Below are 142,706 nucleotides of genomic sequence, written 5' to 3'. Positions count from 1 at the left end.
TCCCTGTTTCATCAGGATTGTCCCAGTCTGGTTCAGATCTGGAACCCCTCTGTGGTACAGGACTCCTGATCTTGGCTAAAAGCTGCCAGAGAACCCCCAGGGAAGTTACCTTCACTTCAAAGAATGCTGATCCAAATGTAGGCCACTTGAAGATAATCTTTAGAAAGGCAAGCTTGGCTTCTTCTCTTGTTTTGCCCGCGTGCTTGTTGTAGTATGCCACGATGGACTGCAACAGAGAACACAACAGAGATGGAGGGTTTGCAGTACCTGGCACCAGGGATGTTTGCAGGCAAGGAGCATCAGTTCCACAACAATAGACTCATAGAAGAGTCTGGGTTGGAAGGGACCTTTGAAAAGTCATCTAGTCCAACTCTCCTGCAATGGACAGGGCTGCCTGCCACTTCAGCAGGTTGCTCTCGTCCTGTTCAACCTGACCTTGATGTTTGGTTCTAGCATCTGTTCCAATAACACTTCAAAAAAGTACTGGCTGGTCACTGGAGCAGGCCTGGAACCAAGTCAGGTCCTTTTTAGATAAGCTGAGCTGATGACTCCATTAAAGAGATTATAAATTTCCATTATCCAATTGATGCAGCAGAGGAGACTGAGAGACCTTCAAACCAGAGATGCAGATATCAGATAGGAAACAGAAAGGACTTATAAGACTATTTCTTGACAGTGTGACGCCTCTAATATTTTAAGGCTAGACCTGTTTGCACCTATGCCACAGCTCTCCCTGTGTAAAGCAGGAAGAATTATCCCTTTACTCAGTAGTCTGCATTAAATGACAGACCACCTCTTAGCATGCTTCCTTCTGGCTTTGCAGGCACCATTACAGCCACAGTCTCAGGAGAAAGAGAACCCACGGCAAGGCATGTGTACGTGAATATGCATGTACAATTTCTCCTCTTAGTGGTGCCAGGGAAGCTGAAGCTCTGGTAAGGCTCAGGAAGGATCAGGTCTCACTGATTCTGGCAGTCCGGGTTCAACACTGAATGTCACACAAGTGTTGGGCTTCTCCCACCCAGGCCTGGCATACGAATCAAGCTGCTGGTTTACCCTTTTCCAGTCATCTGGAGAGAGCTGCCGGATGAGGTCCTGAGGCACCAGCTCCTTCAGGAGTTTGGGGATGCTGGGGAAATAGGACTTGTCATCCTCAAACTTGACCCGGTAGATGAGCGCCGCCAGCTGCAGGACCTCTTCCCGTGAGCACTTGTGGTAGCCACGCAGGTACTTTGGTAACTCCTGCATGGAGGAAAGAACAACAGAAAGATAGGGAGGATGTCCATGGACCTTCACCCTCTGATGTTAAATGGAGTTATCCAGCCCCTGGCTAAGAGGTTTGGAACATTTGCAGATGGACAAGTCTTCACAACCTACTCCTAATCCTCCCAAGCCACCACTGCTATTGCAGAGTCCGAGCGCACCTGGTAATAGTGGAAGATTGAGTCTGCCATCGAGTCTTTTCCAGGCATTGTGCTGGTCCATAGTTTTTTCATGAAGAACACTTGGTAGGTGAGGGAAGGCACTATACCTGTGCAAGTGAAGCAAATATAAAAGTGATGGTGTGAGTATCAGCTGGCAATCGGTGTCTGCATCCAGCAGTGCCCATGTGCCATCACAACCTGCAGGCACAGGGACATTCACAAGGCCAGCTGGGCTCTGACTTTGCAGAACAAACTGCCATGCAAAGCTTTAATAAAGTGGAAAATGTGTCTGGGTTCACTTATACAACTGTACTTCATTGACCCATGCCTAACACAGGACAAAGGAGTTGTACCCTGGAGGCACCTGTGTCTTGCAATCACTGGTAAATTCAGCAGAGCTGCAGCCAGTTCCATTTTGGATGTGGTCAGTGAGGTAAGATGAATCCCACCACTGAAACCTTCCTGCAGGCACTTCCTGGAGAGATGCCCTCCAGCAGGTGCTTCTCACAGGGGCCACGACTAGCCTTGGAACAGATGTTTTGCTGCTCCTGGATGGACCACCTCCCAGGTGATGTCCCCAGGGATGGTGCAGAGTGCAACACTCCCATCAGTGTGGCCCAACAGATCACGGAATCAGAGGTTGGAAAAGACCCCTAAGATTGAGTCCAGCCATTAACCTAACATTGCCAGAAGCATCACTAAACCATTGTCCCTAAGCACCACATCTACATTTTTTCAAACATTAGAGGACAGTGATTCCACCACTTCTGTGAACAGCCTGTTCCAGTGCTTGTGGCAGACTATGTGGTCAATCTTGTTTGAAAAGGGTTGTAGGATGGCTGTGTGTGACCCATATTGGGAAAAAAGTCATCATTACCATCTTTTGCTGGTCTTGCTTTCTTTATCCAGTCCGTCAAGTGTCTCACAAAGTCAAAGAAAAAATCTCCCTCTGGCACACTGATGACCTGGGGGGGGGGGCGACACAGCACAGAGTCATGAAGCCAGAGCGAGTGAATCATACAACAGGATCACAGAATATCCTGAATTGGAAGGGACCCAGAAAGATCATCAAAGTCAATCTTCTGGCCCTGCATAGGATATCACACCATGTGCCTGACAGCATTGTACAAATAATCCTTGAACTCTTGTCAGGTTTGGTGCCATGACCACCTCCCTGGGGAGCCTGGTCCAGTGCCAAACCACCCCTTACATGAAGAATCTTTTCCTAGTATCCAACCTACACGTCCCCTGACACAGTTTCATGCCATTCCCTTTGAGTCCCATCACTGATCATTCCAGAGAAGAGATCAGTGTCTTCCCCTCCTCTTCTCCTCATGAGGAAGTTGCAGACTGCAGTGAGGTCTCCTCTCAGTATCCTCTTCTTTGGGCTGAAGAAGCCAAGTTACCTCAGCTGTTCCTCACCTGGCTTCCCCTGAAGGACCTTAACGATTATCACAGCCCTCTCTAACAGCTCTGTTTCCTTCTTACATTGTGGTGTCCCAAACAAGTGGCAAGACTCCACAGGCAGGGTTGGCCACTGCTCAGCCCATCTCCTGAAGCTGTTGCTGACTGCTTTGTACTTCTTACACTGATGTGTTATAAACTGCTGATGTGAGAAAGCCAGTGCCAGCACCCTGCTTCAGGCTGTCTCTAATTTCACCCATTACTCCTTATTGCAACTTGTTTCATCACAACACATCCCTTCCCCTCCTGATGACTATCTCCATAGATTTCTCTCAGTTATCAGAGGCAGCTCTAAGCTGCACATTTTTCTTACTTAGTCCTTTCTTATAAACCCAACTCAGCAACAAGCTAGGAGAGCTTTTTCTGTCTGTGTTTTAAGTCCTTTGGGGTGACTGCTGTAAGTCAGGGCTGTGGGACTGTAAACCTCACCTGTATCAGGTCAGATATGACTTACAAATTCTTCTTTTAGAAAAATGCTTTCACACGGGATCTGGCTCCACTAATGTGTACCCACTGGCAAGCAGTTTGTTCCCGGTACCTTAGGGGTACCTCAGCTTCTGGGTGGGTCACTCACCTTGTCAGAGATTTTGACAAAGAGGCTGAAGCCCTCAGAGGACTTCAGGAGCAGCCTGTTGGAGATGTTCTGGCAGAAGTCCTTGGCTTTTGTGCTGGATTCCACCTCAAATGCCTACAAAGAGATGAAGATCATCACTGCTATCTAAGGGTTAATTTCCACTTTTTTCTCTCTTTGATGAGCCCCAGGTGCATATACACAGAGGAGTTTAGATGCCCACCACCAGTGAAATCAGTGACATTGTGGACTGGGGCTCTGGGCATTGGAATGGATGTCTGCAGAAGCTCTGTCATGCTACTGCTCTACCCATTGTGCTTTGTGATGTTGAATCTATATCCTGTGCTGGCTTATCCAGAGCCCTCCAAGCAATGCAAGAGATTTTTCTGATCTAACGGTGAAATGTCAGAACTATCTGCTTGAGGGAAGAGGGATGGGAAAGGCAGAGTGTGAGACCTCCAGGCTGATTTGTCCCAGCTGTCTCTCCAGTGATGATGAAGAAGTCAGATGCCTGGCTTAGACAGGTCTAAGCCAGATCTCTAGTGTCTAGCTGGCTGAATAGAGGGAAAATAATTCCTGTTTTATGGATATCTAAAGGATGGAATGTTTAAAAGTCTGTCCCATTTGTATGCACACCCCAATTCTGGTTTTGCCTTTTGAGCTGTGCTCAGCATTTACATTGCCTCAGTTTTGCTCTGCCCATTTAATGAGATTCAGCTCATAGCAGTTTAAGGAACTTAAACTTCTGACCACCACATGAACAACTGAACCACCAAACTACCAGGACCCAAGTTCCACATCCCATGAGAGTCTGATCTGGGGTTCAGTGCTGCTAATGCTCAGCAGCACTTCAGAGCAGATGCATGTTGTACTGGAATAATGCTACTCTGCCAGTCCACCTGGTGACTCCCATGGCCAAACAGGTCACAGCAAACCCATCCAAGTGTGAAAGTCCCTACTGCCTCCTTCTACTGGCTCTCACACAGATGCATGTGTATGAAGCAGTGCCATGCTCATTGCTGGTCATGTAGAAAAAAATACTCAAAGTGGTAAGAAACCCCAAGAGTTCTTTCAACTCTCCATTACAGATAAAAAAGGGCACTCACAGCTGCTGCAGAGGAATCATACTTTTCCTTCCATGGGTGTGGACTGTTTTACAAATAAACCCATTTGGAAATACAGAAATTTAGTTGTACCCAAGGGTATGAGGGAAGAGAGAGATGAGAGCCTCATAGGAAGACTAATCAGTAGGTGAGACAGCAGTATCTGCAAGGACATGCCTATCTGCTCTGGCATCAATATGACTAGCTGCCTTTTCAGCATGTAAGAAGATGCTTAGTGAGAGCTTCCTGTGTGCAGGTACGATTTCTGTGCCATCTCAGGTCAGAAGGGGTAATTTCAGTCACCTACTTGCCAGTGCTGCAGAAGTCTGCCCAGTTCCCATCATGGTACCCTTCCTGGGTATCATTGGGTGGACAATATCTCTTGGTTTAGGCTCCAAATAACTGAGAGCCAATGCCTGTGAGCTACTGTGAGTGAATGGATGAACCCATCCAGTTTCCCTCTTTCTGCAGTCATGCTCTAAAGCCTCCAATGAACAACAGTGAAACATTCACTTGAAAAACACAACTTGCAACAAATCTGAGTAGACAAGGATAGATTTTCCTTGTAACGCTTTGGCCCAGAGGTTTCTAGAAAGGTTGAGCTTTTCTGAATCAGAACCAGTATTAGTCTCTTTTGAGATTTTAATAAGAAAATTGACAGCCATCCTGACAGAAAAGAATCTCCTTCTCCCCCCTTTACCTCATCAGTGTCATCAGGGAAGTAAACCTTGTGGAAAATTTGGGTTGTTTTGTGTTGAATGGCTTCCACTTCTACGAGATGGGGCGGGTATTTTCTGGATCCATTCCTGCAAAACAGGAGCTGGTAAGTGTCACATCGTCATCATCATAGCAAGAATCCTTTGTCTAAATCTTCCCTTTTTAATGCATATTCTTTTTGAGTAACTCCAGCTACTTTCTTAATATTAATATTTTTCCTCCTAAAAAGAAGAAAGTGACTTAAATGAAACTGGATGAAGTTGAATCATTTCTATTCTTCTGCACTGCTTATCAGCAATCCAAAGTCCCTTTCAATCAGTTTGGTAGAATAGAGAGAGTCTGTGGTTTCACTGTACTCCCAGTTACCAAAATATCTCCCAATTTTTGCCCACATATTTGGATGTTGTGGTACACTCAGGACTAGGAGGTCTCTCAGTGCCATACCTCAAGGCTTTTTGGAGTCTCTGGATGCAGTCTGCTGCCAAGGGGTGATGTTTCCGGGACTGCAGGAACCTCTGGACGTGGGGCAGGAGGATGTTACTCGGAGGGAAAAGGCCTGTACACAACCACAACAGCTCCCAGCCTTTCTCTTCACTGTATCTGCACAAGAAGAGACCCAGGAGGGAAAAGTCACTCATGGCACGGACACTTCAGATCTGCTTTGCCCAACACAGTCTAATGCATTTGGGCCAAGGGAAACAAACAACTCTTACTTGATGTGATTGTCTGTGAGCTGCTTGAGGGTCTGGCAGTAGATTTCATCCTTTAGGGGTTCGGCTTTCAAGGCACCTTCAAATATTTGGTCTGTCAGCTCATTGACTGAGCGGGTCCTTTTGGATGGGTAGTCACCCATATATTTCAGCACAGGTGGGAGGCAGGAGTCAAGGATGAGCTAACTGGGATATTTGGTGAAGCCCCCCTGTCGATAATGTTCTTAAAGATGTCCTACACATGACTACAGAAGTGGCTGTAAAGGGATATTCAGGCATCAAACTCTGTCTCCTAGGCCATGTGGACTGGCCTGCATTCACACTCATTAGGGCTGTGGCCATCCACAGCAGGGGCACTTGGCAGAGAGTCAGCTGAACTCAAACAGAACAGCATGAATGAATGTGGACCAGCAGGACTCAATAACTGGTCCCTGCATCCTCACTGATTAGGAAGTAGACACATCTCAGATTTTAAGGATGCTTAAGTACAGATTTGTGGCTCAGACCAATCTCCAAGCCTGTGACATGGTTCCACAGCCCTTAAGAGGGACCACAAACCTTTCTTTGGGCTTTGCTTGGGGCCCTAAAGAGCCTGTTCAGCCCTTTGCCTGTCAGATCCGCTGCCCAAGGGCATTGCCAAGCAGAGGAAGGATATCAATAAAGGCCATACAGGCTTCTTGGGACAGCTCCTCACTGCCCAGGATCTTCTTCAGCAGTGGCTGTTTGATGGGCTCACGGGTGTAACACCACAGCTTGTCCTTTCCACGGCTCTTGGTGATCATGACCCGGCTGAGGGTGTGCTTTGGAGGTGGTCTGGTGGCAAATGCAAAGCCAGAGGAGGAGAGATTACAGGGATAATAGGAACAGCTCATGGTCAATGTTTCACCTAGGACGGTTGCTCACAGCACCTGGCTAATGAACTCGTACACCAAATGGGAATTTAGCAAGTATCCAGGTCCAGTTCTGCTCAAAGATAACCACTTGTACTTTCCTATGGCTCAGAAGAGTCTCTTATATAACTTACCCTAGTAACAACACTACAATCACCAACCCTATTCCAAAAAGCTTCTAACCACAGGAAGGATGATGGCAATGAATGGTCAGGGCAGCCACACTGAAAGAATATCACACAGCAGTGTAAGCCTAACAAGGGGAAGACATCCCAGAGGATCTGATCTACCTGTCTGGATTGCCAGCCCATCCAAACAGAACCAGGAGCTTTGGTCAGCTGCATTCAGCAGTGGTGCACATTTAAATTTTTGGAGCTGAGATGAAAATGTCTATATAGCCTAACCACATCCTCCCACATATTATTAAATTTCAAATTGCTACACCTGTGCTGAGGAGAAATTCTTCATAAAACCTTGTCTGTGGAAAACCTGCAGCTCAAATGCCATGACCTAAACCAGAGGCTGGAGTTGTACGAAGTCACACAATGGGGTATTCAGGGTCTTTTGCAGTAGCAAAATTTTCCTGATTCCCAAGCTACCTGCAGATGGATTCCTATAATTTTTGAGAATGGTTTAAAAAAATCACCTAAAATAATCATAGGAAAATTCCTCCAAGGTGTATGGCTTTACTCTTTCTTCACTGTCAGAAACTGCCATCTGGGAGGTTCTGATAACATCTTGTCGTTGATCAGGGGTCATTGTGACCAGGGCCTGTGGGACGAAAAGCTCTCTGTTACCTGGTATATTTGAAATAAAATATATCTGATGTATTCAAAGAGAGGAAGAAGATACAAAACAAGAACAGTGAAAATGAGAGTAATCCATCAATTCCTGTTAACAGTCAGTTAGAACTGTGCAGTTGTCATTTCTCTGTGCCATTCTCAGTGACTAACGCAAGGAATAACAAATATTTCCATAGCGAGGGTCATTTCCTATGGAAGATAATGTGCTCTGGAACTTACAGCTCCATATGCGAATTTAGCAGTTCCCTCCAACCACAAATACACCTTTAAGCAATCAGGCCAGCTGGAAGGATTTAGCACAATACATGGATATTCCAAGTCACAAGTTTGTGGTGTCCTGAGTGACAGGATCGGAGGAAAGGCTGAGATCACTTTTGCCTTGGACACCTCGTCACCCCTCTCATCCACTACAGCTTCTGCCTTATGTTCAGGAGACTCTGGCCAGATCTAAGCACTTCACGAAGGCTTTGACCTCGCTGGACATCGTACCAAGTTGTGTAATTCCGTAGGACTGCTTACCACAATCTCCAAAGGAGGCATGGTGACAGTGGGCAAGACATAGACGCAATCAGTTGGGAAATCCCCTCTCTGCTTGGTCCGTTCATTGAACCCATTAGCCCACCCCGAGTTCATCACTTGTTCTCCTGTGTCCTGGTCCAGAACTATCAGGTCTCCTTTAAGGAAACTGAGGAACCCTGATTCTTCTCCCACTGCAAAAAAAAACAACAAAAAAAAAAACCACAACAAAAAAACAATCATTGGTTTGAATTGTTTTTTTTCCAAATTCCTCAGGAATTGGAAATATTAAATCTACCTATATGCTTACCACTGAGCTGAGCTATTTACTTGCCTGGATTTGGGTTGTCTTGGAGAGTGACCACATACTTGGATCGTTTCCTTAGTCCTTCAAGGAAGGTCACCACCAGGTCCCGGATATCCTCTGCATTGTTGGAGGTGAAAGTATATTCATCACCTTTAATGGTGGCCAGGGTGAAACTCTGGCCTTGCAGCTTTCCTCCTCTGGGATATATTTTTGTAGGAGACATAAACATGAAACATAATGACATTCAGAAGCAAAGCCTGGAAAAAAGACTGATCTATGGTGAGATTGCCAGCCAAGTTTATTCCTCCTTACCTGCTGCTTGACACAGCTGTGATCTCTGGGAAAGAGAGCTCCAAAAGAACCTGCTCCTGTTCATCCACAAAATACACCCCTGTCCAGTTGACAGCTACAATCACATCATTTTTAGGCAGGCTTGGCCCTGGGTTGAAGACAAGACATTTGATCAGCTCATAAAGAGTCTTAGGATACAGAAAATGTTTCAAAGGAGGATGCAATGATCAAAAACTCTGTGCTTTTTTTTATGGGAGAGAAATAATTGCAGACTCATAGTCTGTGCCATTGCTAAGCAGGATGCAACAAAAAATAATGCGTCCAGAAAAGACCAGCTAGATGGTCCCCTTCTTGTCTGTGGAACCCCCACTTCTCCTTCCTTTTGCTTTAGAGTATCTTGTGCTCTGGGCATGTGTTGTACTGACTCACCTGAGAATTTGAAGGCTTCATAAAATCGAGAAAACAGCAAAGGCCACTTGAAACGTGCAAAATCCACCACTTCTTCCTTGACCTTTTTTGGGTCTGCCCTCTTCTGAGTATAAATTCCCTACAGAAAAAGCAAACCACAACCAACATGAAGCAAAACACAGTCATATCCAAGAAGAGAGCAAGGAAAATCAATCCATGTAATCTGGAGATCTTGGAACAAATATTAATGGACATTTCAGTGTGCCTAAGGGCCAAACTACTACAGGAAGAAGTGACAGTTTGGGCAAAGTCCTGGCCTTCAATTCCCACTTTATGGAATAATTTGACTTGGAGAAGGCTGGACAAGAATATGGAGTGAGGCTGGTCTCAGCTGACTGTGAGTTTCCCTAAAGTAAAGTGTTTACTTTTCAGCCTGACATTACTTCAGCTGGAAGCGGACACCAAGCAGCCCTTAAGCCCCTTATTTAGGGGATCCTTAGACACCTGACACTTCTGTACAAGGCTGACATGCTGACAAGGGATGTGCAAGATCCAAGCAAACCCCTGTGTCTCCACTGACAGTTAAGCTGAGGTGAGACTCCTAATGCACACGGAGATGTTTACATAGCAGGGATCCTAATCTGAAGCTGGCTCCTGATGTTAAATGAACGCCAATCCTCATGCCAGGAACATCACCCCTCATGAGTGGTCATGAGTACTGGGTAATGAGTTATGGAAAGTGCTGCTGTGTGGAAGTGTCACAAATGGTCTAATTGAAGTCGGGGAGGTTTTATACAATGCTTGGCACAATAAAGTCCTGACATTATCCAGAGACATGAACCACCTCTGTAATACAACTGGTAACACCACAATCTCGTGTAACAGGAATGCCACCCCAGAGGTGGTGTTTTGCATCTCACAGCAAATCTTTGCAGGATGTCTTCTGTCAGATCTTGCATAACAAACAGAGGTAAAGCTGAATATGGTTAGTACAAGCCCTGTACTTTCTCACTGTTTTAGCTTCAGGCCAGGCTAAGGGCTGAGCTATGATGTCTGACATATGTTTAAAGGCCACATGAAACTATTGAAGCATGAAGTGATCCTTGACAGGTGATCTATTGTCCCCACCTTTTTATGTGCAGCTATAATGAGCTGAGCCCATTTTTCCACTGTTTTTGAAGCTGTGATCTCTCTGTCTGGAATGTAAGATGGAATTAGGTTCAGCAGCCTTTCCAGTACCATCTCTGACCCATAGTCCACATAGTACTGCTGGGAAGCCAGTTCTGCCAGATCTTCCTCCTGCGGGAGCCAGAAAAACGAAGTTAATGAGCTCACCAAGTCATCACAACATCCATCCTCCACCACTCAAGGAGCCTGTTGTGGAGCCTGGGTGTACTACAGAATTGTGTGGGGATGCTTCCTTTTGGCAGAACATCACCTTTGGCAGCTTTTTGCACATCTAAACTTCAGGACATTGACCAGTAAAGGTTATGATTAAACCTTAGCATGTTCATTGTTAAGAGTGCTCATGCAGCACATGGAAACATCCAAGCCCAGTCAAGAGGATCTGATTGCTGTAGCTCCTGTTTTCCACATGAATACCACAATGTCCAAGCTTATGGGTATCCAGGGAGGAATATTTATCATCCCCTTCGTTGTAACCTATTTCACCATCTCAAAGATCCTTGTCTGACCGGACTGGGAGCGGCCGAGGTCACACACCTTGTCACACCGGTACTCCCCAAACTTCACCCCTCGCACGATCTGTTGGTAGATGAGATTGGTGGCCACGTTGTCCTCACTGGGGTTGTGCCAGGGAGTGAAGATCTCCTTCCTGAAGAAGAGCCGCCATGGCGCATTGCGCTCCTGCGCTCCCTGCTCCTTGGCGTACTGCTCACACTGGGACACAGCGTCCATCACATGGTCGTTGCCACTCCCCAGCGAGGACACCTGGGCAGGGCAGAAAGAAACGTGGCATTCACCTGACCAAATGCAGGCCTTTTTAGGTAGAGAGATCTATGTTTGAGGCACTGAGACTACCTTTATAACCCAAATAATCCAAATAATCCACATAATCTAAATAACCAATGGTTCTATATCATCTAGCCAGCCAAGTTCTCACAACAGCTGGGTGAGACATTCCAGTTTGACCTCCGTTTCCCATCCAGAGTAAAAGGAGAGCATCAATATGAATCAGCAATGCCAACGGGAGAGCATCAGCATGAGTCGGCAAAGCCAATGGTCCCATTTTAAACTATTGTTGATTATTGTTTCAGAAGCATAATTTCAACTGCTAGCTTTCCAATTAAATTTAATTGGCTCCCTTGCATAAAAATCCATGTAGGATGTTTTACTGGAAATTCATCTCTAATAAGCTTAACTGAGAGTAGGAAAATAGCATCACATAAGTATGTAGGAGGAAAGGAATATCTGAAGGTTTCTGGTCCACCACACTGGTCAGAACAGCTGCATCTTTGAATGGGTTTCTCTGTGTATTTTCCTGTTAAATTCTAAGTATCTCCAAGGAAAGAGATTTTACTACAACCCAGCTGCAGAGTTTGACTACTCTTTTTGTGATAATCATGCTGACACTTGTATTGTAGAAATAATCATTCTTCCTTCTGGAAGTTATGTGACAGCAAGGAGAACCTCCCCCTTCTTTCCCAGAACTATTCAGGAACAGAAGTTAAGATATACCTTGTCAAAAAGTGCAATGTAGAGCGAAAAGCCAAATCGGTCCTTCAGGCTGATTTTGTCAGCCAAAGAATTACAGAGCTCTTTAGCAGTTGTTGCAGAGTCTGTCAACAGTGTCTTTGTTGTCCCATCCATAAATGTGACAGGCAGCATGATTGGTTTCTTGGACTTGGTCGCCTAAAGGATTAAAATCAAACTTTATGATGTTACATGTATTTCAATACTATTTACATGCATACTCCTCACTCCACTCTGGCAACCATTTACTAATTCCTGATCTTACTGACTGGCTGCTTTTCAGTGCTACAACACCATATTTATCAACAGGATAATGTATAGTCAGCCACTAGAAGCACTTGGAAGTCACAGATATTTTGTTTAATACATTCAGTTATTAAGGTGCCTAATCCAGTAAATAAAAGCATGCTTGGGCACGCTCATGGACACTGGAGCACAGCAGTAAATGCTTGCAAACCAGTTTAGAAAATGAGAAATTTCTGCATTTTTGCACAAACTGCCTGTTCCAGCTATAATTATCCCCAAACGAGTCCCAGGGACCACTCCTAGGAGGTAGCTTGCCTGCAGCCACCTTCATCTGGAAGACAGTTTCTTTGAACACATGGAGGCTTGCTCTGTGCCAGCTGACCTCAATGTCAACAGCGCACATTTAATTTACAAGTACTGATGCAGCCAAAAGGATTGATCTTCGACATACTCTGAAGGAAATCCAGGATGCATGGGGAATATAATGTTTTGGAATTGCGGGAAAATTCTTGCCAGAAACAGGCATTTTGTTGTCCCACATTCTGTCCTGACAGAGATGTGGTTCTTGTGACAGTGAAAGGCTTAAACCCTGAGCCCCAGATCCCTGGGGAGGACATGGAGGGGCTCATACCTGCAGCTCCAGCCAGCTGGGTGGCTGTGTCCTTGTCCCATTGGCAAACGTCCGCCTCAGCCTCTCTTCACAATAGGGAGCATAACCTGGGGGGCCTCCATTGATAAAGTTCCTTAAATACTGTTGGCAGCAGGGAACACATTGTTTAGAACTTTGGCTTAAGAGGACAAGCATTTGCAAAAAGTAATGTTTTACGCTACATCACATCACTGGAAGCTGTGAGAGAATAGGACAGTATTCTTGCCTTGTTCCTCTACTGTGCATTTCTGGCCTCAGGGGAGATAAGATACCAGACCAGATAGACCTTTGATTGATGCCACAGCCACCGCTGTTCTGTTTCTGCTATTGCTGCCACTAACTTCTACCTTTGAATTTTAAAGATGTGTTATAAAATGTTATTGAGTGTTGGCCAGAAAGATGGGAGTGACTGAAAAAGATGTGTAAGTAATGATTAAGGGGAATTTTAAGTGAATGCCACTCAGAACATTTAACTGACAGCACAAAAGATCTTTCACAGTGACATTAGCAGGTATCTCCTTAGTCAGATTTTAAATTGCATTTTGGGCTAAACCAGAATTTGAAACACTTCAGTGTACATTAAAAATACAACCACATTACTGTAGAGAAAATTAAATCCAGTGATTTCCACAATATGAAAGATAACACACTTAAAAATATTACACAAACGTCTTGGCCAAAATGTTAGCGAAGATGAATAATCTGTAAAACAAATTTTTCTCAGAAACTTTTATATAAAGAGTTCTCTGAACAATAACACACAGCTATTCCTTCAAAACCACAGACTGCTTTATAACACTGGCAGCCATAAATAACATAACTGGAGAGACAGATATCTCTGTCAATCATAACTTACAGAGACACTATGAAGTACCTAAGTAATACAGCCAGGTTATAGGGATCAGATCCTGCTGCAAATGATTGTAAGCAGTCGATGCAATGTAAAAGCGTAGTTTTAATTATGCTATTGTTAATAACTATGAAATGATATATTTTTTCACATTTCTACTTCCTTGTGATTGAACCTTCCCATCTAGGCCCACTGTCGGTTGAAGGAAAAGTGCAAAGAACAGGAGTGCTAATGTGTCTTGGCTCATGTTTAACACATGATGCAATAAAGGTGTCTAATGGGTCCAAAGCATAACCTGAATATTTGGGACCTGGAATATATATTGAAGACTGGCCTTATTATCAGTGAAATCATTCTCATAATGTTCAGTTCTAACTGATACTTTTTAACGATAGAATCACAGAAGGAAATGGATGCCATCCAGAGGGACTTGGAGATGCTTAAGAGCTGGGCCAGTGTGAACCACATGAAGCGTAACAAGGGCAAGAGCCATTTCCTGTACCTGGGTTGGGGCAATCCTGAACACAAACATAAGCTGGAAAGAGAATTGGTTGAGACTTGAGTGTGCTTATGGGCAAGACGCTCAACAGCACCCATCAGTGTGCATTCACAGCTCAGAAAGCCAAATGTGTCCTGGGCTCCATCACCAGCAGTGTGGGCAGCAGGGTGAGGGAGGAGATTCTGCCCCCCTGCTCTGCCCTAACCAGATCTCACCTGGAATGCTGCATCCAGCTCTGAGGCCCCCAAGAAAAGAAAGGTGTTGAGCTGTTGGAGCAAGTCCAGAGGAGGCCACAGAAATGCTCAGAGGGTTGGAGCATCTCTGCTACAGAGACAGGTTGAGAAAATTGGGGTTGGTCAACCTGGAGAAGGCTCCAGGGAGACTTTACAGCACCTTCCAGAACTTAGAGGGCTACAAGAGAGCTGGAGAGGGACTTTTTGATAAGGGCATGGAATGACATGACAAGGGGATGTTGCTTAAACCAAAAGAGAGCAGGGTTAGATTGGACATAAGGAAGAAATTCTTTCCTAAGAGGGTGGGGTAAGGCACTGGAGCAGGTTGCCCAGAAAAATTGTGTTTGCCTCATCCCTGGAAATATTCAAGGCCAGGCTGAATGGGACTCTAGGCAATCTGGTCTAGTGAAAGGAATGCCCCCTTGGCAGCAGGGTTGAACTAGATGACTTATGAAGATCCCTTCCAACCCAAACCATTCTATGCCTCTGTGATTCTATGATCCTGTGATTGTACAATTCTATGTCTGAGTCTCCAGAACTACTTATAAATTATTTCTGAAAAATGCTTCACCATCCTAAAGTAATCTTCTGTTATTAAAGATTTAAACCAACACAGCTTCCTGTGCCATACTTCTCAGATCTAATTTCCACACATAATTTAATTTTCTGTGACTTTGCCAGTGATTCATCTTCTTTATTAGATTTCACACTGACAAGGCCTGGGGATGAAGGAGGCATTTCTATTCTTGGCTTCAGCTCTTTCAGTGCTGAACATCCAGTACCTAATCTGATATCTATAGAAATTAATGGAATATCTTTATTTACAGTCAGGCACTGGAACAAATTATCCAGGGAAGTGGTGGAAGCACCATCCCTGGAAGTGTTAAAAAACATGCAGATATGGCACCAGTGGATATGCTTTAGTGGTAGGCTTGGCAGTAGTTGGACTGATTTTAGGTGTCTTTTACAAACCAAACAATTCCATGACTCTATAATTCATTTGGAAAGCACTGTTCAAATCTAGGCAACAGAACTTTGCCCAGAAAAGAGAAAAAGAAAATCCTTAAGAACAACTTGATTTTCAAAAGTGTCAGCCACTTGGCATCTCCCACTGACCTCAGTCCTGCTGATCCACAGTGCTGCTGAAGATGGGTTACAGGTCATCTCATATGGCTGTTTGGAATTGGATGTTTTCAATATGACACATGATGGGGAACACAGCATCATTCAGAGAGCACCTTTGCAAATGTACTTCCATGTAAATGAAGTCCTTTCCTTTCTATGTGCATTTTTAAAGCATAAATTTATATTTGTAACTGGCTATGTTCTATTCCTTGCCAGTTTTGGTAGAGTAGATGCCTGAGGTCATACTGTCAAAGCCAGTAGATGCTGAATGCACAGACCTTTGCATATAAGAAACAGGAGAAATCTGGGCTATTCTGGTTGTGTAAATGCCACTTGCAGGCTCCCACAAATAAAGTTCTTACCAGAAGTCACTTAATCGCATCTTCACACATCTACATGCAGGAGACATCATCTAATTTGGTTGTCTACATTACCTTTAGAGTCACAGGAAAGAGATAGTCACTTCTCAGGAGTGACTCATCTGATTGGCATTAGACACTGAACTTGGGATCATGAACAATTTTCCTAGGAACTCTGTCATCTTCATTTCTGGCAAAGACTGGGATTCCCTTTACTGTGAAACCCAAGAGAAAAGCTGGCCCCATGAGTGGAAAAGCAAACGTATTGGTAGATAATTCATTAGACAAATGTCATCTACAATTTACCTTTACAAACTTCTCAGAAGGAGCAAAACATCCCACACAAAGGGACATCAGGATCCAACCCCTAGCATGGCTGCTTTTGGATGGGTTCTGAGTCAGCTGCTTGCAGATTTGACAGTAGATTTCATCCCTACAATAGGAATAAAAAAACAATTAAAAGTTAAACAATAAAAAAAGAGAGTAATTATTTATCATTAATTTCTATTAACAAACACAAATACATAAATTGGCTAAACCAGAGATGTACAAGTGGCCTTCATTTGACACTTTGCAATTTCTGAATGCTTCATTTCGCAACTGAAATGAGTTTTAGCTTTTCATTAGCAGACCATTAAAAATATTCACACAAACAAAAGATATACAATGGTCAAATGGAAAACAGAGTAGTGAGGAACAAGAGTGGGCATTTAAAAAAACAATCTAGTGTCATTAGGATTTTCAGAAATATTTGAATCCCTTTTCATGATCTTTCCACTGGGCCTCATATGGCCAGTAAGGAACATGATCCAGCCCAGCTTGCATTATACAACATAACCACAAAAATTATAAAACAAGAGCCATGTAAAGCTGCAGATAATATCAAACCTGTTTGAACAGCTCAAGAAAAGCACAAGGAAGAAGGAATGAATGGCATGTTCATGCCTTTGTTTTGATTTCTAACCTTAAGGCTGGCCTGAGGATGCCATTACCAATAATGAAATGGAGCTTCTCCAGGTTGGAAGTGGGTCGGTCTTCGAGCATGCTATTACCCTGCAGGGTAGACTCACCATCGTGAAGTCTCTTTGTCACCTGCCAACCAGACATATTGGTCTCTTTCAGGACAGCCAGTTACTGTGCACCCTCCCACCCCCATCCCAAGTGTGTGGTGCTCCCCCAGGAGGACTCCTCCACCAGCCAGGAGGGCTCTCAGAAGTTCTTTGATCTAGGACTCTTACAGCAATGGGAAGGTTTGACTGTGTTGGCTTTAATCATGAATGGGTGAAATTTAAAATGGTCCTGTCTAGTCATACTTCCACCTGCTTGGTCCTTTCCCAGGGTTTCTACAATGGCACCCCCTCTGTATCCCAGCTCTGAGCTGGTCCTTCCACTGGGAGAAGGCCACCAAGGGTCTTTGGAATAAACTATCTAATTGCCAAGGAGGACCTGTCCCTTTAACTTAATCATATGAAAGTAATCATCAGTGTTTTCACTGGCAAAATGGACCCATTCCCCAAGCTAATGATGCAGCTGAAAATGCACAAGCATTGTGCTGTTTGTTAAAACAAGGATGGCATTTGTCTGCCTAGCAGCCTACTGTCTCAGCTAGTGAACCCCATCTCCATTTAGAGAGATGGACATTTCTAGAGCATTTTTAGAGCCAATTAGGATGAGCTGGATTTGACCCTGTTTCTCCCCACTGACCCCTAAGGGAATATCTCACAGAGCAATCTTCATGCTCTCAAGCAGCTATAGCCAGGTAAGATGGTGCCTGCTCTGGGAATGGGCAGCCTATCAATAGTTTCCATCACCCCCATCTGAAAGATTTATCATTCCTCACTCTTTTGAGATGGCATTTCTCAAAAGCTCTCAGCTTGGGGTAACTGCTCCCATGCGGAGTTTTGTCCCTGGCACTGGAGTGGAGCAGAGGATGGGTGAGTGCCATTGCAGACCCCACCTCTGCTCTCTATGGTAGAGGGCAGGAAACTAAAAGCAGGGATAACAATCAGACCATCGCAGAGTGGTGAGAGGTATCGGCAGCTGGATGGAGGGCTGTGAAAGAGGGGAGGGAAGGTGCTGGATGGATGGAGAACAGGAGCCGAGGGGAGGCCGGCGCGAGGTGCAGAATGACTCAAGGAGACACGGGAAGCCAACCTTTCCCCTTAAACACTCCTTAAATCTTTCAGGCAGAGAGACAGGTAGCGCCAAACCCAGAGGAGGGCTGGTTCTATGTTGTCTAGGGAAAAGCAGAAGAGAGTCAGAGAGGGCTGCAGACAATCCAACGGCACTTGTGCTGCCAGGCGGCCAAGCGTCTCCCCTCACCTCCTCCGTCAGTTTGGATTTCTTCTTGAGTGTTAAGGAGACCAGTTTGTGCCGCACACTATTCTTCTTGTGCCCATCAATATGAGTACTCTGCAAAGCAAGAGGGGTGGATGCAAAGTGGTGAGACTCAAGTGCTGAACAAATGCTCTCTCTGCTTTGCCTGAGCTCCTGCAAAAGACCATTAATCCTGAGCAGAGAGTGAGATGTTTCTAGTGGGAACCAGAAGTCTGAACCCATATTCCTGTGCCTTGAGAACCCAGGGCTGGCTCTGAATTTTGTAGATACTCTCTAATTAGTAAGTGTCCCTCAGATGGAAATTATATATTGGGAGCATATCTATGTTGAACACATGGCTGATTTGTGCTTAACCCAGGTCCGCCTAGTTCTGCTGTATGACAGGGGAAACGCGATGAGCAAGACCACTCTCTGAGACAAGCCATTTGCACAGCAGGTTTTTAGCTGGAAGTCATCTAGCCAGGGATTCATGGACAGGTAGTTACCCACTGTGGTTTCATAACTTATAACCAGCCCAGTGCTCTATCAAGGTTCCCAGAACACCTTTGATGTGGGACAGCTCCAGGCACTGACTATGTATCATCAAATTGCTTGCTGGCTTTCTACTTTTATAGCAAACTTTTGGACCCAGTTAATCTCTACCCATTTAAACAGCTTTGAACAGACCACGACTTCACACCCAATTGACACTTTGAGTCCTGTGACTGTGATGGTTTATATCCACTATAAACATGAGTTGGTGATGTAAACCTGCTTTTGGATATCATTTAACTCAGGCATCTTTTTGTACTGTGAAGAGATGACACAACCACAAATAAAAAGGACAGCTTAAATTTCCTTCTCCTCTGTACCACCTGATATATCAGTTGGCCAAATATGCCTTTTGGTAATAAACAAGAAAGAAATTATGGGTAGAAGGAATGAAAGGTGATTCTTTGTGTATATTTATACATAATTATGATCCTGAGGCTACTCTGATCAGGTAATTCACTAGAACTGCTGAATGGTATTGTCATTTCTAAGAACAAGGAGATTGGTTAATTTACCTCTGCAAATACTGCAGAGATTTGTCAAGAAAACTTGAAAATTCAACAGTGGCATCCAGAAGATGCCAATAGCAGATTATATGTTTTCCTACTGAATAAAGCAATTGCCACAGATGAAAATGTATCAGCACTATGGATGTTGATTTATCCAGAATAATGTTTTGTCTGGGAAGGATGTGAAAATGAAGTCCTCCAGTGACATCCAGAAGGCACTCAGGATGCAATAGGGATTTATTATTTTAAATTATTATTTCCACAGTTTAATCTCCTGCTAACTAATTACTTCCTGCTCCAAGATTAAGGGCACATTTTTAATTTAGTCTCTTCTGATTCAGGGCAGATCAAAAGGAAATCCCCAAATAAGAAACGTAGGACATTGCATTCCCCCCCACTACTTTAGCCCTGCAGGATGGAGGAGAGAGAGATCAAAGTCCCATGAGAGATATGAGGGCACTTTCTTCACTGGGGAACATTCAGCTGGCAGACATTCAGTTCTCCCTGTGAGGAAGGGACCGCATCACAGTCAATTCTCCCTTCACAGCGTAAGTGCAAATAAAATCAACAAAGTGACTGCCTGCAGCAAACCCTGCAAGTTGTTGCTTTCCAAGACATTTCAATACCCAACACCTAATAATAACAACATCTCTTTTACAGCTGCAGCAGTTACCTCTCCTTCTCCCTGCAGAGCCTGCAGTTCTTTCTTATAGGTCTTCTTCCCAAGAGTCTCATAGATTTTGGTCATTACAGGTATCTTCTCACCACCATCACTCATGGCTGTGTGGTATTTCGGCTCAGGGAGGTCTCCCATGAAACGCAGGATAGTGATCCATACAGCAAGTGCCGCCTATTTGAAAGGGAAGTCACACCCCGTTAGCTCACACCAGGGCAGTGGAGAGGGTGGTCAAGCCATGCTGAATCCATCAGGATCCCCACTGAGATCTCTCTGTACATCTGCAGGAGATAAAATACTTCCCTGTGCCATAGGTAACAGTTTTGCCTGCAGCACACATCCTCTCTGATGTGTGAAAAGGCCAGGCTGCTGGCTGGGACCACCATTCAGGCTTTGTGTTCGTGCCACCATGAATGTGTTTGTGAACCCTACAAGGGGTTTGCTTCTTGACAGGAAATGCCAACCTTATCAAGGGACTGGCAGCTCCTAACCCAGTGCAGAGGGGAGAAGAACCACAGTGAAGGCAAGTTCATGGATAATGTAATAAGCATTATAGCCACGCAGGTTCAATTCATTTCTGCTCTTGTACTGCTGCCTATGGGACAAGCAGATCTCTTCTACCTCTGCACTGGTGTGGATGACAAGGTAAGAAGAAACTTTTCCAGCTCCCTAGAAGCTTTACAAGTGATACTGAAGCAACAATTTCCATTGCCCCTGCCCTGACTCCAGAGCATCTCATTGTCTTAACACAAATACCAAGGTACAGAGATGGACCCTCCTTTCTAATGCTCCATCCCTCTAATATTCACTGTCTTCCCAACACTCAAAGCATACTGGTGGGACAGTGGCCTGGACACTTGTGCAGCAGATGAGTGTGTCCCAAAATGGAAACTCCTGGTGCCCTTTGGCTGGAGGGTTACCCAGGCTTGCTCCAACCCACCCAGCCCTTATCAAGGTTTTTCATCCCCTTCCTCACCAACTGGTCTCCTTCATCTTCATGGTACAAGAGAGGCTGCTTGAGGGGCCGGCGGATGTATGTGTGTGTTGTTGTACCCTGGAAATACGTGGCAGCAAACTTGGCAAATTTGTACTCTGAGAGGTCTTCTTCCTCCTCCTCAGGGAGAGGCAATGCTGCATCCAGGTCCTCTTCCTCCAGCTCCTTCTGGACTTGCTCAAGATCCTGTTGTGGAAGGACATGTCAGACACCCAGTATGGCTTTGGATATTAAACTACCATTTCCTTTTGAGCCTGACTTTTCTGCCAGTCTGATTTCCATTCCAAAAGAAAAAGTCAGCTTCAGGAAAAATATGGAATATAGCTCCAGAGCTCATGCAAAGCCCAAGCTCCAAAGGACATGCCTGTGCCCAGGCATATGCCCAGAGCAGTAGAAGAAGCAACGATAACGGCCCCACTCATAGCATGGGGAAAGGATGTCTAAGAGCTAATGCCATGAACTGTGATGAACCTTAAAGGAAAGATCTCAAAGGCCACAAGTCCTTGATGATCTTATAGTGATACTGCTCTCCTCCGTTTGGTGGTTCTAGGGAAAGCTGCCAGGCTGCCTGCCCATCCCTAGCCACACCACAGTTTACCTCTGTAAACTGGGTTTACAGAGGTCTAGCATCTGTAAAACCCCAGATAACCCTCTGGGGCCACATACAAGAGCCTGGCCTTGAAGAAAGCCTTCAGAGACACATTATTTTATTACTGTACTCTTTCTTGATCTACTAATGTTTTGCTGATGCCTGTCATGTGACAGCCAGGCTCCTGTAATTCTCCAGTACCTCGAAGCCATTGGGTGCCTGCCCCTCCTGGCCAGGAAGGGAGGAGGTTGTCCCCAGGAATCCAAACATTTTGTCCACCATTTCAGAGTCATTCACTGGCTCATTGCGAGCTCTCTCCATTTTTTCTAAGAGCTCTTTCTTCCGACGTGCTTCCTCTTTCTCCTTTACTTCTCTCTCTGCATCCTCCCGTGCCAGCTGGGCCAGGCGCACCTGCAAAAGGAAAAGTGCAATGACTGAACTGCTCCTTCCAAAGACCTGGCAGTAAATTCCGCAGAGCCTGGCTTTAGGAAGGCAGGCTGCCTGGTGCTTAGGGCACTATATCCAGGTCATAACTTGGGGCAAGTCAGTGACATGTCCACATCTCAGTTTCCCAACTGCAGAAGGACAAAGCAATGCATTTTCCCTATTCCTTAGTGCCTGTTTAGGGGTGTTGGTCCATGCACAGTAACTCTCACTGACCTCATTTTTTTATTTTATACAACAGCCCTGCATGTCCACACACAGAGTGTCTCAGTTCCCCCTTTATACAATAGCAGAAGTGAATAATAACTGTAATCTCTGACATTCCTGTGCAGCAAATCAGAAATTCTGGAGCAGATTCAAACTAATAGAGCACAAAGTACTTTAGAGAATTAAATACAAACCACTCAAGCAGGGTAGAAATCCCTTAGATATTTTTGTCATTGCCTCTCAAAGGAGCAAAACTACTTCCTGGAGAACAGACAGAGCCCCAGAAAGATATCAGCCCCTATGTACTTGGTGTTTCTTTTCTGCTTCTTCTTTGGCTTTCTTGGCACTCATCTCCTTTCGAAGTCGTTCCTCTTCTGCCAGCCGAAGTTTCTCCGCTTCCAGGCGTCGATAGTACTGAGGGAACAAACACAAGAGCCTTTCTGAATAGGTGTCTAATTATTTTTGGACTTTTATTTTTTTCCCCTTTGAAAACAGATCCCAAGAGCAGGCGATGCAGAAGCAGGTGTCTCTGCCCTCCAGGGCACTCACCTCCCCGCGGAGGCGCTTGTAGAGCCTTCGTGCGATCATGCCGCGGGCGTAGGCCTGCACCGTGAGGACGGCCCACAGGCGGTGGCGGAAAGCCCTGCGGACCAGGTAGCCCCGGCAGCGGGCCTGGAACTCGATGATCCGCCGGCGGGCCATGTGGTACTGCTTGTGGAGCTTGCGGGATCGGTACAGGGCCTGCAGCCTCAGGAAGCCAATCCGCATCTGCAAGGGGGAGCACGATGAGACCGCCCCGCCAGCCGGGGCCTCACCCACCCTAAGCAGATTTCCACTGCTAATCTCCCGCTGGCACGGCTGTCAACAAGAGCCACTGGAATCAGGCCCCACGACAGCAAGCCTTCTGGAGGGGGCTTCTCCAAGAGGGTGGAGAAATGAAGCTCTCTGGCTGCTGCATTGATTCAAAGCCCAGGAAGGACAAACACGGTTTCTTCCTCACTGAGCCTCTGAGAGGCCTCAGGATTTCTGTCTGGCCAAGGCAGCCACAAGCCATGAGTTGTTCCTACAGAGGTCTAGCATCTGTAAAGCTCTTGCCTGACAGTCAAGGTGCTGTTTGATGGCAGGAGGCAGCGTCCTACTCAGTCTGGAAGTGGTTATTTGTATTAAGTTGCCGGCTTGAAAGATTATATTGAGATACTTTAGACCTTAACACACTTTCTGTCCAAAAGACCCTGCTGTTGGGTCAAAGCTAGCTGGAACAGGGAGAGAAGAGGACAATGAACTGGGGTGGTGACAAACCCAAAAATGGTCCCACATGGAGATGGAGTCCGTTTTTTAAAGGAAGCTGCTCTTGAGTTTTCAGTCATCTGGAAACTAGGGGAAGACCTATAAAACCCCAAATGACCAGTTGATGCAATGGACATACAAGTCACAGGGGAAAGAACAGCTACGAGGTGGTCTCCTCAATGAGAAGACAAAGCAAAAGAGCAAACTTCCGTTCATCACTCCAACTGATAAAAGCCAACCTCACCACTTCTGACATTCAATGGGACATTTTGAACCAGGAAACCCTTATGTATGTCCCAGGTGAAAGAGGAAGGAAGGCAGAGGTGTGAGGAAGCACCCCTGTACTTACAGCACCGTAGTTCTTCCTGCAGTTATGTCCACGCCAGTACCTCTGAATCATCAGGACTGAATTTCTCACTTTCAGGAAATTGGACCTACAAAAGCATTTCAATCATTTGCCTCTGTGCTTTGGCCACAAGTTATCATCATCTCCTGGGCCTCATTTCTTGAAGATTTGAATCTGAGTGTCCAGGTGGAATAAACACTCCATTTTTGGCTTGAAAATGTCTCCTTCCCTAGCTCTCCTTGCTTTCATAAAAATATTTGTAGACACTCTTTGAGAGGTCTCTGCAGGGAGATGCTGCCACATTATGGGAATGAGAAGAACAGGAGATGCTAGGAATGGTTCCTTCCTTCCTCCAGACCTGCATCCTCTTCTCACACCTAAAATCTCTTCCCTGTGTGTCCTTCCCATTCAGTTTTAGCACCTGAAGATGGATTGAACCCCACCCAAATGATCAAGAGTCAACCTCACCAACACCACGCTGCTATCCCTAACTGCTCCTCCTGTCCTTCTCAGCCTGATCTGATTCTACCTGCAGACAGTATGGAGGCAACTGTGTTGGGAGGCCTTGGGGGGAGGGTGACACTACAATCAGTGTGAAAGATTCACGAGTCATTTAGCATGTGCCCTTTCTGCAAAGCATAGTCTGAGTCACAGCCATGGCTTGGACAATCAAAGAGCATAAAACCCCAAGAACTGTCCCTCCTCCATAGGTGAGGTTTGGCTGTGGCTCCCCTTCTTCATCCACAACAGTGCCATGAGCTACCTGTTCTCCTCCCACGTCTGGAAACTGAGTTGCAAAGGGAAGAGTTCTGAACCCCTTGGGCCTTGGAGAGAGCAACTTTAGTAGCAGTAGGTGAGCCAGTGTTTCCTCTGCAGTCTTGTAGAGATCCCCATAGATTGGAGTCTCAGCATTGCCTTCAGCTGGCTCAGAGTCCACTGCTGCATGCTCACAGCAAACACCACACTCCCTGAAGATAGCACTGAACAGGGACAGAAGGTCCTATTCTGTCCAGGTTTGAGGCAGATAACACAGGTATCCTCTTGTTTCCTCTACTGTTTTCCTCTAGTACTTGCTGCACCTGAGTGCCAACACATCAGGGGTCCCCTCTGGTCATCTGGGTACCAAAGGAGTGACGCAGCCTCCAGGAGCCACTTGCCGGATGAAGCATTCCACATAGCCCATCTCCCATTTGGCCCTGGGGTTCATAGACAGACCTACCTGTCCTTGTACCCACGGACCACCTTCTGGATGAGGATGACTTTGTCTGTGATCGCCTTGTCTCTCTCAATCTCCAGCAGCATGTCGTGGTGGTCCTGTGGGAGGAAGCAACACAGTACCAATGTCTCAAGCTCTCCCTCTGCCTGATATGTGGCCAGAGTGGGTGGTAGAAGACCCTTCTCCAGGACAGTTGTTCAAAATAAACACTCGGGTCATTTTACATCCCACCTCCTCACTGGGGAAGTCCTAACATAAACCCTAGTGATCTACAGTCTTCATTCCCAAATGAACCAGATCGTCCAGAAGCTGCAAATGCAATGCTTCACAGTCTGAAAACAACTAAATTACATTGTCCCTCCCTGCAGAGCGCCTTCCTAGTGCTCTCAGCCATGGGAGCAGCTCTTAGGAGCACTGGAGAGGTTTGTAAACAAACTCCAGGCTGCCTGGGTCCCATCACTTCTTCCAGCCAAGACTGCAATGCCTCTCTAACCTAAGGGGAAAAAAAAAAAAACCTCCTCAAAACACTGAATTTCCTCTACCCTGAGGCTTTCAGATGCACCAATCTAAGCTTTATTCTGATTCCTCCCATGTTGTGTGTGATTCAGCCTTCTTTCCCAGTCATGGCAAGTTGAGCCATGCAGCACTGGGTGCAGCAGAGGCAGTTCCACATGTTTCCTGCTTTGCTTGACCTCCCGCAGCCCCTCAGGACCTCCCAATTTCTCTGCTTCCTGTCCTGACAGCTGTGAAATCTTGATAACAGGCTCTGGAAAGAGTAACTAGAGGGAACAAGTTCTGGGGAAGAGATGGAGGTGTTTGTGCTGGCATTGGGATTTGGGGGTGAATTTAGGTGTAAGCAGCCAGGGTTTATTGTTGTGATTTTTGCTCAAGAGAAGCCTCACCTTCCTGGAACAGCACAGGAATGGGTTTGTAAGGAAAGATGAGTGTGTATGGGGCTGCAGAGGACCCGCAGCGTTGGACTGCTCTGTGTCATCTGGACTGATGCAGAAAAAGAGACTGTAGGCACATCTCGGGTTGCACAAGGATGTGTAGAAAGCAAAACGAGCCTGTTGTGCTCACATGCCTCTCTCAGCAGCGCTCTGCATGGGCATCCCTCCTACTGCTGTGCCTTTTGGGTGAAGGCAGGAGAAGAAGCTGAACCACACAGCCCAGGAGGGAAAAGGCTGTGCACTGGATGTGATCACTTTTGTTCAATATGGATTTGTGAATGCATCAGTGCTGGCACTGTGTAAGGACCTCCTCCTGCCTGCTGCTCCTAAACTGGCCCCCAGTATTCTGCCTTAAGTCAGGTTCTACCCACTGACATGCCAGCCCAGAGACCATGGAAAAGGCTCATGTCTTGTGATGGAAAGGAATGGGTAGGACATGCCCTCAGAGGTGAGGATCCAAGATGGCAGGGGGGATGTGGAGAACCACCCACCTTTAGAAATATCTTTGTCTTGCCAATCTGCCAGTCATCATCCTTCCCCAGCACTGCTTCAGCAATGCGTTGGCATGTCCCACGCAGGTCACCCTGACAGAAAAGGGGTTGGGATTCACCAGGACCAGACTCACCCATCACTCCTCCCAAGCCCAGTGTAAATCTTTTCTGGCCCCAAATCCTGCAGTTTTCTGCTAATGAGGTTCTTATGTCTTTACTGTCACTTTGTTTAAGATGAGTGAGATGGACAGGCTGAATATGGCTACCTGTCCCTGCCAGCCCAGTCACCATTTTTCCTTCCCTTGGAAAGCACAGAGCACCACTGTGACACCTGGGGATCAAATGCTGCGTCACTGGAGAGGAGGCACACCCCATAAATATCTCTGGAGACCGCCCAGCAGAGAGCACTCGTTACCTGTGAGAGAGGGTCCTCACCTGCTTGTAGGCTGGCTTCACCCCTGGCATGAGCACCCGGTACCGGTCCACGAACTCCACGAAGGTGTAGCGGATGGGGTACCCGGCCCGGCGGATGCGGATGGTCTCCATCATCCCGGAGTACCTCAGCTGACGGACGCACAGCTCCCGGTCAAACAGCTGGGGAGGTTACAGGACACAGGGGTTGGATTGCAAATCTTTCTGGGCTAGTTCGTGGAAATTGTGGGCAATTATGTGCTCCTCCACATGGGCCTGATGAGGCACAGACTGCTGGAGACAGTTTTGATTTTCTTTGCATGGTTTTGTTATCTAATTCATCCCACACCTTTCTCTTGGACTAACCAGAACAATACGCAGAAGCAGCAGCATGGGATGATGTACAGACCCAGAGAACTCCAGCCAGCATCCCGATACAAACAATTTTTTCCCCCCTAAAGCATATTTCAGAAGGAAGTAGAAGTTTTAGAATAACATAAAATAACAAACAGTCAGGACTTTCCACTGGCCTTTCACTTCCTCTATCCCATTTCCTATCACTATCAGTACGTTTTCCTTCAAAGGCAGGGACAGAAAATGATATCTCAGACAACGTGCTCTTTTGCAGTCACCCTGCACAGCTCTGTGTGCCTTTATCTGGGATTTCTTTTCCTTTGGACTATTAAACCAAGGCCAAAATTAAACTTAGCAAGAAATGACATTCCATATCACACTGCAGCCTCTGATTCAGTGTTAGCTCACCCACTCATTTCTTTAATGGGGAGATTAATTTCTCTTTGTCTAGTTCTTTCAAACTTGAAACCCTTTTCCTGTCCCACTGAAAGTTTTGTAGACAAATAGGTTGAACAGAGACTTCTGGCCTAGGACTTGCAAGACCTGATGAAATACAGACTTCCTATGCAGAACACAAAATACCAGACTGAATTCCAGACATCCAGGTGTAAAAACAGCGCAGAGTCAGGGCATTTAGAATAATTTGCTAATGTCAGTTCAGGATGTTCACCTATTTCTCAACATTACCTATGTTCAAAAAGAAGGTCTTGTTCTAATCTCTGCTCAGATGATAATAACAGATCAGACATGTTGTTAAATATTTACCCAATATATTCCATTAACAGGCTAATAGGACCCTTTTTACTCTCACCAAAACCAGGATGAGAGAACAGTAAAATAACCTGAGAGACCCACCAAACATTTTGCTCTGCGTCCTATTAGGTTCACTGAACATTAAAAATAAGTTTTAAACAAACACTGCTTGTACGTAACAGCTCTGAAATTCAGTACTTTATGCTTTTTTGCACTCAGCTGAGCTTTGCTAACAGACACTGACTTTAGATAAAGCTCCAGGCCTGGCTAGATTATTTATTAAATAAAGCTTTTCCTTTCCAAGCAGTGTCACTATTAAGTGTGGTGAACAGGAAACAGTGATTGATCCCAGCATCAGTGTCTGATCCTGCAAGGTGTGGGGAGTGGGATCAGGGCATGCACCTTACCACCTGCCTTCACCTGCAAAACTCAGAGTCCCTTCCAGGAGCAGTTTGTGGTCAGGGGGATTGAGAGCCTTCTCCTTCCGTCTCATTTTCTCCTAAAAGTTTGTCCCCATAGTGCTCACTACTTTTGAAGCAAACCACTGTGATTTGGAGCAAGGTAACTCCTGTCATATTTCCCCTGAGCTATTTTGTCTCTTTTTCTCCTCTGCTTTTAGAACCATGTTTTTGTAATTGATGAAGAAAACAAAAAGGCAGTGGAAAGGATCAAACAGGATTTAAAATGAGTGAGATCCATTGGGAGCAAAGATTTTCAGGAAAACACCCACGGGAAGATGATTTTTAGAAAGCACTGAACTCTGCCACAGAACTAAACCCATGGCTCAGCTGAAGTCTCTGGCAGGAAGGAGCCTACCCCCTATGGAAATGGAGAGGCATTTCCTATAGGATAAAGGGCTGCAGGGTGAATTCCTTGAGATCGCCCTTGGGAAGAAAGGCAGGCTCAGGATAACCCTTGCAAAAAGTTTTGGGGTGCTGTTGGACTGCAAAGCAAGTGCCTGATTTTGCCAACCCTTCTGTGACTCTCTTGCTAGCACAGCAGGCTGTGGGTTGGTTTTCTAAGTGTGCAGGGTTAATCCTGATTCCACTGATGCCCAAAGGAGTTTTGCCGGTAGCTCCAGGGCAGAATGACCCTACGGGCAGTCCCGTACAAAAAGCAACCAGGAGAAAAAAGCAGGGCTTACCATGGGCTTCTTGTACTCATTGGGCTTGATGCAGCGGACAAAAAAGGGCTGGCACACGCTGAGAGTCCTCATCAACAGCTCCAGGGAGCGCTTGAACTGGCTGCTGAGCGTCGGCGAGCGCTTCCTCGTCTCTGCTCCCTGCAAAAGCGCAGCGCACTCAGGAAATGAAAGGATAACACTGCCTTTCCCCTCTGGCCGCGGCCCCAGAAACCTCCTGCTACAGCCGGGGTTGCAGCGGGGACTGGGGCCAGAGGTGGCTGAAACTTGTGGCAGGACAGGGGGAAGGGCAGAGCCTGTGAACTTGCAATGGCCGGGCTCCGGCAGCCTTCTCCACATGCCTCTGTTCCCGCAAGAAAAGCGCCATGATTTAATTTGTCCTGCTTGAATCTCCCTGTGTGACTGGAAAACTCATCTTCCCTACACAGAGCCATGAGGAAGATCTGCCCACAAGAGCAAACAGCATCTTCTGGGCTATCAAGATTCTCTGTATTACAGCTTGGGGCAATGCACCTGCCCAGGGATGCTCTCAGGAGCAGTGTGGGCTGCCCTCTCTCCATGCATTGCAGCACGAGCATGCCAAACCCTCTGTCACAGTTCCTCGTGTCAGGCAGGGCTCCTCCTGCTCCCTGGAACAAGAACCAGAGACTCACTTGAGGAAAAAAAATAATCCAGGAGAATGCATTCCTGCAACAGTTTCAGAAACTTCTGCTGAGATTGCTCAGTCCATACTAGCACAGATTTGAGTTGCTTTTGGAAAAGAGTATTAAATAGACTAAAAGAGGTGAGTATTTAGGGGGAATCAAGATGATTTGGCATATTTGTCTTGGTTTAGCTCCCTTGATCAAATTAATAACTCAGTCTCTATTTTGGGGAAAGTGTCTCTAAATGAGAATGTGTATGTTTCCCGTAACAGTCCCTTCTCCCTGCTCTGGGAAAACCTTGTTAAACCACCTCCAAATGAAGTCCCTAGCTCATTTCATGTGCCAGGCACTATTACCTAAGTTCATTACTCATCAGTCACAGTGGTGCTGTGTGTCTAGTGCGGTCTGGTGTTCAGGGAGCCTTTGTGGGACAGCAGGTATTGCTGGAGGGCTGGAGGAAGAGTTGGGCACCAGGAGGCAACCCCGTCTTCATTAAAAACAGGGTGAAGATATAACATGACCTGTGACATGACCTGATGACCAGAGAGATCCCGAAGGGAGAATTCCATCAGCATTTTAATGCATTCTTCCTCCAAATATCCTCTTATTTTCAGGTGGTCAAGTCACATGTGGAGTCACAAAATTCTCATCTGCACTGGCCTTGCTGCCATGTTTTGCAGTGTTTAATTTGCACATTTTTGTTGCCATGTTATTTCTACTTTTGCTATAATCTTTATACATGCTTCATCACATAGCACTAGTAACCTTTAACATTCCCACCCCTCAAAACTGAGGAGTTCCATAGAATCACGGAATAGTTTGGATCAGAAGGGATGACAAATTCCCTCTAGTCCAACCCCTTTGCCACGAACAGGGAGTTTACACAGCTCAGGTTGGACGTGATGTTGAGACAAACCCAATCAAGACAAACACAAAGCCATCATGGAATTCCAACAAGAGAAAACCCAGCTCATGCAAACACCACAAAAACCTGGCCTGCTTGTCAAGAAGAGCATGGGGAGCTACTAGCGATCTCTCCCAGCAAAATCCTCCCTGGAAGGACAAAGTGCTAACAAATCTAGAGTGATTAACAGATACAGCTGCTACCTGCAGAACACTGTAGAGTCTGATGTTCACATTTTGTTGCAGATTTTCTGAGGAAAAGTCTGTTTCATCAAGAATCCTGATTTGAAAGGCTTTGATGAATGTTTTCTTATCACATTGCTAATTATGCACACGAGGTCACCTCTGTGAGATGTGGAAAGATAGCCACAGGGCTTAGAAGCAGCAACAGATGCAGGAGCAGGGGCTGACAGTTAGAAACAATTGCATATTAGCTGAATTTTAGTCAGTTTGGGCTTGGCTGGGAGAGATCATTTTAAAGCCATGGTGTTAGGAATGGAGCAAAACTTACAAGGGTCTACAAGGGAATGCACAAGTGGTTTGCTCCCAGACAGCAAGAAATGCCTCTCCAGCTTGCTGGTGCCTTGCATTTCTTTCCTGCATGCATCCAGATCTGGCAAAAAGCAGTGGTGCCATCTCCATCCTTATATCTGAGAGCTTTTTGCTGGGAGGGGTTGGAAGGAAGGGACCGTGACCAGAGTCCCTGGTCTTCCTGTCCAAATAGTCAGAGTGAGCTGGGTTCCCCCTGTCAAGACCACATCATACCATTCACAACATTTCAGGGTGTGACAATTGTGCACAGACCCCTCTCAATGGTGGGCATTACCCCTGTGAGCACTTTTGGGCTCTCAGATACACAATAAGTACTCTGACAAGTGTTTTGCATCAGCTTCATCTTCAGGGATGGGTGACACCACTCAAGTAATTGTGGCTCCTTCTGCCTCACCTCAACACCAGCTTAGAGAGAATCACACCTTTTACTTCAACAAAACAACCCCAAAAAAGGAGAGGAGCAGCCTCTCAACACAGCCTAGCAAGGCACTGAAAATAACAGGATTTACTGAAGAGGAGAAGCATTTTTTAAGCTAGAACCAGGCCCAGTCCCCATAACCTGATGGAGAAAGGGCTGGTACATTCTGCTTTTCCCTGTTCGGATACTTCCTAGCTTTCAAACTCTGAGACTGTAACATCCTTGGGACTCAGACTATCTCTTCACTTGTCCATACAGTGCCCAGTAGAAGGGAGGATGAGACCTGTGTAACATGGGGAAGGACGAGCAGGATTCACAGGTGCTGTACTCCAGACTGGAGCACTCAGCCTGTACTCAACATCAAAGGAGGAAAAGACTCAAAAACAGAAGAGAAAAACAAGAAAAATAAGAGAATTATATGATTTACAGAGAGGGAGCATGCAGAAGACAGTTTAGAATGATGTGCAGACCAGCATGACATCTGGACATGCTTCAATTCTGCTTCTTTCTGCAATCTCAAGCCAGTCTGAACTTTGGAAGTGCGAACACATACATGGCTGTTTGCAGCATCACCAAGACAAAAGGCAAGGAGAATGGCAGCTACAAGGAGAAATGTCACTGAGCCAGAAATGGTAGAGGTTATTCCTTCTGTCTCTCTGCACCTTTCTCTCCTTGAAGAACAAGGCTGCTGATGCACCAGAAACACCATCAGGAGATGGCAGCCTGCTTCAGTGGAAATGCAGGAGGATTAAATACTTGAGGAGAGATAGGGAAGGAGGGCAAAGCATGTGACACCAGCAATACTTGGGGGAAAGGTTCAGGATAAAGGACCATCCTCCCATCTTGTTAGGATTATAAGGTCACTAAATTGAGCCATGCCAAAGTGACATACAGTTTCTGGGCAAAATCATGCTCTTTCTTTGATATATTTTTATATGAAATGCCACTGGAGTGGCCTTCAGGTGACCATTGAAAGTTGAGGCCACCTCATTCTGCGGTGTCATATAGTGAAGAGAGTCTTTCTCCTAAAGGCTGTGCAGTCTGGAAAGTGCCTTCCAAGGCAGAGTTGACATGGGCTACATAACAGTGCCAAGTATCCCTATTTGAACTACAAGCTTATTGGCATATATATATATATATATATATATATATATATGAGAAATCATTTTTAACTTGGCTGTTCCATCTCTACTCAGTATCTAACAAATATGAACAATTGTTATTCATTAGAAAACCTACAAAACATGAAATTGAATTGTAAGATCAACCATGACAACAACAAAACTCCCATTTCCTTGTATCACCTGTTATCATCTTCAGAGGGAAAAACTGGTCTAAACATTTCTGGCAGATTTTGCATGTTATTCTCCTGGATTAAATCTCACCATAGAATCACAGAATTATTATTGGTTTGGGTTGGAAGGAATCTCAAAGTTCATTTAGTTCCAACCCTGCTGCTATGGGCAGGGACACCTTCCACTAGACCAGGTTACTCAGAGCCACATCCAACCTGGTCTTGAACACTGCCAGGGACGGGGCATCCACAGCTTCTCTGAGCAACCTGTGCCAGTGTCTCCCCACCCTCACAGGAAAGAATTTATTCCTAATACCTCAACAAAACTTTTTTCAGTTTAAAGCCATTCCCCTTGTCCTATCACTCAAGGCCCTTGTCAAAAATCCCTCTCCATCTCTCTTGTATCCTTACTCAGGAAATACTATTATTTTTGGTACAACTCTAGAGCAAGGCCCAGTGACATGTTCAAATTGAAACAGTTTTAACCATGATACAGAGGGGAAGGACTCCAGCTCTGGAATGAATGGCTTTCAGTTGTTTTGGGTCAGATCCTCCTCATTGGAATTCCAAATCCAAACATCCAAGATACTGCAGAAGTAAAAAGGGATGAAATTCAGCCCCATGCAAAGAGCTGAATTTTGAAAAGCAGGCTAATCCTCTGGTTATCAAGGGGTTGTGGAAATGTGAGCAGAGTGACAAAGCTTATATCATAAAATTTTTAGCACACAGTATGCTACCTTATGGCCAAATAACTAGCAAGCAAGGTTTGGGAAGTTATCAGAACCAGTCAGCAGATGAGATGCAGCAGAAAAGACCTAAAAAAGCTGCTAAAACCCTGTTTTGATGATTATGCCAAAATTTCACATTATCTTGTCTCTGAAGATCTGAGGTCCACTCTGAGGCCCACTCTGAACAAGAACTAACCCTCCATCTCCAAAAATGACAGCATTTCCAAACAATCCAGAAATGCAGTCCAGTGGCCTCTCTATGCATGTGAGCTGTCTTGCCTCAAAAAGTGCAGAACAGGGTCAGATTTGCCCTTGTTTCAAGGAATAATTTCCCACTGAAGCCAATGGTGGCACCATGGTAAACAACAGCCAAATCTCAGATGATCCATCTAAAGTTATTTAAAATGCTTCGAATGTCAGAAAAAAAATCCTCAAAACTTTGGCTGGATCTGGTTCTGATTTCATCCAAACAAAATTTCCATCATTACAAAGTTCTTCTGAGTTGAGTCCTAGAATTAAGTGACAAAGTCATACACCTGTACCTATTCAACAAGCTGTAAAAGTGCTCTCCAACACATTGGTCATTTGAAATAGGTCCTCTATAGATAGGGCAGGAAGAGGAATAAACCAACAGGAGTAAAGCACAATCCTTTCCAAGGAGAGGTGAGTATAAAACAGAGGAACTCATGTATTCAGTTTACCTTTGGTGTGGGTGTGGGCGACTGGCCAAATGTGCTGGATGCATAGCCACAGAGAAACTACACGAAGCACAGGTAAAAAAACAAAACAAAACACAAAACAGAGACAGAGAAGAGCAAATAGTGAAAAGAAGGAATAACCGAAATGGGAACCTGACATATTTAGTCTTAGAAGTCCAGCTGTTACATATCTAATGAGCAAAATGCATTAATTCTTAGATTTTTGTCTAACCCTCTCCTGGCCTTTCTCCTTTGTCTTGATGTTTACTTCTCTGAATTTGAGGGACCTGCCAGTGTTCAGCTCTTGCTTCTTGGAAACAAATTTTGTACATTTTTTAGTGTCACTCTTTATCCATCCAATTTCAGCCATTCCCACTCTTCTTCCTCACACATCTCTGCTCTCAATATACAGTGGTTGGGAAAGTGCCAGGAACAAAACACAAAAATTCCAAAAAAATCCCAAATCCCTCCCTTCCTTCCTAATTCTAATCCCCAAAATCAGGTATTTTTTATAGAATTTAAACTTTTGCCAAGGGGAAAGCCCACCCCCCAGTTTCCCATTTGTTTTTCACTTTACAGGGTTCCATCCTCCTCCACTGCTCCTTCTACCTGTTCCTTGAGCAAGCAGTGCTGCCAGACCATACCAGCTGATTCCTCAGAGAAACAGTGTACAACTCCCACTCAATCCATAATTTCACCTGGCACCACTCAAAGCAATGTTCCTGTTCAGCCCACACATGCAGATAAGCCTTCTCTGTGATGACCATGAATAAATGAGACTTTACAGCCCCATGTGCTCCAGAAATACCCAGTTTGTCACATAGCTTTCATTGTGTAGAAACATTAGGTCTTTCAGGGACAAAACAGTTAATACAATATTCAAATATACAATCTCAATCAGTTTTCAAATTTCTCTGATCTGTGGCTTTCTCAAGTTTCTGGAATATAAGGACCCCATCTGAAAGACTGAATGCAAAGCAGATGTGGACGTACTTGTAAGTGACCCACAAAATCTTAGAAACTCATCAATAAGATCCTGGGGACCAAAGTTTGGAAGGCATTGAGCAATATGCGCCATGATTTGATTTAGCCCTTAGCAGAGCAGTCACTTATCTCTTTTTAAGAGAAGATGTTATATTTGATTGACCAAGCCTGAGTGTCTCTGGGAAGCTCCTCCACAGATTGCCTCACTGAAGCTCGGGGAAGGCATGCACAGTTTCAAGACATTCCAAGGACACTTCACCACAGATCTTTGCTACAGGCAATCAGTTTCTGTGACCCGGGCTCACTTGCTCCTTCTTTTGGGGCACATGTCCTAAGAAAGGGGCTGCAAACATTATTGAGTGTTGATGGAAAGCAATGGTAAAAGCATCTCAGCCCCATGTTGGACCCTGCTTGTCTGAGAATTTTTGTGTGATGGTATTCAGGGAATTAGTGTTCTTCAGGTCCACAGTGACACTGTGCATGACTAGGGGAGCTGGTACACAGTGTTGGCTCTTCTTTGAGTTCCATGATGTCAGGCTTATGGCAGAACTGTCACATCAGGCTAAAAATCTCTCATTCCAAAAGGAAAACTAGAAATCATTAAAGTATCAAAGCACTGAGACCACCAGTTGGGACAAATTTTGAAGATATCTAGTGAAACTATAAAAAAAAAAACAACAACAAACAAACAAACAAAAAAACAACCAAAAACAAAAACCCCAAACCATTTACTCTTAAAAAAAAAAAAAAAAAAAAAAAAAAAAAGGGTTCTGATGCTTTCAAAGGGTTCAGTTCTCAGATCCTAGCTAACATCCAGGCAGACATCTCAACTTTGCTATTAAATACTTCCAGCATCTTTTAAAGATGCTTTGGTAGGGATCCCTGTGAGAAACCTTGTGTGACTGTGTAAACCCTTTCATTGATGCCCCAGAGTGCATCTCTGCTCTGCCCAAAGAAGAAATAAATCACTTCCAAGGTCAACTGCAAAGCTTACACCAAAAATAAAAAGCAGCAAGGAATAAGCAATAAAAGCAAAGTAAGCAGGCAGCACTGATGCTAAGGGAGTTAGTGTCTATTTCAGCAGGAGTATCCACTTCTGAGGATAGCTCTGAACCCAACAAGGAGTGTCATGCCAATTGGTAGTTTAATTCGTAATTGATAAATGTTCTCTTATTCCTTATGAAGCCAAAAGGACAATGATCATTCATTTCAGCAGGAGCAAAACTGAATGGCTGAAGGTTATGAAAAAGGCTTGCAAAACAGCCCGTAGTATATTCAAAGAAATGTCTTGGGAATGTAAATATTTCTTTCCCTGGGCAAGTAAAGGAATTCAGCACTTATAACTTGGCACTCCTGAAAGTCCCTAAGTCCCTTGGTCCATCAGTGGCATTTGGAAATGGGACTCCGACTGCCAAAAAATTTGTGTGCTTTGAAAAACGTTATGCCTACACCTTCTGCAGTCCCATGGCTTTTGCCTTGGGAAAGACTGGGGGATTTGGCCATAGTGACTGATCTGTATAAACTTTCAGATTCCACAAGACTGATATTTTAAAACTCTTCCTACTTTAATTTTGGGAGCAGGGCTGAGTAGAGAGATTGAAGTGCTCAACTTCCTGAAGAAAATGTCATACAATTGTGTTATTAAAGGTGAAATGGTCACTAATCTCAGCATTTAAGTTGGTATCCCGGTAATAAATGCTCAGATGGGGTGGAAAGGGTTAAAGCAATAACTCTGCCTTTCTCTGACACTTCAGAGCACACAGTCTTCTCTCACACTGAGCATGGAGTAAGCACATAAGCTCCTGGAGGCCTCGGATGTGGAAAGAAGGGCTTTGAAGTTCAGCTTTTATAACTGGTGCTCCCTCTCTCTGCTGTTGTGACAATAAAACACAACTGTTCACTCCAATTCCTGTTGCAGCGCTTAAGGACCAGCAAGACTGTCCTTTTGTTCTACTCTGGTTGAAAAGCATTTGGCTTTTACTTGGATTCATAGAAAGGTTTGGGTATGAAGGGACCTTCAAGATCACGTAGCTCCAACTTTTCTGCCATAGGCAGAGGCATCTTGCAGTAGACCAGACTGCTTGAACACTTGAACACTTCCAGAGATGGGGCATCCACAGCTTCTCTGGGCAACCCGTGCCAGTGCCTCATCACCTTCACAGGTAAGAATTTCTTTCTAACACCTAATCTAAACCTGCTCTCTGTTAGTTTACTTCTCATTCTATTATACACACATTGGCCGGATTGGAAGGCACAGTTATTTTTCTCTCAGATTTCTACAATCAAAAAACTAATTGTTCCAATCCCTACACAATTCCGAGGGACAATCACAGCAAAAAAGCAATAGTTGATGAACTAAATGCAGTGAACAGGGAGAGTGAGTGTGGATGCACCCATGACACTGCATTAACACTTCCTGATGGCTGGCTCTCACTAACAGGTTTGAAACACCCCAAAGAGCATCAGAGCAATCTGCAAATCTACAAATCTTCCACCCCTTCCAGGAACACCCCTCCTCATGAATAAAGATCTTCTCCCGCCTGCATTACCATTGCCACATCTGCTTGGAAGATCTGCTTGATGAATTTGTTTTTTGAGGAATGCACCAGCTGAATGATGTCTCCATGCAGCGTGTCCCTGTTTTTCTCCAAGAAACCTAGAGAAATAATGGGACAACACACAGATGACACAGTGCAACATGGTCAGCATGTGAGCTGCAAGCAGCTTCTGGGTTTTTGGACTACCGGATGTTCTTGGTGAGGTAATGGGAGTAATGAGCAGAGAGAGAGGGACCATGGAAGACAGAGGCGCATCTTCACACTGGATTGAAGATGCAGTGGTGCAAAGCACTGCCATTCTGTCACAGGCACACACAGATGAAACAGCAGCTCACGGGCACAACTGGAAGGTAAAGTCATTGCAGCCAGAAAGGGAATACTTTGACACTTCTGTGGACTGTCACCCTACCCTGCTCCAACACAGCAGCAGCTTGTCTGCCCATGAACATCCCCTCACCCCCTGCAGTGCCCCAGGAGCTGCCCCATACCTTTTGTTTCGTAGTAAACAATTCCAGCAAAATGGTTAATGCCAAACTGGGTTTCGTAGTTATTCTTCGGAGGAATATAGTTGGTGTTAAGCTTGTGCTGGGAGTTCAGCTTGTGTAGCATGGTGGCATCTGTACCCTGCACATGCATGAAAAGATCTGACATTTAACAAAAATTGAAATAATTTTCCAGGTAATAGCACATTTCTATCTTGTCTTGGTGATGATGTGCATTTATGTTGAGAAGTGATGTGTTGGAGAAGATATGTCAAGTGCAGAAATTACAGAAGCTGATTAAATATCACTGGTATGTAGTGCTGTATTCAAAATAATGCTCCAAAAGGAGTATATTTAACATTATTTTCTCTTAAACTTTGCCAATAGTAATTTTTGAGCTTCCTGAAGGCATATTTTCCCATCAGAAACACTTGTTTTAACATGGCTGTGACACCAACAGAAGAAAATTTAAGAGAGCAACAAAAATTATAAATAGGCAGGCCACTAGTGAATGTGTGCTTGGGGCTGAGCAGATCTCTCACAGGGTGCCAGTATGCAAGTGCAAAGGGGATAAAATCAGGAGAGCCACTGGCAGCAAGGCTGAGCCCAAAACACACCTTGGGGAACTTGCTCTCCTCATCAATGAGTGAGATGATGTTCATAGGCTTGATGGCAATCATGTCCAAGGCATCCTGGTTATCAGTGAACTCGATGTGCTGCCAGTTGATGTTCTCCAGGTTGTACTCCTCCTGCTCTAGCTTGAAGACATGGCGCACAAAGAACTGTTGCAGGTTTTCATTTGCAAAGTTAATGCAAAGCTGCTCAAAACTGTGGAGGGAAGGTCAAGAAAAGGCCACTTTAGATCCATCCTAGTTAATTTTTCTACATCTCTCTCCACACTTGGTGCAATACTCTCAGACCTTGTCAACCACTTAATAAGGCTGCTGATAGCTTATAATTTTCCTATTGGTTCAGATATTCAGTTTTTCTCCCAAAACAATGTTATGTGTGTGGTCTAAATCAGTTTTGGAACTCCACTGTCTGCTGCAATTGATTAGCTCTGATAATTTCTCATACAGAAAAAGGCTTGGTCCAACCCAGTCCAGTTCACTTCAGGAGAGGTGAAAGGACTGCAAGACCTTGAGCTTGGGCTTGTGAAGGAGGATTAAGACCTCATTCTCCTTTTTCTGTCTCCATACCTGTTCACAGTGAAGTTCTCAAAGCCAAAGATGTCAAGAAGACCGATGGATCTCCTGATACTTTTGAGTTCCTGGGAAGGAGGTCTGTAAATTGCAGCGTTGATCTTCTCCACAATCCACACAAAAAGTCGCCCATAAATTCCCTGCAACATCCCAAAGTTGGAGTTCACTGAGACAGTTCAGCAGCTTGTCCCACTAGTCTGTGTCAACACTTCACTCTTGATGGCACAGGTTCTCCTAAAGCACAGCCAACAACTAGACAGTACCTGAGGATGTCTGCACATCTGCACATCCATGACGTGCTCACCAATATTTGTGATAGACTCTTGGCACAGTTTAAAGCTCCATGAACCATTATGTAGATCGAGGAAAACAGACCTGAAAGCCTAGCTAAAAGACAACTGAGAGCAAACCCCCAAATTTGGATAGTGCTAAATTTTGGATCTGTGGGCTTGCTGTGAAGCCAGACAGTCCTTTCCTTGGTTTCCACACATTTCTCTCTACAGATCAGCAGAGCAGAGCCAAGTTACACTGCAAGAACATGTTGCTCACTTGAACAAGGTGCTCACTGAAACATCGCAGCACTGGCTGAACAGTCAGATGATCTAATGACACAGATATTGCTGCTTCAGTAATTCCAGAACTTCATGTTTTAAACTGTTATTAATTTTACTTTATAAGCTACAGCAGTGCAACCAAGAGGGGAGCCCGTCACCACTAGAGAAGACACTGCCAGGATTTGCAGGCTAGTTAGCTATCAAACCAGATTGATCTACTGAATCCCTACAGATAAAATGAGGACCCAAGTTGGCCAAAGCATGCCAATAATGCTTGTCTTGCAATTTTACACGGGGCTGCAAACAGCACAGCAGCAATGCACACCCACCCACCAACCTTCATCACTCCAAAGCCTCAAGATGTTCTAAGTGCTCTGATGGCCTCTGGACTGTTGTATCCCTGGACCTGTGTCATTCAGTTGTATTTACTGTTGCTTATGTTCCCAAATTCTGAAATTCAGAATTTTGGTTTGGGTGCTAGAGGTCTTGGTAGAGTTGCTCTGATTTACAGCAGCTGAGGATCTTTCCTGAAGCTGAGGTAAAGTCATTTCAGAATGCTGGGTCCTTCTGCAGGTCCCCTTTGAGTATAGACAATCTCCAGTCCAGACTGCAAATCCTTTGCAAAGCAGGTTACCTAGACTCCTTCCATCTCAACTCTTTGTACATCCCAGTTAGAACATAGTTTCAGGGGCATTTGCTGATCTGAGCTCACACAGGCACCAAGCAAGACCCTTTTCCTGTGCAGTGGATGCTCCTGTTTCAGAAGGGGCAGATTTCTTGAGCTCATCAACAGAAGGCAGAAGGAAATGCCCTAAGACTTACCTTTACAAAAGCATCCCTCACATCCAGTGCTTGCTCCATGCTGAGAGGGGTGGAGACAGTTTCGCCCCTCGTGATTATAGTCCGGCTGGTGAGGCAGTTCATCACGTCCTGAGGCTCAACCTGGCACAGAAAACACAGCTGCTGTACAGGGGAGGTGCCTCAAATGAAGACATGGGCATTTTTGGAGAGAAAAATTAATGTTTTTAAATCGTAGTTTAATCTGTAAGGTGTTCTTGTGACTAAGCATGAGATGTTAATGAGGTGTAGGAAGACAGGATGAGAAAGTAAAGCAAAGTCTGCAAAGCTGTGTGCTACCAGCATGGTTTAAAACTTTGCATAACCTTGACCCATTTTATACTTCTTCAGTGAAATGTCCACTCTTTAAGTGGACAGAGAACTGTGGATCACACTCTGAGCCCAGCAGTACCTATGGAGATGAGATGCTGTCTCTGAGGGATACTTGTTAGCTCTTAGAAGGCCACTGAAGAATGCTCTAGTCACTGCATGGATGGTTTCAGTGAGGGTCATTTCACCTCATTTCAGATACCCAGAATATATATGCCATTTGTCTCAAGTACAGTTATGAACTTTCTTTATATCAGTGAGGGAAACACCCTATTTAGGGCCTGAAGTATTTTGGGTGTCTTTTCTAGAACGATGTGCTACCAGAGGGTCTGTTTCTATCCGCTGGTATGAAGGGAAGCTCAGATAATCAGATCATGGAATCATAGGATAGATTGGGTTGGGAAGCATCTTTAAAGATCATCTAGTGCCAACCCCCCAACAGGCGCAGTTTCTGTTAGACCAAGTTGCTCAAAGTCCCATCACACCTGGTCTTGAACATTCTCACAAGTGGAGCAGCCACAAAATCCCTGAGCAACCTGATCCAGTGCCTCAACACCCTCAGTGAAGAATTTCTTAGTATCTAATTTAAACCTGTCCTCTTTCAGTTTGAAGCCCCTTGTCCTACCATTCCATGCTCTTGTCAAATGTCCCTCCTCCAGTTCTCTTTTAGCCCCTCTAGGTACTGAAAAGGACCCTAAGTTGTCCCCAGAGCCTTCTCCAGGCTGAAACACTCCAAATTCCTCAGCCTGTCTCCAAAAAAGAGGTACTCCAGCCCTCTGAGCACCTTTGTAGCCTCCTCTGGCTACTCAGCCCAGATGAAGACTTTCACTTTCATGCTGCCAATGCAGGACACAATGTGGCTTATCCAGGCCTCTTCAGCCTCCAAGAGCTGATGGTGCAGGGAGAGGCTGGCTCAGACAAACCTTTGCCACAATTCTAAAAACCTGTGATTAGAATAGAAAGGGGGGAACAGGAGCACTGCAGGGCCACTGACCTCTAGCAATGTCGCCGCAGTGATGAGCGATGCTGACTGAACAACCTCGCAGGCATCCAGGTTGTCATAGGTCCGAGCTGGGGAAAGAAAAGCAGAGGGAAAGCCATCAGCAAGGGAAGTGTCGCTGCAGAAAGTGGATGTGGTGAGGGAAAGGGTCTTTCTCCACTGCCTCTGTGTGACGTCCCAGCGAAATCTGGCCATCAGAAGGGAGAGAAAAGTTCTTGCAGCTGCTGGAGTCCTGCTGCAGGCTGCAAAGGACCTGTACTCTGCTCTGCGAGACCAGATGGTAAAGAATGTAGTATTGTTTCTAGCATCTAGGTGCTTTAGGCTTCTGTCTTCTGAAGAGGCTTTTTGAACCACTGTGCCATTTCTGACAGCAGAGCTCTTTGGTACATTTACAAAGGCATAACCAATCACACAGACACCTGTTAAGCACTCCATTAGTCTCATTTTGTAAAACCTGAGTCTACTGAATGGACTGTGGCCATATTCAACCTCACAACATTCAGAAACCTGGATGTCAGTGAGCACACTGCAGTCCAGCAGCCTTGCTGAGTGCAGGTGGAATTACTCCTTATTCCTTGTCCTTACAATAAATACCCGAGTCCCTGGCATGGCACCATGGCAGGTGTTCTGGATACAGCCCTCTATCCCTAGGCTTGGCTCCCTGTCAGCATGCAGAATAAAGAGCAGCAGTGCACTGGGCCATGTCCCTGTGTTTTGTCCTTTTACCTTCATACTGCAGGTTGCCCATGTGCAGGATGGCAGCCAGCAGCTTGGAGATCTCCCAGTTCTCGGTGTCGGTGAACATGAGGACCTTCATAGCGGAGCGGATGTTGGCGTACTCCTTGCTATCATCTCTGCCATCACAGGTCGTGCAGTTACCCTGGGGAGGCAAACGAGGCATACACTACATGGGGCAAAGCCAGGGAGCACTGGGGTGTAACCCTAAGCTTCCCTCAGGACCAGCAATGTTTTGTTTAAGCAATGATGCTGAACTTGTGGATCTGCCCTTTGTTATGTTCTATGATTCAGTGCTCCGCCTTCTAACCTACACTTAACCTGTTGTACCCAGGTACCCTGTGTCTGACTGCCATCAGCAGAAGAGAAAAAGCTCTCTGAGATGGGGATAGGGGGCTGGAAGCTCCCACAGGTCCAGTCAGAAAGCCCAGCCTTGCTGATGATGCACCAGCCTTAATTACACCTGCTTATATCAGCTCCTCTGGATATCAACACTGGTATATAGGGAATGGGGGTGAAGACTGCTGGCTTGGTCAGACACTTGGAGCACACACAGCTCAGCCCCATATTCTGCTGAGAATGGGCCATCCAGACAAGCATTCCTCTATACCCATCACTGCCTCAAGAGCAGCAGGTCTTATCTAACATCCTGGTTACTTCCAAACACGTGGCATGGGCACCATCCACCACCCCATCCAAGTTTGTGTCCTACTTCACAGAAAGTGTGGAAATAGCCTGGTCTAGACGCAGGGATTAAGGATTTCCACTAAGACTGTGAGCCTTGTGGTGGTGAGACAAAGAGACCCGTCAAACCCTGTGGCTAAGGCTCAGGAAGGTCTTAACCAGCAAAGCAGCTCTTGGCTGCAGAAGCACCTCTCTTTTCCTTCTCCCTTGTTAAGAACCTTTCACCACATCACTCCACCAAACCTCTGCTCTCTCACCATGGCAAGGTAGTTGTAGTCTGTGGCTTTCCCAAGACCCAGCTTCTTTTTCTGCTCCAGGGTCATTCCTCTCAGCATGCAGTAGAAAACGTGGTAATTCCTCTCATCCTGGGCCTGCAGGGGAAGAGCAAGTATCAGCTCTGTGAGGAGAACAGCATGGCAAAGGTTACCAGCTCCCACTCCTTGCAGGTGTATCACCTTACCTGCCTGCACACCCTGGACTTCTCCAACAGGTACTGCTCAATCTTTGCCCCCTCTATGGCTCCCCTTTTGTTGAAGTGGATGTCGATGTACTTCCCAAATCTGCTGGAATTGTCATTACGGATGGTCTTTGCATTCCCAAAAGCTGCAAGAATTATGGTGTGTTAGAGAGGATCTGAAGCAGGGAGGATGATGGATCTGGTCTCATGGCAGGGAAAAAGTCAAGAGTGAGGCTGAGAGGGTTAAAAGCAGCCCCGAAGCCTTCCCTTAAGTTTGGCTGGATCAATTTCATCTCAATGTGAGGCAACAAGATGTATATCAGATGACTGTCCTTGGAAATACAGAGAGGAGAGAGAGGAGCAAGCTTGGGAATGGGGTGACCTTATCCAGGAAGAAGGGCTGGGACAGCAGGATTTTGGCAGCAGCTGATGGAATAGAAGAGAGTTGAGCAAGACTGCCTGCAGTGTGAAAGGTGAAACTGTGCAGACAATGACAGAGATGCTGGTGAGTGATTCAATGACTGAGAGGGAAAGAAAAGGGAAAATACATCCAAAAGGGACATACAGACAACTAAGCCAACCTCCAGCAGGAGACTTCTCTCTGCAAACAGACTGCCAAGAAAGCTACCTGTGTCCATCCTCTGTTGGGTGTGAATGAGTGCCCTAAGCCAACATACCCTGCAATTTCTGCTCCAGGATTTCTACAAGGTGATGGACATGAGCTTGAATTACAGAGCCTCACTTTCCTGAATCTCAGCAGTGACTAAGTGCATATTCAATAATGCCCTGTGTACCTGTCACATTTCAGCTGGTTCCTAGAGGGTTGTTTACCAAGCAGAGGAGGTAAAAATGATAGAATGGTTTGGGTTGGAAGGGACCTTCAAGATCATCTAGCTCCAACCCCTCTGCCAAAGGCAGAGACACTTCCCACTAGACCAGGCTGATCAAACCTCAATCTTTAGAGAACAAACCCAATGTTATTCTTTAAGGAAAATGCAATTTTTCTGCAAAAGCATAAAAGGTACATCTGGCATCATTTTGGGTCAAGAGGGTGAGATAACCTATTTAATTTAAAGATATCCAATTAAAATAGTGGGGTTGATCACAATAACAGCTTGTCAATGAACCTATTAAGGCCACAAGCTGATTCTCATTATCTGGTTCTTTCTTGGACTCCTCTATTTCTTTTCCTGCATTTTGCTGCCATTCTTATCTTGGAAGGAAAAGGTGGAGTTTGCTGTTGTATACAGCCAGCACCAGGTGTTGTAAAGCTCAGGTCCTATTTAACTGATGTTTTATGGAACCATCAAAAAACAGGAATAGGATTTTTGCAACTATGGCAAAAAATATGCAAATAATTAGTTAGCTGAGTGCAGCATGGATGGGATATTGATGCTCTGCATGCAGTCCAGCACTGGAAGAGGCGGTGAGATTTTTCAAAAGAGTTTTGACTGAACATCAGATATTTAAAAAAGTATTGATCAGCACTTTTACATACTACATACAGAATTAGGTAAAATTCAGAATTTTCTAGGGATTTTTTTTTTAAAAGTACTGCTTTAAGTGGAAAACCATTTTTATCAATTTTAAAAGAAACAAAACAGTTGAAAAAATAATTCAGGTCAGCTGAAATGCTTTGCTTTCAACAATAGTTGTCAAAAATATTAAAGGAAACACTGAGAGCTCAAATCAGAGAATATTAGTCTTGTGAAAAATAAATTCAGATTGAAAGAATCTGAATGTGTTGTTTAGCTAAAGTGTACTTCAAAAAAAGTTTTGTCAATTTTTTGGAAACTCAAAGTGTGACAAAAAGGATTTACATTTGGTTATATTTTATGGTTCCTGAATCTGTTTGGGTTTTTTTCCCAGCAAAAGAATTCTTTATCATCTGAGGCCTCACCTTCCAAGATGGGATTTGCCTCTAGGACCTGCTGCTCAATCCAGGAGTGCTGACCACTGATTGCTGCCAGGAACTGCAGAATCAGTTTTGTGCTTTCTGTCTTCCCTGCTCCGGATTCTCCACTGCAAAGACAACAGGAGTGGAGGTCAGTGAAAGCCATGATGCACCCCTTCCCTGCCAGTGTCCCTCCCTCTGTCTCCAAAGGAGCTTCTGTCTCTGTGTCTCTTCTGTTAGCATAAGCATGATGAGACCACTAAGGAGGGGTTTCCCAAGGATCCCAAGGAGTGGCTGTGGGACAAATGGTAGGGCATGGTACCAGAAAGCTTCCAGCCAAGGTCCAGATTTGCTCTGTGTTTCATTTGGCCCAGGTTGCTTGATTTTGGGTATGGCCAGCAAATGCCATCATTCAATCAGCACTAAGAAGGTCATGAATGAAGTACTTTCAGTCAGTGCTTTTCCAGGCATGACCACCAGACCATGACTCTGTGGTGCAGGGTCTAGCTGTTCCCATGGGATATCTTCATCACCAGTATGGAGCTGTGATAAGACAGACTGGGAAATACAGTCTTTTAACAGCGGGGACTTCCGCAGGGCTTCTAGGCTTGTTCTAACAAGGAGAAGATGGAAGACGAGAAGCTTATGGGGCAGGGAGCCAGAGTTATTCCTCACACTTTTCTCTCCACGGGAAGATAACCTTGTTATCTTGTGAAGGGGCTGGGCAGAAATATTTGGGTGAGTCTATGGCATGTCTGATACAGGGGGCAGCCAAAATAAGTGACTGAAACAGACCTTCCTGACATTGAGTATCCAACCCTGCCCTCATGGGCAAATTGTTTAACTTTTGAGGCCACTGGCACACTGCATTGACTCCCCTATAGGCCCTACATGATGCTTTTTTAGACCAGCAAAAAAAGCCTTACTGAATGGCCTTTTCAGACTCCTGTATCTGAAAGACTGCACACAGGATGTTCCAGAGTTATGGGGTTTTATTCAATGAAACTTAGGCTAGGCATGCCTTGGGGAAAAGGGTGCCTCAAATGAAAAAGACCGTGGGTTCAGAATTTATAGGATCATGTTGGAGAGCTGAGGACATCAAATCTGGCTCATATCACCATCTGGGACAGATACAGGAGGGAACTACACCCATTATACTATGACCAGGCACTCCTTGGTGCCCAAGGTTGATTGGTCCAGAGCAGTGCCATGCCTGGAGACACTGCTCAGGAGTGTGAATGACCACAGGTCCAGTGACCAAGCTTGTCCCTGACCCTTCCTTGTGCAGAAAGTATCCATGTTTGCATTTTTGATGGCTGTAGAAATACTGAGCTTGAATTTAAAAGTGGAGGTTAAAAATGAATATGAGATCTATTGGGTTGTAAGGGTAAATACTGAAGTATTGATAAAGCACCTTTACTAGGAAAAGGGTGATTGTGAACAGAGACCTCCACTGCACTAGGCATATGTAGATGGAAGACATAGTCAGCCATTCAATGTCTGATTCTATCTGACAAGCTGTTCCAAATCAAGCATGTTGCATCTGCTCAGCATCTGCTTTCAGGATATGGCACATTTGGAATCTCAGGAACTCACCTTATGATACAACACTGGTCCTTGTTGTTGCGCTGCATGTTGAAGTAGCAGTTGTCAGCAATTGCAAAGATGTGTGGTGGCATCTCACCAATCTTTTTGTTGGTGTAGAGGCGTATCTGCTCAGGTGAGTAGATGGGTAGGAGCTGGTACGGATTCACTGCCACCAGTATTGAACCAGTGTATGTCTGGAGGAGAAGCACATCAAGGTTTATGTGAGGTTTCAGTGAGGTGCAGCTGAGAGACTTTGGAGCTTGGATGGGATCTGGATGGAGGCCAGAAAAATCAAGGCTTTTTAAAAGCTGGATGAAAGATGATGCTCAAGTCAGAGATGCTTGCAGACAGAGCCTGGAGCAAAATGGGAACAGAAGTCCCAAAATACCCAAATCAGTTCATATTCAGCCTCGCTCATGCACAGCATGGTTTCAAGCCTTAATACATATTTTGTATGCTCTCAGTTAAGATTCAGAGTCTTAAGAGAAGCTCATATTTGCAAAAATATCACCAGAGCCAGCATATATCCATACACATCTATTGCATTGCATGTACATTGAGAAACCATAGATGAAAGAAACCTGACAACCATTCCCATATCTCAAGGCAGGACCAGCTGGATCTAAACCATTCTGACAGACGAATATCTAACCTGTTTTTATCAATCCACAGCAGCTGCTGAATTTCCCTCTGCAATGCATTCTTCTCTACCATCTCTGCCTAACCAAATATCTCCATACTTCAGTTTAAACCTTGTCCTGTGCAGATAAATATTGCCCACAAAGTCCTGACATATCTCTCCCTTCTCATCCGTTTCTGAAATTTTGTAAAGGGCCTTTGGTCCAGCTGTCCTGGGTCTTGGGTAGCAAACTCCTCTGTAATATCTTGCTCATTCATTTCTGCCCTTCCAGAAGCTCTTTCTCTCAAGCCTCTCATCAAAGGACTCACGAACTTTGTTATCTTCCTCAGATGCAGTGCTGAGGTTATGAGGTTTGGCCGCATCCCAAGCTCAAGGCAGAGAAAAAGGATCTCCTTTCCCCTGTTTCATCTGTCTAAAAGTCAGTGTCTAGAGCAGGTAAGTCAATGGGCCTCCACCTTGGGTTAGCCAAGGGGCATGAGATGAAGGTTACTTTCACTCTGTGACTTCAAAGAATTCAAGTCACTTTCTCTAGGTTAATTTTTAGCAACTGAAGTTACAAGACTCACTTACTCTTACCTTACCTTCCTGTTGGAACCAGCTGTGAGACGTGCCTCCATTACTGCATATATTTTTTTAGGAAACAAAATAAGAAATTTCAACATTCATATAATCCTTATGGGTTCTCATCTGCATGGCCTAAACCAGTAAGGCTTTAGCAGAAAGCAGCAAAGTGGCACAGCCAAGTATGCTTGTGAGACAGAAGAAATTGCCACCATCTAGGCAAAACCTGCCACCAGCTCAGGCTTCCTGAAGGCAGCCAGTAGGTGGCAACTGTGTCCCATAGTAGGGATGATGAAAGCCATTAGGGGCTCCTCACCTTCCAGTCTCATGGCCAACACAAGAGAGCAACTTTCAGTTCAGTCCCATGTGAGGTTTGACTTTACAGTGGTAACTGAGAAAGGACACAATACTCTTCTCTGTAACAGGGGATTATGTGCCAGTAAGGGAAAATAAGTTCTTTGAGCTCCAGAACAATGTTGTCACTTCAAAGAGTAGAAATTGGCTGTGAAAGCATGTAGACTGGATTTTAGAAGAAGAAGGCATTGAAATAAGGGAGCAGAGACATCCCAGAGAAGCCTTCAAAGGCAACAGAACAGGTTACTTCAGTGCTCAGAGGAGAAGGGAGCTCAGTTTCTGAATGGGATTATGACACCAACATCCCTAATGAAGACTCCTTTGAGCACTAGCTGAGATATTTGAAAAACTCTTTTCCTCTTTACAATTTATCCCAGGTTAATTTTAGAGACATTTAAAAATCTAACTCCTTTCAAAGGTTTCTGAAAGCCATGCATTTCAGTCACACTGGTCTGCCCAGCCACAAATGCAAACAGAGAGGCTTTTAAAGGTGTTAACCATTAGGAATGCTTTCTGGATGCTCTCACTGACCCTTCCCTTGTGATCCACAAAGCACTTTGTCAGCATGAACTCTTGTACTATTGCTTGTTTTCGTAGGTCATTCCTAGTTGATAAATAATCACAATTTGCCCAATTCTCACAGCTGACAGAAGGCAAAACTTTGTTCACTCTGTTGATGAGGGGGCAAAGGGCACTTCCAAGGAAATAGTAGCTCACTGGTTTCTATTGCTGGGTGATGTCAAAGCCCTTTTCTATTGGAAAAATAAAGCTTTACTGAGAGCAGGGACTCTGCCATAGCTGACCACAGGAACCGCATCTCACAGCAAATTCATTACTGCCTGCATGACCTACATTTTAATTAGCCCCAAACAAATCCTTTCTGAGCCTGCTTCCCTCGCTACCCAGAACACTATAGCTGACTTCATCTGGATTGTCATAGGGTTAAAGCTCTACCAAACATTACTGCATTCTGGCAGCCCTTAGAGAGCAGCAGCAAGCACTGGTTTCATCTGCAGATACAGAGATTTAACCTCACAAGTCCAAACTCCCCACTAGACTCTCTTGCTATTCAGCACAGTTTCTCTTGCTGTGTGCAAGCTAAACCTTGGGCAAGAAGCCCTTGTTGAAGTTTTTCATATTTCATTGCAGACATTTCTTTCCTTCAAGTTAAGGTCACTATTGAGAAACACTTAAAGCTTTAACCCCATTCACAGGCTGGGAATTTTCCAGCTCTGGGAAGGTGTCACAACTTCACCATGTGGGTCAAGCTCTGCACCAAAGCAGATAGATGCTCTCAATGCATTTATGAAGCAGCAGCAATGGTGGTGTAAAAGTAAATGAGAATGCCAAAATGGTGAACAGAAAAAGGTGATCCAGTGGAAGGCATGACAGCAATTGCAAATGACGTTGTGAAGCGTCATACTCACCCTCCCGCCGCAGTTTGTCTTATGAGTAAAATGTGAGGGAGAAGAAAAAGGGAAATTATATTTTATTAGAGCAGAACTACATCCTCCACAAAGCTAAGGACATGAAGAAACAAGAGGAATTGAAGTCCCATTGGAAAAGTAATCATCTACTCAGCAGACTCTGAAATCCTTTCAAGCAGTAAAACTTCAATACCTTTAAGACAGTGCTAATTATACCACAGAAGAAAACCACCTCAGAGGACTAGGTGTCCCCTGCATACATGGCATCCATATGGTACCTTGGCTTTGCAAAAACTGTCATCAATACTCACCACATCCGACACAAATCACTTCTCCTAGTGCCATCACTCTTAATATCTGAGATCTAAGGTTGGGCTCCTGAGCCTCCAACTACACATCTGTAGACAGAAGTGGTTTGCATACCTCTCTATCAAGCTATGCACTCTGTCATTTTAGGAGTGTCATTCTGATTTTTAGATTGCACTCATTGCTGTGGTGTTTTCTGGGCTGGCACTCTAAAGCCATTAGTGGTGTGGAGCAATCAAGACACAGTAACCTGGAACCTCTGTGATGCAAATGTCTTTGTGGGATGTGGTCATCCCTTAGGCAGGAACTCTGCAGGACACACTGCACTGTCACCATCGGACCAGAAGAACTTGTAGAGAAACTGATGTGGTTATTGTGTCACTTCAGCCCAAATCACCATCCACACTCACCTCCCGGCTAAAAGCTTCCCTTTGCATCAGCCCTTATTAGGATGATGTTGCCAAACAACACTTTGCCCAGTGCTTGTTTGTGTTCCTAATCTGGCTGCATGCCTGTGAATAGCTTGGCAAGGGAACTCAGAGACAGAACTTTTTTGAAGGACCTTGGTGTATTCATAGGCAATCTGATGATACTGTACACACAGGATTGTATCTGAAGACCTCTGGTTACTTGGAGAGGCAACAGGCACTTGCTGGATAACATAGGTGCCCCAAAATAGACACATAGACACCACTGAAAAAGTATCCAACACGATCCAAACTTTCTCAGAGAGAGTGGCAGGAATCCACTTTGTGTCACTGCAGGGTGCCCACAAGCAGGGGAAAAAGGGGCAATGCTCAATGGGTAAATTCAAATTCCTTGAATGAGCCAATCAGCTACAAATTATTGGCCATCTGTACTTCTTGGGTGGCATTCAGGTTTCTTGAATGAGTACTGCACCTAACCTTGAAGATTGAAGTGCTCTGAGCTGGGGTAGGTTGGACTGTAGACCTCCAGCCTAAAATCTTCTTCCAACATAAATTCCTCTATGATATCCAAGCTCCAGTCAGCTCTAAAGCATCTGAGAGGCACTTCTGTTTGCATAGCTGGAAGGCAATCTTGTCTCTGTTGGCTCTATTCACACCTCTAGTGACTGCCATGGATGCTCATGGAGACTCCATATCAAGTGTGAATTTGGTCTGTTAACTTGCTAGTTTATAAATATAAATGGCAAGAAATTTTAATTGTAAAGAGAGAATTCTGTTCATCTAATGTGGGAATAATTTTCTGGTTATACTTTTTTTGTCAAAACTGACAGTACAGGGGACTTAGGCATCATGCACAACAAATAAAGTGTCTGAGTGAGAGATGCATTTGGAGGTCTCTACTCTCCTCCAAGATTTGGGGACTTAAGGGTGCCTTTTCAGCACCCATGTCTTCTTCCTCCAGGACTGGACTCCATCTCTGAAAGAAGAGATGGATATCTCCCAGAAAGGAGCTGTCAATCATATGAACAGCCTGCGCAACAGAGTGGTGTCTTCTCCATCACTGCCCAGCCCTAATCCAAAACCATTTTATCAAAAAGTGCTGGACATCAAGCAGTGATGTACAAATAGACTTGATAGATTAAATCCCACCTATACTTTGTTAGCTTATTTTATCTGTGAAGTCTGTCCTGCAATTCCCTCCGGCCTGAAAATCAAGTAGTCTCCAGAGCCTTTTAGAAATTAGATGACCAGGAGGTTCTGACAAGGCCTCCAAAGGCATGGCAGACACTTATCTGAGTATCCGAAAACTGTAGGATTTAAGAGTAATAGCAAATTTTCTGTATTTGCAGAGGGTGTTTGAGTACATTATCTAGCAGCAAACACATGTGCACTCTGAATTTCTGTCTGAAGAATGTGCAGAAGACTACACAACATAGAGAACACTGATAAAACAAGAACAGAAACGTGAATGCTGACTCCTGTCCTGCTGGGATGGGGGGTGGCCTTTTGGCTGTTCTGGCTGACCCCCTGTAAACCCCTCAACCTGTGAACATCTCCTTGTGTTGGCAAGGCTGCATTGGGTCCACTGGGCATGCCATGACTGAGCTAACCTAAGGAAAGACACTGCTGTCCTCAGAGAGCAACTGCCAGGATCCCAGGCAATCCAGGGATAATAAGCCATGAACACAGACTGGGAAGCTTTTTTAGAGGTGTTCTGGGAGTCGTTCACTTCTTTGCTCCCAGTTATTTCATGCGTGCCCCTCCATCCTTTCTCCTGTGCTTCCACCTTCAGCAGTGGTTGTCTTCACCCCCTTGGGTTAAATAAGTAAATAGTTCAGGGGGAGAGGGCAGAAGGGTCATTCAGCAAGTAGTTTACACCACCATAGAAGTTTTTGCTTTAGGATGGCTACAGCATGCTCATGGCCTGGGTTGAACTGGTTATTCTGTGTGCAGAAAGCTAATGCACATGCCCAAAACTTCTACAGGAGTGGGACAGCAAGGTGGTGTGGACTTTGCCCATCACCTAAGTGATGGGGTCTTTCACTGGGGCATCTGAAGCTCTGCAATGTTCTCCAAAGTCAGAAGCCCTTCACCATCTGGGACAAGGTGAAGGTAGAAACCCAAATGGTCCATTAAATCAGGGCTCCCCCCAGCACGGGCTCCCCAGAGCTAAGGAGAGCAGGGGGTGGAGTGCAGAACCAGAGGTGGAGAGGAGGTGGACTCACATAGATGAGGTGCTCCCGATAGCGAATCAGCAGGTTCCTGAGAATTCCGGCCTCGTTCAGGTCCCCCAGGCGGATCATGTCCTCTACACCATGGATGGAGGTGGGGTGCATGGGTTTGATGTGGCTGGCATTCTGTGGGGAAATCCAGTGCTCCTGGGAAAAGAGCAAGGCCACAGAAAGGTAAGTCAAATGAGAGACCACTTGGATAAAAGACACAAACAGCCCACCCCAAAGAGAAGGACCAGACAGAAACACATACACAAGAGATCATCAGCACATGTGCCACAGCTTCTATTCCTGGGACAAGGCAGTGATGGATTTCAAAGATTTGTAACAGAAGAAGGAAAACATCTTTTTATTGGAGTCCTATTGGAGCAACAAGAGACAGGAGACACAAGCCATCCTGCCAGGAGCCTCCGCCAGGGCAACATGATCATCCAGCACATCAGGGGAGTTTATAGCAAATAGCAGATCTGCCCTCCTCTTCACAAATGCATTTTCACATCACTGGTTTACCCTCTGACACAAAATAATATTGAACAGAGAGAAGATGATTTAGAAAAGGAGAAAGGGATGGACAGAGGTGGCAAAATCATACTTTTATTGGCAGTGGTATTTAGACACACCACTTCTAAAGGCTTCAAAAGTCACTACAAATTGCCCATACGGACCCTGCCAAAGCAAATCTCTATTACCCTTTAAGGGAGTGCAAGAAAAAAAAAAAAAAAAAAAAAAAAAAAAAAAAAAAAAAAAAAAAAGAAGAAGAACAGAGAACCACCTTGATACAGACCTTACTCTAAAATAGCCACCACCGCACAAAAATAGAGGTAGCAAACTGAAAGAGAACCAGTGTTTGGGCACATCAGGTATTGGTGGAAGGACTGGATAACAACAGAAGAACATCAGGTTGAGGTGGGTTTGCTCAAATAAGTACCTAAATGTATTTTGTGAGTTTCTGCTATCATTGTTTTCAAGAAGGTCCTCAGTTTCGCACTCCCAGTACAGCCACAAAAACAGGGACACAACATTGTCTTGTCTACAAATAGAAAACTATGGCACAGTCGATTCCCGAGGACATATGGGAGGTCCATAACAAAGTTGATTATCATGGCCCTGGGACCCCTGGCCTAGCAAGGCCACAGAGCTGAGGAAGGGACAACACAAGCCTTTGTACGTACATTGCCTTCATCATCCACGACCTGGATCTGTCCAGAGTCACACAGTTTAACCACCGCTCCAATGGGGACATCGAATTCCCGTCCGGTTTTGAGGTCCATCCACACATAATCCCCCTGGAACCAAAGACAGCATAGTTACACTCAGTGCTGCAGGGAGTTCAGCATCCCTTGGGATACAAGTTGTTGATGTTTTGTACCCAAGTCATTAGCACAAGTCAAATGACTTCCCTTGCAAACCTCAAACCGCCCCTTTTCCTACACAGAGGCTCAGGAAAGCAGATGCTTTGCATGTGGCACTTGGGGATGTGGTTTAGTGGTGAACATGCTGGTGGTGGGTAAATGGTTGGGCTTGAAGATCTTGGAAGTCTCTTCCAACCTTAACGATTCCATGACTCTGTGAAATCCCCCGCAAGGTGCCAGAAACAGGACATGGTCCACACAGCGTATGGACCTGACTCTCTGCTGTCCCACTGCCCTACCTCTCAAGAGCTTCTCAAGCTCATGAGCGGTTGTTGGAAACAGAGTAGTTACAGAACAGTGATACAGGTAGAAAAACCCACCCAGGTAGAGTTTTTTCTCTGTGTAATGTACAAATCTAGGAAGTCACATTTAGGGGATGGTTTTGAGCTCTGCTAAGCCTTATCTGGAGGCTTGTGGCACCCTTCTTACCTGCAGATAACCACTATCAAATATTCCTTGGAGACTGCTGAAAAGGGAATGACTGAAGATGGGTTAAGAACATAAACAGAGAAGCAGATATATGTTCTTCTTCAGGAGTTCTTCCAGCAACAGCAATGTGTAGGTGGACTGTTTGTATTTAATAATTCTCAGTGGATTTTATCTGCTGTGAGCACTTCCATTTGAGTCCTGAAGCTGTGCAAAGTTTTAGCATCCATAATCCCAAAAGGCTGTGTCCTTTTACATGTTTCAAATGTTTTATCTCCTTCATTTCAGACCTCTGTGTTTTCATTTTGAAAGACACAGCAAACAGTTGACCCCTATCCACTCACTTCATGTCACTACTGATCCTATACACCTTTGTCAGTCCTGCTGGGCAGGGACTATCTGCTCATCAGATCTGTGGATATTAAATTACTCAAATGCAAAAAGCTTTTAAAGAAGCTGTTTTCCTCAATACAAAAGCAAACTCCAAAATAACTACAAACTAAAGCCCCAAGCAGGACCCACACTGGAACAAAGCAGAATTGTGTCCCACCCCTGTTCTCAAGGTAAAAAGGTATTGAAATTGGGAGCAATCTAGTTGTCAGGTGTGTTTTGATTCATGCAGCTGAGATTAATGCTGTGGACTTGTGGCCCCACCTAACACCACATTCTTGGGGACCAGCTCCACTTGTACCTATTAAGCGTGATGCAAATGCTGTATCTACCTTTTGAAGTCCTGAAAAACTGCTGAGAGAGGGAGAATCAGGATGTATCACTTTGCATGTGCTTTGATATAACCCCTTTCCTGAGTATCCACTATCAACCATTTCTGTGGACAGGGCATATTTATAGATTTGGTTTGGCCTAATCGGCTGCTAAACAATGTTCATCTCTGTGCTGGGCGGTGGGAACGGGACTCATCATCATCCAAGTCATCGTTCCCCAAGATTTCCAAGAGCCACAAACCTGAGAGTACCACATGGATGTAAGATTACATGCAGGGACCCACACACAGAGAAACTACACAACAGGAATTCCCAGCCATTTTGTGGCAGACTACCCTTGGCAGCTGCTCACTAGGTTTCCACTAGGATATCAGCAAAGTCATCCTGCTTTCTTGGAGCTCAGGATCCAGTCCTTAGTTTGGGTTTTTATTTCCTCAGAGGGTTGTAGTACAGCACTAAGTATCTTTATCCAGCTCATAAAAAAATAATATTAATATATTTTTCTCATTAACTGTCTTATCCTCATATCTCATAACTGTTAAAAAGGCAAAAAAAATCACAAGCAATGAAGGCAGTGTCAGGAGCAGATACGTTATAAATCTATTTATATTAATATTTATTTTTTAGTTCCTTTGATGCAAGACTCTGAAAGCATTTCAGAATGTTCAGCACTGTTATCCTCTCTGCATCACTGGGCAAATTCATGCACACAGTGGGTAACCTGATCAAGGTGTCAGCAAGAGACGAGCCAGCTTGCTCAGTTTCTGCTCAGCAGAAAACCTTTGCAACACCTTAGTGGCTCTGTAAAAATTGCTCTTGATCAAAAATCCAAGAATCATAATGCTATTTTTTTTTAAAAAACCTCCTCTAATATCGAGTAGCTGTAAAAGCAGCCTGCTTCATATGGCGTATTACCACACAGCTGAGATAAAAGGCAGTCTACCCTCCCCAAGGTAAATTGATATTCTGCTACCACTAAGACAACTTCTGTGCTTTGTCTGCCTAATGCACAGAGTGCTCATCCCCTCAAACTGCTCTTTTTAAACCCATTAAATTGCAGTTCTTAATACTGGTGAAAAAATCTTATGGGATGGGCTAAGCTGGTAAGCTCAGGAAGGTCAGGGGGGGTTATAAAATAACATCACTTATTAAGAGTGCCGACCTATTTCCTTTTCTGACTTTAATCAATTTCATATAAACCCCATGGAAGCCAGTTACATTCCTTCTGCTGAAGCAATCACCTTCGGATCAGCCCCAAGCCCAGCAGATATATTGGGGATTTCAGGGCAAATCGGGGTGATTCACGCATTTACCAGCTCTGGCTTGTGAGTTGCATAACCTGCCTCATGCCTACACTGGTGCAGTTTATTTCCCAAAATACATGACAGAATACTGGAGAAGAGAGAATACCACCAGATCCTTTACAGTACCAACATGGTCACCCTCTTCCTCCTCAATGCAGCCAGTGGGTTTTAGTATTCTTCCAAACTAGAAAAATCTTCCAAATTGCTCTGGGGCAGACCCTCAGGACCTCACAAACTGGGGGCAGTGACAACCAAACAGTGGTGCAAGAGGAGGAAACATCACACACAGATCCACACAATTCACAAAGAGGATCTTTAGGAGGAGCTTCCAAATGTGAAGAGCAAGAAGGTTGCACTGCGGGGGAGCTACAGTGCTTGGGGGGGCAGACAAAGGAGGAAGGTGAGAGAAGCTGACACAAGCAGTACAAGGATCCCATCAACAGCAAGAGAGATTTCAAAGCAGCCTGAAAGCTTCCAGCCATGCTCAGGGCTTGGGACCCCCTATCTTACCGCTAACATGGTCGTGGGCTTCAGGACCTGGTTGACATTGCGAAGTAGTGTCCATCTGCCCTGGTCTCTCTCCTGATCTTCCACCACCTCAGGGCATGGCTGCACAAAAACGACTTTCTTCTTCTTCAACATCTCCAGAACTTTGCAGTGGTATTTGTCCCTCTCTCTGCTTTCTACATGTATTCCACCATGAATGCCCGAGCACGGTGGCCGGTGTGCTTTAGACCTGCGGTGCGACCATGCCTGCTGCTCGCAGGACACCCTCTGACCTGATTCACAGTATGGCTCTTGGTAAAGATCTTCTCCTAGCAGGAAAATTTCCACGCACCAGCCATGGTCCTCCTCTGGCCAGCTGACATGCTCACTGTATATGACCAGCCCTGCGGGAATCTCAAAGCAAACCGTACAACTTTGCTTCTCTTCACTTAAATTCTTCCAGTCTCTCCAGCAAGGGCTGATATTCAGTTAAGGACCTGACGGACACTGCAACTACCCGTTCTGGAAAAGCAACTGCAGGATTAACAGGAAACCTCTTCATTTCCCCAGGACTTCTCTCTGTTACCTTCCTTTCTTAGTGAAATAATCGTCTGCCAGCTTGAGGACTTTCAGCACAGAACACTCTGGGATACTTATTAATCCACAAATGCAGTCAGTCCCCATGCAACACATGGCATTTAATTAACCTAATACCTTTACATACCAAATTAACCAAAGCGTAGTGGGAACTCAAAACCAGAGGCCATCTGCATTTTCTTTAAACTGATCGCCTTGAGTAGATCCATAGCAACTGAATTTTAAATAATTGAGTGGAAGGTGTTCAGTGCAGCATGGCCTCTGTGCCTATAGGTGAGAGGAGAGCCTGTGCTGTGGGTGAAAATGGGCTCAATACGAGGACCACAGAGATAATGAGGTTGCTCTGACTCCACCTGCCAGCTCCACAGACCCATTTCTGCAATCACTTCTTCTATGTAGGGAGGATGGTTCTAGTAAGGACTAATAGGACCACTGGCCAAAACAGAAGAGCACAAGGCATTTTAAAGTCACCTCAGATTTGCTTTTCTCTTGTCCTATATTAGATACACTTGAAATTTCTCATTTTCATCTAAGAAAGGCTTTTCTGGTCATTTGGAGAATTTCAGACCACTATAGCTTGGCCCAAATTTCTTCCATTAAAATTTTGAATCTGAAGCAGTGCCATTCACAGAGAACAGAGGAATGCATGACTAGATAAAACACTGCAGCTACTAAGATATTTTAATTTATCACTGTTTTAATGCAAAGCTCTACTGATGCCTTGATTCCATGGGGTTTTGAATCAATCTGACCACAAAGAACAGGGCACAGGGACATGGTTTTGGTATTATACAAATACAACTGATTGGTATGCCTGGCAGCGTTAGGTTAATGGTTGGATTCAATGATCTTAGAGGTCTTTTCCAACCTTAATGATTCTGTGATTTTATATGCTTGGAAGAAAGCTTTTTAGATGAAAGAGGGCTTCATAGGTACCCTTCATGGGACACAGTCTCCAAGGGTAACAGCAGGTGATGGCTACATTAAACTCAGAATGAGCTAGTTCTGCTCATCCATTAGCAGCAGCGACAACAGCGAGGCAAGCCTTTGGCCAAAAGGCAGGTGACATTGTAGGCAATAGTTTTAAGCTGTATTACACAGCCCTGGAACAATAAGGTCTATAGTTCTTGTAGCTGTGCAGGGAAAGAAAGGAAGAGATCATGTCTCATGGATAAGAAGCCAGGTGAAGATTAATTAGATGGACGTCCACCAAAGTAGTAAGTACAAATGTATATGAGGCATAACAGCAATGCAGGGAGAAGAGGACAGAGTGAATGTAGCAATTCCAAGGGAGATATCTACCTCCAGCATGACCTGAACACACAGTGCTGTAAATTACTGCAGTTTTGCTCCCCTAGAAAGTAGAAGATAGATGTCAAATCAAAGCTAAAAACAATGAGAAGATCCATGTGGAAGAAAAAGACTGATTAAATATACATAAAGGGACGCACAAGACAGGCTCTTTGGATTTGAGTGGGGTCCTACTGAAGCTCTTTATTCAGCAAAACACCTTTCCTTACTGCTGTGCCACAGAAACTGGAGCAGTGTGGGAGCAGCAGATCCAAGAGAGCAGCTGGAGTATTTATCTCACCTTGCACTGGAGCAGACAAATCCATCATTGCTCAGCCATACCCTGCACCATATTTCTGAGGCTGCATATCCCAGTGTGCTGCCACAGAGTAAGCTAAGGAGCAGAGACTGCAATGATTTGCCCTAGGTAATCCCAGGAATAGAATCCAAAGGACAGATGGGACCCTAGAGAGCTGAATCCTACCTCTGCGGTCCTACTATATGAGTGTGCTTATTTTTCTCCTGGCAATGGGGCTGCTGAAGATCTGTAATTTCACACACTACCACTATATTTTTTGCATTACTCCTCGGCTAGCAGCAGATTTTCTGGGGCCATGTAGGCAGAGTAACCTGTGTCAGCCAGAGCCACTTGGCATTTGCAGTGAGATCTGCCTGGATGACCCGAGTGTGCTGCCTCCTGGAAATGGGAAACCCCATTGCTTGGAAAGAATGACCCGGCTTGGAAACCAGCCTCCCTTCTCTATGCATCAAGAGACAGAGCAACGGCACTAAGCCTCCCTGTCAGCTTGCTTTTTCGGAGGGGATGTGCAATGCCTTATGTGGGAAACAAATAAACACACTTAGTACAATAAGGGGAGGGCCACAGTGGAGGAAAATAAACCTTTAGCTGGCTGGCAGCCTGTCAGCAATGCCATCCGGTTTAGATTACAGCTCCCCAGGGTAACATTAGATCCTTCCCTGCAGAGACAGAAGCATGAGCCAGAAGAGGCATGCTGGACCCTGCTCTGATGATTTAGTACACCTCTGCAGCAGCAGGCACAGCTGGGATGGAGGTCCTGCTGTGACACGCTTGGTGTATATTCATAATAAGGGGTAAATGTTTATCCTAAATAATTGATGTGACACAGGCAATAAGTTTACGCTGCTGCTGAGACCTGAGCTCCCATTAAGTGCTCATGCAATGGCATGGACCTTACTTCTAGAGAAAAAAGTGAAATTCCACCTTCAGGAAGCACCCTCACAGCAGGTGAAACACCTAATTTAATGAAAGCTTGGGTTTCTTGATCCCAGACTGTTTTTCAGTCCCAAAGAATATGCATCAGACACTACCAGGGCTGAAGAAGTGTTCTTGAATTAATTATTTTGCAGCTAGCACTGAAAAGCTAAGTTATTCAGTGACAAAAGGTCAGGTAAACTCAACTAACCCAGTGTTCACCTCTCAGCAAGACATCCAGACCTTTGCCAGATGATCATCCCTTTCAAATGAAATATCCTAGCCTAGCTACCCTATTCTACATTCAAGGGGAAAAAAGAGGAACTTCTACAGTCATCAAAACAGGTAATTAAACTAGGTCAGATGATGCTGACCTAAAGGAGTGTGGGAAGAGGACAGTTTTGGAGTTACAAAACTACAGTATGTGTGTCCAAGGCTAGCTAAGGTGGCTCCTAACCATTGCATGGATACTGAAAATCCCTAAGGGCTGATAATCAGGTAAATTGCTGAAGGAGATGGGAAAATCAGTGGATAGCAGAGGCTGTCTATGGACTCAGGCCAACAGCTACTCCCTGCAGCTCTAAAACTTGCTTTTCTAAAATAAGAAAGACGATACCCTGCAGAACGACTGTTGATTCACAGCATGGGCCAAATGTTATCTGTGGGCCATACCTCTGACAACTGATGTAAACCAACCTGTTTGTGTATTTGTACAGTTTGTTTGTTTGGTTGGTTTTTTTGGTTGTTGTTGTTGTTGTTTTGGGGGGGGTTTTTGTTTTGTTTTTGTTTGTTTGGGTTTTTTTGTTTTGTTTTGTTTTTTGTGGGTGTTTTTTTGTTTGTTGTTTGGTGTGGTTTTTTTTTTTTGTTGTTTTTTTGTTTTTTGGTCTTTTTCTTTTTCTTTTTCTTTTTTCTTTTTCTTTTTCTTATGGAAACAGACACACTCACATATTCAGGCTTCCAGAGCTGAGTCCTTTACTCCCTTCCTGCTCATCTTGAAGAAAGAAAATCCTTAGTGCACATGACAGCAGTGCAAACATAGGGTATTCCCCCAGCTCCAAATTTCTGTGTGATTTACAGAGCAGACTGAAATCCAAATATACTGGTGCACTGCAGCCAATTATGCCAGTTAGGACTTGCAGCAGCTACCTGAACCATTCAGGCAGTAGAATGCCTTTGCTGTACTAAAACCACATATCATCACCTCTAGATATCACCTGTCTGATTCAGTTCAGCTCTCAATTACATGGGTGTACCCTGCTCAGTTAATGGAGCTCCTCCTGGATTCACAGCTGTGCAACCCAAGGGAGAATCAGCCTGCTTGTCTCTATTCTTTGCACTCATCTTTAGTTGTGCATTTGCTACTATCATCAGGAAGAGGTAGAAGAGGGAGCAAAAGCCTGCATTTCTGCTTGATAACAAATGATAACGTAGAGCAGAAGTGCACATGCTGGTAACTGGGAACACTAATAATTTTCCTGTTTCAAAGTAGATTTCATTCACAATTTCTTGTAGCACGTCAGGCACCAGTTGTCAGCCAAGGCAATGAACTACACAAAGGCTTCCTGAAGCAAGGGGAGAGATACAAGAGGAGTTGCTAAATAATTCAATAATTGATGCACTGCTTACTCACCCTGTAACTCCGATACTGACAGGAGTGAAAAAAACCTCCCACAAATGCGGCAGTCATCCCAATATTTTCCCATTTGGTGCTGAGGGATAGTCAAAGGCTCTGGGAGCAAAAATGATGGATTTAGTCGGATTTACCAGGGTGCAACCTAGTGTGGTGTAATGAGGCTCAGCTCCCAGTGATGCTTGACCTCTTCCCTGGCTTTTGGCAAGGAGCTTGTTGTTGACTGTTTGGGACCTCTTGGCTCAGGAGAGGAGTTTAAGCATGCAGACAAACACGGAGATAGAAGATTTAATCCATGACTCCTATGGCATTACAGTCACGGGTGAAGTGGAGAATCCGGCAATCCCTTGATGCTACAAGCAGATTAGGCTGTCCTTGGGTGTCACCCACCCAAAAGCCATGCCACAGCCCAGCCTATCAGGTCTCATACAAAAAGCTGAGGGATGCTGCTTGGGATGTGATTGAAAAATCTGCTAAGATGCAGAAGTGGAACAGGAAATTAGGACTGAGCCTTTTAGCCCCATGGCCGGGTCCTGTCCTAAATGCAAACGGAAGAAATCCCAATTAAGACAACAGAGCAATCATAAGAAGTACAGTTCTAGAAAACTGGATTGAGGGAAAATAAAACCAGGAGGAATCAGAAAGAGAGCACTTTAGGATGGGAGCACATAATTTAGTACTGTTCACCAAGACATATTCTTTCAGGTCCTAGGAGTAAGAGGTTGCCAGGAACCACTCTGGGAACTTTCTGATCCACTCAAAATCTTCCAAGAACAGTCAACCCCATAGTCCCAGAGAACCAAGGGTGCAGCTAAATCTTCCTTAGTTTGCAATAGCAGGGATGATGGAAACTCCTTGCCCCTACCCATCAAGAATTAAATAGTTTGGATATTTTCCATAAAGAATGTTGTTCTATATGTCAAATTTTAGGAAGATGGTATTAAGGGAATGCCACCTCCTTCTTTTCGCATAGTTTGGGAGGGCTGCTGGTTCCAACAGGTCCCTAAGGTTGGACAATACTGCTCAGGTATCTGTTCCCATCCCTTTGATGCTACCAAGCTCTAAGGATGAGAACCTTAAGGATGAGATGCCATCAGAGGGACAAGCTCAAATAGTGCACCCATGGGAACCTCATGAGGTTCAACAAGACCAACTGCAAGGTCCCACACCTGGGTCAGAGTAACCCCCAGTGCCCATGCAGGCTGGGGGATAAAGGGATTGAGAGCAACACTGACAAGGACAGGATGGACAAGAAATGAACATTACCCAACAATGTGCACTGGCAGCCAGAATTCCAATTGCATCTTGGGCTCCATCCCCAGCAGTGTGGCCAGCAGGCCAAGGGAGGGGGCTGCTTCCCCTTACCTCTATTCTGGTAAGACCCCACCTGCTCTGGGGCCCCCAACATAAGAAGGACATGGACCTTCTGGAGTGAGACCAGAGGAGGCCATGACAATGCTCAGAAGGCTGGAGAACCTCTGCTATGGAGACAAACTGAGAGAGTTAGGATGTTCAGTCTGGAGAAGAGAAGGTTCCAGGAAGACCTTAGAGCCCTCTACAGTACCTAAAGAAGATCCAAGAGAAAGCTGGAAGGAGACTTTTGATATGGGAACATAGCGATATGACAAGAGGGAATTGAACCAGGAATTGACTGTGCTCATTGTAAAGGCTCTAGACCAGATCAGCCTTAAAGAATCTGTGATTTTTTTCTTTGATTTGATCCCCAGTAGACCAGCTGAGGGCATAAATCCAGCGATGCCTTAAGTTTAACTTCCATGTATTTCAGATTCTGTGCTGCCTAGGGATGTAGTTCTGAGCCTCATAGTAAGTGCTAGTAAGATCTCTTCACAGAGTAGATAGACAAAACAAATCCTTTTCCTGCTGAAGACCAAGGACAATGAGTACAAATCTTAGCTCCAAAAGCATAAACAACAGTGGACTGAAGAGAGAAAACAAGAAGGATGAGAGCTCACAACCTGAAGCTGAAATTGGACAATTAAACTCCAATATGCAAATGAACCCAAATTTATAAAAGTGTGAGACCTCATGACCAGTCATCATTTTTGTGACCATTTCAAGTCCACTTTGGGAGTAGCCCTGGTCAGGCTCTTGTCCTGCCCAAGGTGTACCCTAAAGGTCTTTCAATGAATATCTACTTTATTCTCTAGCACTGTCCAGTCTCTGTTCCAGGTCAACCTTCCCAAGGCATCACCTGCAGCAACATTTTCATGTGTTTCTGCAAAGTGTTTTGCTGGTTTAGTCCCTGAACTGAACTGCCCCAGGCAAAAGCAAAGCCCCCAGTGCAGGAGCAGAGAGAGCAGCAAGAACACCGAGCTGGCAGCATGGCTTGGGAGTGGAGCTGCTGCCTGTGAGGTACCTGCTGTGGCATCACTGAGCAGAGCTGCTGAAGGCTCCACCACAGTCCCAGAGGAGCTTTATTCCCTGGATAAAGGCAGAGAGGACTGTTTGATTTGATTCACAAAGCAGAATCCCAGCTGATGAGCATGAGAGCTACAGAGCTATGTAACAGATGGAGGTAAATAGGTATGTCTACAAAACATTGCTCTGCCTCTGAGGCATACAGCCTTTTCAAGATCACAGGGATTCACACAAAGGACAGTTTGAATTACACTGCACAGTACTGATAAAGGGGGAAAATAATAAAAAAAGAGAAGATGATACACAGAAATGTAAATTGGAAGGGATGTTTCTAATCCTGGCTCATGCAGAGTGTTCAAAGAAGCCTAAAAACAACCACATGAATTTAACTGTTTTGGCTGATTTTATTCCTTTGGAAACAAATAATATTTTTCCACCATCTGCGATAAAAATATCTTTTACTTTTCACACGCAACCTGTCAAAATGTGTTTCAGAGTTTTAGCTTTATTTTCCATGCTGTGGAAAGATGCTTTCTGCTTAATTTCTTTACTTCAGGCTCTCCTTTGCTCCTCCCTGCCTTTTCACCACCTCACTGAGAACTAGCCTGCAATTAGTTCCTGTGTAACAAATAGATGTGGGACTAATTGCATTCTGCACAGCAACTCCTGCATAAACAAAGATGCAGACTTAGTACAAAGGAGTGCTCAATCGTACTGCAAATATGTTATTTCCTATATAGCAGTAGTCTATACTTGTGTAAATGCAATTTTCCCAGCAGAAGTGTGTCTGTGCTAAGGGTCTACATTAGCCAAAGTCACACTGATCTGTCTAGACAAACCCTACTACTCAAACAGAATATCTCATCTTTGTAAATGTTGAATGAAAAGGGAGTAATGCTATTTTTCCTTGGTTGCCACACCAGATCTGAGCAGATCTGTCCTTTTTGCACACCATTTATGTTTACCCATCGAGGGTTGTGATGATTACTGAGGAGAGTGAGGGGTTCTGGAGGGAGATTATTTTGCACCTCAGAGAGCAGTATCCTGAGGGAGTTTGTGATATGACTGCTGAAGAGAGAAGCTGACTACTTCAGGGGTGTGTTTGAAAAGCCAGCTCCTGAAAGGCATTCCCTGAGAGGAATGGATGGCAGGAGAAATCATAACTGGAAACAAAACTGTGCTGACAATGCTTGTGATGCAATTCAAAACGAGATCTCAGTACCGGTCTTTGTTCCTTAGGTGCCAGTAACAAAGGTGCAGAGATGCTGCAATAAAAGTAGAATCCTTCCAAAAGGAAAAAAGACATTCCAAGATGTAAAAACTTCCGTTTAGATTAGGTATCAGGAAAAAATCTGAACAGTGAGGGTGGTGAGGCACTGGAAGAGGTTGCCCAGTGAAGGTGTGGCAGTCCCAATGCAGAAGTGTTGAAGGCCAGGTTGGGTGGGGCTTTGAGCAACTGATCTACTAGAAGGTGTCCCTGTCCATCAAAGGGGATTGAAATGAGGTGATCTTTGGAGTCCTTTCCAAGCCAAACCATTCTATGGTACTGTGATTCTGTGAAAAAGTCTTGAGACTGTGAAGCACATGGTTCCTTTTTCATAATGAAATAGAAAACAAAAGAATCCTGCAAGTAGTTATCAAAACCCAGAAAAATAATGCATATTTCATGCTTGCTTTGTGGTTTTGAAGACTCCAGAGCTGCCTCCATAAAGATCACCTTGAAAAGGAAACTCAGAACAGGTTGCTAATTACAACATCTTGCCTGGATTCTTCAACCCCTCTGCCTATAAAACTGGAAAAGCTCTACCAAAGTGCCGTTGGTGGGTCCCTCTGAGGGAGGACGTGGACCAGCTACAGATCTGCACAGCACAATACCAGCCCCATCTGCTGTAACTCTCTGGAATTACCAAATGCATCAGGAGACTTGCTTCTGATGATTTCCCTATGGGTTTTAATAAACTTTGATGCTAAAGTATATGAAATTCCAAAAGGCTCTGGAACAATGTAGAGACCACAGAGGACAACTGGCTTGTTAAGGGTCTGAAGGGACCAGTTGGCAAGTTCAGCTTACACAAACCCTAGAGCTTGCAAACAGAGGTGGAGTGGAGTTCTTAGGCTGGCACAAGATGATAGAGGTGGGACAACCATCACAATTCAAATCACACCTGCAATTGCCAGACCCAGTCGACACAGTCGACTTGTTGGATCAGGACACATTCAGATGTGCATTCTGGATGCCTTCAAACTGTGATCTTGGGACAGCTTTACAGCTAATAGTTTAGAGCTTGCTGGGCACACACTGAAGAGACATGGCCTTCAGAAAGTGACCATGAACCAGACATCAGTGCTTTTTTACACACATGAGCCCAGAAAGCTGTTTCAAAATTCAAGTCCTACCAAAAATCCTCAGCCACTGCAAACAAAGCAATAGTCACAGCTTGGAAAAGGGAGCTGGACCTATTTCTTGCACGAAATTTTTAAGGAATGGTGGCTGGTAAGATTACCAGTAGGATAAGACTTGTTTGGGCATCCTGAACTCTAGTAGCTAGAAGAATAAAACCATAAAAGAAATAAGCTCGGGATCTTGGCACAGGAAATAATTCCTTTCGTTTTGGTACTTCTTCTATTCCTCATGGATATTTATTCCATGGGCAGTCCATTGTGCATATACTGCTCAAGGGGGCTATGGCCTCCAATCCCATTTTGAGAAGGGTTGCATTACAAATAAGTTTTCTTAAATGTTACTCCTGAAACCAAAATCTTGTTTAGTTTGGGAGTTTTCCGGGGAGCATGGCATAGAGGCTTGTTCAGAAACTGGTAGATAATAGGTACTCATATGCAAACACAAATTGATGCCTTAAGTTTCATTTTCATGTTTTTCAAATTCTGTGCTGCCTACGGATGTAGTTCTGAGTCTCACAGTAAGTGCCAGTAAGCTCTCTTCACAGGGTAGGTAGACAAAACAAGTCCTTTTCCTGCTGAAGACCAAGGACAATGAGTACAAATCTCAGCCCCAAAAGCATAAACAACAGTGGACTGAAGAGAGAAAACAAGAGGGATGAGGCTTCAAACCTGAAGCTGTAATTAGACAATTAAACCCCAATATGAAAAGGACCAAAACTTATAAAAGTGTGAGATCTCATGACCAGTCATCCATTTTTGTGACCATTTCGTCCACTTTGGGTGTAGCCTGGTCAGGCTCTTGTCCTGCCCAAGGCGTACCCTAAAGGTCTTTCAATAAATATCTACTTTATTCTCTAGCACTGTCCAGTCTCTGTTCCAGGTCAGCCTTCCCAAGGCATTAAAATCGTTATGAAGGGAAATTAATTCATGTGAATAATACTCATCAATTTTATACTTGCTTTGAGAGACTCAATAATTGCCATACAGCTTTAATTTGAGACCTCCAAGAATATTATCATACCAGATATATTAATTAAGCTGTTTCAGGAATTAGCTGACAGTATCAGCATGGAAATACAGTTAATGCTGCCGCTGCATTTTGCTGGATGCAAATGTTGTTTAATTTCCAGCATCTGTGTAATGAAAAGACTGCCTGTTCACCTCACACCAAATCTAGCAATTTTTATGGGGCAAAGGGGCAGTAAAATGCCCTAACAAAGTGATTTGTAGATCATGAAAATGCAGTGTGTGACCTTAAGAGTAATTTGCTAGCAATGGTGCTGGCAATAAACGCCTGGTGGGTGATAGGGGAGGCACATAAATTGTTCACATTGCATTCACATGGGCTGTACAAAATGTTTCTGAGTCATGGTGGGCAAATCACTGTCCCAGAAAGGTGTTTTTCCTAACCTTAAAACCCAGCATATTTGGTTCTTTCTTCAGCACGCAGGATAAGCCAACCCCTTCTCCTGGGTTCTGCTAAAGTGGCTCTGAGGAAGGGGTGGAGGACATCTGCTTCTTGGTAGATGAGTTAGGAGGGAACAACACTGTCAGGAGGCAAGTGGAATTGCCTCAGGCAGGACATGCAAATGAGTGTGCCAGGCACACAAAAGGACTATTATGTAGGTATCATTTACTTTCTCCAGTGGCCCATGAGGTTGCCTAGGGCAGAGCACCACAGGTCAGATGGGATACTTCTTATAAATACTCCTTTGGTCCAAAATTAAGGGGATATCAACTCAGTGGTGGGTAGGTCAGAAAATAGCCGTGAAGGTGGATGAGAAGTAAAGACATGGTCCAAGTGCTTAGAAGGGAGATGCATTAGGGACTGCTAACTAAATAGGTCACACGAGGCTTGGGAAATAACCAAGCTGAAAAGTCAGAGGTGAAGGCAGATAACTAGCTGAAGGATAGAAAAATATTTTTGGGAAATAACAGTGTATCCTTACTAGTCCCTTGGTGCTCAGCAACAGTCATTTTGGATATACAATGCCAAGTGGGACAGACCTGGGTCTGGACAAATCTGAACATTTGATTGTTCATCAATTGATGAATTCATCAATTCATCAATGTTCATGCATTCCCAACTTCAGCCCACTGTAACTCCTATAAGAATTTTATAATAGTTTCTGTTCAGGAACAGAAGTCCTTATAATTTACAGTGATGAAGTTTTCTCCTTTCACAAAAATTGCCTTAAGGAGGATGAAATCTTGTAAACTTTTAAGACTTGACCTTTGCCCAACACAAGAAAGCAGTTGGTTTCCTTTGTCAATGCCACGTCCCTTGTGCCACCTCCCAGACAGGGCTGGTTTGTGAAGCAGAGAAGAGTAGGACTGATCCCACCATCCTATCACCTTCTCATGTTTGTAAATTTATCCATGTGGATGTGGCCAACTGGGAAAGGACAACATCCCTTACATTCCAACATTGATGCACAACCTCTGCACCATCTGGGCAGTACTGCTGATCACTAGAGCAGTATCTGTAAATATGTCCAGGAGTAGCAAAAAGGAAATGCTAAGTATCAGAATACAAATTCCCCAGTCCACACTTACTCATCTCATTCCCCCATTGTCAAAAGCCCCAGTAGAATTACCTAAAGTGGCAGCTGGCTCACTGGCCTATCTCAGGTTATTTCACTCCCAGTACTGAATTTTCTTTGTTCTTCTATGGATTTTTAATTCTTTTTCAGAAGTATCCTTATGTGAATTCAAACAGACATCTAAATTATCTGACTATTTTGGCTACATATATGAACCAAATCAAAATAGATTTACTCTTCAAAATTCTCGCTATAAATTTTCTTAGAGATTGCCATTTCACCAAACCTGTAATGCAACAGGAAAAACATATAAACAAAGCTTTCAGGGAAAACATTTGCATTTCACTGAAGTCTGACATGAAGAGTATAATTTTGATGTTCTTATTGGAATTCTGTCTCCAAATTCAGCTTTTCATTTCAATAGAAACTATTTATTTATTGACTAGGGAAGTACATCCTGACAGATATTCTCTATATCCCTATATCAACTTTCTCCTGTGAAAGAAATGCCATTTTTCAATTTGTGCTGTTGGAAAAGGTCTGTTATTGCTTTTCTTCCCCTGGGCCCCAGGAGATGTGCTCAGCCTCTTGAACCTGATTGCAAAAGCCAGAGCTAAGTGGGTTTCTCAGCAAAACTGCTGTCAAGTCTACTCTGTGCTAGCAAAGGATGCTGTGTCTTGAAAGGGAATTGAGTTTACACCACGAGAGCCAAATCTTTGGTATACATCAGAGTCATTCCACAGAAGTGTCTGTAACCCCAAATCCATGAAATGTTGAGGGTTCCTTTTTTAATGCCTTGCTGTCAAATGTTTTTCAGTCTTGGAAGAGGAATTTGATGAAGAGGAAGATCGCCTCAAACAGGGAGAGACACCAGCGTGCTGCACAGCCTTTTGTACAAGAAGACAGCAAACATGGTCCCAAATTGAGGATGCCACGTCACAAGCACTCCTTACAGCAGATATCTTGGCCTAAATGTCTACCTTTTACTCAAATCCCTCCAATTGTCAGTCCCTATATATCCCACCTGAGAACTGACCTGAGTAAAAATAACAGGAAAAAGAACAGAAATCATAACTTACATAAAAGATTTTTAGAAATACATGGGAATTATATGATTTTGGTAAAATTATAGACAAGGTGGTCCAGCTAACAGCTGTCTCACACACCTGGGACAGAGTGGAGGGCAGACAGAGGGAGGTGGGTATGAGGGCATGGGGATGGGGTGGGATGGGATGGGATGAGAGCTCCTTTGCTCTGCTGCTTGCACAGCTGGGATGAAGATACTTCCCCCATTAGGAACAGTAATCAGAGGCTCCACAGCTGGATAACCAAAGGAAATCAATGCTGGTGTTGATCCCTAGCAGCAGAATAAGATGTGGGGTGGATGAGAGTGAAGGATTTCTGATCTTCCTCCTAAACGCTCATTCCTGAAAAAGGTGTTGATAGGTGGGCTGGCAGAACCCAGCTCCACCAAATGGTGAAGAGTGGCCAGGTAAGGTTCAAGATTCATGACAGCATTTCATTCTTTTCTTACAGAAAGCATGTAAATACAATGAGACTTCTTCAAGGTCAGGTTACAGAATCACAAAATGATCATTTAGGTTGTAGAGGACCCTTAAGATCATCAACATCAGTCATTAACTAACACTCTAAACTACATTCCCAAGTGCCACATCTTTTAAATACCTCCAGGGATGATGACCCCACCACTGCCCTGGGCAGCCTATTCCAGTGCTTGACCATCCTTATGGTGAGGAATTTTTTTCCCTAATACCTGATCTCAACTCCCCTGGCACAACTTGAGGCAATGATGAGTTGGAGGGTTTAAGAGAAAGAGAAAGTTTGAGGTGCTGAATTCCCTCTCTTTTTGCTCCAGATGACAGGTCTCAGCAAGTTAAATGCATCTTTAAGGGCTCTGACAGTCATGGAGAAGTTAAAATCAAAGACAAGATGATATATGGGCTGTTCTGCAAGAGTTCTCTCTGGGGAAACATGTGGCCCCAAGACTGAGTCAGGGTAAATTTGTGATTGAGTCCTTTGAAGTTTCCTACACCAGTGAGTTGGCTGGGTATTTTGTTACTGCTTCTTAGAAAAGCAATACTAAATGCAACTGCACATACAACAACTCTCTCTCCAAGCCTCCTCTGTCTTGAATTCAAATAGATGAAAGTTTCAGTGCATACACTTCAGGGAAGATGGATCCTGGGGGTTTGCCTGAGGTATCAAGAAGCAGGAATGAGTGCATTTCAGACAGGCTCTCTCAGAAGGTATCTCCATGCCAGGGCTGAGATTGCTTGCTCTACCTTTATTTGACATCACACAATTTATATTCCACAGCCACAGCCCTGCAAGAACATCTCCTTAGCCTGCAGCTTCATTTTCTGCACACAGCAACCCCAGCACTTTAACTGTCCCATAAATGTGATGGAAAGGATTTGATGCAAAGAGCTGTTAAAATGCCAAATGTCTTGAGCACTGCAACTAATGAATGGCTCCCAACGATTCATGTTTCAATCTATATGCAAATGTGCCCTTTGGTTAGCTTGTGCTGGACTTTTCACTGCTGCATTACAGCTATCCAGGGAAGCCTCAGACTCATAGATCAGACAGATACAAGGCATAAATGGGAGAAGACTTAAATTATTCAGTGTTATGAGAAAGAATCCAAACAACACAGTATACTTTGCTTTTTATAATAACATGATTACAGATGAGCCCCAAGCAGACCTACAATACCATTGTTTTTCTCCCCCACCCCTTCCTCCTTGCTAGCAAAATACACAGCACAATCAATCACTTGGCAAAGCTGAATGTGTGCTCAAAACAGAGTATGTCAGCTCCAGGTAAAGCCAGTGCTCACACAGCCCAAGTGGAAGATGTCTGTGAAAGATTTAAAAACCGCGTCTCTGCTATTCTTACCCCCAGCACACAAAACATCTCCTGAAGCATAAAACACAGACTCTGTAAATGCTGGCAGTCACAACATCTATTTCTGCTCATTTACAAACTGCACAGGTCCCCTTCACCTGCATTGCAATGTGCAATTCTGGTCTTAACAAGAAGAAATTAAGCAGGAAGAAAGGGCTGCTGCCATCACAGGAGGACTGCAGAGCTTGTTTTTCAAGGCTGGGGGAAAAGGTTTTGTAGAATTCTGGTTAATTCCAAGGGTACAGAGGTAAACCATAACTCTGTACATGAACACTGAGAAATGGCAAGAAGGAGAAATGACAATTTTATCTAAAGGCCTTTCCTGATAGGAAAGCAGAAAGCCACAAATATCCTCAAAAACCAGAGACATGAAGGTATCAAGGACCATCTTGTTCATGTAGGCCTCGTGGAGTTTAAAGCTGAAGCTGTACCACAGACTTTACATGGAAAGAAATGCCAGAGGTGTCACAGAACTTGCAGAGTGGATAGCAGCAAGGAAACTGTGAGATTTTGGCATTGCCCACAAGAGTCACCTCCCCAGAAGCTCTGACAAGCCAGGAGAGCAGAGCTGAAGTCTCTGACCAAGCCTTGGCTCCTGCAAAATTTCAAAGTAGTTGAAACCATTTCTTTGTTTTGCTCCCGAGCTAAAAAGAACTTTACAGTATGAGGCATCCACTGTGCTTGATCCCTTGGGACCTTAATACTGGGCTGAACTTTGGTTTCCTTTATCTGCTTGGATTAGATCTCCACTCTTTGTTTTAGCTCTTATTTCCACCTTTCTCCCTGTAACTGCAGGAGCAGGTTAGGGGGACACTAAGAATGGGAGAAACCTGCAACAGCAGTGATGCTCTTCATGTGGTCTGGACATAATCAGTAACACAGATACAATAATCTGAAAAGTCTAGCTTAATGGATGAGATTTGCAGGATCACAGAATATCCTGGGTTGGAAGGATGCATAAGGATCATCCAGTCCAACTCCTGATGCAGAACTCAGTCTTCCACGAAATACTTAAATTTTGCAGCACATTTTATTCCCCAGTAGATAAGCGGGTTTGATTTCTATTGGGCTGGCCCAACAAGAGCAAATTTGCAGCACACTGGATTTAAGACTGGGTTATCTGAGGGCTGCCTACAAGAGGGAGAGGGTGGATCTGGCAAAAAGAGCCACGCAGCAAGCAGCAGCCTGCCACCACTTGCCAGGAAAGCCTCTGCCATGTGGTCAGCTGTGGGCAGGACCACCGCACCCTCCCAGTCTCCTCGCCAGCTCCAAAAATGTCTCTGCTTTCAGTAACAGACAGAAGGCGCATGAACGAACCACTGCTGTGCTGTGGAGCCAAACAAACTTGTCAGGCTGCCAAGGCAGGAATTCAGGAAGACCTCCTTTTCCATCTTCCCTTTCTTTGTGCATGGAAATGGACTTGCCACGAGTAATTTGCTAGTGACTAAAGCTGATAAGTTTGGCTCCCTGCAGGCCCCTGCTGGGGAACAATATTGGCTTTTCTTTTGGATTACTGAGTGGAAGGCACAGGGCAGGCAGAAAGCTCTGTGTGCTTTCTCCTCCTCACTGGAGCTGTGTGCTGGCCTCAGTGCTCAGTTCTCCTTCAGGGAGACCCTCGTATGGGTTGTTCTGATGGGAGAATGGAAGAGAAGCAATGTCACAGGCTCATCTTCAAAAATCCTGGATTTATAGCTGTGTGGAAGCAATCAGTAGGGACAATGCCCTGTGCTCATCTATCCCAGGTGATGATTTAGGGTTTTGTTTCACTTTCCTGAAGAAAGTTTTCAGGAAAAAAGGGGTAGGATGGCAGGACCGTAAGCATGTTGTGGACATTCAAGAATGAGAAAAAAAAATACTGAGAAAGCTCCTTGGAATGTATATGGGTCATGAACAACACAGATGTATTTCCAAAATCTTACAGCAATAGTGAAGAAGGCAAAATACAAATATTGCTGCTATTTGCATTAAGCATCACATAAACAGCAGTCTTTAGGGCAACAGGAAGCAAAATGTTTCCTACGTGACTCATAAAGGACCTTTAGATGGGACAACTGGTATAAAGGGACTTCAGAAAGGGACTGTGCCTGCTAACAACTGGGTAACCTTACTTCATTATGGAGGGGTCCTTGCTCACCTTATCCATGCTGCAGAGATGTCTGCAGTAAGCAACAAATTCAACACAAACCTATTTCCCTCATACTGACCAGCAACTGCTTGGCAACCGAACCCACAGGGAGATTGCCCAGAATTATTCAGAAGCACTCTGCAGCCTCACCTAGACAAGACACTTTGTTTTTGGATAATGAGCAAGGTGCTCATCTTGATTACAGCTCCACAAAGGGTGAATTCAGACTGGTACAGAAGACTATGATCCAGTAGCTGAACCACAGAGGAGTAATCCCCAGAGTGAGACATGACAGGCAGCCTGGAGTGATACCATCCTAGACAGAGCTGTAACAGGGTATTTACCAATTGGTATTCTGACCTTTTTGCCTAATTTGTTTCAATTTCCACACTCATTTTCCTTGGCGTCATGAACTGCATCAGTCAGTTTGGGCACGGGGGCCAATGCCTTGGAGCCTTTGGAAGGAAGACCATGCTCCCACACACCCCTACCAAAGTACAGCCTGTTTTTGTTGGGCTCGGGTTCTGGCAGGTTGGGGAAATGCTGTAAAAAGCATTTCAGTTGCTCCACAAGATCTCTGGCATTCCTTCCACGCAAAGCTATCCTCAGTTCTTTCTGTCACTGCTGTAAACTGGAACTATGTGAGTTCCTTCAAATGTCCAGTGCTTTCTGCTGGACAAAAGCAAGACAGAGAATTCAATCAAAATTGTTGGGAAGATTTGCCCCGTTGCATCAATGCTTGACTGTGTTGACAAATACACTTAAGTCTCTGCAGCCCCAACCCAGGACACGTGGTGGGACTGTCAGTCCTCCCCAGGTGAGACATGTCAATGAGAAGCTGAGTGTGAGATATGTGATACCTAGACAGAGGGAAAACTACAATATGAAGCCCTAAATTATTGCAGAATCTGCATGAGACCTGCTAGGCAACTTAATTCTCCAATTGATAGAATCATAGAATGGTTTGGGTCTGAAGGGATTTTAAGGATCTTCTTGTTCCAAACCCCCTCCCACAGACAGGCACACCTTCCACTAGACCAGGTTACTCAAAGCCCCATCCAACCTGGCCTCAAACACTTCACGGGGTTGAGGCAGCTTCTCTGGGCAACCTGTGCCAGTGCCTCCCCACTCTCACAAGAAAGAATTTCTTCCTAATATCTAATCTAAACCTGTCCTCTTTTAGTTTAAAAGCACTTCCCTTTCTCTGGTCAGGTCCTATCAGTGCAGGCCAATGTAAAAGTTGCTCTCCTTTTTTACAAGCTGCCTTTAGGTACTGTGAGGTGATAAAAGCTCTCTCTGGAGCCTTCTCTTCTCCTTCTCAACTTGACCCTCTCAGACTGTCTTCATATCCCTCAATTTCTTTTAAATGGGCAAAAAGTTTCCATTTTTACACAACCAAAGCAGAATTGTTCCTGGAAATTGAAAATCAATTTTTGACAGATTCTATTTTAAGTCAGGCAGTAAGTTGTTTTGTTCTTTGGCATGTCCAGGATTCATGTACAGCTTTTGGGCCATCCCAGATGAGAAAATAGAAGTGGAACATTGTGTGAGGTTAATCTGGACTACACACACAGAGCAATGATTTCCTCTAAGCCAATCAAGGATTAAGGCTAATGAGTATCTCTGCATCTTGTAACAGTCCTTTTAGGGAAATAAGACAGGACAAAAATAACCTGACTTGACCCTTCCCCTCAAAAAAAAATATTTTTATTAGTACCTGTGATGATGGAGTGAAAAACTGGAGAAGCTGAAGACAGGAATGATTCACTTACCTGTCGTAGAATGACCATGGTTCCTGTATAAACACATCAGCAATCACCAGGAATGGACCTAAATCAAAAGAAGCCAGCAATTAATGACTCTCCTTCTGACTCAAGAGACACAACTCAGGGACTATCCCAACCCTACAGTATTTCCACAGCCCTAGGTGTGGAAGAGAGCTAGTAGCACTGGAACTCCCAATGCTTTCATAATAGTAATTCCAGACAGTGAGAGACAATCCTCTAAATACATCCAGATTAATGCTGGCACCATGGTGAATGAGACTGGGACTGGAGGTCACTTATGCAAGTAATATTTTGTAAACTGAGTCCTAGAAAGTTATCCAAGGATTAACCCAGCAAACACACGGATACTGATTTATTACATGTGTCTTTGGATCCTGTGTATGAACTAAAGCACATGGAGATGGGGAGTACTGTCCTTAGCACATCACAAGGCTGGAAGGATTTTCATCCTTCTATCCAAATTGCTTTCAAGAGAGGAAAGAAAATATCAAGTCCCCAAGCATAGACTGAAACTAAGACCTGAACTGGATGCAGTATTTCCAGTCTCTGCTCCAGCTGTTGTGCAAATTGTATCTTTGTGGGATTTTCATGGGAAAGTCCCACGCTGCTCCTGAGTTTGTGCTTGCTGCGCTGGTGCCATTTCATGGCTCCCAAAATTAAATGTGTTGGGTTTGTATGAATGAAAAACTCTTTCAAACAATTGAATTTCTGCAGCTTTTAATCTCTGAGTCATCCTTGCTACATGGCAATCAATAATAGCTGTATTTATGGTGTGAACATTTTCCAGCATAGTAAAATACTCATGCCTTAAGATGCAGGGGGAAAGGCTCTCAATCTCAGAGACACAATTCCCACAGGACACTGGACATTGAAGGCTGGTGAAGGATAATCTTGTAGGACACAAGGTATTTCCGTTCACAGCAGCAAAGTAATCTGCACTCATCATAAAAACCTAAATACTGTGTCTCAAGTTTTAGGCATAATTTTCATTTTTATGCTCCCCTCACTAAAAAGCAAACATATCTCTTTTTATGAGGGGGAGGGGAGAGAGAAGTCTTTCCACCCTCCCCACAATTGTCTCCAGGTGTGATGTCCCAAAGAGACAAACTCAGTCTCGTGAAGAAAAGGCACAATAATGTCCCATGCCAGTGTCCCTGCATGCTTTCCTCATGGCAAGGAATATGGTCTGTCTTCTCCACCAGCAGTAACTGCTTGCATCCCACTCAGCAAAGCAGGGACTTGGCCTTTGGTGCTGATCCTGCTGGCTGAATTTTCTGTAGCCCCTCAGGAGCAGTGGGAAACAGAGGTGTTCCCTTCCTAGCTGGAAAGGCAGGATTTATCTCGATTAGCTCCTGCAGAGACTGTGAGGGATCAACAGAATTTCCAGTTATTCCCTTTTCCTCACCAGGCTGCCTGCACCACCTCTACATTTTCACAGATCACACATATGTGGTAGATAACTACCCCACTGAAATTTGTTGGCTTTTGCCATCAAAGTGCCTTCAGCCACCTTAATGAAAACATCCATCTGCTAAAACCATCTACACGATCCACAAACCCTCGGTGTTGCCTAGGAAAGGAACTGGTGTCCTAAGAGCAGCCAGGGCCTCACTGTTCATTAGAAAATATTCACTAGGCAAACTTTGGCCATGGGCCATATTAATTGAATTAATTTTGCTTTTCCTAGAAGGTAGATGAAGGGTGGAAAATCACGTGCGCACTTTAATAATTGAAAGGCTGTCAGGCACTTTTCCTAATTCTAAGATTGAACCTTCTCTGTAGCACATTCAATGATTACTCTTCTCTTTAATTCACACGGATTGAAAATAACTTTCTAACGCTGCCAAGTAATGAGCCCTGAGGCTGACTGCCTAGGGATGCTGAAGAGTCTATTCCACTGGCAGTGGTCAGTGAAATCTTAGCCAGGTTCAGGGTAGGCACTGGAGGAGGTTCTTCAGAGGTCTGTACATGATGATCATGGGGTCAGTGCTGGACACTGGGGTGGGTAGTTGGATAGCAGTTGGAGTTCCCTGGCTGAAGGACATCTGCTATGGATGAGTCATCTAGCAGTTCCTTTCCTCCCTTTTCCTCTCAGAAAAATAGAGATCTTGCCCAACAAGGAAGCCCCTAAGTATCCCAGGCATAAATTTTATGCTAATTAACCAAGTGACCAAGGTGAGCTGGCCCCATTGGGTGTCTACACTGCAAAAACCATGCATAGGACATCTATTCCAACAATCTGGGCTAAAGACACAAGCCCATATCTCAGAATTGCTCCTTCAGTTTTTGTCCTGCTGCTGCTGAAGCAAAGCGCTTTTCCATGGTTATCTAGGTTCCCAGCACTGAAACTACCTGGTGTGTGAACATCCTGCTCAGCTTGGCCTGTTGTGATGCTGAGTACTCTCCCAAAACTTGCGCCAGGTTTGGAAGAGTATTTACATACCAAATCCAGTCCGGTTTTAAACAGGATTTTGGTGCCCAGAATCTTTTGTGGGTTGATTTTATTTTTATTTTCTGAAGGCCTAGCCTCAGCCCAAGCCACCAGGCTTGATCTTGTTCAGCGCATTGTCAGTCCCTTCATGATGGCTTTGCAAGAGATGTTGCACACAAGAGAGAGCCAGCTTTCCCCACAGATTGCTCAGCCTGAAACACCCAAAAGGGGAAGCAGCAGACTCCCCTGCCTGTTCTTCCCACAGGGATCAGTAAGGAGGATTGGGCTTGTCTGAGCACCAGAGAGATCAGCTGCCTCCTAATTCATGAGGGCCCTGGTGGAACAAAACAGCCATCTGGACCCTCTGACCCTCGCTGGCAGGTGAGTGTAGGGCACTTCAATCCCAATCCTGTGAGAAGCTCTACAGATGGTCTGGGAAATGAGCTGGGCTAAACAAAACATACCCAGCACCTCTCCCAAATCACTCATATTGTAGCACAATGGCACTGAGACAACCCTCTGGAAAGTGTGTTTTTTGTAAATGTGGCTCATTCTGACCATCACTGGCCATTGATTCTGGCCATCACTGGTTGAGCATCATCTGAGGGAGGCAGTGGGGTGAGGCTGAAGGGGTTTTAACTACATCTGGATGCAGAGTGATGTGTGATGGGCCATACGTGTCCCTTGCTTGCAACCTGTGGTCAACAGTAGCCAAGGATGCTTCAGTATGAGGTCTGCACCACAGTGAGTGATCTCCACCAGGGCTTTCCTGGTTGAGAAGAGAACTTCAATACAGAAGGAACCCGACAGACCTCGGGTCTGGAGGGAGAAAGTCTGAGGAACCTGGACAAAGCTGTTATCCTGCAATTGCAAAGAAGGGAGCTGCGACTCTAATCTCTTTAACTGGCACTTCTGTGCCCCTTGTTGGCACTTCAGGACCAGAATGACCAACCACATGACTGGCCATACTTCCTAGGGGATCACTCCACAGTGCTAATCCTCCAGAGCACATGCTTATTAAGCATTCATCAGAAGAAATTCAGGTATTTCACTCTAAATGTAAAATCTATTCCTTTCTCCTGGAGTTCTACACCCTAAATTATTTTCCTGATTGCAAATGCAGTGAAAAAAAATTCATTTATGGGGTGCATTCAAATTCAATGCCTGTCCCCAGCTGCACCCATCTTGGTGTAGAGCCTGTATTTTGGAGACTACCTGGTGCACTTTAAACTGCAAAACCCCCAGAATTTCATTCAGCTTGCGTCCACTTCACTTAACAGGCAGAAACATGTTGTCACCTTAGCTGAGGAAAGAGATTTAACACGTCAGTGCTCTCTGCACACTACTGCTTTCACCTCCTGCCCTCCTGCAAGGGATCTAAGAAGGATTAAGGGTTTTCCAGTGTATTTTACTGTTCATCTGAGAAACAGTGAATAAAAAGGTCAGACCTACACCCTCAGATACAAGCACCTTTGTCCTTACCAAAACCAAGATTACAATCAGGAAGGAAAACAATGGCTCTTGAATGTGGTTAAGCTCACAAACCCAGCCAGTCTTTGAGATCCCTAAGCACTGACTGTGGGTGACAGTGAGCACAAAGGAGGAAGGCAATGTCACTCCTTCCATACTACATCTCCTAGTCTTTGTCCATCTGGAAGCTGGCATGGTTGTGAAGCTATGACAGCCTGTCAACTTTTTTTGCACTTTCCTAGAGCCCTGAATGGGAAGCAGTGATTTCGGGTCAGAAGGTATCAGCCTGAATATGGCAGCCATTCATCTTCTCCTTGACTAACAGGATTTTTCCCTGCTAGCTTGATCAGTGAGCAAGCTCTGAACAGAGACAACCCACTACTTCTCTAGGTAATTAGCTCCAGCTCAAACAATTCTTAGTGTTAAAAATTATATAAGTATCTTCTCATCCTCTGTATTTGCCTTCAGCTTCTCATCTGAGATAGTCACAACCTACCAACTACAACTGACCACACAGATAGGCCCACATGGAGGGTTTTGCCTGGTCTAGTGGAAGGTGTCCCTGCCCATGGCAAAGGGGTTGAAACTAGATGATCTTTAGGATCCTTTTCAACCCAACCCATTCCATGACTCTACCATCTCCCTAATTTCTCCCACCTGAGTTTTGGACTGAAGTCTTATAGTAGTGGCCATTCACTTACACCTTCCCTTCCCATGACACAAGTATCTTCATCCTTGCAAGAAGAAATAGTCATTTCTAACTCCTCCAGAAAAGCAAAACCCAGCCTTCTGGCTTTGTTACCCATTATCTCCTCTAACGGATGCGGAGAAAAGATGCATTCCCATGGAAAGCAATGGTATTGCCTGCAGTGTAATAAATAGCAATGGGAATTCGCCCAGTGTGTTCACTGGGGTTTTTTTACACACAGGACAGCACACCCTGAGCTTTTGCAAGTGAGGAAACAGAACAAGATTCTCGTGGCAGGGATGTGGGGACACGGCAAGCACCTGGCCACACGTTGCTGGTGCTGAGAAAGTTCCCTTATTTACGCCGTAATTGCCGCCTCCGCACAGACGGATCAGCCTGAGGTCATGCTGACAAATGACGTGAGGAATGCAAGGGAGCTCTCACCTCAGCAAGGCAGGTCACAACGGCAATAAGCTGCAGAAAACATTGGAATTACCTTTGCTCATGTGAGCGGTGCATCCATGACACAGCCTGCCTGCGGGCTCTGCCCGCCGCCTGATCAGCACGGAGCCTGACTTCCTGGAAAAGCTCTGACCCAAATTCACTAAAGGTCAAGAAAAGCCTTTCCTACAGCTTTTGGATCAGAACTTGAGTGATTACCAGATTTCCAGTGAATGCTGGGCTCAGGAGAGGAATAGCTGCTTGAACAAGAGGTGTATTTTGGTGTAAAGAATTACCTCCCCGTCAGCTGCAGATCCAGCTTCCCAGACTGGGAACTTCCAAACTGAGGGTAAAAGACAAATTCATGGAGCTACAAGCTGACATGTAAAGGTATACCTGATAGCAGGGTGGGTAAAGAGCCATTGGGAAGCCCTGGATCCTCACAAGGGCTCCTTGGTGTGCAATACTGTACAACTAAACACCAGCCTGCAAGGGCTCTTTTGGGAGATGTGCAGCTTTTTCACTAGCTGTTCTTGCAATACCAGCCTTACAGTGATGAAAGGCACAGGATTAGGTGCTAATTAGATTTGAGGGTACTCCCATCAGGCTTCTCCTTCTTGGAAGTGGATGCTGTTCACAGGGAAGACCTGGTAGTTTTTCTATTGTGGTGAGGTTTTGTTTGGCTGGTTTGTTTCTGGTTTTATTTACAAAAAGAGATGCTCCAGCCATCCTACAGATCTGGAATCCTCAAACTCATAAAATTTCCACTACTTGGGGTAAAAACAATCTTTCCTACACAAAAGAACACAGTGAACCTGCTGATCAATTAGCCAAATAATTACGGATGAGAAGACCACAGGTACCAAGGTGGTTTTCTATAGTAAAACATCACAGGAGCAGCCTTGCTGCATTACATACACAGATACTTTGCATTTCTGTACATTAGGGTTTTTATTTCTCCATGCAAGTAGCACGAGGAAGAAAGTGCAGTGCTAATGCACACTGCACTCTGTCATTCTGCAGGTGCAACTGAAACCTGGGGAAATGATGCTCGTTAACTGAAACCACCAATAACCAGGGTGTCATCTACACAGCATGAGTGACAGATGAGGATCAGGGGCTGTGCAGTAGGTAGCATTTCCAGCCAAAGACCTCAGTATCCAAAAATAGGGTATGATTTTTAACAGACCTCGGGTAGAGGTGAACAATGTGAAAATTATGGCTTCTCTCTGAAAACCAAGAACTTATAAACCATGTGCTGAGCTCTCCTCATTAGTTAGGCTGACTGTGGAACAGCTAAAAATGCAAACTGTGTTGTTTCTTTTGACCCAGCTAAAAATCTCAACAACCAGATCCCCAGCAGTATCAAGTGACTGAGATAAAATGACTTCAGTTTAAACTGTGCTGATTTCCACAAGCTGTGAAATGCAGTGCCGTGAAATGCTGAGGTGGTTATCTCTGCTGAGACTGTGAAGGGTTTGAAAAGACAGCAAACAGAAGGGATGTGATCCTCTGTGCCTTCCTCCACCAAGATCTGCAGCACTAATCAGAGCCTGTGACGACAGCTCCAGGCTGTGCTGTACTGTTTGCTTTTGCAAAGCACTGCACTGGTCAGTGAAATCTCCCAATGGAGATTCATTCTCCAGCTGCAGGGTCTCAGAGCTTTTTTAGAATCATAAAATAGTTTGAGTTTGAAGGGACCTTTAAAGGTCATCTGGTCCAAACCCCTTGCCACAGGCAGACACACCTCCCACTAGATCAGGTGGCTAAAAGCTCCATCCAACTTGACCTCAAATGCTTCCAGCAATGGGGCATTGATCACTTCTCTGGGCAGCCTGCTCCAGTGCCTTACCATCCTCATTGTAAGAAATTTCTCTCTTATATCTAGTCTAAATATACCCTCCTTCAGCTTAAAGCCATTCCCCCTTGTCCTATCACTACGTTCCCATGTCCAAAGTTCCTCTGCAGCTCTTCTGTAGCCTCTTTCACTGCTGGAAAGGGCTCTAACATCTCCCAAGAACCTTCTTTTCCCCAGACTGAACAAACCCAGATTTCTCTCCTCAGCCTGTCTTCATCAGAGAGCTGCTCCAGTCCTCTGAGTGTCTTCATGGCTCTCTGCTCTGTCCATTTGATCCTCTGAGTTGTCACTACCAATCTCTTAACAGAGTTGCCCAAACTCTTTCATGTTTCAGGTGAGGACAACATAGACAGTTCCCCAAAGAGGCTGACACCCCCTGTGTGTTTAGCTGTGTTGAGGGTGCATTCTGAGCTATCCTCTACGACTACCTCAGATGTAGCTAGGTGGGTATCAGTTTCTCCTCCCAGGCAATCAAAGGGGACCTAGTCTTAAGCTGTGCCAGGGAAGGTTCAGGTTGGGTATCAGGAAGAACTTCTTCACTGAAAGGATAATTAAACACTGGAATGGGCTGCCCAAGAGGGGTGGGGTCATCACCCCCGAAGGTGTTTAAGGAAAGACTGGATATAGGACGTAGTGCCATGGTCTATTGACATGGTGGTGTTCAGTCACAGGTTGGACTCGGTCATCTCAGATGTTTTCCAACCAAATTGATTCTGTTATTCTGTGCAAGAGTGAAGCATTCTGAATTGACATCATGTTTCAAAAAGTGATAAACTAGCTAACTCCAAAAACTAACCCCAAAACACTGTGGACCTCAGGATGTGATTTTAAACAGAACTCAAGACAGAAGCAAAAGTCTCCACAAATCCAAGAGCCTGATTTCTGATGCACTCACTACCTAGGGATGGTGCAAAGTGATGCCTGAACATTTCCTTTCCTCCTCCTGGCCATGCCACAGATCAGAGGAGAGCTGGGAGCAAATACCTGTCATTGTGTTTATCCACACAAGCCTGGGGATCATGGAGTAAGACAGAAGCATGCAAATTCTAGAATGGGAGTCCATTAGCGTATCTCTCTGTTGTGGCTTTATGCTTCACATTAGCATCCATCACTCCCTCTCCCGTGACAGAGCTGTCACTTAGGTGTCTTTGTGGTTCTCAACCTTTTCTTTTCATGCTTCAAGTCCCACCTGACACCCAAAGTGGGACTGAGCTGTTTATATGCAGACACCGGGTTTGATCAAGTCAACAAAGATTGGAAGGGTGGAGGCTCTGGAGCAGAAGTCTGAAAAGGAGCAGCCAAGGAAGCTGGGGGTATTTAGCCTGGAGGAAATGAGGCTCAGGGGTGACCTTATCTCTCCCTACAGCTCCCTGAAAGGGGGTTATAGCCAGGTGCAGGGTTGGTCACGTCTTCCTAGTAGCAAGCAACAGGACAAGGGGAAATGGCCTCAGGTTGTGCCAGGGGAGGTTTAAATGGAATATTAGGAACTTTTTTTCATTGAAAAGCTTTTCAAGGATTGGAACAGGCTGCCCAGGGCAGTGATGGAATTACCATCCCTAGAAGTGTTCCAAAGGCATGTGGATAGAGCATTTAGGGACATGGCTCGGTGAACGTAGCAGTGCTGGGTTAATGGCTGGAATTGATGATCTTAGAGATCTTTTCCAACCTGAACGTTTCTATGATTCTCTAAGGTCACCTCCATGATGATGGCGACACACTAGTGCTTCCAAGGCCCAATTCATCCCCTCTGTCAGGATTATTCATCTCCACAGCGTACAGAAGAAGCCTGAGGTGACAGGTTTCCTTTTCATGTCCTCTCCTTTCTCCCATCCCTGAACAGCTGTGAATATGAAAAAAGTCACTTAGCTGACTCTGAGGGTTTGATCCCCAAATCTCTCTCTGGAGGGTTTTGGTAGTAGTGCCACGGAAAGAGACACCTCAACTGAATGAGTGTTTGCCAAAATGTTACATTAAAGCAAGAAATCACAGAAAACTCCGCCCTCTGGAAAGTCAGAGAATCGATATGTAGTAGCTTCTGTTCATCTGAGAGTGGTCAGAAACAGGCATCAATATTTTAAGCCTTCAGCAGGAAGTTCAATAGATCTGCCCTGCATTCAATCTCCTCGAAAAGTCCAGCAGGTAGAGGAGCTGAACAAAAGACCTGACCTTTTCTCCCTCACTGAGCATTCACAGAGCCCAAGCAGAACAATGGACCACAGTGGCATCCGATCCCAGCTCTCTGCAGAGCACTCAGCACAGCCTCCTGAGGACGGCAATTTCCTTTTGTGCACCAACCTCTGCTGGCGATGGAGCATTTTTCAACCGCCACAATAATGAATCAAATAAAGTATCTTTTTGCAAGGAGGTCAGGTGTAATTTCAGCATAATCCAGACGCAGCACGCTGAGCTGAGCCAGGGAAAATGCTGCACTTTCAGGTTGGCTGAATGGTGTTTGCAACTGTTTTCACCTCCTCTTTACCTGTACCTGAACTCCCAAGTCTTGCCCCTACACACAGGGCCCAGCACATGACAAGAACAAATTAGGAGTAAAGTCTTTGTTTGAAACTGAGGGTGATTTGAGACATGAAAATGCTCTCAAGATTCTCCTCCTTGGAGTAGCACAGTGCTGGTCTGTACTGGAAGCCCTCTTGCTTGCCTTGAGCAAACTGGGATGTCTGGACAGCACTGTGCCAAGGCCAGAGCTCAGAACCTGCCTACCTGTGATTCAGAGAAGCCCAACGAGCCTGGACTGAGCAGACCAGCAAGTGCCACCATGGACTACCATGGTCACTATGCACCTGCTCCTTCATGGGCTGGTAAATCCCTGCTGTTTATAGAGCAAATGATACACACAGATGTCGTGGGTAACTTCAGCCTGTTTTACACTGAATGCTTGGATTTGGGAGGAGATCCATGCATGGTACCTCCTGTTTTGGGCCACGTTTGGGAGGTTGGAACCTTCTGAGCCACCCAAGGCTCTGCCAGCCCTGCAGTGGAACCACAGACATTAGCCCTCAGCTTAGATGCAGGTGTAACCCTTTGGCTGTATTGCTCAGGCACCTATAAAGACTCTGTCTGTTATCTGAAAACAACTCCGCAAAGGTCATAGAATCCTAGAAAGATTTGGCTTGTGAGGGACCTTAAACATTATCTTGTTCCAACCCCTCTGCTGTGGACAGGGAGTAATTTCCACTAGATCGGGTTGCTCAAAGAGCCAACAGCCCTCCACCACCCAGACAATATATGGCAGAGATAATTTACTGAACTTAGCTCAGTAAATTAATTACTAACCCACTTCTGGTGTTTTTTTTTTTTTTTTTTTTTTTTTTTTTTTTTTTTTTTTTTTTCCTATAGAAATGTTCTCTAAAGGGATTCTTTACCACAGCCACTGTTTTAGCAATCACTCTAACAATATATTATCCTGTGTTATTCCTTCTTGAACCCCAGCCTATTTATGGAGGAGGGGCTAATGCTATTCTCAGAAGGAAACTGAGGCACAGAGGATGTCACTTTCCCCCAGGTCATGCAGTAGAAGCAACCAGGGCACTTCAGTCTGTGCCTAAGACTCCAGATCAGAATGTCTTTAATAAAGGCAGCACCTCTACTCTTCTCTATCCTTAAATTGGCATAATATGCAGCTGTCCTACATCTACTCTTGTTGGTCCCTAATGATCTGGCCTTGGCTCTCTCCTTTTGGTGCGACTAATGCTGGCTGGAGCAGGACTTCTGCAAGCTCTTTTAATCCTGTGAGGGTTTTTGTCTCAGCAGGAACCCCTTTGCTGGGCTTTTTTGTGAAATCCTCCTTCTGCCTGCCCTAACATTATCCTCTCATTTTTCATGGTCCTGGAGAAATCCAGGGTGGCCCTTCAAGGGGTTGGGGTCAGCCTCGAAATGCAAGGGCTGTTAGGATGAAGTGGATTCAAATCATAAGATACCAACCCTGTTTTTTTCTGCTGAGACTCCTGCTGACTCTTGAGGTTGTTTTGCTTGGACAGGGACTGTAAAATTAAGTGGAGACTCTGCTCTGCCCTTTCAGGGTGGCTTTGGTGCAATCACCATCACACCCCTCAGGGCAGTATCAGGCAGTGCTGGAAGACATCAGCCCTGTAATAGTCTGGATGAGAGGGGGACAGACACTCCCTGACTCATTGGCTGCACATGCAAAAAGTTATATTAATTTTTCAGCTGGGGATTCTGAGTCAGAGGGGCTGTTTGCTGCTGATCTACTGCTCTCCTCGCTGGGTGTTATTCAGTGCATAGGATACTCTGCTCTAAAGGGCATCCTCTGGCTGAGCTGAAGTCACTCATATAGGTCAAAGCAGTTAGACTAAAGGGCATATAAAAAGGTAGATTTAGATTAGATGTGAGGAGAAAACATTTTACTGTGAGGGTGGTGAGGCACTGGCACAGGCTACCCAGAGAAGCTGTGGATGCCCCATCCCTGAAAGTGTTCAAGCTCAGGTTGGATGGGGCCTTAAACAACTAGGTCTAGTGGAAGGTGTCCATGTCTTGTCCCCATGGCAGAAAGGTTGGAATGAGATAATCTAAAAGGTCTCTTTCAACCCAAACCATTCTATGATTTTATATGTTAGGTGTTGCATAGGCATAAAGTTAAAGTTATTGCATCCTGAAGCAGCCTGGATGGACAGAAGTACTGCAGTCTCCAGGAAGTAAATTGGCTTTGCTCCATGCCAAGTTCCCACCTGGCAAACAGCAGAGCCAGAAATAGATAGAATTTCCTCTGTGAGGAGCAGTGCTAACAAAAGCCTCATTTATAATGGCAAAACTCCAAATAATAAGATTTCTAGGTGGCTAGTAGGGGACAGCTCCTCCTAAGAAGACTTTCTTGCAGGTGGGACACCCATAATAGCTTTCTCGCCCCACCTGAAATGCCCAACAGGCACTGGCATCATGCTGCAGGGCACCAGATTTCTCCCATGCTCACCTGTCCCTTTTCAGGAAGTGCCTAGGAACTTTGTTTCCTTGTTACAGCTCAAATTTGAAGTGAACTTTATCATCAAACTACTGTGATTAGGTGACACATCTAAAGGAACAGGCAGAGTGGTCACACAAGCCTTGTTTCTTATGGAAATCAGCCTAGATGAGAAAGCCAGCATCAATCAGATCCTTAAATTATTCCAGCTTTAACAAGCTGCTCTGCTCCTCCCCTTCTTTGCAGTACTTTGAGATACTGACACAAAGAAAGGGGTGGCTGTTGATAGTTGTCATTTGCTCTTAGCTACACTTAAGAAATCAGTGGTTTCAGGAGAGAAGTCTCATTTCCCTGGCTGAGGTCAACATCACAGCTGCATCTGAAAAGCCTGAGTTTTGTCGCAGCCCTGTTTACTTAATATCTTCCCTGTCTGCTGAGCTCAGGGCTGGGAGGACAGGACCTGGTTTGCTACTCTGAAGAGTAGTCTGCCCTGGGAGAAAAACAGATGTAACAGGGCATCGGGGGAGATCTAGAGGGTTTTTTCTAAAAGCAATAAGGCTGCCCTAACAGCTTTAACCTTCTGCTGCCCACCACCCTAATTTGCATTGGTACAATTAAGCTGAATCGACTGCAGTCCTGATTTACTTAATCATTTGGCCAAAATCTTACAAGTCTTTTTCCAGCCCTGGAGAACCCATACAGACTTTCTGCAGACTTGATTTGAGGAAGGCTCTCACACTGAAATTACAGATGAAATGACCACCCTTTGTTTCTCTAGACCAAAACCTTCTGTGGGCTGTAGGAGAGACAAACCCAGTGTGTGTGTGGTTTCTGGAGTTCATCTCAGCCCAGGTTAAATCTGCTGGCCTTGACGGCACTGATCCAGCAAAGCTGAGGGACGAGAAGAAGCAGGACAGAAATAGCTGGGGTATCACAACATAACAGCAACCTCCTCTGGTGCTGGAAAACACCCAAAGGCTCAGACGTGGGAGGCAGCACTCTGATGTGCTCTAGCTGGGCTTGCAGGGCTCCTTCCACCTCCCCATGGCACACACGTGCTGGACTCCTCTGTCCCAGTGTACGAGGTCTGCCTGTCCCCCAGCCTGGGCCAGGGAAGAGGATCCTACCTCTGCTGGTGAGAGGTGCTGTGGTCTGTGCGTGCTGCCCCCTCCCTTCCAGCCCCAGTGCCTTGTGAAGCTGTTTGTGCCCACTGAGCTCAGGAGGAGCTTTGCCTTGACCGGCAACTTGATGCCACCAAGAGGCAAAGCATTTTCTTCTCTCAGCCTCTCCTCTTGGCATGAATTCAAACTCCTGTACACCAGCACACACCAGGCACATGGAAAACTGACTTACAAAGCAAGCCTCACCCCAACAAAAGCATGGGTCAGCTCTGGAAATCACAGGAATCCACACACAAACCCCAGCTTTTCTAGCAGAGATCCAGCTGATCAGTATCTTTCTAGCAATTCCCTAATGACTTTCAGGACATCTGATACAGAACCTGCAAGAAATCCCATTAAGCTCCTCTCTGTATCAGCTGGAATAAAAATATTTTCAATGAAAAAAGAAGAGAATGGGTTTTGTTGTATTTCCCTCGGCCCAAATGACACATGGCACTTGTACTAAAATGATGTGCTGACACTTTACCTTCTCCAAGATAACTAAGAAGTGCAGTGAGGCTGATACCTCAGAAGGATTCTCTGAAGGAGGATCTCTGGGCATGAACAACTGTTTAGTGAGTTGAGCTCCACACAGAATAGCCCACACTGGATCCAGCCTGTGGGCTCCTCATCTACTGTATTTCTCTGACAGAGGATGCCTAAGGAGCAGTATACAAGATGTAGTGGCATTACTCTGCAGTATTCCCCCAGAAACTAACAATTCACAACTCAAGAACCTCTAGAACCAAAAAGGGGCAGTTTTCTTTTTCCTTTAATATATAGTGCTTCATAGTTTTTAGAGGCTTTTTGTAAATGAAACTTGTCCGAGTGCTTTTTTTAACCCAATACTTTGAGATCCACACTGTTCTGACATAAGGAGCACCACAGATGTCAGATTGTACAAACTCTTCTTATCTTTGAGCCTGGTCTCTACAAGCTTTATTTGATGCTCCCTAATTTTTGTATTTCAAAGGACAATTAAGAAAATTCTTACTTTTGCATTCACCATGTAAACATGAACTTCCAGGACCTATAACATGCCACCTTTTCATCTCTTCTCAGCTTGGAGCCTTTGTCCAAACAATCATTCCTCCTGTGGTAGGTGTTCCAAACCTCTGACCAACTTGCCTTTCCCAGAATTGTCCCCAATGCAATCATTTTTGTTTTAGATGACGTGAAATGAGATGAATCATCAGAGGAGTGGAATGTGCTCTCTGGACAATGGCAGATATGAGGAAGAACACAGAAGGGCTTGGGCCCAATGTTTGGGTCCTGGTCCCAATCTAGCACAGCCCAGAGCACCTTTTCCCTGTGCCCTGGTGTTTTGGGCAGGTCAGTCCTGCTCAGGTGGAAGGTGTTTCCCACCTGCAACTTGAAAGCCTTATGAGATTAAATCTCAGTGATCAAGGCCAGGTTGGATGGGACTTTGAGCAGCCTGGTCTAGTAGAGGGTATCCCTGCCCATGGCAGGGTAGGAATGAGTTAATCTTTAAAGTCCCTTCCAACCCAAACTATTCCATAATTCTATAATATTCCTAAGAATCTTTACATTTACATAGAGACATTGACAGCTACCATGATCCCAGATTTATCCTCCCATTTACAGTTAGGAGCAGCTTTGTCTGATGGGGTGAAGCCCCTTCCAAGCACAGCTCCCACTGTACAAGCCACTGTCAGATGGGGAGAGAGGACAAAACCATTATTCACAGAGGCTCCATCCTCCCAACACTCCATGTAACATCAGGAATATCTTCTTGCAAGTCTTCCTTCCTCCACACTCATACAGGTGGAGACCAGGCTGGTTGTGCACCAACAACAGCAGTGCAAACCTCCCCCCCAGGCACCTGTCAGTCTACAGCCAACCTTACACCATAAGTTTTAACTCCCTTCATGCACCTGAAACTGTGTTCAGGTCATCTACACCCCAGTTAAATGCTGTGTCATTACACCAGGTTAAATGCAGGAAAAGTGGATGATGGCAGCAGCTGAACCAATGTCTTGGGAAAGGCATTTGCTGGACTGAAGTCTAAGAAGAGGTCAGTGATTTTTTTGTGACTGCTCTGAGGCTGACAGTGAGACCAAGCACTCAGTTTTTAGATTCCAGCTGGGCTGAGGTAGAAGCTGCTACCTAGCTGGGCAGGCTGGGCAGGTCTGGGGGCAACACTCATCTAACAATGCCAGAGATTTATGGCTATGGATTTCTAACTTTTCTATTTTCATTTGGTACTCAATCTATTTCAAACGGCTGTTTTTCATTGGATTTCTCATTTGGTATTCAATCTACTTCAAATGGCTGTTTTTCATTGGATTTTCACATTTTGCATTCCCTTTGTGCAGCTGGGCACAACTACATTCTGCTCTCTACTAGTGTCTGACTACAAGAGATTTATATTGGATCCTGGGACAACTTTCTTGGCAGAAAGGGTGGTCAAGCACTGGAACAGGCTGCCCAGGGAAGTAGTGGAGTCACCATCCCTAGAGGTTTTTAAAAGACTTGTGGACGTGACACTTGGGGACACAGTTTAGTGGTGGACATGGCAGTGCTGGGTTGAGGGTGGGACTCTATGATCTTAGAGGGCTTTTCCAACCATTGTGTTTCGACAGTTCAGAGCAGGGGCTCTGTGCACAGCTCCAGGCACAGCAGGGATTGGGAGGGTTTACCTGGGGCTGGACAGAGCATAAACACGGACACAGCTGGGGCAGCACTGTCCTGATAAGATTTCTGGCTCTGCCTAGCACTTGACTGGGGGACCAGAACGTCACAAACACATAGGTTCATCCCATACCAGTTCTCCTTGGACATTTCCTAGCAGAGAGGAGGGTTTCACAGTGCTAAGCTGTCTTACATGCTGTATCCATATCCTGCCAAACCCTTGGTACAGTGACACTTGTCCCACTCTGGTTTGGGAGAAAAAAAACACTGGCTCTGCTCCAAGAGAACAATAACTCCCTCCTTTTTTCCTGTCACCCTCAAAAGGGACTGGCAGAGCCAATGTGACTGTGATAGGAGCCAGCATGGTCTTGATATGGACAACCCAAAATGTGCCCAGGACTGAGTGCCTCCAGCCACCTATCCTGTCAGCCCCTTTCTGCCAGGCTTGGAATCTGTTCTCTGCAGCTCCAGGAAAGGCTTTGAAAAAAAACTATTAGCTGACAATGCCTTCATTAATCACAGCATAATCCTTTCCATGGCAACCCAAGGATTGCGAAGTCACAAGTTAGCAAGTGTAAGACAGAAACACTGTACAGCAGCCCTCGGCCTGGGGAAACTTCACAGCTAGCAAGATGAATTGGCTACTCTGAGGAGATGAAATGAGTTAGAAATAATATTGCTTTGAAAAGAGGGTCATCCCTTGCCAGGATTCAGATCTCATAAACGCCACTGTCTGTGGGGAGATCCTGTAGTTTCACAAAGTTACTCCAGTCTCACCCCAAAAAGCCCAAGAAGAGACTTTGGCCCTATGTCTTAGTTTTACAGAAGATCAAGGCTTCCAAACAGGTCAGGGAGAGAAGAGGCACAGTTTGTCCCCAGGCCATCACCACGAAGTTAAACACAATTTAGATTTGGGAACTGTAAGGGCTCAGAGATTGCAAAGCCACAGAAGAAAACAATTTTAATTATCAGTGAACAGGAGAGAAGTGTTGTCCTGCAATTTTTTTCTGCCTTTTTTTGTACCTCTTTGGTTTTCCCTGGGACAATTTAGGCACAGGGTAGGGAGGAGACTTCACAAGGTCTCACAGGGATGCAGGTTTTTACTGAAGTTTTGGCAAAACTCAGTGAAAGCTGCAAATCCATTCCATACCTTCACACTACTAGTGTTGGGAGCTTGCAGTCCCTCACCTCACGGGAGGAGTGAGACCCACAACATCCTGTAGTGGAGGATGGATGAGGAGTCAGCTTGCAACAACCATGTCCTTGCCATCTATATGTAATGCATAGGTTAACTCCACAGGGTTGGTTCTGGACATCCTTTTGCCTAGACAATGGAGCAGCACTCTCACCAACACCACAGCCCAGGGCTGTGAGAAAATCATCTCTAGCTTCTGCCACCTCCTTCTGCAGGAGAGACTTAACAGCAAGGAGCAACCAGGCAATCTTAGACCCACCAGTGTGCTGCCTTTCAGACTCTCCCTCCATTTTGCCTACATGACAGGAACTCCACCATACACCCCAGTCTTCCCAGAGACTCCAAGATACGTCAGTTCCACTGTTCCACTTTCCTTAGGACAATGTAATTGTAAATATCGTACAAAATCCTGGGATTTTTTTTCTTTGTTACTGTGCTCAGCTGGTCCAGCACAGCCCATGTGTGGGCTCCCAAACCAGGCAGCAAAATGCAAACTGCTTTGTGGGAATTGCCTATCCCATATCAAGCCTCAGTCCCTTCACTGGATGGTGAAATAATAATTTAATAATAATAATTGAATTGAATAATAACATATTGAATAATAAAATAATAATTGAAATAGCCTGGAAGGTCCCGGGTCCTTCTTACCAGCACCAGTGTGACCCAGGAGACAGCCCCCAAAATCAGTCTGGGCACAATCTGTGCTGTGCTGCAGCCAGGGAAAACTTGTGCTGTTCCCCGAAGAGCAGCAGCTGCCTGAGCACAGGCTGTGCTTTATCCACCCAAACGGTGTGCTTGGAGCTGCAGGAAAGCAGGGAGAAGGTGGAGCGGACCGGGAGGACACCTGGGGTCTTGTGGCACTGACAGTGAATCCATGCAGCAGGGACATCCCCCAAAGCCTCTCCCCTCACGTCCAGAGCTATCCCTGAATATGAAGCGGTGCGGAGCAAAGGGGTTGAGGGCTGCACACCACAGCACGGGAGGGCAATGCCCTGCACCCTTCACTCCAGCTCACTGCTAGGTGACCCCAGCCAAATTAAGCAGCAGCTAGAAATTACCGAGCCGCTAATCCATGCTGCAGGAGCCGAGCTGGCTCGGGGCTGCTGGGCACTGCTGGCAGGTCTGCGGTCGTGTCGTCTCCCCCCTCCCATCGAGCCCAGCCCCTCGCCCAGGTTTGCTCCGACCCGCCGCCCCGGCGGGGACACCGGCACCCGCCGCACCCATCGCACCTCACCGCGCCCACCGCGCCCCGCGGCACCCCCGCGGCAGCCCACCCGGAGCATCCCCGGCCCCGCCCGGCTGCCCCGGCCCCGCCAGCCCCCGCTCCGCCTTACCTCAGCGGGGCATGGCCGCGGACGGCGGCGGGGACGGGGCGGCGGTGCCCGGCGCGGAGCCGCGCTGCCTCCAGCACCGAGCGAGGGCAGCGCCTGGCCGGGCTGAGCCTCTTAGCGGGGGAGGAGCCGGGCTGCAGCCAGCCCCTGGTGTGCGTGTGGGTGTGGTGTGCGGGTGTGAGTGTCGGGGAGTGTGCGTGTGGCACCTCCATCCCGGGAACAGCGAGCGCCGCGCTCCCGCGGCATCCTCCCTCTCCAAAGATGCGTCCTCCCGCAGCCCTGGAGTCCGCCTCGGATCGCGGGATCATAAAGCCAAAGAATGGCCTGGGTTGGGAGGCAGCTGAAAGGTCGCCTTGGTTCAAACCCCCCTGCCGTGGACTGGGACACTTTGCACTAGACCAGGTTGCTCAAAGCCCCATCCAGCCTGCCCTTGAACACTTCCAAGGATGGGCATCCACAGCTTCTCTGGGCACACAGTCTGTTCCAGTGCTTCACCATGCTCACAGTAAAAAAATGATTCCTAATATCTAATCTTAATCTCCCTTTTTTAAGTTAAAAACCATACTCCCTTTTCCTATCACTATCTGCTCATGTAAAATGTTTTCATGGCACCCATGCTATGAGTTTAGCTGCAGTTTCAAGTCTTCTTTGTGGGAATACTGATGGATCCCTAGGAAAAACTGTGGCTGGAAAGGTCCTGCCCTGTGCAAAGAGGTCTCTGGGCTGTGCAAGGGAAGGTACTGAGGTCCTGTGGGGTGAGGCCAGGAGCTGATAGGTGTCCTCGTTAGAATGCAGCAGCCTTGTGCACTTATAAATGTGAAAACTGGGACAGGAAAACACTTGAGGACCAGGAAATTCAGAGATGAGATTTTGCCTAGAAGCTAACTCTGACCTGGTGACTCCCTTCCCAAATCTGGGCTAGTGTCTTTTTTCCTTCCTGCTGAGAAAGGTGGCGTTGGATTTTAACTGTGCTATGGAGCACCATTGAAATTTCTTACTTAGGTATAAAGCTTGTCATTTTAGCTACTGAAAGGTGTAAATTAATCATTTTATTTGCAGTGTTTTCATAAAAATTGTTTCTAAACTCTGCTTTGGAATGAGAGTGCTGTAAATCCTCCTGGGGACCCGACTGAATGAGGTTTTTTGGTGATACAGCAGAAGTAAGGAGCAATAAAAGAGAGTCTTCTTGCTTCAAAGCTAACCAGGAACTCTGCTCAAAATATAGAAGTCACAGCACAGTTACCTGGTCCCTACCCTAGCCCTTAGAAATGCCCTGCCGATGCCCAGCCCTCAGCTGTGAACAGTTTCAGCTGACTTCAAGCTCAGGAGAGATGATTTGTGACCACCTGGGGCCATGCCCAGCATCACTCAAGCCCTCCTCACCATGTCAATATGGTTGGTGTGGATATGAGGGCAGATTCTGGCTGTGTCTGGGCTCTGCTCTGGGCTGTATCCATTGTGCTTGGAATGGCTTGGGCAGCCTTGCCTTGTGCCCAACAGGACCCACATTGGGAAGGCAGCAGGACCCATGAGGGAGGCTCTGCAGGAACACTTCCTGACTGCACCACTGGGTTTGGAGGTGGGATTTGGAGAGTGCAAGGAGCTTCAGACAGCTGCACAGAACAGACTCCAATGGCCAATCCCTGGCTATTAACCTGAACAGTTCAGAGGGACAGGCAATGAGCCCATCCCACTGCTGAAGGCCTTTCTACCTCTGCAGCCCTTCCTGCTGGAAATCCCTCATCCATACTGGCAGGACGCCAATATGGCAGGGAATGCATACAGGCTTAGGATAGGAAGATCATGGCTATGGGAGATCCAGGTACAACAAGAAATACTTCAGCACCAACTTTTCAGGATGGATGTCTGTTCCTCCATGAAGATGGTCTTTCAGGTCAAAGGCAGAACCTTGATTACCAATTTATAACAGAATCATGGAATCATAGAACTGTAGAATCATAGAATCACAGAATTATCTGGGTTGGAAGGAACCTTAAAGATCATTTAGTTCCAGCCCCCTGCCATGGGCAGGGACACCTTCCACTAGGCCCAGTTGCTCAGAGCCTTCTCCAGCGTGGCCCTGGACACTTCCAGGGGTTGGACATCACATTCACAGCTCTGGGAAACCTGTGCCAGTGCCTTACCAGGCTCACAAGAAAGAATTTCTTCCAGATGTCTCATCTAACCTCACCATCTTTCACTTTAAAGCCATTCCCCACTTGTTGTATCAAAACATGCCCTTACAAAAAGTCCTTAAAAAAACTCCCCTATGAAAACTAAAATGAAACTATATGAAACTAGTGTTGTGAGCAGAAATCCCTGGCAAATGACCACGCTGGAGGGATGAGGAGATGCTGCAGGACCCTTGGTGAGCCTGGGCTGGATACTGGCTGGAGCTGTGCACTACTCTATTACTTGCTGCTGGTTTCCAAACATGCAGAGTCTCTGCACAATCTCCCCACTGAGGTGCTGAGGTCCCACACCAACTCCAGCACCCCTAACTCCATGCTGGTGCGCACCACCAGCAGACACAGGCAAGGCTGCAAAGCAACCTACACTCTTTAAGCTCACTGCCCCAGTACCAGCAAAATCGAGGAGTGGGTGTTGGTGGGAAAGCAGAACCTCCATGCCTACATGATGGTCTGTGGTTTATCCAGGCTTGCACAGACTTTTTTTTAGAATGTGCACAAAGCCAGACTCAGTAAAACCATCTGGTTTACACCAGAGCTCATGTGCTATGTGCAGCATTGAGCATCAGAGCCCCACAGGTGCCCAGCCAGGCCTACTGCTCAGGACACCCTCCAGGAGAGGATCAGGATGTTTGGGGGACTGAGGGGTTTGTAAGGCTTTCCCCCTAAGAAAGGTCCTTGCAAGCTGTTTCAATGTTGGAGGCAGAGGAGTAGGATGCTCATTCTCTGGGTGTTATTTGGTGACACGTTTTGTCCCAGAGGAGGATCCCAGAAGCTGAAGAGTCTGGGAAGATACTTCCACCCCATAATAAAAGGGCTTTTTCCAGATGTCTACTCCAGGCTTTTAAGGGGGGGCTGCAGAAGCACACAGCTCCTTCATGCTGCAAAGCCTTTGAGCACAGGCAGCTGGTGGAGGGAAGCTGAGATGGAAGCAAGATCCCAGAGTCAAAGCTTTGGGTCTGTGTGTTCCAGCAGCAAGACTGGAGATTCCCATGGGCAGGGCCAGGCTTTCCAAATGCTCCCCATGTGCATTGTGCAGGTTTGTTTTCTGAGGGAAAGCCATCCAAAATCCACTTTCTCCTTCTACTTTGTCCATAAACTCTCCCCCCACCCCTTTTATTTTTTCAGCAATCTACAGAGCTCTTTTCAGGTGAGGCTGAAAAAATCAAGTTCCCTGCACTGTGGTGAGTCTGGGGCATAGGATGCAAAGGTTTATAGTCAGAGGAGGTTATCCATTCCCACCGTGGATTTTCTCAGCAAATGTGAGTGTAACCTTATGTGAAAGACTCATTGCAGATCACCTTGCCTCAGTCTCAAAGTCTACAGAGAAAATAATTTGAATGAAGTTTATGGAATCTAACAAATTCAAAAGGCTCTGCAGAGCCACTTTGTGCCCATCAAAAGCATTCTGGAAGAACACAGCAGTTCAAAGGCAAGGAGTCTGAATAAAATATACACAATTTATTTATTTATAGGAGGTTTACAGCTGTACAATATTGGCTTTCTGTTTGGACCACTCTGATCTTGTGCAGCAAGACATGTCAGTGCCTTTGGAGACGAAGACAAGTCACAGCCTGTTTTAACAGGCAGATGTCAAAAAGAAATGGATTCCACAGAGTGTAATGCCAGGCTGCTTGCAACCATTGAAATGATTAACAAAAGAAATGTGAAATAACTCAGACACGTGTCCTACTCCACTCATGAGGGACTGGAAAGTGCTTTTCAGACCTGCCCTCCTCTCAAAACAACAACAACAACAACAACCAGCCCAAAGCCCCCTGAATATTTCTGTTTACTTCATTCAATGAGAAAAGGCATCAACAACAGGAATGGCATTTCAGCAATTCCCCTCCCTCATCTGCTCTACAAATAAGTGAAAAAGAACAGTAAGAAAGGTAGTTTTTGTTCTTCCATTGGAAATGTAGGGGAATAAGGCTTCTAAATTTTCCAAAACTTTCTTTTTTTCTTTAAAAAAAAGGACAAATATTACTGATATTAAGACAATTTGGTCCTGATATAGAGTGATTTTTTTTTAAAGAAGCTATTAAAAAGCTGCCTTTCCCATCTTTATGGCTTGATTTTCTGTAGGGAAGAAGGAGGCTGCCCTTCAGTACCAGGGCACCACAACTCCTTGGTGAGCTTTGGCACTGCTCCTTGGGGACCACGGTGCCATTTGGCACATGGCAGGGCACTCCTGGACAAATGGCTCTTCTTTGCTGAAGCTATCCATAGCCTGATTTCCTGAGAAAACAAGGCTAATGCAGGCAGGCTGGACACCTCCACCTGCTGCTGATGGTGCAAAGCTCCTGTCATGTTCCTGCTATAGTTCCTGAAATAGTTCATCCCCCTGCCAGGTGAGGAATCTTTGAGCATCCCTCTCACATATCACTCTGAACATAAGCCTGTAAGATCTTCTCCTAAGACCAAATCATACCTTCTAACCCCACAATCCTGCTTCCATTTATTTTCAGTGATGAGTCTCATTAAAAAAAAAAAAACAAAAACACAAAAAACCCACAAAACAACCAAAAAGAAACAAACAAACAAAACCCCAAAAACTCCCAAAAAACCCCCCCAAAAAACACAAAAAAAAAAAAACAAAAAACAAAAAAAAAAAAAAAACAACCCAAAAAAAACACAACCAACCAACCAAATAACAAACAAACAAAAACACCAAACAAACAAAAAAACCAACCAAACAAAAAAAACCCAACCCAAAACCAAAAACCCCACTAGGATAAAATCAAAATATCTCTGAACTGGTCTTCCTAAATTCAAGGATTTTCTTTGACCTTGGGAGCAAAAGTTGCTTTACCTAACTAGGAGCATTAAAGTCAATTCTGCAAGACACTGAAACAAACTTGGTCCCAGTGATGGCTCCTGGAGTTGACGGATACTCAGTGCAAACCAGGAGTAACTGAGATCTGGAAAAAGCATCATGAGGACTGCTGCTTGCCTTAAGTCCTGAAAAACAAAACCTAAGAACATAAGCAAATTTGGTAAAAAAAGCAAAGTCATAACTGCAGGACTGTGAAGATGAGGAAAGGGGGAAAGCAGCCTGCAAAAGTCAATGCAGTTGCACTGTCTCCTTCTGGTTGCACAAAGAACTGAGCTAGCAGGAACTTTGTGGAACACTTTACCACGTTTCAGACTTAGCAGACCTTTGGGGACTTTAAAAAAACCCAAACAGACTTGCAGGAAAAGCATGGGTATTTAGTAGAACAAGCAGGAACCCTTTGCTTCAGCAAAAGAAGGCTTTCCTGTTCACTTTTGTTGCAGGAAAAGGACTCTGCTCAGATCAAAATTTACCAAGATTCAAAGATTTTATCATATACAATAATTTCCACTTGCATGCAGTTGCTTAGAAAATATGACAGAAAAATCCCTTAACTTGCACCACTTTAAAGGCACATGAATAAAACTCCCAAACAACAGGAGAAAAAAAAAATGGTTTGAAACTTGTCCTAGTCAGCTGCTGAAAGGCCAGACAATGGGTTGTTGTTTGGTTTATCTGGGATGGTTTATAAGAAGCCAGATTCTGCCACCCAGTGGAATAAGGAAGATTAACCCAGTTTTCATGGAAATCAGGAGCAGACTGTAGCCCTAGACACGTCCCCAAGGATGCATTTGGGTTGTGCTTGTGAGACTGGCTCTAGGACTGTGCAACTCATCCTTCATGACAGGAGACCGGAAATTAAAGGTGAGAGATGGACAATGGTATGAATTAAATATTCCCAGCATTTCCAGGCTGCACTGGGAGCAGTGCTCCTCTAGTACAAGCTAAAATCCCACTATTTTTTAAAAAGAATTTGAGAAAGCGAGGCACTGGGAAATGATGCGCTGTAGGCAGCAGTACAGACGGAGCCCACGGAGCGAAGCTCCCCATCCCTTCAACTTGACACTTTGGCCTTCAGAGGAACAAATCTTCTCTCACCCAAACACTGAACTGCCCCAGCAGACAATCCACCCCAGCTCCTGGGGTGAGCTCTTGGCATGGGGACAGCATGGAGACACGGAGACAGCAGGCACCACGGGAGTTCAGGAGGCACCCACAGGAGCTGGGTCCAGACCGATTCAGAAATCTGACCCCAGAGAACAGTTATCCCACCACAGCTGTTGACATCTTTCTATGCTTCAGAGTTTCATGGGGTTGAACAAGACCTGGGTGGAAACAGCTAGTCCCCAAAATCATGGAGCCTTTGGTCTTGTTGCCCCTGTGGATTTGGGCTGCCTTGGTACATTTTCCTTGCAGTTGCAGTACACAAACTCATACCCAAAAATCCTCCAACAGACCCTGATCTGTTTTTCCACTTCTCCTTTGCTGTGGTGCCTCCACAGATAAGCAGTTACATGGCAATTTCGAGGGAGACAAGTCCATGCACACTACTCTTAACCCAAGCAGACACACTGAAGATGCACTGAAGCAGCTGGTGGGACCGCGGTGGCCACACGCGTGCGTGGTGGCATGAGTGTGTGCCAGCCTGTGTAAACAAACAGCCCCAGGACATCCTGCTCTGGCTGTCAGGACACACAGCGTGCTCACAGCGGTCCCACAGCACACCTGGCAGCCACGGGAGGGGGCTTCAGAGGACGCCAGCAGAAGGATCATTGTGGTTCCCCAAAAAAAGGCACCATTTTTTAACACTGGAAACACAAGATTGGCTCCTTGGAGTGGAATGCATGCATGGTTCATATACACTTTGCAGGTGGTAGGTAGGCTCTGTGTGTCTCTATATATATATGTATGTGTGCATGTTTATATTCACATATGTGGCACCAGAAGAGTCATCCTTGAGTACTCAGACATTAGTGAGGACGTTACTGCTGAGCAGCTTCACAGCAATGGTTCCAGGGAGGTCGTTTGACCTCCTGTTCCCCTTGTCCTGGAGGTGCAGTGTGTGCACCGACTGCCGGTCGCTGGGATCCCCCGTCAGCACCACTTGGCCCAAGAACTCGTCACTTATCAAGTTGTGGTTCCAGATCTGTGGAAACAAACAGGGATGAGGGCAGCCCCTTCAGGGATGCAGTCAACTTTCATGAACTGGAGTGAAGGGGTCACTGGGGACATGCCCTGAGCTGAAGCCAGGGAGATGGTGAGGTGTGGGGGTGTCACTCTGTAGAGAGAGGGGTGAAGGACATGCCTTTACCAGATGTCATTGTGGTGGTGAGAGGTTGAGCTGCATGAACTAATGATGCTCAGCCTGGGGAACAGCTGTGGACAGTGTGAGGAGAGGGCAGGGGGTCCAAGTGAGAGAGGGTATCCATCCCTCGGCCCACTGCTTGCCTGCCAGGTACCTGGACAATGATGGGTTGTCCTGGCTTCTTGCGGTAGAAGAGCCCTTTGACATCGAATTCTGGTGACACCGTGTTCTTCTTCACCGGAGAGCGAACCTTTTGCCCTTCACACTTGATGATCACATAAGGGTCAGCTCCTGAGGAGAGAAAAGGGAATTTTTTCTTTGTTGTAGCTCTGTAATTCCTTAGAGCCCTGTTCCAGGGGTGTCATGCAGTACTTTGCCTCCATATCCCAGCGGAGGAGATGGATATCTGCCAAAGGGTTTGTCACACCCCAGATGATGTCCATGGAGCTCAGCTGTTTGGCTCAGGCTTAATGCTATTAGGTGACGTTGTTTCTGGGCAGCACGTGCTGATGGACAGCTATGAAGCTGGGGAAGGGTCTGGATGGAGCACAAATCTGATAAGGAGCAGGCTCTAGGAGCTGGGGGAACTCAGCCTGGAAAAAAAGAGGCTTGGGGGGGACCTTATCCCTCTCTACAACTCCCGGAATGGAGGATATAATGAGGTGGACGTTGGTCCCCTCCCAGGAAACAAGCAACAGGACAAGAAGAAAGAGCCTCAAATTGCACCATGGGAGGTTTAGACCGGATATTAGGAAAAACTAATTCATCAAAAGGGTTATCAAGCACTGGAACAGGCTGCCCACAGCCGTGGTACAGTCACCATCCCTGGAGGAAATTAAAAGATGTGTAGATGTGGCACTTGGGAACATGATTTAGTAGTGGCAGTGCTGAGTTAAGGGTTGGACTCGATGATCTTATAAGGCTTTTCCAACAGAAACAATTCTATGATTCTATGGAAGGGCTGCCTCTCTTGTCTTCATATTCTACAGGAACACTCCTTCATCACCCCAAACCCTTCTGACCATTGCAGTAAATGTTCCATGGAGGACACCATCCTGGTCAACCCTCCTTTCAGCATTTGCTTTCCTAGAGGCAGGCAGAAATAAAACCATGGAGAAAAGAAAGAGGCTCACACAAGGACATACCAGATGAAGGATAAAGTTAACAATTTCACTTTCTAGCAGCCCACAGCTGGAGGGGACCTGAGCTTCCAGGAGAAGGAAAGAGTCCCTCATTAGTGAAAACTTTCATCTTGCCAAACAAGTGCTTGTTTTGGGAATTTAAGTAGAGAAAGAGCTAACCCTATTGAAATTTAACTGCCAGAATGCATTTTCTTACCATGAACTTTAGTGGCTATGATGGAAATACAGACCAGTTGGATGAGTTTTCTTGTCCATGGGAAATGTGGAAATGAGGAGGAACAAACATGCCCCTTCTGAAGGCCAGGGATTTTGATTGCCAGACTACCTCTGCTAGCTTTCTGTTTGCAAGGACCTGGCTCCCCTGGTGGGACACAGATACTGGATTTCACAGCTGTTTTTCCGAATTACCTTGTCTTTTGGGATGTCCCATTAAATCCTCATATTCCATCAGCCAGAGCCAAATTCCTATCTGTAAATCACTATTTCCAAAGTAATGTATAAGGCCTGGCCTGGGATATGTGAGAGATGACACTGCATTGGAAAACACCAAACACACTGATGGTGGTGGGAGGTGAACAGATGGAAAATAGCTGGAAGAAAGCAATTCCCAAGGTTTTTTTGTGGAAAAAATATTTTATGATTCCACACATCTCCTTGTCTAAAGCAAAGATAAACCTCCTTGTTTCTATGAACAGTTCAGAGACCTTTGGCTACAGGTTTCCCTGCATTGCTATAGGTGCACTGATCTGCTCCGAACAACACAACTAAAATACTGCCTAGGGTTAAATTCCCTCCTCAAACACCAGATAGGGTAGAAGAACTTCCTTTGTGACATGTGATAAATAAGCACACTTGACTACTCCTTGCTCAGAAAAGATCCTGCTCGTTACTTTCCAGGATATAGTGATAGGGAGCCCTGATAATAATTCTTGGGTGAAAAAAAAAAACTACTTAAAGTATTAATCGTGTTTTATTTAAATTTCTTAATTTTTCAATTTTTATATTTTAAATTCAGCATGAAAGTGTTTATCTAAATCTTGCCACAATTACCACACATCCTTGACTCAGGAAATGGGGGAGAAAGGCTAGCATCTGGTCTATTTCCATGGTGGAAAGATATTTGCTCCTCTAATCCTAGACCTTTAGACCTCTAGAGCAACCTCTAGACCTCTCATCTCAACTTTAGCAATCTCCTAGCACAAGCCATCACTACCACTGTGTTTCTTGGTCCAGAGGCAGACAGAACATGGGGCTCTTGCCATGAGCCTCTGTGTGGCTGCAGGGCACGGGGATTTATGGTCCTGCTGCTGCCTTCCATGCAGGAAAAGTGATGGATGTCAGAATGGATGTAGATCCACACCATCCCAAAGTGAGCTGAATTTGACACATCTTTTGCTGATAGGACATTTATCAAGTCTCAGTGATGAATGCCACACATCAGGCTCTTTCTCTGTCCTTAACAAAAGGCTTTAAATACAATTCCTGACTTTTACAGCTGCTCATTCCTGGGAGGAAAGCTTGAGTTCTTACAGGACCTCTCCTAAGGGCTTTGGGGAAGTTTTGGGAGGGTCTCAGATAACAGCCTAATTGTAATAGCTCCCAGATCATGTCCAGTCCAAGAAGTGAGTTTAGTTCTCCATGGACTTCCTCCTCTGGTGTCTGAATCAAGCATGTTCACTGAAAAAAATATCTGAGGATATAAATTCCAGCTATGTCGCACTTCATAAACCACCTCCCAACTCCTCTGGGGCCAGACAACAGGCAGGGAAAGACCAGTACCTCCTTGGGAGTCCTGATTCTTGAGCCCAGCTGCAGCAAGGACATGGATCTGGGATACTACCTGTGGGTAGCCACACATCCCACTCCAGCAGGTGTGTGGTGGCTCATCCAGTGTCAGCTCCCTGCAAGGAAAAACATGTGGCCTTTGAGAGGTGCCCAGTCTTATCCCAAAGAGTTTGCCCTGGCATGATGAAAGGCTGTACAGGCCATTTATTTAAGAGTTGGACTCAATAATCCTTGGATGATCCTTGTGGGCTCCTTCCAACTCAGAATATTCTGATTTTGTGACTATATATCATCCACTGTCAGACTCTGTTTCCCACTCCAGTCTCCTTAGCCTGGGTTTGGGATGCTCTCTCAATATCATGCTTTGAAGCAGAGTGGGAGCTTCTCTGCATGTCTGTGGACAGACCTGTAAAGATGTCCTGTCTCTTGACTACCCTTAACAGAAAGCCAAAGAGCAGCTGCAGGCAAGGCTATGACCATTCAGGAAAATCACAGATCAAAAGCACAGGGCTGTCTCCAAAGAGCCAATTCCTCCCCATGCCTGCTCGTGCTCCTTACCGGCAATCTGAAGGCACATCTGTGAAGATCCTGAGGAGGAACTCGCCTTCCTGACCAGGGTCAAAAGTGGTGGGGATGATGACATAGCGGCCTTCCTTCAGGTCTGTCCTCAGGAAGACGCTGCGGGAGTTGATGTAGATGGAGCTGGCCACCTTCTGCTGCAGGGTGTGCATCCGGTAGTTCCTGTTCAACTCCACCTGGGCAGAGACCACAGTGGCACGGTCAGTGGATTGCCATGGGCTGAAAAGGTACTGGTATCTGCCATGGGGGGGAAAAGACTGCAGGGACTGAGTCCACAGTGCCAGGAGACCTGGAGTTAGGAGAACCAGCAAAATGGTCCCAACTGTGCTGGGTGTAAAGCAAGTGTGGCTGTGGCTTTCCCAACTCTTTTGACTCAAGACTCATCTCTTGCATCCCAGCTTAACACTGTGGACCCAGCAAACAACACATAAGGATTGGTCTAACCGATTTCAACATTTGGAGAGAAAAGACTAATCATTACTTTTGGCAAGAACTGCACAGAATCATAGGGGGTTCCAGTTGAACCTTCAGGATCATCTGGTTTTAATCCCCTGTCATGGGCAGGGACACCTCCCACTAGAACAGCTCACTCAAAGCCACATCCAGCCTGGGCTTGTACATTTCCAGGGATGGGGTACCCACAGCTTTTCTGGGCAACCTGTTGTCCATAATGTCCCCCTTGATATCCCTCTTCCTCTCCAGAGGAGGGCAGGCTGTGCTGATGGCACTCCAGAAGAACCCAGATAATGCTTAAATGAATGATATGGTCATCCAGGACTGATGTACCAATCCACAAACAATAGACTTCCAGTGGCATTCAGGCCAACATATAGGAACCCCAGCCTACCTTATGGATATCAAATCCTATGGCCAAGTTCTCTCCTTTGCCCTCTTTGCGACTGGTCCTTTTGGGCTTCTGCTGGATGGAGATCAGCACTTCATCTTCTGCCTTCTTCACATCAAACACATACTAGAAGCAAAGAGAGGAAAGTAATGGAGGTATTTATTAATACAGGATCCCTGGGCATGGGTGGGGTGGATTTAACAGATCTAACATCAGCTTCTCCCAGTCCACCTCCATGCAGGGACAGCCTGGCTTCAAAAGGCTAATACAGAGCTGGAAGCTGGAAACAACTCTCCCACCTCCTTTATGACAACTCCTGCAATGGACCAGACCATCCTTCAACTGCTTGTTACATGAAGGACTCAAAAGGATCTGGCTTGTGATATGAGAGTCCCAGTTCAGAACAGGACTAGACAATTGCAGAATCATTTATGTTGGAAAAGACCTCTAATATCATCCAGTCCAACCCTTAACCTAGCACTGCCAAGTCCACGCTAAACCATGTCCCCAGGTGCCATATCCACATGCCTTTTGAATGCTTCCAGAAATGATGACTATACCAGTGCTCTGGGAAGCCTCTCCTAATGTCTTCATCCTTCCAGTAAGGAAGTTTTCCCTAATATTCAATCCAAACCTCCCCTGGCACAACTTGAGGCTGCTTTCTCTCGTCGTCCCACTTGTTACCCGGGAGAAGAGACCAACTCCCACCTCTATATGATCTCCTTTCAGGTAGTTGTAGAGAGCCATAAAGCCCCCTTGAGCCTCCTTTTCTCCGGAAAAGTTTGTTCCAGGAGGTGAACTTCAAGCTAGAAGGAAATGGCTCTATGGGCTACACCTTTCCTGGTAAATTTAACAGCATCAAAATTTGGGCACAGAAACTGGAATTTGGTCATTCAGACATACAGATTGTTGGAAATGACTCCTGGCCCTGTTTGACTGGAACCAGCCAACGTTGCTACCCTGTGGTAGTTTGTTTTTTCTTTGTGCCAAGATGCTCTACACTAAGCACTTGGATGCAGTCTCCTTGATAAGAGGGATAATGTTAATAGAGTTGGCCTCGATGCTGGCCATGCTGTGCCAGAGAATTGCCATAAGCACAAATAATCCATCAGAAGTCTGGTAGCCATTTCAGCCTTCTAGGTCCCTGTAGGAGAGTTAAACACCTGGAAGCACATGTGAAGGCTCCAGAAGGACCTCTGCCCCATTACTCACTTGGGGGTTCTGCAGAAAAGTGTCCTTGTGGTTGATGCAGCCTCCGGAGCGGTTTTTCAAGGGGTCACTGCTTCTAGTCCATGCCCCGTGTAGCACTGCCTCCTCCCAGGTCTTGTGGATGCTCAGATAGGAGGTGTTGATCAGACGGCACTTGATGATGTCCGTGAAGTATTTGCAGAAATCTTCAAAGGTCATCCTGAGTCAGGAAAGGGCAGAATTGGGTTAAGCTGTTTCATTCCCTGGAAAGCTACACTGCAGGGATTTTCTTGATCACCCGTTAGAGAGTGTAGGTTGTCTCTGACAGCTGATCAATAACAAATTCATCAAACATCTCCAGAAGAGATGGAGATACCTTTCTCTATGCCTGCAGTAAAAACTTCATGAGTTTAAACAACAGATCTCTGTGTTTTGGAGTGAGAGAAGCAGCACCATGGCCCTTTCTCCACACAAGAGTAAATGTTGTACTGAAATATTCCTGGTGAGGCTGTGAAGTTCAGCACATTTATGACAAGTTCTCAGTATCCTGGTGAAATGATTTGGCCCCCAAGTGATGAAGAGCACCTTGCAATTCCAGAGTCATGGTCATCAAAAGTTGACACCCATGGGATCTAGGAGGAAGCTTCACTAGAGATCCTACGGCTTGGAACACTGTTTTCTCTGGATAGCTGTATGCATGGAAAAGATGTACATGCTCCATGGGGTGGGAGGATGCTCAGGGCATGGCCCGTGGTGACAAACCCAGGAGGGACTCACCAGAATTCTCCATCATCTTCCACTGTCATTCCCATCTTCTCTCTCTCACTTTTACTCACTTTCTGCCACTCCTCAGAGCTGTGGGAAGAGAACAGGATCATTACTCAGAGGTAAGGGACACACAAGAACTTGAGGCACAAGGACTGTATAAAGCTAGTCCCCATGCTGCTCTGGTTAGGTCATCTGCCAAACAGGGGGGCAGTGCAGCACAACTTGGAATTTCAGCTTCCTTCCTGACCAGTCTGGCAAGGTTTTCTTTGGCCAGTACAATCACAGCCCTATCCATAAAGAACAAAATTGACTCTGGCCAAAGGCTCTGGTTGTACCAGTCCTTGATTCCTCGTCTCATCCACAACCATCACAGCAGTCAGTGGTGGCAGAGGCTGATTCTGTTGGATGCTTGTTCTGCTGGAATAAGACTGGGAGCACAAAGTGACTTGTGAACATCCTTCACCAGTATGAAAGAACATGGAATCATAGAATCACAGGATGGTTTTGGTTGGAAAGGACCTTAAATATCAACTCATTCTAATCCCCCTGCTATGAGCAGGGCAACCTTCCACTAGACCAGGCCACTCAAAGCCCCATTCAACTTCACCTTCATATTTCCAGGGATAAGGCATCCACAGCCTCTCTGAGGAAAGCTGCCAGTTCCTCACCACCCTCCCAGGAAAGAATCTTACACTGAAACAAGCTGTCCATCCCAACTCACGTGTCGCTCCAAGGGCCGTTCCACTCCCGCTCGCCCCACGGGTTGCGCATGCGGATCATGTCCAGCTTCTCTGACTTGAAGAAGGACAGAAGGCCATGGCCCAGACGGACCTTCCGCACGTCCGTCACCGCGTACGCGTGGCCCTTCACCAGCCCGCAGGCCAGGCGAGCCTCCATGTCAGCTGCTGATGTGGCCTGGCAGGGGGACACAGACAGTGCTCAGACCAGGGGGACACCTCTGCAGGGGCTGGGAAAGAAAGCAACTCAGATTTCCCTGTAGGTTTCTTTAAGCCAAAAAGAAGAGCACCAATAGCCAGGGAGAGAGCCAGTTGGCATGTCTCAGATGCCATTTTCTGTGCTGGATCCCTCCTTTTCTTCTTTTGCTTCATGAGGTCTCTGAGCTCCCGTACTGGCAACAGATAAAGCTCATCCTAATGGTTATACCGGGAGGTCTGGCAACCAGCATTTGTAAAGATGCCCAGATGCAGACTCCAAAACACCTTTATCTGGAGTGGATCCCCTCCTAGCATTTAAAGGGTGCTAGGTAAAATCTGGGCTCTTGGACACAGCAAGAAGGAATAAGGAGGGTTGACATTCAGAATTCACTCCTTTTGCTGCCATCAAGAAGTTGGAACCCTTGGCCACAATTTATCTGATCCAATTTAGAAGTTTATGACTGTGTAAGACAGCTGCATCCCAAAATGCCTATTCCTGTGGGGCTGTGGCCACACTGGTAATGTTGCTTACTTTGATGGAGCAGCTGATGAGGCCTCCCCTGTTGTGCACCTTCAGCACACGCTCAAAGAGGAGGTTTCGCTTCGCTTCATCAGTGATGTAGTCCCCTTCGGTCAGGTCGATGGGTTCAGAGACCCCACCAGTGAAGTCCACCAGGGCATCAGCTGTGTTGCCTCCATCCAGGGCCTCGTAACAGCCTGACAACCTGAAAGAGAGTGACAGGGATGGCACAACACTGGCCTGACATTTAAAGGGGTCAGGCATGACTCTTGAGGCGGACTTGAGAATGAAGATTTGCATTTGAACTTCAAGTGGGAGAGGACAGCAAACTAGGGTGAAAAAACAGGACCCACATTCCTTGTTGCACTCTTGGTGTCACAGGACCAAAGTAAAAGAAACTTGAAGTCTCTAGAATAGGTGTCCCCTAAAGAAACATTGAAGGGTATTTTGCCTTGAGGGTAAATTAGGGCTAGAAAGGTTTTTTTTTTCTGAGTGTTTGTCTGTTTAAGTTATGTACTACTCCTCTGCAGGAAAGATGTTTCCACTGCTGCAAACCAGCTGGCGAATGAACAGAGAGGAAAAACAAGAGTATCCAGTTCCCACTTTATCCAACAACTTCTTGGGTACTTACTTGGCATAAGCTTTCTCCACCAAGGCACACCAGAACTCATTCTTGGAATTGGAGTGGCAGTAGATGAGCTGATTGTGGAGTGTGGGCAGGCGGTCATCAATCACCACATCCAGCCACTGACCAAAACGCCAGAACTGGAAGTGGAAGATCCCCACGTAGCTCTCGGGTTTCTCAGGGTTCCACTCCTGCTCCTTCCAGTCTGGGATGACCTGCAAAGGAGGAGGCACATATAACCAAATTATTCCCTTTTTTCCTGGGATGACTTTTATCCTGGAGCTAATGCAGACAATATCAAAGACAAGGAAGAATATGAGGGGGATAGACTTGCTTACAGTCTGCAGGGGACAGATTTTGGGCCAGGTTCCACCAATGCAGACTAGATTAACATGTACTGGAATAGCTTAGACTTCACTGTCCCTTGGAAGGTGGAGGTAAAGACCTTTGTTCTCTTTCTTATAACCCGATCCTGGACTCTGCTGCCATCTACTTCTGTAGACAGGCTATTGGAGCAGATGAGATTTTGTCTAACCAGGGACAGTTATTTTTATGACCACATTTTTGGTTTTTTTAGTGTCAGTAGGCTACCACTAACAAAGGGCACCTTCTTTGATTCTCCTACTTGATTCTGGTGTGACTTGTACCAAAGAGCAAGTGTAGTATTCACGGTGCCAATGAACAGGCAGCAGATACTCTGCATGAACCTACTCTGTTAAGTAAAAGTGGGAAAAGCAGGATCCCCATTCCCTCCATTCTTCCTTGTCAAGAGCTGCCACACTCACCTGGGCAAACACAGGGAAATTATTTGATAAAAGACAGAAAAGAAGGCCTGAGCTGAAAGAAACTCTAGAGCAGCTGAGAGGTCTGAGGAGGTTTGGTGTCACTGCCAGCAGGACAGGCACAAGCAAAGGGTAAGTGCTGAAGTCCATAGCCCATCAGGTGGTGGTAGCTGCAGGCACCACCAGCTCTGCTTTGGATGGAAAATTCATCTGGCTGGGACAGAAATTACCATAGCCAGGCACAGATGCTACATGTCAGGGGGATCTGCATCTTATTTAGAACCAGGACACAGAGGCACACAGCAAGGAGCCACCCCACCACAGTTCAGCTTTTGTTGAAGGTGGAGCCAATGTGGTTTTACTGCATGGCCAGGGTGGGCTGTGGGGCTGTGTGTAGTTACTGTAGTTGATGGCTAACGAGTGCTGACTTACACAGCAGCAGTGATGTGACTGACTGTCAACACCCCTGCTACTTCACTTACCTGCTCCCAAAGGATCATGAGCTCAGTGATAAAAAAACCCCAAGGTGTCCATGCAAGCATGCCTTATGTTCCAATACACCAAATAATCACTTTCCTGCAGAGAGCTGAATGTGTTGGGGTGGGATAGGAGAGGACACAAGTGCATTGCATGGAAAGAGCCTCTTCAAAAAGTCACAGCTCATGGTGAAACCACCTTTACTGTGCTTTAGGCCCTTGTCCAGCTGAAAGAGCTGCCTTTTTTTTTTCTTTTTTTTTCTTTTTTTTTTGTCTGCTGTCACAAAGCAGGAATTGTGCAGAGAGAATTTCCTCTGAAGAGCCCCCTAACTCCTTAGCTACAAGCAATGATTTTGCCCAGGGCTCTTATTGCTCCTACACTGAAATATTAATGATGCCATCAGCCCTGCAAGCTCACAGGCACTCCTGAGTCGTCTGGATCAATAGAAGCAGAGCAGACAAAGCCGTAAAAAAGAGACACATTTGGAGGGCTTGGTGTTTTATAGGAGTGCTAATAACTATGTCCCAGAGTCCTCTCTGGAGACTGCCAGGAAAGGTCAGCCAGCCCTCCATCAGTGCCCATTGATTCCCTCCTGACTGGAGCTCATCCTAATGAATTGTCATAGAGGACCATCATGATAATCAACTTGCTATTAATGTGGGCTTAGAAATGAGCCCAGCATTGATCAGAGGCAGCTTGTCAGCCAGAGCTGGTAGTGACAGCTTCCAGCCGGCTGGCTCTGAGACTTGCTCCTACTGTCACTAGTGGCAGGACACAGGTCATCACCATCCTACTCCACTTCTTCTCCTGGGGACAGCTCTGGGAGCACCCTCCACCACTGAAGGCAGCAAAAATGGTCAGCTTTCATCCAGAACACGGTCCAGGAACAAGGATTGGTCATATTTCTACACTGACCCACGAGGATATGAGAGAAGTCGGATCTCCACAGGTGTTCCCTGCTGGAGCATATGCCATGGACCACCCATTCCAGGATCCCAACAAGTCCTTGACTCAGCTTAGTTGTGTGATGCTGGAGCAATGGAAACCACATTCTTCTCTTTTACCCAGCTGTGCTGCTTTTGCCTTAGGGGCTCACAAAATCTGATGCTGCAACACCATTTAGTGTGACAAATTTATAGTGAAAGGGTTCAGGGACAGATAAATTGGGAGCTCAGAAAGGCCAGGTTCACCTCCCTAAGCTGATTTAGGGCTTTTTTTCAATTTTCTTAAGAGTGGTTAATTAAGAAAAAAGGTACCTGTGGCCCTGGAAAAATATGTCCCTGATTAGAAGAAGAATTTGGTACATGCCAAGTTCTCCAAGCTTGCTGCTGGGAACTTGCCAATTCAGGATAAAGAGAGAGGCACCCAGTTGTGCCAATCTGCTGGACTGTGGTACAAACTGGGATGAAATTCCCATGGGAGATGGGACAGGGTGGTGTGTCTGAAAGTCTTTATGGTATGCTGACACTGTGTAGGAGTAGTTTCAGTGACTGGTAAAAAGAGGCTCATCTTCCCTGCAGTAGAGAGAGATCACACTGGTCCCCCCACCTCCCTCCCCACTTCTGAAGGAAACAAGTATCCATATGGGAATAATTTCCCCTCCTATGCCCAGCTTCAACCCTGTCTTGACCACAAAAATCTGCTCAAAATACTCCATGAAGCCTTTCACACCAAGAGAGAAGAAAGTAGATGCTAATCTTAAATCTTGCAGGAAGTTAAAAGGGGCTCAAGAATACCAATACTGAGTTCAAATTTGGTGCTTTATTGCGTGCAGAATTAGGGCAGCTTCCAAAGGGAGCATGAAGAAGACACAAACAGCCTCAGTCCTTAAGGGGAACCCCTTGTCTAGGCTTTTATTTACTGTGGTACACCAATACCCAGCGAGATATCTGCAGCAAGAACTCTACCCTAGCAACACAGTAATGGCATATTGTGAGACTTAGCATGCAAAAACCCCTTTGGATGTTGCCAATGGCTCCTGTTATTTGGTCTAAAGTGGTTTGTAGTCAGGAACTCTGCTCTGGGTTGTACAAGGAGGGGTCTTCTATGGGTAAGTCTGCTAGGACCCTAGAGGTGTGTTTGGCCAAGAAGGGATGCATCCACTTTTCTCTCTACTCACCAAGTCCAGCATTTCTTGGGATCTAAACAAAGACAGCAACTTCTCTTGCAATGGCCATGGCATGGCTGCAGGATTTGGTGATTGGTGGGCTTTGGTTTCGGGCAAGACTCAAGAGCTCCCACCACCTCTCCAGCCAGTAGCTATCTCCTGCTTTCTGCCTGACATAATTTGTGCATTCATTTTGCACACTACTGTTGGGCTGGGGGAGGCATAGGTCTGCATCTCTGGAGGTTTGGGAGAAGAGGTTGGACTCTTCTTGGGGCTGGTCTGCATAAGTCCAAAGGCCACAGGTACAAAATCACCTTGCCTTGGCTTTCCCATCACTGCTCTCTCCTTACTCATCTTGGGAAAATGTCAGGCCACACCTTGAGGAGTACTCACATACACTTGAGTGCAATCTGAGCAAAGGAGCAACTGTAATAATACTTAGCTCTTTCAAGGGACTCTTGTATCTGTGTGTCTCAAGAAGCTTCACTGAAGTGCTCTCCACTTTTTGGTGGAGGAAAACGAAACATCCAAGCTTAGTAGTTTACTTGTAGTCATGGGGCAAACTGGACACGAAACACTCCTGTTCCAATACATATAAATGTACCACTGCCCTCTGCTCCCATGGTCACCCAGACACCCTTCCCTGTGTTTTAGAGGGCAGGAGACACTGCTTTTCAGGTACAGAAGCAGCAGGTTCCTGCTCTGTGGCTTGCAAAGTGCTCGGCAGCCTCATGGCTCTCTACAGACACTTTATAGAGTAAATATTTTCGTGGGTGCTTTAAGGGCAGAACAAAGCACAAATTAGCTCTGCTGCAGAGGACTCACTGCTGGCCTAGGCTGCTCTGAGCTGCTGGCTCTGCCCACACACACACATGTGCTCCAGCTCATCTTGGACCAACAAATTTCGTCCTCCCCCAGCAGGAAATGGTGGCAGTGGTCAGAAAAGGCTGGTCCAACCTCCCCATTAGTCTAGTAGGTTTGCAATCTGCAGAATACAGTGAGTCCAAGTGCATGTACTTCAGCTTCACAGCAAGGTGGATTCTCCATGGGGCTGGTCTTCAGAGATTCCAAGCAGCCACAGCAGCAGCACAAGTCACCAGATCCTGCAGGCACTCAGCACTTTGCCAGGAGAGAAACTCCATCACAAACAAGCCCTCCCTTTCTAATGGCCAGGATGGAAGCTGGAAAGCAGGGCTCTCTCCAGGGGTCCCTGCTGTTTTCTAGTATAGCAATTACTTATTTTTCCAGCAGGTTTTTGATGTGCAGTTGCTACAGTGAGAGGACTTAGGGCAGCCTTGTACTTCCAAGCCAGTAAGACCCTGTGTGAATCCCTGATGAATTCACAAACACACAGTCATATACTCCAGGCAAGTGCAGCAGCAAGCTCATGGTCCCATTCTCCCCATCATTTAGACAGAGGGCAGCACATTTGGGGAATATTTCACTGGGCTGAGGGGCTCCAGAAGCACTGAGCTGTTCTCTGCTTTACCACAGTGCTGTCTCTCATTAAAAAAAAAAAACAGATGTAAAAATGGAACACAGAACTGAACAGAAAGAAGCATAGCTGGAGCAAGAAAAGCTGAGCAAGAGGGGATCAGGCTTTAAAAACCATGGAGCCTTTCAGCTGAGCTGGTTCGAGGCCGCCAGTGAAAGTGAGGAGAAAATACATCACCTTGCGGATCTGGGCTAATTCTGCTATCCGCTCCCCAAATTCCTGGGCATCTGCCTCATTGTACTCCACCTCCTTGGCCCCTAGCTTCTTCCAGAAGATGCCCACTGGCTCCAGCAGCTACCTGTTCATCAGGTGGGTGAGATCAGGAGTCCAGTGCTGGGAGGTGCCGGTCACCGTGACCTTCCCAGGTCTCTCCAGCTGCACATTCCAGCGGAGGAAGCGCAGTTGGTGCTGCTGGATGAAATCCACTCGGTAGATGTGCTCGTTGGGACGCAGCAGCTTCTCTCCATCCTGGGGCCTGAGGTTCCTTTGCTGCAGGCTCTGGAAGCGCAGTCGCATGCGCCGGGTGAGCTGCTCATCGCGGGTGAAGGGCAGCTCGAGCACCCTCGCCTCAGCTGCCATCACCTCGGCTGCTCCTCTGCTCCGTGCTCGGCAGCGTCTGCCTCCCAAACAGGACACGCAGGGGGAAAGATCAGACAGGCCCCTGGAGCTGGTGTCCCCTCTCCACAGTCCCAGCAGTGCTAGGCAACCTGGGCCAGTGATGCAAAGCACCTCTGGGGCTTCTCCTGAGTGCCCTCCCATTTGCAGATTCAGAACTGTTGGTGCTGCTGTGCACGATAATCTATAGGGAAAGGGTGTCTGATGTCAGCCTCCTTGGCAACCTCCCTAACAACCACGGCTCATTATCCCTAAGCAAAGCCAGAGATGCCACCTTGGCAGGGATGAGTGGCACTGGCTTTCTGTGAGTGTAGGTTCGTGGCTAATTCAGGCTGGAACGAGACTCTGGAGGAGTCTGGTCCAACCTACTGCTCAAAGCAGGACTCACTTCAGGGTTAAATCATATTTCTCTGGGTTTCATCCAGTCCGTCTTTAAGTATCTTCATGGACAGAGATCCCACAGCCTCTCTGTGTCCAGTTCCAGTGTCTGACTGAGCTCATGCTGAAGAGAAGCTGCAGATTGTGCTGCTGTCATTTGTCCTCTGACTGTGCATCCCCGCAAGAGCCTGGCTCCACATTGTCCACACTCTCCTATCCAGGCTGCATGGGGCTCTGAGCAACAAGGTCCAGTGGCTGGTGTTTCTGCCCATGGCAGGAGGGATGGAACTAGATGACCTTTAAAGGTTTCTTCCAAGCCAAACCATTCCATGATTCTATGGTCAAATAGCTGCACACAGCAATAAACTCCCCTTTTAACTTCTCTCCCCCTGGATGAAAACCCACTTCCCTCCTGGCCATTTTGGTGGCCTCCATCAGGCTGTGCCATCCAGAAAAGGACATGAGGGTCCCAAGGGACAAATTGACTCTAAGTCAATGAATAGCAAACTAACACGACCATCGTGCCCTTTTCTGGATGGCACAGCTGGCAGGAGTCAGACACCACACTGCTCCTGCAGCAGCAAGTCGGCACCAGCATCCTGGCATGGCTTTGCCCCACATTTTAATGTCTCAATTTCTTTTCATAAAAGCTAGACATGCCTGAAGGGTCATAGAAAGGGTGTTACAGAGCTAGATCACACCTAGAGCCATGTAGGGTTATCTGAGACACAGGAATTTAGAAAAGAGCTCTCAACTAAATGCCAGTACCCTATTCCCACTCAGTGATTCGCACCACACAGGCATAACGGGAAGCAGGGACATGGAGAAAGCAAGGTGGAAGAAAATGTTTGAATAAAATAACCTCCTGGGATATACAAGGATCTGCTGGCCTGCCTTATTTTCTTGAAGGTATTCCCCCTCCCCACACTTCAGAGAGACAGTTTCACTGTGTGAAATGGAGCAAGGGATATGCAGAGCCTGTGTTACATCCTGGTGTACACCAGGAATACATTTTCTATAAGGCATAGGCGATCTGGGCCAAGATTTCAGAGCTACTAAAGCCTGCATCAGCATCTTTCAGTACTTGGCAGACCCCAAATAGAGACATTTTGGTGTCCAGCAATGTTATCACAATTGCATGTGTGACCACACTTAGCGCCAAGGGGCCCATTATTTCTGTCTCTGACATCGTCAGCAAATAAGGAATTCTTCCCTGTGAGCATGGTGAGACACTGACACAGGCTGCTCAGAGAATTTGTGGCTGTCCCATCCCTGGAAATTTTCAAGGTCAGGTTGGATGAGGCTTTGAGCAATCTGGTCTTGTGGAAGGTGTCACTGGCTATGGCAGGGGAGCTGGAACTAAATGGTCATTATGGTCCCTTCCAATCTATATAATTCTATAAATCAAACTTTTCTGAAAGAAAAGAGGGAACAGATGAAAAAAAAAAGCCTCTGAGAGTTAAAGCAATGGAAAATGAGAAGTCACAAACATCCACAGCCAAACTGCCAAGGGAGGAAACGCAATGCCCAGCAAAGTGAAATAATGAAGTGTCCAAAGGGACCCAGCCTGTTTGGCATTTCCCAGGGCAGAGCTAGAAGTGAATGGTGAGGAAGGATGACAACTTGCCCACTCACCCTTGGGGGATGTTGATGGTAAGGAACAAGCTAAACAACCCTGTGCATTGCCCTTGTAATGAGAGCCACAGCAGTTGCCATAGCCACCATGGCAGGAAGACTTATTGCTTATGTAGAAAGCAACAACAGCTATCCTGTTCCCATATAAAGAAAAGGCTTGATTTTAAGAGGAAATGGCGATCCTGCAAGAAATCCATGAACTTGATGTTCATGCTCACCAGGAAGCAGAGACTGGAAGAACCTCAGCACACAGAGCAGATGTAAAGGTGTGGGGTGGAGGAAATCGCCTCAGGCCCGTGGCTGTGGGTGAAGCTGCTGCCTGCACACACTGGCTGCCTTTTTCAGTAAAATCTGGGAAGAGTTCATTGCAACTTGCTGCTCTCTTACCCTGTGATGACACACACCTGCATCAGAGTCTGAAGTCCCCTTGCCTTGGCTTTCACAGGGCTGACACCTTGCACAGCTAAAGCCATGATGGAGATGGGCACAGACTGTCCAAGGATGTGGCACTGAGCACCTCCATCCCCCTGTACCTCTCTGCTTGCTCCCCAAGTCTGGTGCAGCTCCTTGGTGGCTTTCTGGCCCACAGTACATGCCCTTTGGACCTCACACTTGAAGGAACACTTCTACATGGTGACATCCAGCCATGGGACATGCCAGGGATGGATGCTTTGGGCAAACAGTGACTTGGGAGAGGTGCTAAAACCTGACATCAATCTACCTGCCCCAGCATGAGGTGTCTCACTGCTGAGGTAGGAACACAGTAAACAGCCAGAGAGAGGGGACACCATGGGAATGAGGGAAACGGGACCTAATGCTGCAGCTGAGCATCCTCAGTTTTGTTCTTCTTGTCAATTTTTATATTTTGGAATTCAAAGGGTCAAATTTGGGATCTGAAAAACAGGATGGGATTTGATCCACTTGGTTAAGGAGAAACTGGCCAAGGGTTTGGCTGGAGTGTGGTGAGTGCAGTCATGATGACTAATGCCCTTTGCAAGTCAATCTTCTAAGGGAGATTTTTGCACATTCAGCTTTTCCGGACACGAGGCATCCCTGAGAACCAGTTTTTGACCTGGAAAAACACAAGGCAAAGCCAAGGAGTTGAAGACAGGCTCTCCCCTGCCATGGGGAATCACTTACCTTCTGCCAGAGAGACTCCCGGGATGCCAGGGAGGAGCAGGCAGCCACAAACCAGCAGTTCCCCACCTGGCCCTGGTGTAAGTCATGGGAGCTGATCCCATCCACAAAGAGACGTGGATCATTGCAGATTTCCTGTGGGACAGGAGAAAAACAGACACTCTGGGTCAGACAGCAGACAGGGAAACCAGGAGAGGGCTTCTTGGCAAAGGAAAGTTACTTCCTCTCTTCCTCAGAATCCATATAAACTTGACCTGTAGATTTCTGCTGGCCTCACTCATCGTGCTGGTGGCAGAAGAACCCTGTCCTGCCTTAGGCAGGACATGGACAGCATCACAGGAGCTACTCCCTATTCTGTCCCAGTACCAGTGCAGCTTTGTTATAATTATCCCTGTTGATAATAGTGTGCTTTCACACCATTACAGCCCTTCTAAGTCTCCTATTTCATATGTCTCTACTCCATGACTTTTTTACAAAGGGTGAGGGATCTGCTCCTCCAAATCCTAGCACAGCAGATGAAAAAAATTCGGTGAGCCAAAAGCTTTGTAGCTGGGCCAGAAGGATTAAATACTCATTCTGCCACCAAAACCAGGATGGTGGATTGGGCATAGACACCATGAATGGAGAAACTCGGGTAGGAGGCAGCTGGGGGGTAAGCTCATCCCTACAACTATGCACCAAGACCATTGGCTTTTCTCTGCCTGCCTCCTGCCAGGCTGCCCTCCCTGCTTCCCACTACCACTTGGGGCCTGGCCAAGAATGCACTCAAATAACAGAGTGTTGAGCAAGCTTCAAGTGACACACTGCTTTTTAAAAATGTAATTTCTCCTGCTCAATTCTGTTTGTAAGTCTGTCCAGCTGGGGGCTGGGAGAAGATGGGACAGACAAACAGCTGAAGGAACCTTTCCCCCTTGGTAATTACAGTTAGTTTGAAGAGGAAAAAAAAAAAAGAAGCAGATGATCCTTCTTCCCCTGCACCCCCCAGTTTTTCAGGCTGCTTGTATCCAGAATACTATTCCCCCCTGCCCTGACTTTGCATATGAGGACTTGTATTACACCTACCCATAGATTCGTGGAAGAGTTTGGGTTGGAAGGAATTCTAAAGATCATCTAGTTCCAAACCCTGCACTCTAGACAGAGACCCCACCCACCAGATTAGATTGTCTAGAGCTCCATCACAGGGAGAAAAAGGAACCATAAGCACTTCCTGACATTCCCACCTAACTCAGCCAGCTCCAAATAAGTCCAAAGGCCACAGGTACAAAGTCGCCTTGCCAAAATTAACCTGACACAAACTGGCCAGACTCAGACCCAAGGGAAAAGACTAATCCCCTAATGCTGGTGCTGCAGGATGTTGGGATGAGCGCTAGGGGGAGGCAAGCTGACACCAGCAAAGGCAGGAGCCACCTGTGCCTCTCAGCATCGCTGAGCGCATGCAAGGATGGGAGAGGAGCAGTGGGGGTCAGCTCCTGTTTCATGGCACCAGGGAAGCACCCAGCACTGGGGATGTGTCTGTAACATCAGCTCTTTGTGATCCTTCTTAGGACTCATCTGAGGACCACAGCTGCCCCTTCTGCCCTTGGGGGGGATCTGATTGCAATAAAGGAATTGCTTGATATTACACAGACAGGTGAGAACACGAAATCATGAGAAACACAGAACCACAAAATGGTTTGGGTTGGAAGGGATCTTTTAAAGGCCATCTAGTCCAAGTCCCTACAATAAGTGGAGACATTGTCAACTGGATCAGGTTGCTCAGAGCCCAGTCTAACCTGACCTTAAATGTTTCCTGGGGCTGGGACATCGATCACCTCTCTGGGCAAGCTGTGCCAGTGTTGGACCACCCTCAATGCAAAAAACTTCTTCCTTACAGGTGGTCTAAATCAACTTTCCTTCAGTTTAAAACAACTAGTCCTATCCCGACAGGCCCTGCTAAAAAGTTTGTCGCCATCTTTCTTACAAGCCTCTTTCAATTAGGGAGAAGCTGCAGTAAGGTCTGTCCTGAAGTGCAGAGCAGGGCTACCACACTTCCCTGCAGAAGGCCCACACAGCATGCCCAAGCCCTCGGACTGAGCCTGGCCCAGTCGACTCCCAGTCATCCTAAGCACAGAATCACCAAATCAACGTGGTTATAAGGAATTTCTGGATATCATCCTGTCCACACCTCCTAATCAAAGCAGGGTCAGCTACAGCAGGTTGCTCCAGACTGTGTTTAGTCAGGTTTTAGTATCTCCAGGAATGGAGACTTTGCAACCTCTCAGGGAAGCCTGTGCTAATTTTTGTACCACCCTCACAGGTTTTTTTCATAAGCTCTTTTCTCATGCTTAAATGGAATTTCCTGATTTTTCAGTTTGCATACATTGTCTCTTGGACTGTCACTGAGCACCACTGAGAAGTCTGGCTCTGTCTCCTTCATTCCCGGCTATCTGGTATTTACGGACATCGTTAAGATTCCCCTGAGCCTTCTCTTCTTCAGAGTGAAGAATCACAGAATCATTAAGAAGACCTCTAAGATCGTGGAATCCAGCCATTAACCCAGCACTGCCAAGTCCACCACAAAACCATGTCTCTCAGCACCACATCTGTACTTTTCTTGAATATTTCTAGGGATGGTGATTGCACTGCTTCCCTGGGCAGTCTGTTCCAATGCTTGAGCGCCCTTTCAGTGAATACATTTTTCTTAATATCCAATCCTTGTAAAGGGGAAGGCAGCATTGCCTCCTTGTTCTAATGCTGTGGAATTGATCCTATTGGGATGAGTCTCATCCATGGGTCAGTCTCTCAGCAACCCCCTGGGAAGGTTTGCCATATTCCTTTAGACTGGAGCTTACCGATATTAAATTACTTGGATTCTTCAGTCCCTATTGAAGCTGCTGAGTTTCCACTCATACGTTTTGTACCTGGTCTAGACTGTGTGGCCTCAACCCACTGGGATGACATTCCCTGTATTCTGTGGCTCTGCTGAGGTGGGAGCCAAGGACCAAGGCACTGCTTCAGGCCAGGCTGCAATGCCCCAGGGTGGCATGGAGCACAGTGGGGCCCTGGTGTAGGATGCAAAGCACACTCAGAGCCATGGAGCACCATGCCCACATGCAGACGTGGTTGCTTGATATTACACAGACAGGTGAGAACAAGCTACCAGTGGGAACTAGGTCAAAAAGCCAAGAAAAGCTTTGGAACATTGAGTGTTCTTTTACTGTGAAAAGTGCTGGAAGTGATAAGGAGCCTGTGCTGCAGCCAGATGGAATTACAGGGTCTGGGATGTGTATGTGCAAAGGGAGGAGAGAAGCAGAGATTCCCTGATCAGAGGAGGTCATGACCTTGGTTTCTTCCTCTCCCTACCATGCAACAGAGAGAATCCACATGAGCAATAACATTTACCCAGGCAGCAAACACCACGTCACCCTCCCAGCATCATGACCCCGAGAGAGGAGGGCAGCACACCAACATCTACACCCACACACACCCTGGAGCCTTCTGGGCTCAGGCTTCAGCCACCACAGAACCAGCTCAAGCTGCCTCTTGCCACTTGAGGCTTCAGCAGACAGGAAGTCCATTCTGTCCTTCATTCATTCATTCTGTCCTTCATCACAGCCAGATCCTAGGTCCTGTTTGCTCCTAGTCTGGCACAGATGGAGAACAGGAAGGAACAGGAACAGGGAGCCAAAAGCTATGGCTTGCAGGAAAGTTATGACTTTAATGTGTGGTTCTGAACTCTGCCTTGGCCACGGGAGTCGTCCATGTCTCTTTACCCCCAAGAAGAACCTTGGGGGTAAAGAGATCCCAAGAATCACAGAATCACCGAGGCTGGAAAAGCCCTTAAGATCACCAAGTCCAACCATTAATCCAACATTTCCATGTTCACCCCTAGGTCATGTTCCCAGGTGCCACACCCACATTTTCTTTGAACACTTCTGGAGATGGCTATTCCAAGGATCCTAAGCATCATCAGAGATGATCTGCCCTCCCTAAAATTGTCTGCTGAAATGCCTGCTGAGCTTCAGGCAACAAAACACATTCTAGAGAAAGCCTGTGTGGATGGTTCTATGGAAAGAATCAGACTGATAACACAAGGAGGGCCAAAATAGTGATTCAAAGTTCTGGTGATTCATATCCTCCCCTCCTCCACTGGATGTGGGACAGAGGTAGAAATCAGAGCCAGAGCAGGTCCCTGTCGATGAGAGGCTGCTTGCAGAGGTCTGGCTTAGGAGAGCCCAGATTGGGACAGTTTGCTCCCTCTGGCTCTGGGGTTTTGAAGTTCATTAAGCAAAAAACAACAACAACAACAAAAGACCAAATCAGAGCAATTATCTTGTACTTTTTTGCTTCCCACCCAAAAGCACATGGTCAGAGAGCACTCTGCTCTCCCTTCTTTTGGGACACTTTCCCAAAACCACGCAATTTTCTTCCAAATGCATTTAAAGCAGAAAATATTTTCCTCACTTTCTCCAGCCAGTCAAATTCCACACAGGGTTGTAAGGAGAAAATCACTCTCTAATTTTCTTTATAATTGGTGACTGTTTTACAATAAATGTTTCCCAGTGCAGGTTTCTAGGATTCAGATTCACAGGGATCTGGATCATGTCAAACCAGATGTGGGGAGAGAAAAAGCTGCATCAGGGGGAGGAATAACCATGGGAGATGCAAAATCTGCTGCATGCCAGGACCATTTTTTGCTAACAAGATTTTGTAAGGAACAGACTAGTCTAATTTCATTGCAGAGCCTGGCTGTTTCAGAACAATGCCTTCACTCAGACTTGCAAAATTAGCAAAATATTCTATTAGCATGGCTGGGCTTCCTCCCTCCCTTCTGGACAACTGGGAACTGAAAGAATCCTGTCTTAAATGTCACTCACACAGATAGAGAGCAAGAGGCACCCAAGCATGGTAAGCAACGGTGACACAGCAGACACAGAGGTCCCCGTGCTGCCCTGCCGCAGCTCCCTGCAACTGGCAGGTGATTTGGCAAAAAGGGCAATTAATAAAATTTGCACCAGGGTGGAAAGGGAAACGGGGTGAATTTAGAATAGGAGGGGTCTATGCTTTCAGATGGATTAATACAGGATTATAGAATCATGGAGTGGTTTGGGTTGGAAGAGACCTTAAGAATCATCTCTCTCCAGCCCCCTGCCCTAGGCAGGGACACTTTCCATTAGACCAGATTGCTCAGAGCCCCATCCAGCCTGGCCTACAACACTTTCAGGGATGCAGCAGCAACACCTTCTCTGGGCAACCTGTGCCAGTGCCTCACCACCCTCACTGTAAAAAATTGTGTTGTTATATCTAGTTTTAATCCATCTTTTTTCAGTTAAGAACCATTATCCCTTATCCTGCCACTACAGGCTCTACTGAAAAACATATGCTTGGCAGATCAGCTTCACACACATGGAAGGGCAGGCTTGGTTGGGAATATCTACAACCTACAGAACTGTTTGTGGGGGTTTGTATTGCCTCAGTCAGGCATCCCTAATGCTAATCCTCTCACAGTATCTCAGTGTGTACACATTTGTATTGCTATCAGCTCCCACACCATGCAGAGGGCACTGGACACTCCACCCACAGCAAACAGGACTTGCTTGTAAAGGGAGGGATCCAAAAAACATGCTCACCACAAACTCCTGCACTCAGTTTGTGTACCACAGCATCACAAAATGGCATTTGTTCTGGCACCTGGAAGAATGGGGGCAGTGTTTGTTTTGGCACCAGGAAGAACAGAGACAGAAGCAAACAAGATCTAAAGGTCAATTTGCAGGACTTTGACAGGTCCCTCTGCAGATTTATCTTCCGGGTATCCAAAGTACAAAGGGATACCCAAAAAAGGATAAAGCAACGAGAGGTGGAGAGACACAAGAGGCTGTGAGAGCACTGCACTTTCCCAGGAGCAGATGGAGAGGGATTGGAAGGAGAATGGCAAAAGTACAGAGAGCCCATACCTGTCATTCCTCCCACACGCCCTTTCCAGGGATGCACTCTTGGGAAGTCTCACCAGTACTCCACCCAGGACTTCAGTCTCTACCCAACCAAAACTGATGCAGAGGTTGGCACAGCCTGGCTTTTAGCATCACCACACATCCAGACACAGCCCTCCCCAGGCCATCTCTCCCACAGCAAGTGCTTTTGTCTGGTGGCAAAGCCACTAAGGAAAGAAATACTCCCTGGATACCAACAGCCCTGAGGTCTGCAGAAGCCACTGCCAAAGCAGGGAAGTCTTCACATGGCTCACTGACAAACTGGGGGATGGGATGCTCAGAGTAGCGAGATGATGTGCCACAGGTCACCCCATCAAGAGGCAGAAGTGGTCCCTCCAGGTTTCCAGTCCCAGCACAGCCCAGTCTCCAGGGGAACCATCCTTCCTTCACAGAAAAGATGTCACCTGGCTCCCCTTCATGCTGCGTCACCTGAGCCAGCCAGCTTACAGCTGCACACAGCTACAGTCTTGAGATGTAGAGAGGACACTGAGCAAATGCAGCTCTCAGAGAGGCTCCACCTGGATCCCCTTCCCTAAATCCTGGTCCATGTAGGCACAGGCTCTAGGGAGCTACACCAGTGCAGTGGAGGAAGAGGAAGAAAATAAGCTGCCAAGGCTGTTTAACACACTTGACAGATACACCTCTGACTCAGCACAGTGCTGCTGGCCACCTTTGCCCAAATTCTCCCACCTCTATCATATCCCAGTCTTGAGCTCTCCTACAGATCTCCTTTGACCAGCTTCCCTTGGGAAGGACTTGCAGGGTGAACCAACACTGGTTTGGCAGTATTGTGAGTTTAAATTACGCCCACACTCCAAAGCCTGTCCTCTCACATGGCACACCATGCTCTCACTTGCTCCAACACTTTCAGTTGTGGGGTTTAACCTCAAGCAGAGGAACTGCCTTGGCTTGGAACTATGTGCATCAAGCCCCAGACCTGGAGGATCACAGCCGTGAAGGTACAAATGAGGGACCACAAAACACAGGGAGGAGCCCTGAGGATGCTCCACAGCTTGCAGCACTTTTGAGCCATTGGCCCCCACCCCGGAGGATGCAGAGGTGGGGCCATGCTGGTGGAAAAGGAGGAGCCTATCCAAGTAAGTTCTGCTGTGAGAAACTACAGTATTTCAGGAGGAATGGTCCAAACCCAGCCATTCATCACAGAGCTAATGTGAAATCCTGGAGCAAGCTGATGTGGCCACAAGCTCAGCTGCACTGTTTCTGCCTCCAAGCAACATAATTCAGCAGCTGCCCTGCCTGAATACCAAATCCTGTGTCCCACTGAAAGCCAATCTCCTAAAACAGGATTTAGAAATCTAAATTGTGCAGGGTTTTTTTGTTGGTTTTGCTTGTTTGTTTTTAATTAACCTAAGAGTAAACTTATCGATGGGAAAAGAAGAATTGGAAACTGCAAAGGAAAACTACCTCCACACTCCATTGCGTGTATCTCAGATCAGAATCTCCAAACTGCTTTTCTATGGGGATTCCTCCCACACCCCCTCGAGCCATACTCTCTCCATTTCCTTGTCCCAGGGCAAGGAAATACCCTTTGGCTTGTGATTGTGTCCCATTCATAGCAGCTCCATTCACAAACAGGACTTGACCTCACCACAATCTAAATTAATCCCTGACTAGGCAATCATGATGAAAAATGAGGCTATCATGGGTTTAAGCCATTTAAAGAAACTACTTTCAGCCCCCACCTTTTCTGGTTATTCATACACTGGGTGTAGCTTTACAAACAGAATCCTGCTTTATGAGAAAACCACCCTTGAGAGATGTGGAGTCATGAGCTTCCGCGAACTGGGAGAAGGGACATTAACTCTTATGCAACTCTGTCAGTGACATTTGCATCAGACCACAGTGAAAATTTAACCATCCATGACCACTCTCCATTAAGATGGGTGGTTCATCCTTTTCCTTCTTGGATGGGGACTGGGAGGAATGCATCACTGAGCAGTGTTTTCTTCACAGAGATCCAGAAATATCAAAGAACAATTGTTTTGTATTTCCACTCACACACAGTCACTCACAAATTCACACACTCTTCATGTTTTATTTTCCTTCTGCAAGAGGCAGCACAATGCCTGATCAAATCTTTTCAAGGGTTTCAGTGGAAGACACTTGCTCCAACAGGAATGCCTGCCCTTTACACAAGGAAATCACCCCAAAATCCCAACCTCTGTGAGGCCTCAAAGATTAGAGCTCACAGGCAGTGCAGAAACTCCAGCTTGCACCAAGATTAAAAGCCTTGGCTGATTCAGAGCATGCATCCAGCTCTGGGACCCCCACCATAAGGAGGACATAGTGCAAGTCCAGAGGAGACCACAAAGATGTTATGAAGACAAGCTGAGAGAGCTGGGGTTGTGCAGTCTGTAAACAGGAAGGATCCAAGGAGACCTTAGAGCTCCTTCCAGTGCCTAAAGGAGTTCCATGAGAGCTGCAGACTTTTGACAAGTGCATGAAGTAACAGGACAAGGAGGAATGGCTTGAATGGCTTTAAACTGAATAAAATCAGGTTTAAGTTAGATAATAGAAAGAAATTTTTTCCTATGAGGGTTGTGAGGCACTGGCACAGGTTTCCCAGACAAGCTGTGGATGCCCCATCCCCAGGACAGGTTGGATAGGGCTTTGAGTGGCGAGGAAGACATTTAGTGCCGGTATCTCAATGAGCAGCTGCATTTTGAGCTCTGGGAGGAGGAAGCCCAGGCCTGAAACAAGAGGCTGTGAACTGCTGACCAAAGAACAAAGGTCACCTGTGTCTCATCCATGTGATCGGACACTCAGGGACTCTGCAGGCTTTCACATGCCTGGACTGTGAGAGGATAAAAACCTAAGGTTTCCTTTGTTCAGGATCCCTCCTCAGAAGCACCAGCTTGGGCCATTTTTTTATCACTGCACCAAGATGAAGAGGTTTTAATGATCCAGAGATGTCTGAGACTCTGTTATGGGAAAGTTTGGGTCACAGTAAGGAAGTCTGGTCTGACCATGAGTGTAGGGAATCAAGTGGGGCTGACTCTCTGACCCATATCTCCCTGGAGCTGATGCTGTAAAGGGCTTTTGGTCCCAGCTCAGGTGTTAGGAGTGTGACTGCCAGAGTGGGTCCTGGATGGTTGGACAGGGAAACCATCCTTAACACTGAGCAACCAGGTCTAGTGGAAGGAGTCTCTCCCATGGCAGGGTGGTAGGAAATAGGTGATCTTGAAGCCAAACCACTCTGTGCTTCTATGATAAGCACCTTTGCAATTGCTCTGCAGGTCAAATGAGCCTCTCCAGGACCCCAGGGCCCAGTCTGGGGGATTTGCACATTCTGTCCCATGGAGTTCAGAGGTAATGGATGCCCAGGACTCCTTTCTGCCACACCCTCTGTTATTGTTCTGCTCTAACTCATTACCAATACAATAATTTCTTGTCACCAACATAGAGCTGCACTAAGAAGCATGCAATGAATCTAATCCAGGGATTTTACTGTCGCTTTTGCTTGTAAGGCTATGTCCTTCTGATGCTGAGGACAGAGCAGACTGCTGGAAATTTCTTATCAAAGGCTGCACTAGTGCCAAGCAGCTTATCAAATCTAGTCCTCACTGGGGCTAAGGGGGAGAGTGTGTTTGCCTGGCACCATGAGGCCATGGCCCTGGGAGGATCTGGCGAGACCGGCTGGAATGCAGCCAGGGTCACCATCGCATCTAATAGGAGCAGAGACCTTTTAAAATAAGTATGAATAATAACAATGAATCTCTTGTTCATCCTTGAGGGATGGGGTAGCCTATGAATGGCTTAAAAATGTAAAAACAAGGTCGATTCAGAGATTGCATTAAATGATGACCAAATCCTTTCCTGGCAAGGAAGAGCCAGACTGGCAATCAGCTGCAGTTTTACTGAAAACAGCAGATAAATTAACAGGCGAGTGGCTCATACATTCTTAAGCTGAGAAATGCAAAGGTCTGGAAGGATTTTTACCCCTGTGATGGACCCCAGACAGTCTGTTGACTGTTCAGAGGAGATGATCCCTCAGTCAATCCAGCAGCACAGAGGAGCCCCAGCATCAACACTAACCCCAAACACTCTTTGGACGAGACCAAAACTGAGAGAGACAGGCTAAGACACTGCAAAAAGCTCAGTAAAGACACCCCTGGAGCACAGAAGTTTAGTCTTTCTGGAAGAAACACCTCCAAGTGGGACACCAGAAGGTTTTTGCATCCAATTGTCATTGCCAGCACAAGTGCCTCCCTGCTAGACTCTTGGTGAGCTTCGGAGAGCAAAGAACTGCAAGACCTTAACCTCCTTCTTTTCCATTATCTTCACTCTTGTGTTTGTCAGCTTCCCAGCCTGCACTACACACTGGGGAAAAGACCTTTTAATGCAGAAACTTGTGGCCAGGGAAGTGCTGGACCTGCTTTTAGTGAATTAGTTCATTGACTCCTTTCCCCTTCCAAGGAAACCCCCAAGGGGATTGATTGTATAATCCTCACTCAGCAAGACAAAAGAGCTAAGTGCTTAATAACGTAAAGAAAAGTGGAGCTAAGAGACGCACTTCCATCCTGCAACACCTCCTCCAAAGATAACAGCATCCAGTTCAGGAGACAATGGACATAATGTATCCTGCATGACAGACAAGGGAGAATGGCTTCAAGGTTAAATAGGGTAGATTTAGATTGGATTTTAGGAAGAAATTCTCCCCTGTGAGGGTGGTGAGACATTGGCCCAGGTTACCCTGAGAAGCTGTGGATGCCCCATTCCTGGAAGTGCTGATGGCCAGGCTGGATGGAGCTCTGAGCACCCTGGTCTAGTGGAAGGTGTCCCTGCCCAAGGAACTAGAGGATCTTTAAGATCCCTTCCAACCCAAACCAGTTCATGATTCTGTGAATGGCAAAAACTCCTACACACAAGTCACAGTAATAAATACCAGGAATTCAGGGAATGGCTACTGAAATAATCCTATTTTCTTGGTTTCTAAAACAAGATTTCTCTTTGTCTGGAAAAAAACCCTCAGGGCTGTGACTGAGAGCATCTCTCCCCAGTGCCATAGTAGGGCTGAAAATGCCATGGTGCCCTAAGATCTCCTGCTTCCACAACCAAAACACCTGACCTTTCTCTCTCCCCAACTACTCTCTTAGGCTTTCCCCTCCAAATGACATTGCCTTCATCCAGACAAACTATTATTACCATTTAGCACGAATCTACCTTTATGCTCTTTAATCAGTGACAATCTCCCCTGACAATTAGTTCCTGCAGAGATAATTCAGCACTTGCAAGTAAATAGTGGAGAGAGATAAAAATACTGAGAAACAGGCATGGAGGGAAAAACAAGATCTTCCCTTGAAGATTGGGAGGGGGTAGACTTCATCCAAGAGAGTTTCTGTGGTGGTTGCAACCACACAGGCTTGAACTCAGAGTGCAGGGATGCAGCTCAGGTTCAACAACAACCCCACAGTCACTGTGACAACAGCTGGCTTGGAAATCCTTGTGTTTGTCACAGCGTCTTGTTACAGCACCTTTGGTACAGCTCAGCATGGAAATCCCACCTGAACCCCTCCAAAGTGTCTTTGGGATCTCATGCCACTCAGCATCTTAGGGATGACCATGAGGTGTTTCTATGATGGCCTGCAGCACACAGGAATACACTCAGCACACAACAGCCCACCTGCCTCTCAGAAGAGAGAGCTAAAAAACCATCTCCATGCTCAACCCGGCTCCCTGGGAAGAGCTGAAGGACCAGAGCATGCAGCTCATGTAGTTCAACATCACACCTGTGCACGATGTAAGCCTCTCACCAGGCTTCTTTGCTTCCCACAAAAGGTGCAGTGATGCCCAAATTTGTCCTGGGTGGTGACCTGTCCCAGCAGCAGGTCACAGCTTGGCAGGCTGAACCTGAACCAAGCCTCCTGCTGCAGAGAGAAAACAAGCCCTGGCTAAGGCCCAGAGGTATTAAAGACAGACCCTAATCGAGGCCGGTAGCAATCCCATGGCATCACTGAGAGCACTCTGTACCCAAGAAGAGAGCTTGGGGCAGTGATGGTTAGAAGATATTTACTCTTTTCCCACAGGCTAGATGAGTCTCTCTACCTTAGACCATCACCATTTTTCCACAGGGGATCAACAGACACAGCAGATGCCCCAAATCTCCCCTTATTTTTGCCATCCATCCTGCACCTCATCCATCCCCTTCTACTTATCTTTGTGCCACCCCTTCTTGTTAACCCACCTCCCAAACATCCAGACCAGCTCACCCAATTCACAGACCAAACCTCCCACTTCCAAGGTGCACTGCCAGCATTTCTATCCCAAAACAGGAGGGCAAAACTCAGAGCTTGAGGATCAGGCTGAGACTTCCATTGGGAGTGGTACTACTTGCCTGGATAGAGATCTCCCTCTCCTTTGCACGGCAGCACACAGAGCACAAGGGAAAGAAGTCTCAAGCAAGGTGTTGGGATGTGGGCTAAGCTCAAAAGTTCTGTTTAATTTCTAATGCAACAGCCGAGTGCTGCTGCCAAAAGGAGCCGCTGATGCTGCCTGAGTGATCTCCAAAACTGCCTTGGCTAGGCAACGAGCAGCCAGCTTTGTTTTTAAGTGGATTCACTGAACAGGGCTCTTCAGGACCCCCTTCCCTGCTCAGGCTGATGCTGTGGTTTCCCTCCCTCTGAGGCACTCCAGTAATTGGCTTTCTGGCTTTGCCAAGCCACATCACGAAGGCGTCCAGCAAACAACCACCGGAGCCAAAACACGATTAGAGGGCTCAAACAGCTGCTCCCTCTGCAAAGATCTGGCATCCAGAGCGGGGCTGGAGGCCAAGGGAAGCAGGAGGGAGGGAGGACACCCTGCTGGAAATAATAAGGCTGAACCCATTCCAGGAAAGGCTGCAGTGCTGGATGCAGGAGGAAGTTTAAGCAAAACATCCTGACCAGAGAAGGGACCAGAGCTGTTCCTCAGCCTCTTCTTTTCCCCTCTGCCCAGAAAAACCTCAAGCAAAAGGGAAAGCACTGCAGAGATTGGAGGGGTTTGTTGTTTTGTTGGAGGTTTTTTGCCAAAGCAGCCTCAAGCTTTGGGAGTGCATGGAGGAGCAGAGAAGATGCTAGAAGAATAGTTAGAAAGGCAGAGATGCACACAAGGAGGACAGACTGTTTAGATCCATACTAGCACCATGGATGCATTTGGAAATAAGACCCTGCCTCTGCCAAAGCTCATTCCCAGCACCCCAGTGAGTTCACTTTTTACATGCAAGCACTTTGTCTGAAAAATCACAGAATGGTTTGGGCTGGGAAGCATCTCCAAGATCACACAGTTCTGACCGCCCCGCTGTGGCCAGGAACACCCTCCACCACACCCCACTGCTTAAAGCCCATCCAACCTGGCCTTCAGCACTTCCAGGGATAGGCCAACTCCAGCTTCTCAGGGCACAATTTATCTCCTACGTCTGATTCCTTTCTGTAGATCACAAGCGACAACTTTTCCAAGAAAGCAAGTGGTTGTTTTTAATAATGGGCAGCTTTTATTTCCATTCTCCACCCACTCTGTTCTCACAAAGCTAGAGACACAATGAGCTCTCACATTTTATCACAGTTTTAGCTGAAACTCTCCAAAACAACCCATGGCCATGGTCCTGAGAGATAAAAGTGAAAACACACCATCCTTTCCCTGCAGACAGTAACCCTGGGACTGGGTTCTTGATAAGGAAATCCCCAAAACAGCATCTGCCAAAAACTGGGAATATCACTACTTGCTTTTTTTTCTGAAAGAGATTTACCTGTGATTGCCTAAGAGAAGATTTGCTGGCTGTAATAGAAACAAGTTGCTTTGGTTTAATAACTCCACCATGACATTCAATATCACACAAGCAGAACAGTTGATTTAAACCTCGTGGACAGTTTGGACTCTACTGAATCCTGCATTAACTTGGAAAAGCTGATCATGATTACTTTCTTGCAGAAGATGTCGGGATTTTTCCTGGACTCTCTCCCTTAGAAAGTCAGTTTGAATTCAGGCAGAATGAGGTCCAGCAACTAAAAATGTCATTTTGCATTGTCTGCTGGCACAAAGCAATTCTCCCTGTGAAATTTAGTTACTTTTCCTGAAATGAGAGATTTCAATTGAGAGAAAGAACATAGAGAAGTGCTTTTGACAAAGAGGCTTCTCGAAACTTCAGCAGCAAACCGGGCAGGTGTGAGCTCAAATCCTTTTTTTAATGGTGATTTTGTGGTCAAGGCAGCTGAGTAGGTCTGATCAAACAATCCTACCAGTCAGTGACATCATGAGTCTGCTACTGCTCAGCATGCATTCCTACACTGCTGGCAAAGTTCCCTTTATCTGCTGCAATGGCAGCAAAACAAGGACCAACTCTGTGTCTTGTTAAGCCACAGGACCTTGTTGGCACATGGGACCCACTTCCACCTCCATTCCCACTGACAGCCCATGACAGAAAGAGCTCTGGTTCAACATTCTATGCTAATTGCTTTAAGGGTTCCCTCCTACCCAAACAGTTCCATGATCCTATGAAACTGCAGAGCTGGGTGGCTACAAAAAGTCTGAATTCACTCCGTGCTTCAGCAGGGATGGGTTTGGACTAGGTGAGCATGACACTTTGCAGGTGAGGTTCAGAAAGCTTTCCTAGAAAGACCTCATGCTCTAAAGAGCAAGGCAGCAAAAGGATAATACCTGCCTGAATACCAAGGGCTGCAAGTGGGATGAAAGCCAGAAAAGGAGATGGAGAAAAGCTCTGAGATGCTTAGCAGAACACAAGCAATCCTTGTCCCTCTACAAAAGGATCCAACTCTTTAGACCTTGGGCTGAAGTAATGTGTGCGACCTGACTGCAAAACAGCAAAGGGGTCTCAAATACACCCCCACCTTTTAGTCCCAGAGAAAGTTGTTTAGAAAGTCTCAGCTATCACCTGTCCGCTGTATAAATGGGATGTGCAAGGTGTTGTGTACCTGTTGGCCCCCACAGTGAGACCAAACCATGGTCAGCCCTGTCTTCAGAAGGCAGCTGTGCACACAGCCTCTTTTCCTTCCAGCAGAAAGGAGGACTGAAGTAAAATGTACACAGGCTTTGCACAAATCCAGTGTCCAGGCAGAACTGGAGTGGAGGGCACAAAGGCAGAGAAGAGGGAAGCGAGGCCTCCTCTCACAGGGAGCCTGGTGGGATGCTGGGGGCCTCAGCCCCTTTGGCCACACAACAAGAGTCAGTTCAGCTCCATCTCTCCCTTCACACAAAGCCTTTTGTCCACCCCCCTCCAGACTGCCCTCATCCAGACAGGCACAGCACTGTCTTGTGGAAGGCCAGCTGATTTTCTGGACTGTCAGCGGGGGTGAAGATGATGACGGCAGCTCAGGCAACCCTACAACACTCAAATGCCACCAAGTCACGTGTGGAAAAGCACAGGCTGGGCAGAGAGGGCTGCTGCTCCCCACAGGGAAGGAAGGAAACCCACGTGTGTGAGATGCTGGGATACTGTCACTTCCCAACCACAATTATCACCGCTACCTAGGGCTCCTTGTGCTTTATGGCAGTCAGAGCACTGCTCTCATGGACAACTCTGGGCAGACAGCCATAACAAGACATACTAATTCCCATAGTGCCTTCAGGTCCTGATGTGTGTCCTTTGGGCTGGCACTGAGGACAGCAGAAGAGGGACTGGCAACACAGGGGACAGGCAATGTTATCCCCAGACTCCCACAACCTGTCTTTGTGACAGACACAGCAGCATGGAGGAGAGACATAGGACATGGTTTTTGCACAGAAGAGGAAGGATGGGTACGACCACCCTCTTCCCCAAAGATCCCAAAACCACCTCACCTACCCAAAGCTTATCTTCTTTTCCAAACAGACCACCAAGAGTATTCTAGCAGAAGGTATCCCTTGCCCTTGGCAGGAGGGTTGGAAACAGATCTTTAAGGTCCCTTCCAACTCAAACCTTTCAAGGATTCAGTGATAACACTCTGCCTTGCCGGACCCACCAGCCTTACAGGACCACACAATACCAACCCAGCTGCAATCCATCTCTCTGATTTATACATGGGGAAACTGAGTCACAGAAAAGCCTCCTTTGCTCTTGGACCTCACTGGATGCAGAAATGCTTGGACCTGTGTGCAGCAGGTATTCCTGGCACCCTAGAGGATCACAACATCAGGTCTGGGTAAATAAATGCTGTTGGGGAGAGGGGCTCTCGACTGAGGCTTGACAGCCTTGGTGAAGGGTGCACTGTGCACTTTTGGGAATGCCTGAGAGCAGAGATGGTGGAAAGCAGTGTTGAGGGGCAAGGGGATGGGTGCGCTTACTTTGGGTCGCTTCCACTGGATGCCCTGAATCCTTGACTTGTAGAAGAGCGAGTCGTCGTTGGCGGGGAAAAGCGGGTCCTCGAAGAGCTGCTTCCGCCGCTGGCACTCCCTCTTCAGAGAGGCGTAGCGCTGGTTCTCGTACGGCTTCACGGAGGAAAACATCCTTCCCCACCGGCTCTGCAGGACAGGCACAGCAGGAATGAGACAGGACACAGTCTGGGGAGGGACACTCAATCCTCCTCTGCACCATCTGAGTGGCAGCACCAAGACATCGTGGCTGAAGACAACCACCTCTGGGCCCAAGTGCACCTTGTTGGTCTCCTGGGCTTGGGACTCCCATGTAGCCCCCAAGCTGGCCAAACAACACAAAACCAGGCACAGTAGTAGATAATAACTGGTGTTCTGCTTCTTAACAAATTTGTAACTCATTTGGAAAAATCACAGCCCTCAGAGGCAAAGGAGGAAAAGACATCCCCTGCAAGCTATGTGTGCACAGCTCTGGGGGCTGAGACTTACCCAGAGCACCCCACCATGGGGCCCCAACTCACAAAATCCTGCATTTCATGATTTTGTCAGAGATGCCAATTTCTCAGCAGACTTTATCAGATCAGGTTTTAATTAAAAAAAGATCTCCTGGCAGAGCACCACGTGTTTCTGGATTAATTATTCTTTCCTGACAAGCGTCTTGCTTCCAGGGCAGAGATGTAAATTTAGCAATCCAGACAACAGCGGGAAACCATTGCTCAAATGCCCCCCAGAGAGAGATCAGCACCTCTCCATCACCTCTGCCTTTTGGTCACTGGGTACCAATCCCTTTGCTCAGGCACAAGGAAAAGGGGTGCTCTGCAAAGCTCCCCACTATCTAATCACAGACATTTTTCAAAACTCCTTTCCTAAAGTTTCTCTGTATTTATTTATAAGAGTCATGTACAATCTTTATCGCTCCCCAAAACGGGATGTCCTGTTTCAAAAGCTGATCATTAGTGACCTCAGCATGGAAATGTCTAGTGTGGTTTCCTAAAGAAATGGGAATGTGTGTGCCACATAACCATAGATGCAAGGAATCATTCAGGTTGGAAAAGATCTCTAAGATCACCTACGCTAATCATTAACCCAGCACTGCCAAGTCCACCATAAAGCACGTCCCTAAATCCCAGCTTTAGTCTCCAACATGGTAAAACTAAGGGTGCCCCTGTAGGCGAATCCGCGGACAGCTGGGACAAGGAATTCTGCCAGTCTGTATATTCTAAAACATGTGGGTTTATTGCAAGAGTCGTGGGTAAAAGGGCCTTGCCTTCAGCCACCAGCCTTAGCTGAAGGGAAGTCCCAAAGAGAGAGGGAGAAAGAGCAGGAGGGTGTGGGCTAAGTGAGAAGGGAGCGAGAGAGTAAAGTGGCAGGGGGGAAGAGAGCAGGAGAGAGCAAGAGTAGGGGGAAGAGGAAGGGTAAGAGAGAGCTAAGAGCAGCGGGAAGGAGAGCAGGAAGAGGTAAGAGCACGAGGTCCTTGTTACAATACATTATATCTTCTTTTGTGATGAATATTCTAATTTATAGTGACCAACCAACACAAGACACAAAATCCTATAGGATCTACATACAGCCTATAAGAACTACTATATTACCAGACTGTGTTATATTTTAAACTCTAAAAACTACTCTTTAAACTTCTGTTTTGCTACACTGATTTTTGGATCCCTTAGCCAGCAGAAAGGGTTCTGCTCAATCAAAAGGGATTCTCCTTCAGCTAGCTAAGCCATTGTTTTCAGGTTATATAGTAACTAAGACTCAGTATCCTACAACTCAAAGTAAGCTTTCATTTCTATCCCGATTATAGGTTTCATACTTTCAGAATCTTTTGCTAAGCAATCATATTTATAAGGTTTCCCTGATTCATCTTCCCCAACATGCCCCATCCAGTGGGTGGATGCATCCAGCAAGCTGACCTCTCATCCCTCCTAGTGAGACATATAGAAACCATACGCTTGTTGTGGTATCATAACACATGGTGGGATAATGAAGTTGCCATAACGGCTGATTGGAAGCAGCTAATTTGTAAACACCCAAAATCCCAAGGATTATATGATCATTTACGGTTGGCACCAATTTAAGTAGCAGTGTCACATCTCCTGTTAATGAACCACTAGGATTAGCTGAAGTAAAGCAGGTGTCTGAGAGCTAAACTAATGCCCATTCTGATGCTCCAGGAGCATTGCCCACCCAGCCAGCCTTCTCTCCTCTGGGAGAGACAAAAACACTTCACTTATGGAAAGCTGAAGAGCAAAGCACAGGTTTTAATTGACAACATTTATCAGCTTGATTAGCAACACAAGTGCTCATTACTCAGAGCTTAAGTGAACCCAAAATAATCCCCTTGCTGGCTGCTCCACAGGTCTGTGCTACTGAGGAGCAGTTGTGAAAGCAGCTCGTGGGGATTTTCTGTCTCCCATCAGCAGCAGATGCTTTGTAGCATCCTAGATGCAGCAAAGAGGCCCAAGTGAATCACCTGTCCTCAGAAAAGCCTTAAAAACAAACGGCCTGATATAAACACCCAAATAATATACCAAATTCACTCCTTGTGGAAAGGCTGACAGCCTCACTGAGCAGTCAGCGAATGCACCCACTAGTCCAATCCACACTGCTAAGAGGGCCAGGGAAGGCACTGGCCTTCAGATCTCCAGCATAGGAAGGGGGGAAAAATAAGGAAGATGTACCCAGGGAGGTCATGGGGACATCCTGACACTGCACAAGCTCCTTTTGAGTGACAGTCAGGCCAAGACTTTCACAGTGATAGCACTGATTGCTACAGAGAGACACAGGGAAAGCAGCAGTGCTGGGAAAGGATGGTTGGCAACTGCCTTCTGCAGGAATACAGCAGGCTGAAAGAGGAGGGAGATGCTGTTAGATGACACGCAAGACAAATTGCTTGGACTGGTGCATGAACTGGCTGATATTTCCCTTGAGGTTGTGCAGAGAGAACCAGCAGGATTAGGAAGGGAGCCTGGAAAGGAGGGGAGGAGGCAGGTCGGGTGCCTTCCTAAAAGCCACACTCAAGTTAAAGGCAGGAGTTTTGGGTTTGATGTAGGAGATGCTGGATGCTGTTCTGCAGCCTCTACCATGGCCAAGGGCTGGCACTTGGCTAGTCATTCATAAAATTACTCCTACACGCTGCAGCTTGGAGCTGTGCTTTCCAATGATCCCTGCAACACTGACTTTGATAAGACACCCTGAGCAGCGTCCATCCCTAGGAGAACAGGACCACGGTCATCTCAGCCAAGGAGTTCCAGCCTTTCTGATGCCTGAATGTGGCTGAAGTTTGCCCTGCTATCCCACCCTACAGTGACTGTCACCTTGCCAGCCATCTGTCCTCGCTGCAGGGCTACTCTCACATGACAGTGTGTAGATGGATCTGAGTTGCAAAGGAAATGCCAAGCAGAAGTGGAAGGGATACTGTTCAGGATCATTTACAAAAACAAATGAAAAAACCCACCACTTTGCAAAATAATTAAAAGGAAGGGGCAGAGGGAATGTTCTTAGGGTAGTGTTAAAATTCATTACTCTCTCTAATTTGCAACATTTCATGCTTACCAGGCTGAACTTCACCTCTGCCACATTAAAATGCCCAGAGGCTGTCTAATTAGTCTTTGCCTTCTTGGACCGAGCTCAGATGCTCCAGGAGTGCAAGAACCGGGTGTTTTCACGCCTGATTTGAATTAACAACCCTACACTTGCATATGCATGTGTTTGCATGTGAGTGGGGAGAGGAATCTGCACTCACCACTCTTAGCATGAATTTTTATAAACAAGGGTCTGATCACAGCCTCAGTCCTGCCATGAAGAAGTTAAACAGGAAACTATTTTGTTGGAAGACTGAGCCAGACTTATGGCTCAGGGGTGTGGTGGACTCCCTTTTTCACCTCCAACATCATCCAGGTGCTCCAGCTCCTGCCAGCTGGTAACAGTCATGGCTCCAAGAACTGCAGCAGGGAGAAGGATTGAAAGTGTTTGCATTGGCCAGGACCAAACACCTGCTGAAAGGCTCTTCCCTCCAAACATCTTCCTCTCCTTGCCCTCCAGCGCAGAGGCTTCTCAAGTGGCTGCCATGGGCTCAGCAAGCTTGTGTTATCTCAAGGCTGCAGCCTGGTCAGGAGCAAGCCTCCTTGCTTGTAGATCCTACAGCTGTCTGCCTCCAGGTCAGATAAAACACTTTGTCCTAAAGGGCAGGAACTGCTGCCCGTCAGCTCCATTCCCACTAAACAGGAGAGGGCTTCGATATCACATTGCAAAAGCACAGGAGCAGCCAAGGAGAAGACAAAGCAGGAACCAGACATGTGGTTGCCCAACCCTCAGTCAGGTGCAGTGTTATGGGGCTCAGTAGTGGGGTGTTCAGAGCAGCAGGCAGCTTTTTCTAAATATGTACTTTAAATAATTTTTCACAGCCTCCTTGGGTGTTTCTATTGACAGACATGAGGCAACACCAGGGTTATCCTTTCATCTACCAACACAGAAGTCCAGCTGAACAGAGGAAACCCTGTTGATGCAGTCGAATTGTCACTCACTGTTTACACTGGACACAAAGATAAGCACTCCACACCTCTTGGCCAACAACCATATGCCAACCAAGAACAAAAAAACCTCAAATCATCTTAGAATCAAAATGGTTTGGGTTGAAAGGGACCTTCAAGATCCTCTAGTTCCAAGTCTCCTCACACAGCTCCTCTGGTCAAATTGTGCCAGTGCCTGTACCATTCCCAAAGCCTTTTCCCACTGCCAGCTGTGCATGCACCACAGCTTTGCTCTGCACCCCAAATGGCCCAGAGCCAGCAGCACAGTGCAGCATCCTGCATTAGCAATGCCCACAGGGAGGGGAAGCTGAAACCACACTGATGGAAATTAGAAAACAAAACATTATTTCTTCTCAAACTGACTGTGGTTAACCAGGGAAGCTAATTCCCATGGGAAGTTACAGGTAGCTCGTGTTCAGATGTTTTTGAGCACAGTTGCACATCTTTACAAAGCAGCTGCTTTAGCCAAAATGCAAATTACTGAACATTTACAGTGGTTACTTGCTGAAACAAAACTATTGAAGAACAGAGCACTGAATGTCCCCATTCTGGCCTTTATCTCTTTTCTTCATCAGGTCATATATCTGTTCTCATTTAAGAACTAAAAACTCTGCTAAGCTAAAGGTGAAATAATAATTTTTACTCCTAATTATGTTTATATCAAGCTCTGATTTTAATCAGTGATTTGCTACAGCACAGATGGCATCCAAATCAGGACACCTTAACATGGCACCTTTCGGCTTGAGGGTTAATCTTCCATGAGCAACCACAGGGACTAGCTGCTCCCACGCAGAAATTCAGTGTGATGGATTTAGCCCCCAGAAAACAAACATCCTGATGGGGCTAAGGGCTGTTTGTTCTAAGTGAATAAACCCTCTGGCTTTTCACAAGCATGTAAGTACAGCAAATGCTCCCTGATGAATCCTCCTTCTCCTCCTCTATGTAGCAAAAAAAAGCATCACTCTCCTTCTGCAGACATCCTGGTCCCTTCTGTGAAGCACTCCAAGATCTGCAAAGGAAAGTGCTGTCTAACAGCTGGCTATTTCTGAAAATAAACACAAAAATATGTCCTTTTGACAAGGGCATGCAGGGATAGGACAATCTGGAATGGCTTTAAACTGAAGGGGAGTAGGTTTAGATTTGAGATCAGGAAGAAATTATTCCCTGTGAAGCTGGTGAGGCACTGGCACAGGTTGCCCAGAGAAACTGTGGCTGCCTAATCCCTGGAAGTGTTCAAGGCCAGGTTGGATGGGGCTCTGAGCACACTGGTCTAGTGGAAGGTGTCCCTGCCCGTGGCAGGGGGTTGGGACTAGAAAGTCTTTAAGGTACTTCCAACCCAAACCATTCCAGAGTTGTATGAATCAAGAGCAATCTTTCATTAAAAAGTGCATTTGCACCCGGGCCAGGAAAAGGGCAGGGTCACACATCCTGGCAGAAAGCTACTGCAAGTGATTCCATATCACCAAAACATGCCTGGCTGTCAGCATCTGCACAAAATCAACTGGAGAGAAGATGTCACGCTTGGAGGCCGTTTCCGGCAATGCACAGTGATTTTTATCGTACTTGCTTTGCTTCCTCTGGATTTTTTTCCACCAGAACGTATCACTCCTTTATTGCTTAACAGCGAGATGACAGCACAGGGAGAGACACGGCCAGTCAGCGGGTCTGCATGCATGTGCAGGATTGGGATCTTTTCTTCCTGGGAAGGGCAGGGTTAACAGGAGGGTCTGGGCATCCTTGGATCCCCATCTCCTTCAGGAGCCAGCGGGGTGTGCTGACCAGGAGCTCCCTTTCTGCTTGGATGACTCACACTGGGACAGAGGCCTTTGACTTGGGAGTTCCTCATTCCTTGCAGCTATGAGTCACCCTTTGCAAACACAGTCAGATGCTGGAGCTGCAGAAGAAAAGGCAGCCCCACACTGGGAGCACTCTCATAACCCTGTGCTGGCTCAAGCTCTGCCTGGCCTGAGCTCTGCACACAAATCGGGCTTGTGGCACCAGCCAGACTGGTCCTTCCCTCAGCACAGACTCTAAGATAAGAAAGGGACCAGGACACAAGTCTGAAGGCATCCTGGCAGAGGAAGGAGTAACAAGCTCAAAGCAAAGCTGGTGACAGCATCTCCCAGCGGATCAGGAAATGCAGGAGGCTGGAGGGATGCAGGAATAGCAGGGAGAGGAATGGAACAACAGCAAAAGGTGGTGGCAGAAGGACAAACCTAAAAGCAGTGTAAAGAGCAAGGCAGTAACATGCCACCAGACAGCCAGCCTTGGCTGGGGGAAAGCAGAGACATGCTGAATATATTTACCACTCAGGGTCCAGCTCATCCCAATTCACTCCTGGTTTGGGGAGAATGCAGAAGCTAAGTTTTGGGCACCTTCCACATGCTGTTTGATCCCTAAGCCAGCATTTCTGGTTGTGTTATGTTAGGCTTGTTTCCCAGGCTACAGCAGGGTTAAAAACCTTTGGAGATCACCAGGAGTTGCAGGACAAGTAACAAAAGGTGAATTAAAGGGCTTTGCCAATGGCAAGTCCCT

At 46.0% G+C, this 142,706-nt stretch overlaps 3 protein-coding genes across 3 annotated transcripts in view; all 3 read right to left on the bottom strand.

Moving 5' to 3' along the window:
* The window catches only part of MYO7A (myosin VIIA), a 60,997-nt gene extending 2,473 nt beyond the window's left edge, over positions 1-58,524 (bottom strand). Inside the window, exons 1-47 of the mRNA XM_066341223.1 lie at positions 57,976-58,524; positions 54,774-54,887; positions 53,596-53,748; positions 50,637-50,654; positions 47,664-47,848; positions 46,074-46,195; positions 44,177-44,319; positions 43,974-44,087; positions 43,024-43,177; positions 42,292-42,368; positions 40,953-41,072; positions 39,574-39,716; positions 38,992-39,202; positions 38,381-38,516; positions 37,884-37,990; positions 34,354-34,410; positions 29,117-29,254; positions 26,890-27,048; positions 26,455-26,547; positions 25,017-25,111; positions 23,801-23,885; positions 22,714-22,932; positions 22,471-22,578; positions 21,715-21,924; positions 20,907-21,110; positions 19,928-20,104; positions 18,200-18,289; positions 16,842-16,969; positions 16,184-16,310; positions 12,794-12,913; positions 11,902-12,075; positions 10,927-11,154; positions 10,333-10,503; positions 9,226-9,343; positions 8,818-8,944; positions 8,533-8,702; positions 8,202-8,392; positions 7,526-7,650; positions 6,645-6,802; positions 5,993-6,146; positions 5,724-5,879; positions 5,263-5,368; positions 3,463-3,576; positions 2,302-2,389; positions 1,425-1,531; positions 1,057-1,242; positions 110-226 (exon numbers count right to left, since the gene is read on the bottom strand). Of these exons, the coding sequence (XP_066197320.1) occupies positions 110-226; positions 1,057-1,242; positions 1,425-1,531; positions 2,302-2,389; positions 3,463-3,576; positions 5,263-5,368; positions 5,724-5,879; positions 5,993-6,146; positions 6,645-6,802; positions 7,526-7,650; positions 8,202-8,392; positions 8,533-8,702; positions 8,818-8,944; positions 9,226-9,343; positions 10,333-10,503; positions 10,927-11,154; positions 11,902-12,075; positions 12,794-12,913; positions 16,184-16,310; positions 16,842-16,969; positions 18,200-18,289; positions 19,928-20,104; positions 20,907-21,110; positions 21,715-21,924; positions 22,471-22,578; positions 22,714-22,932; positions 23,801-23,885; positions 25,017-25,111; positions 26,455-26,547; positions 26,890-27,048; positions 29,117-29,254; positions 34,354-34,410; positions 37,884-37,990; positions 38,381-38,516; positions 38,992-39,202; positions 39,574-39,716; positions 40,953-41,072; positions 42,292-42,368; positions 43,024-43,177; positions 43,974-44,087; positions 44,177-44,319; positions 46,074-46,195; positions 47,664-47,848; positions 50,637-50,654; positions 53,596-53,748; positions 54,774-54,887; positions 57,976-58,107 (6,429 nt within the window). The 5' untranslated portion in view covers positions 58,108-58,524. The remainder of the gene's footprint in view (positions 1-109; positions 227-1,056; positions 1,243-1,424; positions 1,532-2,301; positions 2,390-3,462; positions 3,577-5,262; positions 5,369-5,723; positions 5,880-5,992; positions 6,147-6,644; positions 6,803-7,525; positions 7,651-8,201; positions 8,393-8,532; positions 8,703-8,817; positions 8,945-9,225; positions 9,344-10,332; positions 10,504-10,926; positions 11,155-11,901; positions 12,076-12,793; positions 12,914-16,183; positions 16,311-16,841; positions 16,970-18,199; positions 18,290-19,927; positions 20,105-20,906; positions 21,111-21,714; positions 21,925-22,470; positions 22,579-22,713; positions 22,933-23,800; positions 23,886-25,016; positions 25,112-26,454; positions 26,548-26,889; positions 27,049-29,116; positions 29,255-34,353; positions 34,411-37,883; positions 37,991-38,380; positions 38,517-38,991; positions 39,203-39,573; positions 39,717-40,952; positions 41,073-42,291; positions 42,369-43,023; positions 43,178-43,973; positions 44,088-44,176; positions 44,320-46,073; positions 46,196-47,663; positions 47,849-50,636; positions 50,655-53,595; positions 53,749-54,773; positions 54,888-57,975) is intronic.
* A 41,385-nt stretch (positions 58,525-99,909) lies between these two features.
* CAPN5 (calpain 5) lies at positions 99,910-135,784 on the bottom strand. Its single transcript, XM_066341222.1, has 12 exons — positions 135,613-135,784; positions 119,372-119,503; positions 110,749-110,957; positions 110,130-110,322; positions 109,384-109,577; positions 108,672-108,749; positions 107,919-108,114; positions 106,710-106,832; positions 105,842-106,038; positions 105,278-105,399; positions 102,511-102,647; positions 99,910-102,197 (listed from the first exon to the last, which is right to left on the bottom strand). Exons 1-12 carry the CDS (start codon positions 135,772-135,774, stop codon positions 102,015-102,017), a joined length of 1,926 nt encoding a protein of 641 aa, XP_066197319.1. The 5' UTR covers positions 135,775-135,784; the 3' UTR covers positions 99,910-102,014.
* Positions 115,703-116,182, bottom strand: OMP (olfactory marker protein). The gene is given in 1 exon segment (XM_066339166.1): positions 115,703-116,182. A coding segment is annotated over 1 exon segment (480 nt).
* Positions 135,785-142,706: the final 6,922 nt, after the last annotated feature.

Source organism: Sylvia atricapilla, chromosome 2, assembly GCF_009819655.1.
Source record: "Sylvia atricapilla isolate bSylAtr1 chromosome 2, bSylAtr1.pri, whole genome shotgun sequence".
NCBI classification, from domain to species: Eukaryota; Metazoa; Chordata; class Aves; order Passeriformes; family Sylviidae; genus Sylvia; species Sylvia atricapilla.
The sequence above is the reverse complement of the archived record's forward strand: the minus strand, read 5'-3'. Positions and strand labels throughout refer to the sequence as shown.

What these genes read in the sequence shown, in the direction of transcription:
- CAPN5 (XM_066341222.1), bottom strand. Translation starts at nt 135,774, where the DNA reads ATGTTTTCCTCCGTGAAGCCGTACGAGAACCAGCGCTACGCCTCTCTG. An exon ending in TCATCAGCTGCTCCATCAAA is followed by an intron (nt 109,578 to 110,129) that starts GTAAGCAACATT and finishes TCCCCCTGCCAG; the next exon opens with GCCACATCAGCAGCTGACAT. An exon ending in GAAGATGATGGAGAATTCTG is followed by an intron (nt 108,115 to 108,671) that starts GTGAGTCCCTCC and finishes TTCCTGACTCAG; the next exon opens with GATGACCTTTGAAGATTTCT.